This window comes from Ambystoma mexicanum, chromosome 2q, assembly GCF_040938575.1.
Source record: "Ambystoma mexicanum isolate Mex_15411 chromosome 2q, UKY_AmexF1_1, whole genome shotgun sequence".
Classification (NCBI taxonomy): Eukaryota; Metazoa; Chordata; class Amphibia; order Caudata; family Ambystomatidae; genus Ambystoma; species Ambystoma mexicanum.
In genome coordinates, this window is record NC_090924.1 from 1,159,367,849 (window position 1) to 1,159,512,027 (window position 144,179).

Genomic DNA, 144,179 nt, shown 5'->3' on the forward strand with positions numbered 1-144,179 from the left:
TCATGGACCAACAACGGATAAAGCAGGAAGCCACAACCATCAACACCGGTCGTCAACTCCACATAGAGGTACAACTCAGCCAACCCAGACCGTAATTTGAATATAGCAATATCGGGCAAAAGCACGAGGCACCACACACGACCATGCCAATGGTCGCCCCCCAAAAGAGATGTGTGAGCCAAATGCTTGCACACAGCCCGCACCGGAAGGCCTGTTCACAGTTAAATGGTTTAGTTAGTTCATTCATTGGAATGACAGTTGAAAAAGTTGGTAAGTCTCCATAGCACATTATGCCAGCTGCAGAGAGAGAACTGGGAGAGGGGAATACGCTCCAGGAACCAGGGTGCATAGACAAAGCTCCTTACCAAAAACACCCCAACCACGGGAGCCCACCTGGAAAACTGCGAACACCACAACACCCCCCATGACATGGTGATGAAAATAAAAATCATGACATGGAACGTAAGGGGCCTCAGCACTTACCTTCAAAGGAACAGAATTAAGTCCTCTCTACACAGAAAGGGGATAATGATAGCGCTCTTACAGGAAACAGACTGCAGTGCAGAATCCACCACCAAACTCCAGGAACACTGGGGTGGGCAGGGGTACGGAACTGCCTACTCCAAGTACGCTAGAGGGGTCTACACATGGATCCATCCCCAACTCCCATTTCAATTAAAGAAAGCAGTAAAAGACCCAGAGGGCAGGTTCGTGATACTGCTCGGACGCATAGAACAGCAAGAAGTTTGCATAGTGAACTCTTACCTCCCCAACAGTAATGTCCCAGCCCACCTCGATTCAATGTACGCTAGTGTCACACCACACAGAGATGGCCTTTTTATTTGGGGAGGGGACTTTAACTGCACCCACAACCCAGACCTAGATAGATCCCTACCCTTGCCTAGGGCCCCATCAATGGCTACGACCTCACTAAACGCAGTAACGGATAGACTAGATCTTGCAGACATATGGAGGGAGTTATACCCACAGACACGCACCTACTCTTACTATTCGTCCCCTCATGGCCTCCACACGAGACTAGATTATGTCTTTGTAGGAAGGGAACACCTACCCCAGTTGGAGGAGGCACAGTACCTGGGTAGGACGATCTCTGACCACTCTCCATTGGTGATAGAGTGGAACCATGCTGGCCCACGACCACCCATTCCCATGTGGCGAATGCCGGTGGAGGCCCTGAAGGACCACATTTCTAAAGATGAACTCCAGGACTCAATAGACAACTATATAGAGCTAAATACAGGGAGTGTACAACACGTGAGAAGTTACACCATGTGGGAAGCCCTAAAAGTAGTAACATGGGGTGAAATTATAGCAAAGGCTGGAGGTGTGAGAAAAATGTTGAAAGACAAACTAACACAAAGAGAAAGGGAGATAGAGAGGCTTGATAACAGTCCCTTAAGCCCACAGCAACGGGAAGACAAGCTTAAAGTCCTTAGAGTCGAATGCACGAAGGCCTGGGATAGACTGGCCAAGTTTGATTATACTACCAGAACGAACAGAGCACACATGGAAGCTGACAGGCCTGGTAGGCTGCTGGCTTGGCTCTGCAGGAAAGAACACCCCAGGCACACAATTACCTCTCTACAGGACAAGGACGGCAACGTGCATCAAGCCCAACATAACATAAATGACACCTTTAAAAATTATTATGCGCTGTACTCACACAAAGCTGAAATCCCCCTAGACCAGATAATGGACACCCTAGACAAAATAGGACTACCCAGGCTCTCCCTTACACAAGCCGAAACCTTAGATGCTGAAATCACTGCGGATGACATAGCTGATGACATAGCCAGGCTACATGCAAGGCCCCGGGCACTGACGGGTTACCCTCAGAATTTTATAAGTCATATGACTCCTCCCTGGTCCCACTGTTAACCAAAGTCTTCCTAGAAACATACGAGCGAGGTATGTTACCTGACAGCATGAGGGAAACCCTTGTGATCCCAGTCCTCAAGCCAAGACTTTCTAGACTCATAGGCGATATTATCCACACAGACCAATGCAGATTTATACCGGGACGCAACACAACCTTACGCAGACTACAACACATAGTTGAACAAACAGACACGCAACCCAAACCCTATGCCTAACTGTTGCTGGATGCCATCAAGGCATTCGATTGTATATTTTGGAAATGGTTGCTAGCTGTCCTAAAGGAATTCAGTTTTGGTCCGGGGTTTGTTCGATGGGTCAAAATATTATACACCAGACCAAGGGCTTGAGTGAAAACTGGGTGACATGTGTCAGAAATATGGGACATATGCAGGGGCACAAGACAGGGATGCCCGCTGTCTCCCATGCTATATATTCTCGGGTTAGAACCCATTGCAAGACTTGGCGGGACGGACCACATCATTTCGCTCTATGCGGACGATGTCCTGTTGTACGTCAGAGATCCGCACCTTAACATTCCAACCATGTTGGAGGTCCTCAACAACTTCTCCAAGGTCTCGGGCATACGATTCAGCAGAGCTAAGTCCTGCCTGTTCCCACTGGCAGGACTGAGAGGCAGAGACAGGGAGGAGCTCCCTGCACTAGGTATACAATGGCAGACCACGACATTCCGTTTCCTCGGAATCCAAACAATGCACACCCCGGACCTTATGCATGAGCATAACACGGTGGCGGCGATACCTGCACTACGCAAATCAATGAGCTTCTGGGCAAAACTTCCCCTATCAGTGATGGGCCGGGCCTCTGTAGTTAAAATGATTATCCTCCCCCGGTTCCTATACAAATTCCAGAACGTACAATACTACATCAAAATGACGTTCTTTCATCTGCTTGATTCAATTGTTCGTGGCTTTCTTTGGGGGCAGGCCAGACACAAAATAGCACACTCTACCCTGGTATTAACATATGCACAAGGCGGTATCCAACTCCCAAACCTTGAAAAATACTATGTAGCTGCTCAACTCAGCTTTGTGTCCAAATGGTTGGCCGACGACACCACGTCCGAGACACCCCTACTACAATCCATGATTTCCACTATATATCTGAGAGAACTCATATGGGCACCACAACATCTACTGAGTGACATACCATTCATTGCCACCCTGGGGAGGCAAATATGGCAAAGGGCGAAGGCGATAACCCAGCTGAAACACCCGTACTCTCCGGAAATCCCACTGATCCAAGACTTGTGTAAATCAGGTGTGAACCTACTCCACCTTAGACACTGGGAGAGGAAAGGTGTCTATACTTGGGGGGACCTGTACGATGAAGGCTCCTTCAGGGAGTTTGAGTCGTTACAAAAAGAGGAGGACATACATGCTGGCCAATTCCTCTGGTACCGCAGGATACGGGAAACGGCTAAGGATAAATGGGACGTTTGGCCAGAGGAACCAGAGCCAGCCCCTCTTATAACGCTGTTATATAATCTGGGAGAGGGACAGAGAGTAGTCTCTCAGATATATAGCCACCTCAGCGACACACCCAACCCAAAAAGTGAGACAATGAAAAAGGGATGGGAGACAGATCTGGGACGGGAACTGTCAGAAGGGGTATGGAACAGAGCGCTCGCATACCCCAAAGCTGTGTCTAGAAACCACAGATTCCGATTTATACAACTGAGCATACTACATCGAACATATCTGACCCCCTGCAGGCTAGCGAAAATTAACAAACAAAAGGAAGCTCACTGCCCATGGTGCAACGCAGACGGGGCAGACCTACTTCACATGTTCTGGGAATGCAACATATCGCAATCCTTATGGATAAATATAAAACAGACCTTTGAAAAAGCGGGCTCCCCCAATTACAAGTGTCCCCCTGAGGAGTGCCTCCTAGGAACACACCCTAGGCCAGCCAAACTCAAACACTGGGTGAACCTTAAGGACTTGATCTGTATACTGGCTAAAAGACAAATTGCCATGGCCTGGAAAAACCTGCAGGCCCGAATTATAAGGTATGGCGCAATGAACTAGAAAGGTGGATTAACGCGGAAACAAGAGCATGGGAGGACAGCGTCATCAGGTCAACCGACGAGTCAAGCTCTACCTTGGAGGCATGGAAGGAAATAACCATTAACATGCTTTCCTCCCCAGATGATAAACCCCCATGAATGAAAAAGGACCCAACCACACCGCGCTGCAGAGACAGACACAGGTCGCGCGGACCCCCTGAAACTTGGAACCCCCATCCCCTGCTCCCAATGCCCCACCATAATGTCTGCTAAGACTTTTGAGCAAAGAAGTTGAAACTAGGAGACAGTTAAATGTTGTTAAGTTACTTTAAAAAAAAAATGTTACTGTTTATTAAGCAAGTATTGCTATACCTGCTATTAAATGCAGGCCGATATGTCTTACTGTAAGACAACAAATGCCAATAAACAAATTTGAAAATAAATAAGCACCGCTTAGATACCTCACGGTTCTTAGCGCTATATGAATGGGAAAATATCATTATTTTATTATTAACATACTCCGCTGCACTATCTTTGATAGCAAATAGTTTCACGCCCTAATAAATAAAATGATGATTTTTAATGAAGATCGGCTGGTGAGACTAATTTATGATTTTTAAAACAGGTACGTCGCCCCATTTTGCCTATGTCACGATTTACAGACTCCAGCGGATGGGGTCTTCAACTGCCAGGTGCAGGTCCAAATATGCAACTTCATGACCCTCACCATTTTATGGGACAATCGCCAAGGACCAATATGCCCTTACGCAGTACTAGTGGCTTCAAACAACATACCAACCAATAGGGTGGTCTAATGGCTTGTTGTTGGAGCAACCTTCCGATTATCAGAGCGACCATTTACTGCTTTTATCATAAACCAACAGCCTATCTACCGCAAAGGAACAACGCGTGGCTCAAAATAAACTTTTGCTGATCGACAGCAGAGACAATAGCAAATCGCTGAATATTCACTAAACATTTCATGTGAAATAAATGTACTTTACGAAATGTACAATCCTGCTGTTTACTTTTAAACCACAGTTTCATATTCCGAATTGTGGCGCACTGAGTTGTAAGCTGATCTAACACCCTCTGTACCGCAAAGGAACATCGCGTGCCTCAACATTTGCGGATCGACAACAAAGACAAATGCAAATTGCTGAATATTCTCTAAACAGTTGATGTCAAATAAATGTACTTTACAAAATGTACAATCTTGCTGTTTGCTTTTAAATAGCTGTTTCATATTACGAATTGTGGCGCGCTGTGTTGTGACATAATATGTGTTGTCTTCTGGGTTCTGTGTAAAGTCACTTAGGACTGGAGAGGAATGGGCGCGTTTGATGACGCACCCTGTAACGTCACGGAGAGAGGTGGGGAATATGAATGCTTTCATAATATCAGGCTTAGAGGCGGGAGATATGATTTAGTGTCGCAAAAGCAAGTCAGCCAGGTCAATAGCGCCAGTCATAGGATTATCACATAATGTCGGCGCACACCAGCCAGATTTATTGTTTCTTTAGTGGACAAAAAGTCGTTTGACGCCCATAGGAAATTGTACTATTAGCGGACAAAAGGAGTGGTCTTAAAACACTTTCACCCTGACAACGAACAATACAAACAACGTTCTCAGAACACCCCCATTTTGTGTAATTGCAACCATTTCGGGACACCGCAAGTGTTCTTAGAACACATTCAACTAGACAGATTACAATAGGGACAGCGTCCTGAGGAAACCCCCAGTTTGTGTATTAACGAACAATTAAGTACAACGCGAGTGTTGATACCTCATTTCTACCTTCCTTGCGAACAAAAATGACACATACTCCGTCCTCTAAACACCCCACCATTTAGTTTATTTACAAAATGTCAGAACAGCCGTGTTCTCCGCGGACAAATCGAACACAACAAAAACGTATAGCACATAAAAAAAAAACATTGAACCTATCTCATACTCCCCCACCCTCCCCAAACACTCTTACACACAAACACATGGCACTAAATACAATTTTTTATCCACATTTCACCGCGCTGTACGTGGTCAACGGCGAATACAAGATGGCGGGCGCCACAGAAAATCTGACGTGCCCCACGCCCCTCGCCGTCCAATCAGCGAACACGTCTCATGTCCGCGGATATGACGCAAGGCCGTGCACAAAGTTTTTTCGTATTCAGTCTATGGGAAAAAGCAAACGTTTTGGGACCCCCCCCTATAACTTTTCCCACCATGGACGAATCCTCACCAAACTTTGCAAAACAATTCAGAGTGGGCCATATACTTTTTTTGCAAAGTTTGGTGAGGATTCGTCCAGGGGGAGCGAAGTTATTAGGCACCCAAATAGTGTTCTTCCTATGGAAACACCAACTTAACCATAACTACATGGACGCTACTGCGTCCATGTAATAAAGGGCTCCTGCTACATAACCTGGAAAAAGCTTCTCAATAAGCATATTTTCTTGTTTAACCACTGTAGGCGCCCTCCCCATCTTACTACGTGCAATAAGAATAAATGAGACACACCCCAGACAGGGAATAAGGCTAAGAGGACAGGATGCGACAGTTAAAAAAGTAGTTTATGTAATTTGCATCCAAAGAACTCTGCTGCCCGAGAGCGCTCTGCCAAATATCACAATTACATCACATTATAAAGGAAAAAATCGTCATAGATGACGCTATTAACATAGGGCATTGAATTGGTGCAGGATTGGACAGTCAGTATAGTACTATATTACGGCGGCGTCACAGTTCCATCCGGATTGGTCGCTCCTTTGCCGGGAGGGTGGACTTCATGTGATCCCGCTGTCAGTGTCCAGGAGGGGTGAAGGTCAGATTACTGTGAAGTGGGGTGGCCACTAACTAAGCTAACATAATACATCTTTGTGAAGCATGCACTAAATAATGATCATTTGCAATTCATTTGAACAAATCATTGTAAACCTATAAACTTCTTACATGTATTCACATCGTTAATAACAGTGGCTTATATAGAGCATCAGGTTAAAGGGTTTCGACCATCATGATAACATTGATTGAAGCGAGGGTCTGGACTTGTAAAGAATCTAATGCAAATTGGCATTTGTTAGTAGTGGGAGACAATATACTGTGACAGGGTTCTAATGTTAGCTGGGGCCTGCTTGCTGGGCATCATGGCGTGGTCGCATATCTGGTACATCAAAAGAATACCTTGCAGAGACACAGGGTTACACTGGCAGTAATTTTCCAATGGTGAGGTCAAGGGGGCATGGACAGATTTGTGGAGGTGGATGAGCTACAGCGCTTGGCTGAAGCCGGTTCACACGCAGGGAAGTGATCTCAGAGGAAGAGTGAGATGTTACATTTATTCTTTGTTGCAATTACCTCCGGCTTCAGCATGAGAATGAGGCTGCTGAGTTTTCCAGACATGGCAAGAGAAAAGATGGGGGCCATGTGTGCTGTGTGCGCAGAGCTGCAAAGGGGAGAGAAGCCTTTTCATATTATCGCAGTTAGGCCTAGTTACCAAGATGGAGTCAAGGGGGTACAAAAATGGATGGCCTGTGTCCTGCACAACAGCCCCATCTACGTGAGTGCCAACCATTGCTGACATTACATAAGGGCAACGGGGGCACTCCCCACCATTGGAGACACATGGTCCAAGTTTGTACTAAGGAAAGGAGGGACTAGGGGGCCTACTGGCCCCTTACTCCCACACATTCGCCCCTTTCGGTACATCTAAAGTAACAAACTATCAGTTCTTTTTGTTCTCCCTTCGATAATACTCAGCTTCAGCTTTTGCTTCATTGCAGGCTGGTGTGCCTTTTATGGGCATCCATGCCCTACATATGCTTTTCAGGCTGGGCCCTTTCCTTGCATATTCATCAGGGGTACATGTCATATAGATACTCCTCCATCCCCATCTAGGTCAACCCACACTTCATTGTACCATTGCAGCTCTCTTGGTTCTTTAATGGTGGTATGATATTGATTGTGAACCCTGTCCCCATTCTGGCGCTATACTGCTGTCATGCAATATTTTGGTGGGTTAGGTTCCTGAGTTTGCATCTGGGCATCTATTATGGTTGTTACCGTTGCCTGTCAGCCCATCGTTACCATCATCATTGCTGAATCAGGCATAGATTTTGCACAACATCGGATACCTAATTGGCATTCACAGAAAAATAGCATTATGAAGACGATGATAGAAATTAACATTTTCATCATTGTGTTGAACTAGGACGGTATCCAGCTGAACATGTTGTCAAACCAGGTGGTTGGTTCTACTCCCACTTCTTTTGACATCCTTTCTCCCAGGCTGTGCACTGCTTATATGACATGGGAAAGTGTTCCATTATCTGCATCTTCAGATGGCACGAATCCCGATTTTTCAGCAAACACCTCCATCCATCGCGTTGAGAAGATCTAAGACGTACCGGTTCTGCATTGTCATTAGGCTCAAGGCATGGAGCTCCACTTTTATGACGTTAAACCCTTCTTCAGTTTCATTGGCGAGTTAGATCAGCTCACAGCGCACTATCTGTAACCACTTGGCGTTAGTTCGGGCCTGGAGTCCTGGTGTAAGGAGCGAAGCAAAGAATGTCTCTGCGGAGTTGAAGAGTTTATACTTCGGCGGGATTGCACCAAGAAGAGCAGATGATTCAGAGGAAATGTAATTGGATGATCTCCTTTTGCGAGAGAGTTTGTCTTTTAAGTCATTTTCTGACAACAGTTCATATGCTGGGGGCTCTGTTACTTCTGGTCGGGGAGCTGCCGATGTGTCAGCGATTGCCCTGCTGCCGATATGCCAGCCGATTCTTCTTTCCCACCTTGGATGTGACTTTCTGGGATTACCAAGTGCCCTTCCATGACGCCGGGAGATGCAGGTGTGCTTGTTTCCCACAGATCCAATACATATCCATGAGGGCCGCTGTGCCTTTCTTCATGTCTGGAATAATGATTGTCTTATTGCATTGCCTGTTGACACCCATGGGCCCTTTTCCTTCTCCGTGAAAGCATAGTTCATGTGGTATCTCTTTTTGCGTCTTGATTGGCTTTTCTAGTGCTGTGACCCACGTGAGTTTGGCAATGTGCTGGGACCAGACGGGGGTACATGTTTCTTTTACCCATTGAAAGTTCTCTTCAGTCAGTCCTCTGAGTGCCTCAGCTTTGCACTTGATCGTTTCATCATGCCATTTATTTTCTGCAAATCTCGTTCCTTTCATGACGCAGAAGAGTTCTTTGATGCATATTACACCTTGGCATCTGCTTGTGCACTTTCTCTCGTTCTGCAGCATTTCTATTGTAACTGTGTGTGCCTGGAAGGTGCTCTGAATCCTACACAATATGAGATGAATTAAACATTGGGTGTCTGACAAGGGCACCTCTTGCATCACCAGTATTTTGGGCGTCCCTGATGCATGTGGTATGAGAGAGCAAACATAGCAGCTCTCATTCGTGGCTTGCTTTGCTGTGGCAGTCATGTCTGAGTCCCATTTATTTGACTGGTCGGGATGGCGGGGCTCTTCTATTTCATCTAATCACAGGCCATGATAGACGTCATATCTTTTCCCATCCGCCCCCTTTTTTCCTCTCCCCTTGCAGTAACTCCTAACCTTTCGATAATGTATTGGGAACAACCCAGACCATGCTGTGTCATTAACATTATTTACTGTGTGTTCAGTCAGCAGTCCTGATGGTTCATGAGTAGCAGCAACATCAAATGAGGTAGGGTCTCTGGTTGTCTGTACATTAATGTTCTTTTCGGTTAGTTCATTTGACCAAAAATAGTCACCATCATATTTGTTTCTTTCATTGTTATTATACAGGCTTGTAGCAGCAATTGGTAGGAGAGGGACAGTTGTCGTGTCATTAAGGTGCATCATTGTTTAGGTTACATTAGCATCCTTATCATTAGCAGAACAGTTTTCTTTCCACATTGTTTTTACCCCTTTCCTTATTAGTACTGACCTTTCTCATATTAGCTGTGCCCCGCTCCCCCCTCTGTTGATATCATGGACAAGACATAAGAGCGCATATTACCAAGCCATGAAGAATAGCATCACACATAGCAAGACTGCAGAATACTTTAAGGAACACTCAACATTACTAAACTTATTGGCTCTAGTGGCAATCCTATCGCTAACTAACATTAAGTCATTCTCTGTGAGCATGTTCCTTTTGGCCATTGTGTTACCTGGAGGGGCGATATAAAATTGTTAAGTGATGAGAATACATTCATTGTTTACATTGCATAGTTTATTACTGTTTGTGATATTCTTCTTATTTGTCATGTACGTATTACCATAAATCTTTTTCAATAATGCTTTTCTACTGATTGTGCACTTTTTACTTGTAGTGAGCAACTAACATAATTTCTGTATGTACACACTTTATGTTTTTTTCATGTTTTTTCTTCACTGTAATAGCGGGTACAGAACACACAAGCGAGAGATAAAAAGAAAGGATGAGAGAAGGGGAAAGAGAGAGAGAGTCAGAGAGAGAGAGAGACATGCAAGCACATTCATATGCATTGTTTCTTTTAGACTCTTTGTAATTACGTTTCATTTTTATTCACTATTTCAGTGGTGCTTGTTTGCTCACACCGAGGGAGTGCTGTATTGTGTACCTTCCTCACATCTGAGAGATGCACCCAATACTTCAATCCCTTCACTTTAACTGCTGTGGGTGTGCAATAGACGACCTCATAGGGTCCATGAAACCTTGGGGAGTTCCACCACCGAACAAAACTCCTTACGTATACATTATCTCCTGGAATTAATGGGCTGCTTGGGCTGTCTGGGGCTGGAGTTACAGTGTCTGTCACAGCATTCTCAGTAAAGGGTGGTGCAATTTGTCGTGCTATGCTACGCACTGCGCGTGTCAACTCGGTAAGGTATTCTTTAAATTCTTCCCCCAGCACTGTGGCAGCCCGGTGTGCATCCAATGCTTTTCTTATTGGGGAGAGTGGCGTATGGATAAGCCTGCCAGTTACAATTTCATGGGGGCTTGAATGGCGGTCTTTGCTTGGTTGCGTTCTGAGTTGGAACAGTGCTAGGGGCAGGCAATACACCCAGTTCTTCTTGAGTGTGTTGCACAATTTTGACAATTTACTTTTGAGCAGGCCGTTGATCTTCTCCACCTTCCCGTTAGCCATTGGATGGTAAATTGAAAACAGTTTGTGCTTAACCCCTAGAAGCGATGTCACTTCCTTGAAGAGGTCATTCACAAAATGTGTGCTGTTGTCTGATCTTATGACATCACAAATTCCCCACCTGGAGAACATCTCCCGCACCAAAAACTTGGCAGCACACTTCGTGTCCGGGTGGGGGCATGGTCCTGCTTCCACCCATCTCGAGAAGGGGCATACTACCACAATCAAGTATCTTGCCCCATTACATCTGTCCCCCATGTCTGCATAATCAATGTGGAGCTCTCTGAAGGGCCCTCCAGGACGTGGTAAGGTTCCTCAGAATGTTCTTAGAGTCATTCCTGAATTGTATGTATGGCATGTGGTGCATTCTATGATGAATTTTAACAAATGCTCCTGCAGATTGGGAACAAACCAGTGTTCCTGCTTGTCTGCTGTGACATGTTGTTTTTCTGCATGGGCCGGGAAATGAAGCTGTTGGAATGCTACCTCTAATAATTCTACTGGCATTACTAGCTTCCCAGTTACCTCCTGTCTCCAGATTAGATCTGTTGGTGACTGCTTACACCCTCGTTTGGCCCATAACTCTTGCTCTTCCACTGGATCTCTCCTCTGCAACTCTATTATTTGTAATATTGGTGTATTGCTATACCCTTCTTCTAATGGTTGTGCTGTGGGTCTTTTGACAATGCATTTAATTGTTGGGGATACATTGAAATATGAGGCGTCTTTCACTGCTGTATCTGCTGCCGCCTTTCCCAATGAGATTGCATCTTTGTTATTAGTATGGGCTTGGCATATCACCACCGCCACTATTGATGGTTCTGCTAATGCTTCTATTAATTAATTTAGTAATGTTGCATGTTGAACTGGTGACCCATCTGCCCGGCGGAACCCTCTTCATCGCCATTGTGATAATCCGGAATGTACCGTTGTTGTGGCATATGCTGAATCTGAATATATGGTCACTGTACATCCTTTTGCTTTATGCAGTGCTTCAATTAATGCCACCAGCTTAGCCGCTTGTGCGGAAAAATGAGAAGGGAGGCATTTTTTGACAATCGTTTCATAGTTGTCTTCTTCCATTCTTACCACAGCCATCCCTACATGTTTTTCCCCTGTTTCAGTATCTATGGATGCTGACCCATCTATGAAGTATATTTCTCCTTCCTGTAATGCGTTCTCACTTGCTTTGGGGATATCATCTTCCTCTCCCTCGTATGTTGCACAGTCGTGCTCCTGCATGTCTTCCACAGTACATGGCTCTTAAATGAATGTGGCTGGATTTACTGTTTACATCTCACTACAAGCACATTTGGGCTGGAGATTAATATCTCATAAGCTGTTGCTCACTGTGTTGTCAAAGTTGATTTGGATCGCTCTAAAATTGCAAAGAGTGAATGCTCCACTTACAACGTTACTGAGCAGCGCATTACAATCGTGGCACTCTTTTCAATCTGCAGCGAGAGCTTGTTCACACGCGAAGTGACCTTGCATTACTGCGTCCAGCATTCCGCTGTAGTAGGCCAATGGCTTGTGGTCTAGGGACATTTTCTGTGTTAATACTGCAGTCATCAGTGTTCCATTGCAATGTGAGAATAGGTAAAATTCCCTGTCATAATCTGGGTTCACGAGAACTGGTGCGTGTGCGATCAGGTCTTGTAGCTTGAAGTATTGTGTCATCATTTCATTTTTCAATTTTATTGGGACATATTCTTTTGGGACTCTTTCAGTGCCTGTAGCAATGGGTGCGGGTAGGCCCCGTAATCAAGTATCCAGGCTCGGCAGTAATTACAGATGCCGAGACATTTCTGCATATCTTTTACAGTTTTTGGTATTATCATGTGGCGTATGGCCGCTGCCTTGTTCAAAAGTATTCTTTTGCCATCTTTAGATGTTAGTTGTCCTAGGTATAGGACCTCAGCTAGGCAGTATTGCAATTTTCCTTTATCTACCTTGTATCCTTTCGTAGCTAGTAAATTCAACAATGTTACGGAGTCTTCTCTGCACTTTTCTTCAGTTTTGTTGGAGATGAGCAGATCATCTACGTATTGTATTATCGTGCTCTCTACATCAATATTTCCAAAATCTTTGTGTAAGATCCTATTGAAAATGCTTGGGCTTTCACAATATCCCTGTGGTAATCTGCAATGTTCGTACCTGTTGCCCCCTAGCGTGAACGCCGTGAGGTACTGGGAGCTTGGATCGAGTGGTATAGAAAAGAAAGCATTTTTTAAATCCACCACTGTAAAACATGTGGCTTCTTTGGGAATGCTGCACAGTAGTGATGCCGGGTTAGGGACTAATGGGAACTCTTTCTGAATGACGTCATTGAGTGGGTGGAGATCTTGTATGTTCTCCATGCCCCTCCTTTTGCTTTTTTGATTGGAAAAATTGCTGTATTACATGGAGAGTTGGATGGGACTATTATTCCTTGTTTTAACAGAGCACTTGTTGTTTCTCTTATTCCTTCTTCTCCTTCTTTTGATACGGGTACCTTTTGACTCTTGGGGGTATGGCACCTGGCTTTAATTTTTTCTTAATGGGTGTTACTTCATGTAATAATCCTACATCATAGGGACCTGTGGTCCATATCTCAGCCAGTACTCTTTCCATATCTTCCTCAAAAGTTGAAAGTGGCACGTTAACACTGGCCATGAGTGGGTTGTGTATTTCCATGTATTGAATCATGATGTTGCATGGTATACTTATTTCCATTATTATCTCCCCATCACTCTCATTATCAGTAAAAAGCTCTTCATAAGTTAAATCGTGCAACATTATGTTTGGGTCTATGCATAGTATCGTTCTCCATTCGCATCCATGTGGGTCCAGTCCTAACACTGCGATACGTTTGCTTGAGGCCTGAACCCCCTCTAGATCAATGGACAAGATGGTTCCTGGTACAACGATTGTATTCACAATTGGGCGGAAGATTAAATCTGCGGGCACCGTCCATTCCTTTCTTGTTATCTCTGGCACCACCCGGGCCAACACTCTGATGCCATAAATGAACATGTCCATGTCAATGAGCACCCCTCTTACTGCAACTTCATTTGTCATAGTACTGATCATTAGCATTGCTCATACGGGGCATACTCCTGGAGTTGAACACACTATTCCCCGCTCGGTAAAGGAGATGGTCATATTTAATTTACTCAACAAATCTCTTCCCAGCAAATTGATTGGAGCATCTTCGTGATACAGTAAGGGTGAGCGCACTGTTATTCCCCCTACTGTTATGTCAAGATCTTTTGTGTAAGGAACTTTTAAAATAGCCCCAGAGAACACCTGCATTTCCAAATTTGTTCCCGAGAGCGGAGACCGCCCTTCCATGAGACATGATTTTTCTGTTCCTGAGTCTACCATAAAGATAAACTGCTTGTTTCCTATCTCTGCTCCCACTAGTGGTTCCTCTTCTGCACGTAGTGTAGTGGATAGGACTGGACACGCAAGTGCTCTCTGTGGGCTGTCCTAATATGCATAAGTCTCAGGTCCTGGCACTGAGCCTGGCACTGAGAAAAAATTATCTCCTACTACTGCCATGCCGCGAAAAGGTGCAGGTGCACCGTTAGAAGATTTCGCAAAAATGTTATTGTTTGCGTTTCCTACTTTTCCTTCTTTTATCTGGCCATAGGCTGTTGTACTCTCCTCTGTTGTGGCTGTTGTTGCCGGGGTTGCTGTCTTTGCTGCCTTTGGGGCTCATTGTAATATTGATCACCTTGCCCGCCCCCTTCCATAGGTAACCCGTAGGCGCTTCCTGGGTGTGGATGTCCGTATTGCTGTTCATTTCCCATAGGGGGCTGTCCTTGAAAGTACCCCGCAGGTCACATCCTACAATCTCGTGAATAGTGCCCCCATCTTCCACAATTCCAACATGGCCCTTGTTGTCCTCCTCTCATCCCAGGCCCACCAAAAGCTCTGTTTCCCATTCCTCCGAATCCCCCTTGTGGCCCCCTGTACCCACCTCATCCTCTTGTTGGTCTTCCTTGCCACTGGGGCCCTCCGTATTGTTCTTCTCTGTCCCACTGTTCTTGTCCTCCTGCAGCCCATGCTGCAGCCATTCTCACTGGTGCATTTCCTACGTCGTCATCTCCTTCACTGCTTTTGTCAGTTGACGTGGTTGCGTTCAGTGCTGCAACCTTCACTAGCTTATTTTGTACTAATTTTGCTTCGTCTGCCAATCTTTTCTGTGCTATCTCCTTTTCTCTTTCTTTGATCCTCCTACAATGGTGTACAATTAGGCTTTGGATCTCAGGCCAGCCCTTGGCTTCTATCCCAGCTATTGTATCCAAGGCTTTCTGTACCTCCTTTGAAAGCCCCTTTTTGATTATGAAATAAAACAGGGCGGTGGATTGGTCCCACGGCGTACCCGTTTCACTTCTGCACAGATCTTGCACACGGAGGATAAATTGCGTAGGCTCCTCCTGCTCTCCCATCATGCACTGCATCATTAAGTGTAAATCTGAAATGTCTGGAAACGTGTGCCGCAATGCATCCCTTACTTGTGCACTATCGTTATTAAATGGTGATCCATCATGACGGTCACAGCTCATTGTCACTCCCAGGAACCCCGCCTTCACCCATACGGCGTCTGCTTGATCACCAACAGCTGACACCAACAAACTTTTCATGTCCCCTATTGTTAATGGGACTCCTGCTGTGTTCTTCTCGAATGCAAGTATCCATTTCCCCGCCCCTCCTGTGTGGGGGGAGAAGCTTCAGCAAATTGTTCTTACCCATTTGGGCCCACGGAATATAGTGTTGCCTTCCCGCCCCTTTGTGTATCAGTGGAATTTGTCATTTTTGCTGTCTTCCTATCTTACTTACCGATCCCCTTCTTCGTCTTGCTCACCAGCATGTTTCCTACTCACTGTCTTAACCGGCCCTGCATTCTTGGCAGTAACCTTTTATCTAAGTCATCGAAATGGAATGGGAGTGGGGATCCCACCACCGCTACCCCTTCTTCATATTCATTGAGATCACTCCACACCTCTCCTACTTCTTCTTGCTCCCTTTCTTCTTCTTGTCTTTCCCCCCCGCAGGCTATCTGGGGTTGTTGGGCGTATTATTCTTACTGGCTTACCATTTAAATGGAACAGGAACTCTCCCAATTTCCACTCTTGCTCTAGGCCTCTTGGTATGGGTGCCGATTGTGATGGCGCTGATTGTGATGGTGCTGGTGTTGCTGGCGCTGATTCTTCTGTGACACTTGGTGGGGGTGTGAGGTCTGCCACTACTAGTGGTGGCACTTCCCCTCCCCTGGTGGCATCTGGCCCCTATCACATAACGCTCTTAATCGTGTTATTTCCACCTGTGAGTGTGCAAGCTGTCTGTCTAAATCCCCAGTTAACCACGCTAGATTTACTGATGGGGCACTAGTTGGGCCGTACAGCCCCCCCTCTGTCATATGGGGGTGGTGCTGTGGCTGCTGAATCCTCTGGGGTGGCCGGGGTAGGGCACGCAAGCACATATCGGGGTTCGCTGTATCCTACCACGGGCCTTGTCATCAACGGGTATATTTCAGTAGTATCACTCTCAGTTGTGGTTGTCGTACATTCTCCTCTCGCTGACCCACCTATTTCTTCTGGGGTTTTCTCTTTCTCTGCCTCTTTGTCTATACTTACCTCACCTGCAGGCATTATTTCCTTAAAAATCCGCCACAAATCTAACACTTCCCTTCTGTTCTGTAGCTGATTTCCCTTATATCTCGCAAGCAAATGTGTGGATACTAAATCCAACACCCTTTAATCGAAAGAGCCTCCCTCTGGCCATATGGATGTTATGCTATCTCCCTTTATCTCTGTCACCCACTGGTCATGGTACTTCTGTATTTTCTCACTATACAGTGGAAGTTGTTGGCAGATGTGCGCTAATGGTGTTATTCTCCCATGGTTATAAAGTTTCTCGCAACACACGGGCACTTGGTTGACACCCTTCTCACCTCGATTTCTTATGCAACCTTCTTACCTTTTTGTATCGGCACCCTTTGGACAACCCTTTTTTATTTTTACTATTTACTTAAACCGTAAATCATTATTTATTTATTTATTTTTTTATTTGAACTTTACTCAGTAAAGACTGAGTTTTGTCAAAAAACCTTCTCTATCTTGCATATCATAAAAGAAAGCGAACCCACGAATGGTAGCTTCTCACAAAAACCTCCCCTAGAGGCTGGCAAACCGGGCCACAGTCCAAGTCCTAAACCTTGTCCGGGAAGCTAAAAGGCCTCATTCAGCAGGGTCAGAGACCGTCACCGAAGTACTTTCAGACCGAAGACTGTTAATTTGATCGAATACTAGGTCGATGAGTTTGGCCAGAGCCAGGGTCCATCTTGTCTTCTCACCTGATATCAGTCTATTCCATAGTTCATCTACTTGGAAAATCCACATATTTTCGGCCAGGCAGGGGAGGTATAGCCTTCTGTTTTCCATTGTGTTGGGACACTCGACCACGAGGTGTTTTAAAGTCTCAATAGCGGACTCGTTTTTACATAAACGGCAGCGGCTTTCGGTTCCATTTCTTCTTAAAATTATGATCTCTCTCGTAGGGAGGAGGTTGACATTCTCAGCTTCTTATTTGGAAACTTTACACAGTACTGGAGTGGTTTTTTCCCCTTGTTGAAAGTGGGTGGGAGATGTTTCAGGAGTTTGTTTTCCACCACCTTTTTCTGTTGTTGTAACGCTCACCTAGTTCCCACAGGGGCGCTGCTCTAGTCTGGATTGCTGTGGCCTCTTCTAGCGTGATGTGTAGGACCCGGAACACTGATTGGACAGGACCTCCAAATTGTGCTTGCCTTGCCCGTAGGAATATCCTTCTGCAGATGAGAAAGGGGATTAACAGTCTGCAGAATAGTGTGCTAGCTCCCCACTTTCCCCCTTCCCCCTTCGTTCCTCTCTAACTTCCTCCAAACCCCGGTTTAAGCTCACCTTATGGTTTGGAAGGATGAACTCTCCATCCTGCTTCTGGTGCAGGGGCGCGTGTTCATCCAGTTACTTCACTGGTTTTCAGAATGGCGCTGGCAAAATCCACTTGACTTTCCTGAGCGATGTGCCGTAAGTATGAAAGTTCAAAGTTCAAGTGAGGCCCCCTTTATGTTGTCTTTCTAACCTGTGATGTGTCCTTTATTTCAGGTGCAGAATGAAGGCGATGCGTCGAGGGGTTAAACTGCCGAGGTGTGTAGTGATGAGGGCGATCCCTCTAAATGTCCTTATCATTCCCCAGAAATGTCTCTTGTCCTTTCCCCATAGCGGCCGGGGTACGGTACCTGCCAACGGGGCGGCGCCGACCCGAAATGTGGAAGAAAAGCCGGTAAGTATTATGGCTGTTAATCAGGCTTTCCTTCTGTGTTCCTTCTGCTCACCTTTTGTTTCTTCCTCTCTCCCCTAGCTGCAGAGATGTGGCGTCCGATGCTGACAGCCGCGATGGAGCCGGGAGATGTCTCAAGGACAGGTGAGTGAAGCGTGGCGCTGCAGCGAGCAACGCAATGCTTTTAAATGGAAGTCTTTCTTCAGGGATGCTGACGAGAAGATTCCGGATGCAGGTAAGAAGTTTGAAATACTTCTCTTCCTTCCTTGCAGGTCTTCCAGGTTCGAGGTGGGCGTGGCTGGAGTCCAGGAGCAGGAGCAGACACAGTGAGCGTTAAGCTGCAGGAAGCAGAACAACGCGAAGCATGAGCTGCTGTCTGGGCGTGGCTTAAATAGCCGCCATAGAAGTCCCAGGTATGTATCTTTCCCCAACTAGGTATGTATCCTTCCCTGGCCACGCCCAAGTGAAAAAATAGTCCTGAAGCGTGCAGCATGGTCTGCATCAGGTAAGTGCACAAAACACCTCCCTTTATGAGCCTGGCGCCTATGGCGCCAGGACTGATGTCCAACATGAGCCTGGCGCCAAGGGCGCCAGGACTGAGTCCAAAGAGCCCCTATAAGGGGCCGCTGGGCTTTTACCCGACGGCATGATGCCTGCTTCCGGGGGTGCTGGGCCTGGCCTGGTGCTCCGGGGGTAGGCATCATGACAGCACTCCCCCCCAAGGCCCCTCCCAAGGTTGTTCCTTCTGGAGGTTTCGGTTTGTTTGGGAAATTCCGATGGAACCTTTTTACCAGCCGAGGTGCATGTACGTGATCACTGGGTTCCCAAGACCTTTCCTGATGCCCGTACCCTTTCCAATCAATTGGATAGAAAAGTTTTGATTTTAAGATCTTAGAATCCAAAATGTTCTTCACCTCGAATTCAGGCTCCCCATCTATCTGAATCGGTTCTTGTGGCTTTGTTAATCTGGTTCCTGGGTGCACTGGTTTCAAAAGTGACACATGAAAAACGGGGTCAATCTGCATGTTAGCTGGTAGATCGAGCTTGACTGCCACTGGGTTGATTATAGCTTTGATCGAGTAAGAGCCTAAATACCTTGGATTAAAAGTTTGAGGCCCCTTGAGTGATAGGTGTTTGGTAGCCAACCATACTTGATCCCCTATTTGGTATGGAGGCGCCTCTCTTCGATGCAGATCCGCATTCTTTTTGTATTTCCCTTTCGCATGTTGCAAATGTGCAGTTGCATACTTAAAGCTTGAGTAATCGTAGAATGCAAATGGTCCACTGCGGGCATTTCAAGGCTCAGAGGTGAGTCCAAGTCTGAAGTACGAGGGTGATGTCCATATAGGGTATAAAAGGGGCTCTGACCAGTTCCAGAGTGTATCGAGTTATTGTATGCATATTCTGCCACCCATAAAATGTCCTTCCAATTACCCTCTGATTGGTGCAACATACATCGTAGATATTGTTCAAGGGTCTGGTTCGTTCTCTCCGTCTGACCATCAGTCTGTGGGTGGTGGCTGGTCGAGAGTCTTACGTCGATTAGTGCCAGTTGACAACACTTTATCCAAAAATGAGAAATAAACTGGCTTCCCCGATCGGAGACTAGTATGGACGGGAATCCATGCAAACGGATGATATTTTCGAGGAATTCTTTGGCAAGAACAAAGGCTGAAGGTAATCCTTTCAACGGAATAAAGTGGGCCATTTTGGAAAATAAATCCACCACGACCAGAATAGTATTGTAACCATTACAAGAGGGCAGGTCCGTGATAAAATCTAGTGACAGGGTGTGCCAAAGTGCTGGTGGAATGTCTAAAGGCTGAAGAAGACCGGCGGGTCTTGTCTTTTGACCTTTGTTTTGGGCACAAACTCCACAGGACATCATGAAAGATTTAATATCCTTTTGCCAGGAAGGCCACCAGAATTGTCGTTTAACCTTTTCCTCTGTTTTGGCAATGCCAGGATGTCCTTCCATCAGGGTATCATGATGACGGGAAATAACCAGTTCTTGCAATTCCTTTTCTGGCAAAAATAAGCGTCCTTGGAAGTAAGGTAAGCCATCCTTGACTGAAAAGTTAGACCCCCTTTTGATCCAATCCTGCAAGGCTGAAGAGTCCAGGAATTGTTTCACTCGTGCTTGAATGTCTTCAAGGGTTTGTAAAGTGGTTATCCCCAAAATTCTTTGTTCGGGAATTATCGGCACAGGTTCTGAGTTTGTATCTATTTCTTCCATTCCAATCGGGATAGAGAGTCCGCCTTACCATTCTTATAGCCGGGGCGGTAGGTGATTACAAAATAGAACTCAGCAAAGAACAAAGCCCATCGGAGCTGTCGAGACGATTGAGCCTTGGCAGTTTTTAAATATTGTAAATTTCGGTGATCAGTGATCACGGTGATGGTATGCCGGGCGCCGAGGAGATAATGCCGCCAAGCCTTGAAGGCGGACTTAATGGCTAATAGTTCTTTATCGGTGATTGCATAATTTATCTCCGGCGGCGAGAACTTTCTGGGCCAAAATGCTACGGGGTGCAGTTGGTTGGTTTCAGGGTCTCTCTGAGACAGGACAGCTCCCATGGCTAAGCTGGACGCGTCGGTTTCGACTATATATGGGAGATCGGGACGCGGGTGCTTCAGAATAGGTGCGGACGTGAACTTAGCTTTCAACTCCTGAAAGGCCTGTTCGGCTTCCTCGGTCCATTCAAAACGTTTATTTTTTCACAAGAGTGCAGTGATGGGTTGCACCACACGTGAAAACTCCGGGATAAACCTGCGATAAAAGTTGGCAAAACCAAGCATGCTTTGGACACCTTTCACCGAACTAGGTGATGGCCATTTGAGGATGGCATCCACTTTCCGTGAATCCATTCGGACCCCTTTAGGTGTCAGGATGAATCCGAGAAACTCAACCTCGGTGGTATGGAAAACACATTTTTCCAGCTTGGCAAACAGTTTGTGCTGGCACAGTTTCTCTAGGACGGCCCTGACATGCTTTCTGTGATCAGATTCCGAAGAGGAGTACACAAGAATGTCATCGATATACACGACAACAAAGACATCGATGAGTTCCCGAAGGACATCGTTCATGAAGAATTTGAAGGCAGCAGGCGCGTTGCACAACCCGAAAGGCATCACCTGGTATTCGAATAGTCCATATTTTGTATGGAAGGCCGTTTTCCATTCGTCGCCTTCTTTTACTCGTACCAGATGATAAGCCCACCGGAGATCTAACTTGGTGTATACGCAAGCGTCCTTCACCTGGTCAAGGAGTTCAGGGATCAGAGGCAGAGGGTAACGATTTTTAACAGTTATCTGGTTCAATGCGTGGTAATCGATTCAAGTTGTAAGGTCGCCTTCTTTTTTAGGCATGAAGAACAAAGCTGAGGATGCCGGGGACTTTGACAGGCGAATGAAACCATTGGCGAGGTATTGATCTAAATATTGTCTCAAATGCAGATTCTCTGGTTCAGTAAGGGCGTAAATCCTGCTACAAGGGGGTTGTGCACCGGGCACCAGATCGATTTGGCAATCGTACGATCTGTGGGGAGGTAACGTGTTGGCCTGTTCCTTTTGGAAGACGTCCTGAAAGTCTTGGTACTCTGGAGGTATTTGCACGGGGACAGAGGTTACTGATGCTAGATTAATCTTTGGATTTTCTGGGTAGCAGGTTTGTGCACAATCTCGGAAGGTTATTCTCTTCGCTCGCCAATCAATTCGAGGATTATGTGTCTCTAACCAAGGGATTCTGAGAATAAGCTGAAACTGTGGAGCCTTGATTACATCAAACACAAATTCCTCCCGATGGCCATCCGGACCTACAAGTGTCACCTCAGCTGTGGAATGTGTTACCGGTCCAGAGGCAATTTCGGTTCCATCTACTGTGGTGATGACATCTTTGTTGGTTTTAGGATGCAGAGGGAGGTTTATCCTAGAGACCAATTCACGATCCACATAGTTTCCTATAGCCCCGCTATCGATGTATGCGAAGCATGCAACCGTTTAGGCTGTTCCGGATCTACGAGGACCATTGGCACAATGAAATGCGAGGCCTGAGAGTTAGTTTTCAAGCTTGGCAAGCGGACCCCTACGCTTCCCGGGCGTGGTCGTTTCCCGATACAGAGTTTCCATGGATTTTATCAGCGGCTTCTACCACCTTCTTGGGCGGCTTAACCGGGCAATCTCGTAGAAAGTGTCCAGAGGACCCACAATAAAGGCATAATTGCATCTGTCGTCTTCTTTCCCTTTCTTTTTGAGTTAGGGGTCCTTTAACACCTCCGATTTGCATAGGCTCCGAGGCATCAGCCCCCTTGGGGTTAGCGTGGGTCTTGGCCAACACCCGGGTTTCAAACTTGGACCGAACTGCTTTTCTGTTTTGCAGCCTGTGATCCAATTGGACCACTAAGTCTATATATTCAGTGCATTCTTGGGGCGGATTTACAACTTGTGCCAGGACATCTTTAAGTTCTCCGCGTAGACCTCGATAGAATAACGTGATTCTTTTATCCTCTGGCCAACCAGTTTCCACAATTAGTCTATTGAAGGTTGCAATGTAAGATAGAAGGTCTTGATTGCCTTGTCGCAGATATAGAAGTTCGTCATCCAGAGCCTGTCCCTGGGAGTGTTGAGCAAATAACCTTTCCATGCTTGTTTGAAATCCTTGAAAATCACGAAGAATCAGGTCATCTTGAGTTACCAGTGGGACTGACCAATCGGCAGCACAGCCGCTGAGATATGACAACACAAAGGCTACCTTGGTCTGATCATTAGGGAAGGCCCCAGGTCTGCATAGGAAGTGCAAACGACACTGATTCATGAATACGGCGAATCGTTTGGGGTCCCCAGCAAAGCGTTCAGGTGGGGCCAGCGGCATGTTTCCAGGTAGATTAATCTGCACCGGGTTACTGGAAACCACAGGAGCGGGGTTCCCCCCGGAACCGGGTAAAGGAGTTTGTCCAGCTTGACCTTGCAAAAGCTATCTAGCCAGGTCATAAGCTCTATCCTTTATTACAATCACTTCCCTCCTGAGGGCACTAGTCTCTTGATGAGCGGCGTGTACTTCGACCCGTAATTCCCCCAGTAATTGGGCCAACTGGTCAGTTTCGGAAGTTTCCATAGCGCATGGGTGGGAATTTGTAGGAAGGCTTCGCATTCTGTAACGCTCACCTGGTTCCCACGGGGGCGCTGGTCTAGTCTGGATTGCTGTGGCCTCTTCTAGCGTGATGCGCAGGACCCGGAACACTGATTGGACAGGACCTCCAAATTGTGCTTGCCTGGCCCATAGGAATATCCTTCTGCAGATGAGAAAGGGGATTAACAGTCTGCAGAATAGTGTGCTAGCTCCCCCCTTTCCCTCTTCCCCCTTCGTTCCTCTCTAACTTCCTCCAAACCCCGGTTTAAGATCACCTTATGGTTTGGAAGGATGAACTCTCCACCCTGCTTCTGGTGCAGGGGTGCGTGTTCGTCCAGTTACTTCAGTGGTTTTCAGAATGGCACTGGCAAAATCCACTTGACTTTCCTGAGCGATGCGCCGTAAGTATGAAAGTTCAAAGTTCAAGTGAGGCCCCCTTTATGTTGTCTTTCTAACCTGTGATCTGTCCTTTATTTCAGGTGCAGAATGAAGGCGATGCGTCGAGGGGTTAAACTGCCAAGGTGTGTAGTGTGTAGGGCGATCCCTCGAAATGTCCTTATCATTCCCCAGAAATGTCTCTTGTCCTTTCCCCATAGGGGCCGGGGTACGGTACCTGCCAACGGGGCGGCGCCGACCCGAAATGTGCAAGAAAAGCCGGTAAGTATTATGGCTGTTAATCAGGCTTTCCTTCTGTGTTCCTTCTGCTCACCTTTTGTTTCTTCCTCTCTCCCCTAGGTGCAGAGTTGTGGCGTCCGATGCTGGCAGCCGCGATGGAGCCGGGAGATGTCTCGAGGACAGGTGAGTGAAGCGTGGCACTGCAGCAAGCAACGCGATGCTTTTAAATGGAAGTCTTTCTTCAGGGATGCTGGCGAGAAGATTCCGGATGCAGGTAAGAAGTTTGAAATAGTCCTTGGTTTTCACCTTTCTCTTCTCTTCCTTCCTTGCAGGTCTTCCAGGTTCGAGGCGGGCGTGGCTGGAGTCCAGGAGCAGGAGCAGACACGGTGAGCGTTAAGCTGCAGGAAGCAGAACAACGCGAAGCATGAGCTGCTGTCTGGGCGTGGCTTAAATAGCCTCCAAAGAAGTCCCAGGTATGTATCCTTCCCCAACTAGGTATGTATCCTTCCCAAGCCACGCCCGAGTGAAAGAATAGTCCCTATGAAAAAATAGTCCCTTTCAGGTCTCAGGGAGGCCTCAAGCGTGCAGCATGGTCTGGATCAGGTAAGTGCACAAAACACCTCCCTTTATGAGCCTGGCGCCTATGGCGCCAGGACTGATGTCCAACATGAGCCTGGCGCCAAAGGCGCCAGGACTGAGTCCAAAGAGCCCCTATAAGGGGCCGCTGGGCTTTTACCCGAGGGCATGATGCCTGCTTCCGGGGGTGCTGGGCCTGGCCTGGTGCTCCGGGGGTAGGCATCATGACAGTTGTCACAATCCAGTCCATGTTTTCCGTCTTTTTTTTAATTCTTTCTGGGTTTTCTATTAGCTCTTTCTCAGTGCATTCAACTTTTCTCAGATCATTCTTTCTCGCTTCCACCCATTTATTCAAAGCCGTACATTTGCCTAAATCAATTTCTTCCCGTATGGTATTATAAATGGGTAGGGTGTCAGACATGATCATTCGTCTGTAGAGGCGCAAGGCGCTTTGATCCACTGTCGAGTCTAATGATATGAGCCCCAACTCTCTCCTTATGGCTGGCATGGCTGTAGATTTGGGTAGGCCTAAGACCGTTTTCCAGAGGTGGCCGTCGATTTTGCTCCAGATGTTGCGCTGGAGATATAGCACACACTCCGTACCATAAGTCAGGGCCGGAACAACCTTAGTATTATAGAAAGTTATAGCCGGGATCAGGGAGAATTTGCCATATTTGCGGTCTACTGCTCTGGTTTGCGTAGTCAGTCTTTTCACTTTTTCCCAGAGTTGGTCAACAAGGCTCTTTTCCACACCTGAACTGTCTAATTGAATCCCCAGATATTTAAAGGTGGTTACGATTTCGATTTTTGACTCGTCCAGGAAGATCTTTAGATTTTTCGTCTCTTTGCAGGGGACTTTCTCGAGCACCATGACCTTTGTCTTCGATTTGTTGAGTTCCAGCTTATTTTCCAGGATGTAGCCCTCCAAATTACAGAGTTTTCTTTGCATGCCCACCTTCGTCTGGTTGATCACAATGATGTCATCTGCGTAGAGTAACCGTGGGATCTCAGTTTTCCCGATTTTGGGGGGAAAAGATCAAATTTTTTCTTCGGAGAGTTGATAGTCGCCCAAGAAAGCTGTGAACAGTACCGGTGCCAAAGGACATCCCTGCTTTACTCCTCGTTTAACATTTATCTCCTCTGAGAGCATGCCCTGATTGTTGAGTTTAACTCTTATTTTGGTGTTCGAATGGAGCGCTTTTAATGGCTCCAATATTTTTGCCGGGCAGTTCCAATCTTGAAGCTTCGTCCACAGGCTTTTTCTGTCGATCTTATCAAAGGCCTTTGAGAGGTCCACGAATGCCAAATAGACTTTAGGCGCCCCCTCTTTGACTTTGGCTTTCATGATGTTAAGTATGAGAAGGTTGATTGATGTACACCCATTTTTCTGGAAGCCAGTTTGAAGCTGATCTTTGGCCTGGCTGACTTTTTCCCAAGCTCGAAAATGGACGAGTAGCAGGGTCGCATAGATTTTACCCAGAATATCCAAAAGGGCGATTGGTCTATAACTCACCGTTTCTTGTCTCGGTCCCTTTTTATAAATCGGGACAATTACTGCTTTCTGCCATGATTCCGGCACCATGTTGGTTCTACCAAATTCCGAATAGATACCACTGATCATTTCAGCCCATTTTTTCGGGAACATTTTCAGGTCCATGTTGGAGAGTCCATCAGGGTCCGGCGCTCTAGATGTTTTCAGGTTCCGTATGGCTGTTTCGATGTCCATAGTATTAGACAGATCGACCCACGTTATCACTTGGTTTTGCTTTGCCCCTTGGCTATCACTGGTGGGGCCGTCGAATTCAGCCATAAAATATTGGATCCAGTTTTCTTCCGCTATAGCATTTCCCATTGCGGCGGACAGGGGCCTGTTCATCTCTTTTATTAAACCCCAAAAGTCACTAGATTTTTTTGTGTGAAGTTTTTGCATCATCGCCTCGGCATCGTTTTGTGATGTTTATGCCAATTTCTGTAGCTTAAATTTTCCTTGTGCCAATTTTCCCAATCAAGCTCATCGTTGGATTTCTTAGCTTTTCTTCGCAAACGACGTACAATTTTTCTTTTTTCTACCACCGTCTTATCAGACGTGTGATTGTTCTGGGGCATATTCTTCGCTTTCCCTGCTCCTTTGACCTGGAAAGCTAGCAATAACGGTAGGTAGTTTGGTCTTTCTCTCTTGTCGGTCCAAGCCTGATCTTTTACTCTCACCTCCCAGGTATTTCTAATTTTCTCAATGTCTCGTTCGGTTAACCGCAGGCGAGTCTGTTGCAGGTTTGCCTCTGTCGTCCAATTGTAGGTTTTGGATATCCTGGTAGTGATACTCCATGAACAGCACAGAAGGTTGTGATCACTATGGATGGTTTTTTTGACCTCGAAACCTGACAGCTCCTGGATGAAGCCATTGGAGATAAAGATGTAGTCCAAAGTTGCTTTTGATTCATTACGTTCCCATGTTGGACAGTTAATTTGATAGGGGAATAACCTCGCCACATTTTGGACATTTCTTTTACTCATAACTTCATTCAAGGCTATGCCTCTTTCGGTAACAGAATCCATGTCTCCCCAATGTACCCTCGGAATGGACTCCAAGCCCTCGGTACATTTGGCGTTCATGTCGCCGCATATGATGAGCTCGATTTTATCAAATTCTGCATATAGCTGGTCAATTGTTTCGGCAATGTTGTTGCAGAATATTTTGGTAGACATTCGCTGGGGGTTCCAATATCAGTTTATAATAGCTATCATCTTTTGATGTCCATTTTTCCTTTTGATCTTTCCCTGGGATATGGATGTCAGGATGACAAGCATTTCGTAGGACTGTTTCCAGTTTTTAGGTTCACTCAGTCCTGTCCCTGTTTTTATAGCTGTAAGTAAACCCGATGACGGTCTACCTAAGAGGCCTTTAACTACAGGAGAGATCTTCACGGAGAACCCGTCCAGAAACGGTTGGTGGACGAGCCAGGTTTCTTGGAGGCAGAGAATATCATAGGCGCCCAGATCGACATCTCCCGGTGACGTGAGGTGGATATGGCCTCTCGTGTTCCATGAGCCCAATTTTAAGGCTGCCATTTCGGGTTGCTCGTTGCATTTATCGTTGCAGGTTTTGTTAAAGTCACTGCGACAAGCTAACCCAGTTGCTATTTGTCATTCTTTTTCGACCAATTTCACATGAGCCACTTCCATGGGCCTTTCGGTTTTCTTTCATCTTCCGTATTTTTCTGATGCTTGTCAGAACTATTTGTGAACACTTCGGGCGATAGACAGTCCGATCTGGAGGAGTATTTAATCGATCTCTGATCATTTGTATTGCTTTTTGCAGTGTTTTCTATCCAGTCAGAGTGTACTTTGGTGTATTGGCCGTGACTTTGGTTTATATATTCTCTACCCCTCCTATCTGAAGGCCGTCTTGTACCCCGGCCTTGGTAGAATGGTCGTCTGTGCAACTCCCTACTTTCTCGAGTGTTATACCCTCGGGTTTGCCGGTATAGATCCTCCGTTTTCGATCTGTAGTGAATTTGTCATTTATATTGCTCTGTCCTTTCCTCTTCGGGTTCTTGGTACTCCGTAATTCTCTTATGTTCCATCAAGGACAGGCCTAGTTGCTGGAATTCCTCATAGACTGCCTCGTCGATATGTTCGATGGCAGCTGATTTCAGGTGTATAAATGCTTTTGCCTTCTTTTCCCTATGATAGGGTTCGACAAGCACCAGATCCTCTGTCCTAAGTTTGTTTAGGGTTTTCCTTTTTTTTGTTATCTGGAGTATTGTTGGTCTGTTCAAAATATGGAAGTTTCTCTCCAGTTCCCTTTGCTCCAGCTTGAAAATTCGTATCGCTTCTTTGGATACCTTTCTGTTACCCACATCTCTTCTTTCCATTCGATGCTTACGTGGACTTTTTTGACAGTCTTCACCTTCATACCTTGATCGCTGTTTATGAGGGCTTTTTCTTGATTTCTCCCCCTCCGTTTGGATTTTTTCACTTTCCGGCATTGGTTGAAAAACAGCTCCCTGTCCATCAGACAGACTTGGTGCAGTCTTTTCCATCTGGCTAGGTCTCTCACTGTCATTTTTAGACTTTGCTGTGTATGTTTCTGCAAGATCTCTGTACTTTTTCGCCCCTACTTCTTTGTTGTCATCCTTTAGTTTAACTGACCCATTATCTGAATGAGTAGAGATATTCATTAAGTCAGTGCATTGTAGGAAATCCTCTGTTGATCGTGATGATCGCGTCAGGCCAATCGCCTCTGATTTAGTGCTTGACTCTTGTCGTTTTTTACTCGCCAGCGGTTCGCTAGGCCTCTGCCCCATGCTGACTTCTTTATCCGCTGATATGGCTTCCTTTTGTTCATTTATTATTTTCTTACTCAGATCTGTTTTTACAAGATGAGTCTTTTGTGCTTTAGCCTGTAGCCTACCATCTGGTTTGTCTTGAGCCAGGATCAGCACAGTTTTCTTTTTTCCATTCGCGTGGGTCAGTGACTCGTCTGCACCTTCGTCGGAGATCGTAGGGATGGTTGAGAAACCTTTATTCAAGGTTTCCAACCTTTCGATCTTTTTTTCCAATGCTTCAAAGTTGGTTTCCCACGTTGTTTTCTGATTTGGCCACATTTGCGATCTGTCTATCGTTCTCTCACCTTGGGTCCCCGTCGCATTTTTCAAGTTCTCAATCTTTTTTTCCAATGCTTCAAGTTTCCTTTCATACAAAAGTTTCTGATTGAGCATGTGGTCTGCATTTCCTGGTAAATTGGACTCCATCTTGGCTAATTTAGCCATTAGGTTGGAAAGAATCGCTGAATTGTCTTGTACGTTGTCTTTTATTGTTTCGTACAGCTTGCAGAAAGGAGCCAGTACGATTGTCATAGCCGACATGATGGCAATCATTTCTGTTTTTTTATTTGGCGATTCATTTTGTAGAGCCACAGCGATTTCGCTGAGAAGTCTCTTTTTTGGTGACTGTTGACTTTTGTCAGATCTTCTTGAAGGTGTTGAAGAGTTAAGATCCGGGCGTTGTTAGGGGGGTTTCTTTGAAATCCGGAATTCGTCAATAAAGGCGGAGACGCAGCCTCAGCCCTCCTGGAAAAATGGCGTTTTGTCGAAGCCAAACGCTCTTCTTTATCTTGCTGTATCTGATTCGTTCGGTTGGCTTCCCAGTCGAGACTCTCCCCCTCAGAGGGCTCTTCTTCCTGATCATTATCGGACACTAAGATCTCCTCTATAAATTGATGAATCCCTTCAGGCGTGGATATAGTCTGAGGCATCTCGGTCCTACCTCTTTTGGGATCCTTTTCGCCCACTTGGCTAATTTCAGTGGTTTCTGGTTCCTTAACTTTTTTGATACCACTATTTAGATTTGAGATAGCCATAATTTTATCCTGCACACATCCATTTGGCCGGACTTGTTTATCTGTTGCCGCTACAAGCGGTTCAGTTTTTCTCTGTTTTTGTACCGGCTGGGTTAGGTTTGCTATTTCCAACATCTCTGCGTCCGATACTTCGGTATCGGCGCTCTGTTTTCTTTTCTGTTGTAGTGTGAAAAAGGCTTTTAGCGGGCATGAAAGTAACGGATTTGGCAACCGTTTTTTGTTTAATTTTCTCACTTTTTGATCCCCCAGAGTGGTATTTTTTTGCGCTCGTATTTTCACTGTTTTTTTTGCTCCTTGAGGCCCAGATTTTACTATGGTGTTTATTTTGCCTCGTTTTTTTCTTTTAGGGCAAGAGCCCATTTTCAGCTGTTCCCCATCGGTTTCTTTATTGGAGTCATCCGGCTCGCCCTCAAAAGAGTTTTCACTCTCAGAGTCTTCATTATCCGAATCCGTGTCTTTATCATGATCGGGAGTTCTCACACAGTCACTGGCTTCCCTTGAGAGCTTTGCAATCTTAGCCTGGTTTTCCCCCAGGCCTTGCGCCGTTTTTTCGGTGTCCTGCTCCAATGCGTGGAGCTGGGCTCGAATGGCTATCCCATTTGGCATGGAGTTTTCTTTTAGTGAAACTAAGGGTAGTTTAGTCGCCCTTATTCCTTCCACTACAAGACTTATTTCCCCCTCCTCACTGGGTTTGCTGTGACTTGCTGTTTCTCTTTTTTCTGATTTGTCCGATATTTTTTCTTGGAGCGCTATCCCCCTTGTCCCTTCTGAGTCACCATTGGCAACAGTAGCGTTTCTCACTCCAGTCCGTCTCACCTCTTTAGATGATATTGGATTGGAGGGGAGAGGTGTTGCAGGGCACTCACTTTTTTCATCAGGTTGCGCGTCTTTCAGGTCTTTCTCTCCACCGTGACTCAACTGGCTGTATGGATCCTGCTGGTATGTCTCTTCCGCCGCACCGGGCTCATCTCCGAGCCCACACCTTGGACTCAGGTCAACGTCCCATGAGCTGAGGACGGGCGCCGACCGCGACGCCCGGATACTCGAGAGCTGATTTTCTGCTCTTGTCGGCGTCGGCGGCAACGGCAGCGGCACCAGCAGGGGAACCGCCACCCCGACAAGCTCCCCCACTTGTCCTCGTGGGTCAGGTATGGTCGTCATTCCTGCTTTAGTATTCTCTGGCGTCTAGGGCACCATGGCTGCGTCTTGAGTATTCCTCAGTGCCTTGCATAAGGCAGGCTTCGAGTTTTGCTGCTTCGTGTGTAACAATTCTAGAATCGATAGAGGCACCGTTTGGGAGGCCCCCAGCCCAGGAGTCGAATCGGACTTGCTCCTCCTCCACCTCATACCGGGGTTGGATTTCCCCTCCGGGTATGCCGATTTTTTCGGGTGCGACTCTTTCAGGAGTGTTTTTGGGCTTTTGAATACTTTAGAGGTTTTCAAAGGACATGCTTCTGGACGTACCTCTGGCTCCATTTGGCTTTGGCTTCGCGTCCGCAGCGGACTGCAGTAGACTGGCTCACACCTCAGGCTCACAGCTCCGCTCACCGCTCCACGGTGTATCTCAGTAGAAATAGGCACTTCCTGCTGGATTAGCACAACGATGTGGATAGCTGCAGTAGACTGGCTCACACCTCAGGCTCACAGCTCCGGCCTTTATTCAAGTCCACCAGCTTCCACAAATTAGGGCTTCAACCAGTTGCTGGTGTACATCTGATGCTGCCTTATGCCAAATTATTCATAGAATCTTGCACTTTGCCAGACAAGAGGACAGTTCCAAGGGAAAACAGCATCCTTGGTGTGGATAAAGAGACGTCGCCAAGAGAAGATAAATATGTGCAAGATCTGGAGCGCAGGGGGCTGCTGTTCACAGGGTCTATTCCGAAGCTCGGCGTCTTCCAAGCCCTTGAGGGAGCCAGGGATTGCCTGCCGACTCTGCTTGAAGAAGTTGAGCCCAGACAATCACAGCCCGCTCCTCGGGGAAGCAGAAACAACTGATGCTCAATGACGCGCAGGGGCCGGTCAATTATTTCAATTGTGGACATCTGTCTTTTACCATTACTTAAAACATTTTCGCATACATTGCTTTTTCAATTTTCTTGATCGATCTTAATTATCTTTTTTCAATTTGTATGCACATAAACAGTTACTAACAGATCAACATATAACACCTTGACACACGTGAAAACATAACATAAAAACATATAACATTTAACATATACTACCTGTACGCTTTTACTCCCCTTTTCCCCTTACTTTAGTTTATTTTAACACCGTTCTATTACTTCTCATGCACTCCCCACCTCTTACTCCCCTCTTGCTACCTCACTAAGAATTCTACTCATACGGAAAAAGAATATTCTAAATTACTGCTCCGAGTCTACTACATATACGAGACTCCTACTATTTTCTCTTTATCTTCACTTATTTAACTGTATTGGACGAGATAATGCTACGCAGCGCCGCCTTCTACCCCATTCAGGCTAGGTTTCCGCACTCTTCTCTTACTTCTTTATCTCCACAAAACCTAATGGCCATATAAAGGATAGATCAGAAAAGCCTCAATATCATTCACACAGACCCTAACTTTGTTTTAGTCCACTGTTACCTGTTCCCCTTCTTCCTTAACCCTTCCCTTACCTTTTGGGAACTTTTGCAACCGGTACTCATATGTTCAGTCGGGTGGTCCGAGAGTCACCGTTCACGGTCTATCCACAATCTGGTCCGCACTCCAACCAAGCCGTGGCCCGCCTCGGCGAGCAGCTTTTACAGCTGGGTATTTCTTAACCGGGAACCCTTGACCCTTCTCGTTGTGCGCACAGGCTGGTCGACCGCAGAGACGATGGTTTTGCAAGGGGGCGTCACGGATTTCGCCGCACTGCACGGGCCTCGGGTCACCTGCCCCAAATCATGTCACGGGGGTCACCAAAATGTAGGCACCCTCCCCGTTTTACTACGTGAATAAGAATAAATGAGACAGACCCCTGACAGGGAATAAGGCTATGAGGACAGGTTGCGAGAGTTCAAAAAATAGTTTATGTAATTGGCAACCAAAGAACTCTGCTCTCTGCCAAATATCACAATTACATCACATTATAAAGGAAAAAATCGTCATAGATGACGCAATTAACATAGGGCATTGAGTTGGCGCAGGATTGGACAGTCAGTATAGTACTATATTGCGGCGGCGGCACGGTTCCATCGGATTGGTCGCTCCTTTGCCGGGAGGGTGGACTTCACATGATCCCGTTGTCAGTGTCCAGGAGGGGTGAAGGTCAGGTTACTGTGAAGTGGGGTGGCCACTAACTAAGCTAACATAATACATCTTTGTGAAGCATGCACTAAATAATGATTATTTGCAATTCGTTTGAACAAATCATTGTAAACCTATAAACTTCTTACATGTATTTACATCGTTAATAACAGTGGCTTATACAGAGCATCAGGTTAAAGGGTTTTGACCATCATGATAACATTGCTTGAAGCGAGGGTCTGGACTCGTAAAGAATCTAAGGCACGTTGGCATTTGTTAGTAGTGGAAGACAATATACTGTGACAGGGGTCTAATATTAGCTGGGGCCTGCTTGGCGGGCATCAATGCAAGGTCGCATATCTGGTACATCAAAAGAATACATTGCATGGACACAGGGTTACACTGGCAGTAATTTTCCAATGGTGAGGGCAAGGGGGCATGGACAGATTTGTGGAGGTGTATGAGCTACAGCGCTTGGCTCAAGCCGGTTCACACGCAGGGCAGTGATCTCAGAGGAAGAGTGAGATGTTAGATTTATTCTTTGTTACAATTACCTCCGGCTTCAGCGTGAGAATGGGGCTGCAGAATTTTCCAGACACGGCGAGAGAAAAGGTGGGGGCCATGTGTGCTGTGTGTGCGATGCTGCAAAGGGGAGAGAAGCCTTTTCGTATTATTGCAGTGAGGCCTAGTTACCAAGATGGAGTCAAGGGGTACAAAAATGGATGCCCTGTGTCTTGCGCAACAGCCCCATCTACGCAAGTGCCAACCGATGCTGACATTGCAGAAGGGCAACGGGGGCACTCCTCGCCATTGGAGGGACATGGGCCAAGTTTGTACTAAGCAAAGGAGGGAGGGGGCGGGCTTACTGGCCCCTAACTTCCACACAAGGGCTCCTGCTACATACCCTGTAATAAGCTTCTAAATAAGCATATTCTCTTGCGTAACCACTCTAGCAAATGTCATGCATTCCAGCATTCATCACCTGCTCACATGAAGCAGCAAACAATTCCAATGCTCTGCACGTCAAACTGTTTCTATTTACAATACTTGTGATGAAAGTTAAAGAAAGCACATGTGCATATAGAGCAGCACTGTGTTACTACTTCATAAGATAAGGGAATAGCACATGAAATACATCTGTAGACCATTTTTAAATGGCACTTAGTGTCTGCCAGTTTAATATGTTGGCAGCACATGCATACATCCCAACATCACCCATTCCAATGTATTGGTGCTTCTTAAGTCTTTGTTTTTCCTTTGCATTCTGTCACTTGCATTTCCACTTCTCCCATAATAAAACACAAACTACAAGACCCAGAATGTAAAGAAGAAAATGACTTACTTGAAGATTCAAAATGCTGTGCTTTTCAAAATATTTTGTGGGAAGAGTTCTTAAGTGGGAAGAATTCTTAAGAAAGTAAAATAATACATATCTCCATTTACAGCAGCACTGTGTCATTTTTCCATAAACGAAAGTAAAAGCAGATAAAATAGATGTGTTCACCATTTGTAATCGGCACTCTGTCTATGCCAGTTTAATACATTAACAGTGCATGTATACTTCCTAACATAACCCATTCTAATCTTCAGCTTCTTATGCAGTCTTACTTTTTTCTCAACATTCTGTGACTTGTACCCTTTCACAATGGTTAAAATGGAACTACAAGTCCCAGAATGCAAACAAAAGATTTAGCACTACATAAACACCTGCAGGATAGAATGCATCATGTTGGCAAGTAAGCACATACTCCTAACATATTTAAATCCCATCAACTTTTCTTCTCTTTTACAAAATGTTACAGAGCTTCTACAAATGCACATATGCATTTCTTAACTTTCATGAAAATGTTCTTAAATGCAACCATTTTTAATCGTCCACCAAATGTATTAACTTTTTCACCACCACTCCTCCTTCCTTTATAAATTTGAACCTTGCTTACTAAAAGTACTTCCCCATTAAAGCATATCACCACTAACTTTCTTTTACAATTACAGGAAAGAAGAACATCACTGAACTCAACAACCGAAAAATGAATACCCTTCAGATCCAACAAAGTAAGTAAAGTAATGTACCAGGTATATGTATGTATTTACAGCACAGGTCTACCATATATTACCCCCAGACTACTCTTTTCAAACCAACATTCCTTCACTACAGCCCATTACATTCCACATTGCACACTTTTCCCATCTACACACCACCATTGCAACACCCAATCTGTTCCTCATAACAGCACAATAACCATACAGATTGCATCACACCACCACTGCCTTACTCACAAATCCAACACCATCACACCTCTGTACACTCTTATTCTCACAGCCTTCCCAACCACACCTAATATATCACCTTACAATCAAACAGCACTCTAGTCATCTCTACAATCACACCCACACACCCATGCACCATACATGCATATACATAGCATAACTTTCCAATGCAACCTTTCTCTTTTCCTAAAACAAAATGCCTACTAAACAGCAAGTCTGTAAAAAATAAAGAAAATGTAGAGCAGATAGGACTAAAAGTACACCATATAGTCATCCACCTGTAAAACAATATATGGAAAACATTAAAACAAAAGAGGTAGTAACCTCATTAAACAAAACTGAACTAGCCACAAGTAAATAAGGTAATGCCCCTCTATTACCAGTGTTAATATAAGCATGGCAAAGCAATCCCAAAAGAATGTTACAAAAAATTTTCCACCGTAGAGTTCTTCACAATCTTATAAAAACATCTTAAAAGGCATGATCTAACCTTACAAACTACAGCAGGAGTCTAATCCTGCAAGCTCTGATTGACAGTGCTTTTCTACTGAAGAGAACATTGTTTATATTGATTTTAAGCAGAATGAAACCACTAACTAAATTAATCAATAAATTACAACAAGTACTTCTAAACATGCACACTGTAAAAATAGAGACCTGTTCAAACTCCTGTGATGTCAAATGGATTCACACAAGCAGCACAGAACCATATGTCAATGAAGAAGCTTATACACAAGAACAACAAAAAACAATTGTCATAGACAATAATGGTTGAGGGTATGAAATGGTGGAACAAACCATTATGCCAAAAGAAACCCTTGTAGTAAAAAGTACCCAACAAACATTCAAACAAATGCTCTTTTCACTCAAACAAACCATCCAGTATATAAATGGACTTGCAGTTCAATTCAATATGACAATTCCACAATCACTATGTGAAACTAAAAGACAAAAGTAAAATGAAAACTGTACAAACCATAGATCCCTGTCCAGTGCACAGCCACACTGGTCTGGAAGGACATTCATTCGCCTGCATTTTAGGAACTGCTTTCAAAACGCACCATTCTACTATACGGAATCTTGTGCATTGTCTATACTATGCAAAAGAACTGCTCTAGAACTGAAAAATTTAAATAACATTCTCCTACATGGAACAGCCAAACAACTCCTTCAAGAAATAGAGCACATCCAACATAAATACTTTGGAACTGAAGGTGTCTTAGAAAATTCTGTATCTTTAGAAAACATTACTGAAAACTTCATAAACACCAACGTCCTAATAAAGGCATACAAAAAAGAAATAGCTAAGTTTCAGAACAAATCTGCTGAAATACCAGACCAAATATGTGTCTGTTGCCTCAGAAGGTTTTATAATAAGAGCACAAAAATGGTAGAGTTAGCCTACAAAATAGAAGACGATGAAGATTCCCAATGGTTCCAATTAGCTTTATATCTAACAGCAGAAGCTAAATACAAAATAACTAAGCCCTCAAGAGTGTGCATTTACTGCAACACATAGCTTGAAAGTAACCGAATGCCATCACGTGCTATCACGAATAACTGAGAAATATTCCCACTTCCGAAAGCTCGCCAACAGCTTAGCTTGTATGAGAGTATTATAATACAAACAGTGCACCCATTTCAAGCTATAATACACCTTCAACCAAAATCAGCCAAACTACCTCCATCTGAGTTTCTAAAGGGCATGCGTGGCAAAGTTGTATATTTAACATTGGATCTAAAAGAAAATTTACAAAGTATAGGAGTACAATAGCCAATAGATTAATCTTTGTACCAGTTAATGGTGTGCCAACAAAAGACAAAATAATTTAGCAAAACCACTAGTTGACTTAGACAAAGTTAGACAAGAAAACAATGAATACTACAAAGATATAAACATAGAGGAAAACGTAAGAGAAACCACCCAAATTATTCAAGATTCACTGGAAACGGGCAAATTTGAACATGTACATCCTGTTACTGCAGCTAACATTTTAGACCAATATACAATTCACCCACTACACTACAAAGACTCAATTGATGAGGCATTAGAAACTGTGGGATGTTTCAACCCACTAGTCTAGGCCCTGCAACATTACTGTGCATTGATTGCAGCAGAAACATTAGAATGGCTGCCGGAAAGCATGCTGCTCACTAAAAATCACCAGAAAGTGCGCAGTAAAAATCTGAAAAATAGGCCGCCATCCACTTTTGCCTATGTCAGTGGTAACATCGGAGACCACTGCCAAAACCCATCATTTGGCCGCCCACAGAGCAAAATCATTGCAAAAGAAACACAGAGCTGTTTTAAAAATTAGTTTTTACCCTGGCTGACAAAATTGAAAAAATCATGGCTCACAAACCACACAAAAAGATCCATTCTCCTTGTTGGGTGGTGAACATCATTCTATTTTGAGAATCCGCATAAATACAATGTCCACAGAAGTATATATTATCTGAACAAAGTCCACTTTTGAGGATGGTTGAGCTGGAAGAAATCTGTCAAAAATGGGTGTAATACCGTTACTCACCTCTGTCAGAAGCTGGCGATTTAAAACTTGTCATGTGTAAAGTTGTACATTGAACTCAAACTATGCCAAAGAAAGACTTGCTATCAGAAGCCTACGAGGTGGATACAATTCAAAACTATATCCTAAAAAGGCTTGAAGTAAGAAATTGATTGATGTATTTGTTAAAAATGTAAGTTATATTGTAAGACAAGACACTTTCAGACAATGTGTTTAAAAGTTAAAGTTTCCCACACTGGGCTTCAAACACATTCCACACCTCCTCCCTAAACAAAGGAACCTGTTCTCCTGTGCTCTGCTAAGAAACTGGCAGGCTGGTGTGAAAAGGAACTGGGAGGGGCACCCTGGCCTGTTGCTCTGAGTGCAGACAAAAGGCTCCCTTGAGTTGAATGGAGATGCTAATTTGGGGCGTCAATAGAAACTGCCCTGGCAGGAAGACAAGCCATGTGACTCTCTGACTCAGCCAAGCTTTGGAGGTGGGCCAGAATGAAAATGTGTATTTGACATTGGATTAAATATATGTTTAAGGAAAATACTTCTAAAATATTGTACGGTACTGACAAAAAAATGAAACTTAGAGATTATTAAAATGAAAAGTTCGCTCACAGTTTAAAACTAATCTGGAATCTGTGCGATGTTCTGAGACTGAACCACAAACGTTTTTAATATTGTGACTATTGTAGTTGTGCTAGGAACATGAAATATTACAGAGGTATGACCAGATGGTGTGTGCATGTATATGTAAAAGAATGTACTGATCCGAAAATGTGTTACCAATCAAAAGCGTGAAAAAACTGTAATTTGTGAACCGAAACTCGTAGGAACATGGGACTTGAATAGAGACGTGCCTTAATTAATCTGTGATGTGTATATGTCATATTAACAAGTTGTGCATATGGGAAATATGTTTTTGGGGAAGAATACATTTTCTAAGTAAAAGCAAAGGGGAGGTTTTTTCCTAGGTTGTAAATGGCAGCATCACTCTGACACATGATGACACACTGTTCCTTTCTCAAATCAGGGGACAGGGAATTCTCTGACCTATCAGATCCTTAGAGGGTTGGGCATAGACAATCAGCCTCCCCACCCACTTTGGAAAATGGATAAATAGGGACTGTTGAGGACCCACAGACAGGCTTTTTCAGATCAACTGATCCCCTGGTGAAGCACCCTGCAGGAAGAACCAGACTCCAGAACCAAACTCCAGATCCAGACTCTAGAACCAGACTCTAGAACCCTGAAGCAGAGGCCTAATCCAAAATGCTGAACCCTTTTCAGCAGGCATTTAAAAATCTTGCAACCCTGATTTTAACCCCTAAACTTCCAAGGGTCACCACAAAATCCAACAGCCTGGCTGAACTGTTTTGCTGTTCTAGCTAAGAACCTCATGCTAGAATCAAGATCCAGATCCATAGAGCTGAGTTGTACCCAGAACCAACCCGTCAGATCCAGTCCAAGAGGCTGCACAGACCAGAGGGCCTTGCTGAGAGCAGAACCCAGTGCCAGAGACCTGTCCGGTGGCGAGTGAAGTCCAAACCCTTGACCAGATCTTTGACGGGCCCATTCCATTCCAAAGCCATAGGAGTGAGTATTAAGGATAGAACTGTCCATAGACATCTCTTAGTTTAAAGTAATCCTATTCAATCCATTTCAACCTATCCAGAAATGAATTATAGAATCTTGTGTTCATCCTGATTTCCTCTCATGATATAGTTTGTGATAATTGTAGCAATAATCATCTGTGCGCTGATATTTTCTGAAGAAAGTCAAGTGTCCTGGCACACAGCAATGAGAGCGGAAAGGTGCCCTGTTCTGGCGGTTGTCCCGTTAGGTATCTTGTACTTTCACAGCTCGTCCATCTTGGTTCTTAATCTTTAAAGCACATCTTTCATTTTGAATCTTAACTCTGTTTCTGAAAAATCTACCTTCACTAAAACCTCTGTAACTTATGAACCATACGTCCTAGAAACGAAATTTGAATGCCATTTTGAAGTTAAGATATTCAGCTTTCAGCCTTATAGTTTTTCGTTAATCATGTCTCCCGCACGCGGAAAAGTTGCTGCAAATTTGCAATTTGGCTCAATTTCACCCCATGTAAAATAGCTATTTCTTGATTTCAACTTCGGAATTTCCTTTTCAATCTGCTAATCATTGTATAATCATTGCTAGTGTTGACCTGAACCAATCCAAAGCAATTCTCACTAGTTCTGAATCCCATTTAGTGAATTAAAGTCATTTTAGCATTTTTTCCATTCAATTCAAACCACATTTAAAACCATTTTGACCTGTTTAAAATCAGCACTGTTTCTCGCTGCTTGCTGGGGGGAATTGGGATTGAACTACATTGTTGATTGTTATTCCTGATACCTGTTTGCCCTCATTCCCTATCTTCATATTGCATGTTGGGGGAGTGAGTAGTAACAGGGGAAAGAGTGATCATAATGTCTTTTGATTGAAGTCATATCAAGTTTTATTTCCGTGTTGCATTTCTTCCTATCATTGCAATCCCTTGAACCCATACAAAGTATTCTTTTTAGATCATTCTTCCTATTCCTACTCCTAATTGATTAAAGAGATTGTTGATATTGTAATATTACCCACAGCTGATCATTGTTCATATTCATAAGTGTGATATTCAGATATTATTCATATTCATAAAAGTGTAATCTATATATATATATATTGTTCAATTCTTCAAATAAATCTTTTAATTTGCAAAACAAACCTATTTCTTGGTTCAGTGAGACCGGGGGAATTCAAAGAGAGGGGCGTTATATAACGGTACATCATCCAGAATTAAACAAAAGTTTGACATAAAAATATATAAATAAGGGTTTCCATTAGGCATCCCATACTAGGCATTGACATAGTTGGAGTGCTGGATAGAAATCACTTACAGATTGGGGGCTTGTGGCCGGGATTTCTGGATTAGAGCTACCCCTTGTGCATCTTAATACAGTGTGCTAACTGACAGGATACATAAATCCTGTTGGTCTACCACACTGTGTTACGCTGTAAAAGCACCCCTCAAAAGGGAACGCTCTAAGGAAATGGTCTGTTTTGCAAACATAAAATAAAAAAACTTCTGTAAATCAGGAAGGAAATCAATATTTCCAAAATGGCGACATTGGTAGACATCAAGATAACTAGAAAACACCTTTTACATACGCTATTTGTGAGAGGTGAGTGGACTGAGCAGGACCAGAATGTGTGGTTGCAGGCAATCACACAAAACATCACTGCAACAGGGTTAGATAACTGGAGAGATCAGGGTCCCTTACATGTGGCCCTGAGTGAACTATATATGGCCCCTAAGGCTAAGGATGAGCAAAATAAGATTGCCAAAATAGCTGCATATTTATATTTATCTATTGGAGACATACAGGACAAATATGCTGAAGGCCAAGATCTGGCAAGTAGGCAGGCAACTGATGGCATTTGAAAAGGCCCAATCTGATCTGGACTCTTCTGAGCAGAGGCTGCAGAGGAGCCATGAGTCAGAAAATGAAAGCAGGCAGTACATAATTACAATAAAAGAGGATATGGGTATCCTGCAGCAGGAAATGGCAGACCAGGATACCAGAATTCTGGCCTTGCAGAAGGAGTACCAAGAAGGTTTGGACTCTCTACTGCAGAGCCAGAAAAAGCTGGAGCAACAACTGAATTTCAACAGGGCATGCAGAGAGCAGGTAGCTACCCTGCAAAGCTACCTAGATAGAGAGAAGGCAGCGAGCAATACATTGATTTTGAAGGATCTGGATACCCAGGCAGAGTTTGATGAAGAGCACCAGAAAGCTGGTGCCCTTCAAAGACAGAGGGACGACCTGGCGGCACAGAGGTAGGCTCTTGCGCAGGAAAGGGACACCTTAAGCCAGGAAGTCTGTCACTTAAAAGGGAAACTGGAAGAAAATCACCTGGCCCTCCAGGGACTGGGTGACCTCCAAAAAGAGGATGATAAATTGTTAGAGCACACCAGGAGGGTGGAAGATGCTCTGGCAAGAAAGGAGCAGGCCAGTAGGGATGGGACTCAGGAGGTAACCCTCCTGCAGCAAAGACTAGCCCAGTACTCAAAATAAACCCAGGAAGCACAGAGAGAAAATGAGGCTCTCTGTGAGAATAATGACAAGCTCCACAGGCAGGTAGCCATGCAAGAGAGACTGATAGAGACTAGTAAGGCCTTGATTGAGGAACAGAAAGCTCAGGTTCTTGCATGGCAACAGGGATCAGGGGCTGATAGAGATGAGGTTTTCTGGGAAAGGGAAACACCTGAGCATAACTTAAGGAACCCTAGTACCAGAGGCCTTCATCTCTCCCAGTCCATGGACTCTGCCACCCCCATGTCCACTGGTGCACATGAGCCTAGGCCACGGGGATGGCAGATTACTATCCAGTCAGAAGTATGGGGCTCATAAGCCAGTACCTCCCAGGAATGGATGGGCGGGCATCCGGGTATGGGTACCCAAGTACTGTGAAAATTAGTGGGGAACTCCAGGAGAGTAGGTCCACTAAGGGCATCCTAAAAACCTCTGTCCAGCTAGGACAGTGGGGGGGTAACCATCAAAGCCTGGGAGCAAGGAGGAATCAGAAGACTCCTCTGAGCGCCCCAGGACACAGGAGACTAGGTCCCCACATTATGCCAGCCATTCCCAGGCTCGCAGAATCCTGGAGAACCTAGAATATCAGACGTTCACCTCTGGGAGCAGTGCCTCTGAGTCAGAGGATGAATGGACCAGGGTTACCCGAACTATGAAGGCCAATAAGGCAAAAAGGGCCTTCATTAAGGACACCTTAAAACAGATCAAGGCAATAAGGAGCGTCATCACGCCTTATCATGAGAACGCTAATTATTCTGTTTGGGAGCACTTAGAGCTCTTTCAGCAGATGATGGAAACTTTCCATTTGAAAGACAGTAGTAGCTGCATTCAGTATGTGAAATGGACATTCTCACCAGAATACTCCAGTTTCTTTGCGGGGCTGGAGGACCAAAATCATTGTAGATGGTCCAGCTATAGGGTGGCCATCTTGAAACATTTTTCTGTAGACAGGAATCCACAAGAGGCTTGCAAGGCAGCCTACAACTTGCAATGTGGGGAGGATCAAGCCCCACAATAATTTGTGCAGGAATTAAAGCGTGCCTTTGTGCAGACTACCAGAAGGGTGCACACAGACAGCAGAGAATTTGTTAATACTTTTTTCCACGCTCTATCAAAGTACATCATGGCCCAGCTAGTGAGAGATTTTCATGAGAAAAGATCACTAGACTGGGTCATTGAACAGGCCACCCGGATCTGTGAGGTGCAAAAGCCCATAGACAACAAGAATACTCAAAAAAGCCCCAAAACAACCAACCCACCTGCTGCTGAGAAGGTGGCAGAGGTAAAGGTTGCCCCCATTTTAGATTTGGAGATGGGGGGGCCTAAAGACGTCCCTGAACAACAGAATAATCCTAACCCCAGAAGGCCCTCGGGCCAGTCACAGACAGGGAGCCAAGGAGGTAGTCCCACCAATGGGATCCATCACTCCCCTGACTATGTAAGTCCCCGCTGCAAGGGGAACAGACCCATCCTGGGTTATGTGTGGACTCCTCCAGCCCAGGGGGGATCCAACCAGGCACCTAACCCAGGTAACTTCCCTCCTAACATCCTCCGGGAGGGCAGAGACTCCCCAAATCCTGGACAGAACCTCTTCCCCAGGTATCCACAAAGCTTTCAACCCCAAAATCATCCATCCTTCTTTCCCCAATTACTTGAGCCCAGACAACCTAATCCGGGAGAGAGGAGGCCAAGGGTGGAGGGGTACCCAAATCTTCCCAACCCGGGGTACTACCAGAGAAGTGATAGCTACCCTTCCCGGGATCAGCCCAGGGGAGAAAACAGAACCCTGTATCAGCCTGAGCGGGTGTCACAGCTAGAGCGCCAGGTCCAAAACATGGCACAGGATCTGGGTCGCACACTGAAGGTTCAGCAGAACCCGCGCAGAATGCCTTAAACTCCGGACCTGGTGCTCCAGAACAATGACGGGGGCAGCACCCCAACAACCCACCGGCTCCCAGGGAGGAGGCACAAGGGGAAGGGGGGTGTAAAGCCTTGGAGGACACTTCCTTCCCCACTTGTAAAGAGCCCATGGAAACCCAGGAACCGCAAACAAAATCTCCTGCCCCTGAAAGCCTGCCTCCCAAGGAGCAGAGGGGGTGTAGGAGAAACAAAAGATCCAAACAGACCCTTTTTGTGGAGGAGGTACAGATCTTCCAATTTGAAGGAGAGGGGTCCTCAGAGGATCCTGGGAAAATGATCTTCTCCTTCAGAGATGGGGGAACTCCTCCCAAAGAAAAATGGGTCCCAAAGGATTCAAATCCAGACTGGGTAGATGTGGGGACTGAGCTAGCGCCGCCCATCATCCAATCCCAGAACCAACAGCATCAAAATCCCCTGGTTCAAACCCATCCTGGTGACTGCCTCCAAGAAGGGGGATGGGGGATGGCCCGGCCCAGAACCAGAACCAGGGGAACTCAAAACTTCTCCCATCTCTAGTTGCCACCTTTTCTTTTCAGATTCCCTAGACTCCAAACAGAATTCTGCCCAAATCTCTTCTCTCTCAATGTCCAAAACTAAAAAATGAACCCACCAGTTGTCCAAAAATGTACATTATCTGTGTCCCCTTGCAGAGAAGGAGAGACAATATTATGCCCCGATACAAATACAGGGGCAGGGAACAATTTTGGCACTGGTGGACACTGGATCCCAAGCTACCCTTCTGTCTAAAAAGGCCTTTGATAAACTAAATTCAGGAAGGGGGGATAAATACCAAATTCCTCTCACCTCTCTTCCTGGACAACTTCAGAACTTTGACGGGAAGGAAATTCACGTTGAGGGGACTGCGGATTTGGACATTTAAATTGGGTGACACAAGGTGAAGCACCCAGTCATAGTTGTGACTCCAGAGGGAACCCCTTGTTTACTAGGGAATGACCTCCTGCGAATGTTGTCACCCCTAATAGATTGCATAAACAAGATCCTCTGGACCCAGACTAGCCGACCCATAAAATTGAAACAGAGTGTCAACCATGTTAGTTTGAACGGCATATGCCACATGGTTGAACAAAAATCTGACCAAGTAGAATTTCACTTCCAGAACAATCAAATTCCAGACGTGACAGTAATAGCAGTAGGACAACAGACTGGTGATGGGGGTCCTCTCTATTTCTGTTAACCAACCTTCCTTCCAGTCTAAGGTGGTATTCCACACTGGAAGGAAACACTCTGAAATTCTTTACCAATCCACAATCAGACATTCCCACTCCTATAGTCCTGAAAGATGAGAAATCAGCTCAGAGCCTGGCTGATATTCAGCAAATTGGAGAGCAGTTGTTCATCCCTGTTCAGTTAAATGATGGGAAGGACTCTGTTCTCGCCCGAGTGTGTGTGAACAATGGTAAGAGCTTCATCAGCGAAGCCATGTTCCGCCAACTCCCAAAAGATCCAGCCATTCCCACATTCAAACTGATAGACAAATGGGAAATTGATCTGGAAACACCCAATTCCAAACATCTCCTGCCAAGCAGGTGTATGCTCAAAATCGCCATAAGCAACAAGAGCATAGTTCATAATTGTTGGGTTGTGCAAGACGTCACTGCCGCCTTTTACTTAGGCAGCGATATTCTCAATCGCTTTGCCATTAGTTTGGACCTAATAAACTTCAAAGCTTGGTTCTGATTAGCGGATAATCCCATGGGCTTTGATGACCCAGAGAAAGCATTTAGGTCAGTTCAACTGCTGCCTTATGCAGTTGAAATTCAGATTGGAGTGGAAGTCACCATCCCAGAAAGGACCCGACAATTCTCCCTGGAAGTGGAAGTTAAAAGAGGACAGAAATTGAAAAACTCTGATGCTTATATTCATCTAAATGCTTCTCTCCAACAGCAAGGGTTGGGGGTAAACCCAACACTATTAGTCAACATAGAACATGACACCATTCCAATAGAGGTGGATAACAGCGACTTAAAGAGTATCACTCTAGCCGCAGGCACCATTATTGGAATGTCGGTTGATGACTCGACATTTTTACATTGATTTAGGCAATGAACTGTTAGGACCAATCCCCAAGGACTGTTTTAACAGTGACAGTGATGACAACACAACACCAGACAGGATCTTTACCCAGCATGGGGGGACTTCCTGGTGTACACTTCCTGCCCTTAAGGAAGATGTGACTTGTGACTTCAGGAGGGATGAGGTGATTTTCCAGGTCCATGAGGGCTGCCTTTCCCACCTGAAGCCACCAGTCCAAATCAGCACTTTGACCAGGGACTTCTCCACCCAGCTGGAGAAGGCAGCTGAGATAGTGAAACCAGAAGTCTTTCCAGGCTTCAGGCAGATGGTTGAAGAGAGAGTCAACCTAGCTGATGCATGTGAGACTCTGGAGCAGTCGGTGATATTGAAGCCAACCGGCCAGTGGTGACTCTGCGCCAACCTTAGGGAGCTCAACAAACGGGTTCATACTTCCAGATGGCCTCTTCCCTACATTGACCAAGGGCTGCCCAGATCCAGGGGTCACAGGTATTCACTGCAATAGACCTGACCAATGGATACTGGACTTTACCTGTCAGTAGGTAGGACCAATACAAGCTGGCTTTTACCTTTGGGGGCCAGCTGCACACATGGACCCGGACTCCCTTCGGATACATCAACTCCGGCAATAAATTCAATATTTTCCTACATAAGGCCATGCCCGCATTGGGTGAGAGGGGTAACCTGGCCTATGTAGATGATGTTCTCATCAAAAACTCAACTGTGGAGGAGCACATAGTGGAGATCCGTTATGTTCTGACACAGTTGAGGGCTGCCGGAGCAAAACTTTCCTTTCAAAAGGCACAGTGGTGTGCAACCTGTGTCAATTTCTTGGGGTATGAGATTACTCCTCAGGGTCTCTGTCCCCAGGAAAAGTGGAAGCACTCCAGAAATTGAAAGACCCCACAACTCTGCGGGAACTAAGGGGCCTCCTTGGACTTACTAATTACAGTAGAAAGTTAATTGAGGGCTACGCAGAGATCACCAGACCCCTGATTCATCCTTTGAAGGGGGGTCAAGTGGGAATGGGGTCCAGAACAAGCCAAGGCAGTAAGACAACTCAAAAGAAGCCTCTCACAAGCGCCTTGCCTAGCTTACCCTGTCAGAAACAAGGAGTTCTTCTTGGAGACAGAGTTCTCTAATACTTGCTTGACTGCAGTATTATACCAAAAGCATGACAAGGTCAATAAAGTAATCTCCTATGCAAGCAAAACTTTATCCTCTGTGGAGGAAAAATTCAACAATTGTGAGAAGGCACTCCTGGCAACGGTGTGAGCATTGAAGAATTACCGCCCATTTATCCAGGGGAACACATAATAGTGGAGACTCCACACCAGCCTCTGAAATATCTCCAAATTGACAGAATCCGGGCCGGAAATGTGAGTAATTCCCGAATTACTTCCTGGATTCTGTCAATACAAGGCTTTCCTGTGGAGGTCAGATATGGCCAAAACAAGACGAGTCCCCTCGCGCAAGGTCTGGTTGACTTGCATGATTGTGCCAGAGCTAACTGTCTCGAGGACGAAAGTCTAAAAATCAAGGACAAAATGGTGGCATACCTCAATTTCCCACATAAAGTCTTTGAAGAAGACAAGTGTGAGGGAATGGCCACTGTCTATGTGGATGGATGCTCTTACCATGTTGACAACAACGGGAAAAAAGAACTTTTGGCCGGCGTGGGGAATGCATGGGTGAATGAGACCCCAGAACCCTCCGCTGGGTACAAGATTGGTCCCCAAAGTCGTCAAGTGGCAGAGTTGATGGCTGTGCATCAAGCCATCCTCACTGCTGTCCAACATTAATTCCACGAACTGGTCATAATCACTGATTCAGATTATGTACGGAACGGGTACGTGGAGCACCTGGTTAATTGGAAAACCAGAGGCATGCTATGTGCTATTAACAAACCCTTGAAACATGGGAAATTAATTCAAAATATTGATGATCTGGTCACCTCAAATGGGATGACCATCTACTGGAAAAAGATCAAGGGTCATTCCAAAGTAGACCGACCAGACAAAACGGGAAATGACTTAGCTGATAACCTGGCCAAAACCGGGGCCATCCAAGGGGATCTAATTGAGATCGAGTACCTGTTGGGGGAAATCCAGCCACTGCTATCCTAGATTTGCAAGTCGACTTTATCGGGCCCGTGATTCGATCCTCTAGGCGAAACAAGTACATGTTGACTGTGACATGCTTGTTTACTAAATGGGTGGAATGTCTCCCGGCCCCAAACTGCAAGGCAGAAACAGCAGCTGCTCTGATGATCAACCACATCTTTTCGCTTTTTGGACTACCCCAAAGGATCGAGTCAGACAGAGGTAGCCATTTTACCAGCGAAGTAATGACAAATATGTGGGAGATACTTGGGGTTAAAAGGAAGCTACATATTGCTTACCGGCTAGCCTCTAGTGGTGCAGAGAGAGATATAATAGGACATTTGTGAGCATATTAAAAACGTTTGTGGTAGATTCTGGGCCAAGTTGGGATATTCGATTACCTCTTGTCCTAATGGCCATAAGATCTACCCCTTCATCTTCAACTAAAATGTCACCGTTTGAGCTGATGGCTGGACGCAGGATGGTGCTTCCCCAGCATCTGCTTTATAGAACCCAAGAGCAGACGTTGATCAATGCCTCCACAACTCCTGAGTATGTTGAAAATCTAAGAAAACACCTTCAACATGTTTTTGCCAATGCTCAGCGAAATCTAGAGAGATCTGCAGACAGCATGAAGAACCACTATGACTTAAAGACTACCAGAAAATAATACAATGTAGGAGACTGGGTCTACTCATACAATTTCCAAAGGAATCAGGCCAAACAGCGAACATTTCTGCCTACCTGGAGGGGTCCTTTTGAAATTGTAGACAAAATTTCACCAGTCGCCTACAAAATCTGCATCCCCAAAGGCAGTTTTGCAGAGGGGGAAGATAAGTGGGTCCATATTAATCAACTAAAGGGTTGCCATGCTAGGCACACTCTGCAGCAACTGGAGGATTCTTCTGGAACCCCAGAGGGGGACACCCCAGCTCCATAAAATTCCAACTCTAAAACATTCCATATATAGTTTTTAAAATAATATAATAAAAAGGTGTCCTGATTATCAAATTGTATGTGTCCGCCCCACTACATTAATATTGGTGGGGAAATGTCTACAAATATGTTTTTGCTTTGTCATCCTAGGAGGAGATAACCTATTGTTGTTTGGAAACCATGGAGACTAACCAAGGATGACTACCCGGGAGCAAAGATCCAAGCTCAATACTCTCATCAGGACCGGCGAGGAGAACCGATCGATCCACCCCTTATGGAGGAAACGATGATGAACTTTGACATTTGTGGAATCAGAAGAGATGAAACTGACATCCCAGTCTTGTGAATTCCATTGATGGTCAATCAACTCCAATCGCAAGAGGGGCGCTTGTGGGATGTTTCAACCCACTAGTCCAGGCCCTGCAACATTACTCTGCATTGCTTGCAGCAGAAACATCAGAATGGCTGCCGGAAAGCATGCTGTTTGCTAAAAATCACCAGAAAGTGTGCAGTAAAAATCTGAAAAATAGGCCGCCATCCACTTTTGCCTATGTCAGTGTTAACACCGGAGACCACTGCCAAAACCCATCATTTGGCTGCCCAAAGAGCAAAATCATTGCAAAAGAAACACAGAGCTGTTTTAAAAATTTGTTTTTTCCCTGGCTGTCAAAATTGCAAAAATCATGGCTCACAAACCACACAAAAAGATCCAACCTCCTTGTTGAGTGGTGAACATTATTCTACTTCGAGAATCCGCATAAATCCAATGTCCGCAGAAGTATATATTATCTGAACAAAGTCCACTTTTGAGGATGGTTAAGCTGGAATAAATCTGTCAAAAATGGGTGTAGTACCGTTACTCACCTCTGTCAGAAGCTGGCGATTTAAAACTTGTCATGTGTAAAGTTGTACATTGAACTCAAACTATGCCAAAGAAAGACTTGCTATCAGAAGCCTAAGAGGTGGATACAATTCAAAACTATATTCTACAAAGGCTTGAACTAAGAAATGGATTGATGTATTTGTTAAAAATGTAAGTTATATTGTAAGACAAGACACTTTCAGACATTGTGTTTAAAAGTTAAAGTTTCCCACACTGGGCTTTAAACACATTCCACACCTCCTCCCTAAACAATGAACCTGTACTCCTGTGCTCTGCTAAGAAACTGGCAGGCTGGTGTGAAAAGGAACTGGGAGGGGCACCCTGGCCTGTTGCTCTGAGAGCAGACAAAGGGGTCCTTTGAGCTGAATGGAGATGCTAATTTGGGGCGTCAATAGAAACTGCCCTGGCAGATAGACAAGCCATGTGACTCTCTGACTCAGCCAAACTTTGGAGGCCGGCCAGACTGAAAATGTGGATTTTACATTGGATTAAATGTATGTTTAAGGAAAATACTTCAAAAATATTGTACCGTACTGACAAAAAAATGAAACTTAGAGATTATGAAAATGAAAAATGTGCTCACAGTTTAAAACTAATCTGGTATCTGTGCGATGTTCTGAGACTGAACCATGAAGGTTTTTAATATTGTGGTTATTGTAGTTGTGCTAGGAACATGAAAAATTACAGAAGTATGACCAGATGGTATGTGCATGTATATGTAAAGAATTGTACAGATCCGAAAATGTGTAACCAACCAAAAGCACGAAAAAACTGTCATTTGTGAACTGAAACTCGTAGGAACATGGGACTTAAATAGAGATGTGCCTTAATTAATCTGTGATGTGTATATGTAATATTAACAAGTTGTGAATATGGGAAATATGTTTTTTGGAAAAATAGATTTTCTAAGTAAAAGCAAAGGGGAGGTTCTTCCCTAGGTTGTAAATGGCAGCATCACTCTGACACATGATGACACACTGTTCCTTTCTCAAATCAGGGGACAGGGAATTCTCTGACCTATCAGATCCTTAGAGGGTTGGGCATAGACAATCAGCCTCCCCACCCACTTTGGAAAATGGATAAATAGGGAATGTTGAGGACCCACAGACACACTTTCTCACTCATCAACTGATCCCCTGGCGAAGCACCCTGCAGGAAGAAACAGACTCCAGAACCAGTCTCCAGATCCAGACTCTAGAAGCAGACTCTAGAACCCTGAAGCAGAGGCCTAATCCAAAAAGCTGAACCCTTTTCAGCAGGCCTTTAAAAATCTTGCAACCCTGATTTTAACCCCTAAACTTCCAATGGGCACCACAAAATCCAACAGCCTGGCTGAGCTGTTTTGCGGTTCTAGCTAAGGACCTTGTGCTAGAACCAAGATCCAGACCCATAGAGCAGAGCTGTACCCGGAACAAACCCGTCAGATCCAGTCCAAGAGGCTGCGCAGACCAGAGGGCCTTGCTGAGAGCAGAATCCAGTGCCAGAGACCTGTCCGGTGGTGAGTGAAGTCCAAACCCTTGACCAGATCTTTGATGGGCCCATTCCATTCCAAAGCCATAGGAGAGACTATTTAGGATAGAACTGTCCGTAGTCATCTCTTAGTTTAAAGTAATCCTATTCAATCCATTTCAACCTATCCAGAATTGCATTATAGAATATTGTGTTCATTCTGAATTCCTCTCATGATATAGTGCATGATAATTGTAGCAATAATCATCTGTGTGCTGATATTTTCTGAAGAAAGTCAAGTGTCCTGGTGCACAGCAATCAGAGTGGAAGGTGCCCTGCTCTGGTGGTTGTCCCGTTGGGTATCTTGTACTTTCATAGCTCCTTAGTATAAGTCCATCTTGGTTCCTAATCTTTAAAGCACATGTTTCATTTTGAATCTTAACTCTGTTTCTGAAAAATCTACCTTCACGAAAACCTCTGTAACTTTTGAACCGTACGTCCTAGAAACAAAATTTAAATGTAATTTTGAAGATAACATCCTCAGCTTTCGGTCTTATAGATTTTCCATAATCTTATTTCCCGCACGCGGAAAAGTTGCCGCGAATTTGCAATTTGGCTCAATTTCACCCCATGTAAAATAGCTATTTCTTGATGATCAACTTCGGAATCTCGTTTTCAATCTGCTATTCATTCTATAATCATTACTAGTATTGACCTGAACCAACCCAAAGCAATTATCACTAGTTCTGAATCCCATTTAGCGAATTAAAGTCATTTTAGCATTTTTCCCATTCAATTCAAACCACATTTAAAAGCATTTTGACCTGTTTAAAATCAGCCCTGTTTCTCTTTGCTTGCTGGGGGGAATTAGGATTGAACTGCATTGTTGATTGTTATTTCTGATACCTGTGCACTCTCATTCCATATCTTCATATTGAATGTTGGGGGAAGTGAGTAGTAACAGGGGAAAGAGTGATCATATTGTCTTTGTATTGAAGTCATATCAAGTTTTATTTCCGTGTTGCATTTCTTCCTATCATTGCAATCCCTTGAACCCATACAAAGTATTCTCTGCTAGATTGTTCTTCCTATTCCTATTCCTAATTGATTAAAGAGATTGTTGATATTGTAATATTACCCATTGCTGATCATTGTTCATATTCATAAGTGTGATATTCAGATATTATTCATATTCATAAAAGTGTAGTCTATATATATTGTTCAATTCGTCAAATAAATATTTTCATTTGCAAAACAAACCTATTTTTTGGTTCAGTGAGACCGGGGGAATTCAAAGAGAGGGGCGTTATATAAGGGTACATCATCCAGAATTAAACAAACTTTTGACATAAACATATATAAATAAGGTTTTCTATCAGGCATCCCATACTAGGCATTGACTTAGTTGGAGTGCTGGTTTGAAATCACTTACAAAACATATCAAACGCATCAAGCCAAAGGATCCACAATGACTATATGTGAAAAAAAGTGTAGAAGCACGTCCTTTTTCTCTACTCTTTCCTACAGGAAACGGAGGTAAATATGATGAAAGGTGCATGCAAATTAGTGCATCAGAATATTGCTCTTTACAAATATATTCCGAAGACCCCAGATTCAGACAAAATGTTGAATACATTTTCTACTTCCTCTACGAAAGTGAACTAGCAACTCTATATTATGGAGTTGCACACACATTAAAAACAGGCTCTAACTTTTTAAACACATCTGCTAGCCAACAGCTTCAAAAAATAAAAGTGAATATGAAGTGTTGCAGTCAAGTATCACAAATCTCTTGGCAAACATGCATGGTACAATAGAATTCTTGTTCCAACATCACACTGATGTACGTTGTATGCTAAGGAAATTAGGCCGACCCACATGATTTGTTATTTTAAGTTATGCAGAGTATGCATGGGATGGCATGCATGACTTTTTATACACTGCAAACCAAAATAAAGACGGAATAGATACAAAAACACCAGGACAACTCTATTCTCTTGACCCTGTAAATGTATCAAGGTCATTTCACCATCGCTTAATTGCCATGCTGCATTTTATCTGCAATAAAACTACCCTTTCTCTCAGAGAAGTACAACTCTTCTTTTGGAGGAAAGAATATCAATCCAGAGGAGCACCACATATCCACATGCTTTTGTGGATAAAAGATGCTCCAAAATGTGGCCATGACAGTGGCGCCACTGTATTAGAGTTTATTTAAAAATGCATTACCTGCAACATTCCTTCAGAATCCACAGATAGTGGACAGACCTACATATACAAGTGTTACACTTCCAAAAACATAAATGTGGCGAATACTGCCGACGTAGATATAAAAACAAAAGGAATTACTATCCCAAATGTCGCTTTGGCTTCCCTAGACCAGTTTGCAAAAAAGGACAAGTAAATAGCTCGATGTCTTCTGTTAGACACAGTGTAAAAGGCAAATCCCCTAAAAATACATACAAAATTAAAAGGGACAAGGCCTCCAAGTACATCAATGTCTATATTCCATTGCCCTCTTGTGGAATGCAAACATAGACATACAAAACATTGCAGACAATTCCACAGCAGTTGCTAGATATGTCACAACCTATCTCACCAAAGCTAAGAAAACAGAGCTAAAGGATCTCTGGGAAGACAAAACACTATGACAGATAGTGTACAACTTCAGTATAAAAATGCTCTCCCGTAGACAATGTGGGTGCTACTAAACTGCAGAATGTTTAACAAGTATAGCCTTATATGACAAATCTGAGCTCATTATCTGGCTGAACCTTGGAACCAGCTTCATCCCAAAAAAGAGTAATAAAATCTTACCAAGAGATAGAAAACAAATGATCCCAACAGTCCAGACATTTTAAAAAACAATGTAATTGACACATACTACCCAAACAGAAGTACTGCTTTGGGAAACATGTGTCTGTATGACATTGCCCAAAACTACACCTACAAAAACAATGTCACATCAAATGAGACAACTGGAAAATATTCAGTCTCAATTTTTGATTGAGGCCTAGTGAAACTCATCAATCCCAGTCTAATCAATCATATAAAGTTATCATTTAAATCTCCACAACATAGACAACTGTATTACATGGCCCTACTCCAACTTTTTAAGCATTGGAGAAAAGAAAAATAAATATTAGGTGACTTTGACTCATTTGAAGCTGCATTCAAATTCAATTGAAAGCAGAGTTACAAATGAAAATTTCATACAATACAAACAAATGTTGCACAATGAATGCCCACAAGAGGAAGAAATTGAAGCTCAACTAGACAAATACACTCCTGAGGGCAGTCAGCCTTACCTTACATGAAGCCAAGACCCACTTGGAGAACCACTCATTCTAAATGAAGCAGAAATAGCCATGACTGAGGTAGAAAATACCATGTATCAATATAAACAATTTAAGGAAGTCTTGTCAGTTCTGGAATCACAGCTAAATTATGAACAACCATTTATCTAGAAGTCACTCAAGAAACTGAACGTGGTTTTAAACATGAAACTAAAACCTGTAAAAATTATAAACCGGAAGACTGCAATAGAGATATCACGTTTACAGGTGCAAGTGCTCAATAGCACAGATAGTGAGGACATCGTCAGCTTCCCTTTAGGACCCCAGCACTCTATTATATCCTAGTCTCATCCTCCTAAATCTATTACCAAACTGGCACTGTCAACCATGGTTCTCTCATCGTCAAATTCTCCAACCTCAGCAACCTTGTTTCTGCCCCCATCTGGATCACCTCCTATCTGTCGAACCACTCACTAGCCATCTCCTGGAACATGAGGAATTTCACCACTACCTTCCTACCACAAGACTCCATTCTAGGCCCACTACTCTACTCTATAACCATCTCTCCACTTAGCACAAGGTGGGATTTGCAGTCCAAAACCTCTGGAGAGCCAAAGGTTGCAGACCTGTGACTTAGAAAGACTATCTCCTCAATTGGCTTCTCCTACCGCGTTGTTGCAGATGAGAACAGAGTGGCAGCCTGCCAACTGGCTTCTGGACATTTGGCACTTGATTGCCCTCTGCAACCGTATGTTAAACTTCTACATAATGGAAGCATTTTAACTGCCAACACCGTGAACCCTAGAGGCCCGTTTAGTCAAGGTAACACATCATGCTATGGATGGGACAGAGAATAACATCTTCCACGAAGCAGTAAGACTGACTCATGAAGTTGGTAAATTTCTAAAACAGGGAGTACAACAGACATCAATGTACCTCGCAGAGCATAATCTCAAAGTATCTCATGAAATAAATCACATTTATATACTAAAAGTTCATCATGCGTGATGTCATACATACTACGTGGCAAATTAAGAAAACCTATGGGAGATTGTGGTTGGTGCATAGGGAATGTTTAAGTATACTTTCTATATGAGATAGGATCATAATTGGATCTCTATAGTCAGGTGGGCACTCATGCCCTCCCTTAGTGCAAGTCATAGTGCAAGTCCTCTTCGACAATAATTAGAAACACAACACTTCATTGGCTCTCGAACTATAAGGCTCTTTGTTACACAGCCTTCTACATTTGGTTGGCACGCTTGTACCCTTCTGGAACATTCAATGCTCTAGGAGCACGTAAGCTGGTACCTCAGGTGCTGCTGGGTGAGCTTGACTGTGTCTCCCCACCCAATTGGCCCAACATCTCTCATGTTGTCTGCCCTTCACATTGTCTTTGAACTCGGCCTTGTATAAGCTTCTCGCATCTGGGAATAGAAGGGAGTGGAGGCACTTGCTATCTTCAATCTGGTGCATCATGCTTTTTGTCTATTTTCATCTTCAGCTCATGTGATCACAGACCGTGAATTTGCTCACATTATAGCATTTAATAGTCTTTACTGAAGACACTTGGCACTCATGGTGTTTTCTCTTTGCAACTTAACAAGGGATACCTCAGCTTCTCACGTATACTGTTCTTCACATGCTGATAACCAGTTTTTGGCTGCGTCCATTCTTTGACATCAAGCCAGACAGCCTCCTGGGTCTTGCTTCGAATTCAAGCCTATTATTTGCTGCGACAAACATAGCTTCCAATCTGTCTTCCTTCATGGAGGCTCGCTTATTAAAATTGTATCATCGAATGTCCAGAACTGTATATACACAAGAGGAAGAAATTGAAGCTCAACTAGACAAATACACTCCTGAGGGCAGTCAACCTTACCTTACAGACCCACTTGGAGAACCACTCATTCTAAATGAAGCAGAAATAGCCATGACTGAGGTAGAAAATACCATGTATCAATATAAACAATTTAAGGAAGTCTTGTCAGTTCTGGAATCACAGCTAAATTATGAACAATCATTTATCTAGAAGTCACTCAAGAAACTGAACGTGGTTTTAAACATGAAACTAAAACCTGTAAAAATTATAAACCGGAAGACTGCAATAGAGATATCACGTTTACAGGTGCAAGTGCTCAATAGCACAGATAGTGAGGAAATCGTCAGCTTCCCTTTAGGAGCCCAGCACTCTATTATATGCTTGTCTCATCCTCCTAAATCTATTACCAAACTGGCACTGTCAACCATGGTTCTCTCATCGTCAAAATCTCCAACCTCAGCAACCTTGTTTCTGCCCCCATCTGGATCACCTCCTATCTGTCGAACAACTCACTAGCCATCTCCTGGAACATGAGGAATTTCACCACTACCTTCCTACCACAAGACTCCATTCTAGGCCCACTACTCTACTCTATAACCATCTCTCCACTTAGCACAAGGTGGGATTTGCAGTCCAAAACATCTGGAGAGCCAAAGGTTGCAGACCTGTGACTTAGAAAGACTATCTCCTCAATTGGCTTCTCCTACCGCGTTGTTGCAGATGAGAACAGAGTGGCAGCCTGCCAACTGGCTTCTGGACATTTGGCACTTGATTGCCCTCTGCAACCGTATGTTAAACTTCTACATAATGGAAGCATTTTAACTGCCAACACCTTGAACCCTAGAGGCCCGTTTAGTCAAGGTAACACATCATGCTATGGATGGGACAGAGAATAACATCTTCCACGAAGCAGTAAGACTTACTCATGAAGTTGGTAAATTTCTAAAACAGGGAGTACAACAGACATCAATGTACCTCGCAGAGCATAATCTCTAAGTATCTCATGAAATAAATGACATTTATATACTAAAAGTTCATCATGCGTGATGTCATACATACTACGTGGCAAATTAAGAAAACCTATGGGAGATTGCGGTTGGTGCATGGGGAATGTTTAAGTATACTTTCTATATGAGATAGGATCATAATTGGATCTCTATAGTGAGGTGGGCACTCATGCCCTCCCTTAGTGCAAGTCATAGTGCAAGTCCTCTTCGACAATAATTAGAAACACAACACTTCATTGGCTCTTGAACTATAAGGCTCTTTGTTATACAGCCTTCTACAATTGGTTGGCACGCTTGTACCCTTCTGGAACATTCAATGCTCTAGGAGCACGTAAGCTGGTACCCCAGGTGCTGCTGGGTGAGCTTGACTGTGTCTCCCCACCCAACTGGCCCAACATCTCTCATGTCATCTGCCCTTCACATTGTCTTTGAACTCGGCCTTGTATAAGCTTCTCGCATCTGGGAATAGAAGGGAGTGGGGGCACTTGCTATCTTCAATCTGGTGCATCATATTTTTGTCTAGTTTCATCTTCAGCTCATGTGATCACAGACCGTGAATTTGCTCACATTATAGCATTTAATAGTCTTTACTGAAGACACTTGGCACTCATGGTGTTTTCTCTTTGCAACTTAACAAGGGATACCTCAGCTTCTCACGTATACTGTTCTTCACATGCTGATAACCAGTTTTTGGCTGCTTCCATTCTTTGACATCAAGCCAGACAGCCTCCTGGGTCTTGCTTCGAATTCAAGCCTATTATTTGCTGCGACAACCATAGCTTCCAATCTGTCTTCCTTCATGGAGGCTCGCTTATTAAAATTGTATCATTGAATGTCCAGAACTGTATATGCATATATGTTGGTGGCACCGCCTGCAGTCTATATACTATGTATAGCCTGCCTTAGGAATACTTAGTCTACTTGCGTTACAGTATCTGTGAAATTATAAAAAGACTTGTGTTTTCTGCAGTGTTCTTCACACATGAAATCTCCATTCCACACATGATGTCTTCTCGATTCTTTACTTTGCCATTAGAGTCTACATCACCTATGCATTCTCTTCTCTGGTCATCCTTCCCAATATGTCATTCTCATCTTTCGTGACGTCACCATCTTCTCTTAGGAGACCACCATTCTTTCGGGGATACTTCACATATGGACTTCTCAAAGGGTACCTTGTCTCAAAATGTTCTTCATGATATAGGTATAATTACTGGCATTGCACATGTCGCAAATTCCGATTTCAAACATATAGGCAAAATAGGGGTGGGACTTCCTATAGAGGCACTCGGCTCAGTCGAGTATCTATGCTGAAAATGTTGGAGGGGACATGACATCTGAAGAAAAGGTGACCCAGCCAAATGAATGGGGACAAAATAGTGTGCCAAGAAAGTTGGGGGGACAAACACCCTTGTCCCCTCTTAAAATTCCGCCCATGACTCAGCTGCTCCTCTACAACCTTACCTATGATCCCCTCCACCTTGTGTTTTTCTAGCCGATGCCTCAACCCTCCACCCAAGCCATCAAGCTCGGGGATAGTCTTTGACAGCGAACTTAGGCGCCAGCAGCTCATTACTTCCACTGTCACGTCTTTTGCAAGAGTAACTTAGCCTAGTGAAAATTGCAAAAATCCACCCCTCCTCACATATCACGCCACAAAAACCCTGATGATATGCTTCTAACTTAATTCACCTTGATTAATACGCAAATCTGCTGCTTTACCTGACCCCTTAGTCCTTTGTCGATCTAGGCACGACCCCAACTTTTTTTAGCAGCACTGTCTACAACCTCTGACCCTTCATGCTTGATGGCTCTCCATGCACCATCACTCACGCTTTACATTCCTAACATTAGTGATCAAAATGATGCATGATCTTGCCCCGCCTTGCTTCCACTCTTACCAATTACCCTCGCCATCACCGCGTCTGCGTTTACCCGCTACTGCTTCTGGCCCATGCCCCTGTACCCTCCTCCCTCTCCTACGTTGTAACTCCTTACACACTCTCCCATCAAAAACATGTTAGCCTCCAATCATTTGAAATCACTGCCAAACACCACATTCTCTACCTTGGATGATTGCCTGGCCGGTTCCTCCTCAACACCCATCACCTTTATCCGCTCCATCTCATGCCCCTGTTTATTGACTGTGCATAATCTGAAACGTTCACAAATAATTATGTTGTATTTATAATATGCATGTTTGTCTAATCCCTCTTTTATGCTGCAACAATGGCCCTCTTCACAACCATGACTGCCTTTACATCTGCACTGTACTGTACCCATTTATCGGATTGCGCTGAATTGACCCGGTTTGAATATGGTTGCGTTTGAGAAGAGCACGTGGACTCAAGGTGGATTTGTTTCAGAAGTACAGTCCCGCTGCGTTGCTGCCTGTGTGTGTTTCTTTAAGACGTGCTTCCAGAAGGGGTGGTTGTGCCCCCGCCCTCCTCCCAGCCCCCTCCCTTGTGCCCCTTGGCACGTGCATGCTTTTGAACGCGTGCGAGCTGAATGAGCCCGAGGCAAGTTGCGACAATGAGCAGGCAGCCGCCAATCAGCTGGCCCCGAGCCTTTTGCGTTTGGCTTTCCATTGACATGAAACAAATAATAGGATGTGTATGTTGACAGGTAGCATTTATCTAGTCTTAGCATAGTTCGGCATGCTCCAACTTTAAATACTATTCCATCACTTGAACTTTTAAAGGCGGACTCATCGTCACACTCCATTTCTTCATTATGCTTTTGTGGCTCTGTGCTTTTATTTTTTTTATTTTTTTGTTTCTTAAATGAGTAACATAACTCTCAAGCTGACCCATGCAAGGAGATTCACACTCAGTACGGTTTTTCTTTGCATTCTGGGACCAGTAGTCCTGCATTCTGGATGGAAGGAAAAACTAGTAGTACCAGCATGTGATGAAAGAAACCACAGTTAGGTGGGTTACTGTTGGTGGGCATGAGAAAAATCATTAGTTGTGATGCAGCATCATCATAGCATACATTTTAAATGTGCACTCAAGCTGCAATTCCTCAGCTCTTGACTCTAGCCGTTCATGAGACACTTAGTGAAAGCATTGACATAAACATCAGACGAGGCATTATAATTGTAATTTTGATTGTCATTTATATAGCGCCTTTTACCATTACTATAGTCTCAAAGTGCTTGTTTTGGTAACGCTGTTGGGCATCGCAGAGTATGGGAAATTCTCATAGAGGTTTGGAATGCCTGTGTGCATATGGCCAAGATTAGGGATTGGATGGGCGTTCTAGGCACCACTAAGCGAACCAAGTGATAAGGGCATGTGGGTGGGTGCTGAGGAAGGGCAATGTGCAAGAGACTTGTTATGTGTCCAGATTAACCCAAATGTTGGCGTAGCTTGTCACTGTATTCAAATTGCAGAAGTACTGAGGCAAGAATGGAGGGAGTAGACTTAAAAAACATTTTCTGTCGTATGTCGTAGCTGTATTATAATGTGCATGGATGGATAACAGTGCCCACGGAAGATGTCTACCAAAGTGGTGCACTTATACCTGAGCTCCGATTAAGCTTATCTTTGATGTTGCTGTGCCATCAGATCTTCTCTGATGACAAGATGCCAGCTACCTTCATGACTCTTCTAGGCACTATGGAAAGGCTACCCTCAAGTCTTCTAAGTGCAAAAGACAAGCTGTCCCTGTCCTAGTAACTCTTCTAGGCGTGACCAGCAGGCTACCATGGGATCAAGGATATAGGATTCTGAAACCGTCATAGGCTACCTTGAAGATCTTACTGAACTATCTTCCCAGTTCTATAAATGCTACTAGCAGTCATCTACTAATTGCGGTGTCAGGGGACCAATGCTGATTTACAATCTTTAGACCCAATGAAGCTTATCAGCATAGATACTGAGCGTAAAGGTGGGCTAACATTACATTATGTTGTAATTTACACTGTTTGCCCCAGGTGCAACACACGTTTTGACCTACATGTGCAGTCTTCTGAGTGCAACGTCCTTACCTACACCAAAACCATTCAAATGAGACAAGGTTTCCCACTGCAAGATCCATCCAAGTGCACAATTCCCTTCCCCCAACAATCCATCTTGTTGCGGCGCATTTCCTATCCCTCACAAACCCTTCTAACTGTAGTACATTTCCTACCCCCAGCAATCAATGTAAGTGTAACACATTCTCTGCCCCAAAATGCAGCTGAGGATGAAACGCTTCCTACCCCCAACAATCCATCTAAGTGTAACACATTTCCTATCCCCAACAGTCTATCTAAGTTTAACATATTTCCTATCAATTCCAAAACCACCTAAGTGTAATATATTTCCCACCTCCAACAGTCCACCTGAGTGTGAGGCATTTCCTACTCAGGGCAATCCATCTAAGTGTAAGAAATTTCCTATCCCTCACACACCATCAAAGTGTAAGACATTTCTTACCGCCAACAGTCCATCTAAGCCTGAGTTCAATGTCTTTCCCTATCCCCCAAACCATCCAAGTGTGACAAGGTTTCCCACCGCAGGGTCCATCCAAGTGCAATTCCAATGATCCATCTAGGTGCGGCACAGCTGAGTGTAAGACGTTTCATCCTCCCCATCAATCCATCTAAGTTTAATACATTTCCTACTCACAGCAGTCTATGTTTAACATATTTCCTATCCATTGCAAAACCAGCAAAGTGAATTATATTTCCTACTCCCAGCAACCCATCATAGTGTGCGCCATATCCTTGCCCCAGCAATCCAACTAAGTGTTACACATTTCCTATCCATCCCAAAACATCTAAGTGTAAGACATTTCCTACCCCCAATAGTCCATCTAAGTCTAACACATTTCATATCCCTCACACCCGATCTAAGTACAATACATTTCCTGCCGCCAGCAATCTGACGCATTTTAAACCCATAGTAGTTAAGTATTATTGACAGCCTGGCGTGTCCGTAGTAGGTGGAAGATTGAGTTTTGTGGCTAGTGGTTGCCAATTTGGGGGGCAGGCTGCTGACAACAGCCGGCACTGCCTTGTCTTCCAAGTCATGTCCCCGAGGAGTTTTGCACTGTCATTGTTGAGGGATGGCTGGTCCGTGTTATGCTACAACTTGCAGAGCAAACTAGTTTGGATAGGAACGCAGCTGAGGCTGGAAGAGTGATGATGTCATGGTGACGATGGGGGGGACTCCCTTCCACTACATGCTTCAGAACACCACTGGCCACATTTGTAGGTCCTTTCCTAAGGAGAGGTAGTGTTTGTTGTGGCAGAAGTGTGGTGGATGGGAGGTCCAGATGGAGGGGGCTTGGATAGAGATGGTGGATCCTTCCAATCTGGAGGAGGTGTGGGTAGATTCAGAGAAGGAGTGCTGAGCCTGATCAGAGAGATCTGGTCAGGTGGTAGCAAGTGATCTTGTCCAGTGTGATGGAGGGCACTGTGAGTGATGCACATGGCTTTAAAAGTGGCCTGTTTGCTGATAGGGAGCCAGTGTAGTGTTCTGAGAGCGGGATAGAATGTGTTCTGGTTGAAAGTGCAAGGTAACAGAGATTTGGATTTGTTGGAGTTTCTTGAGCTGATGTGCTGGGATGCCTAGATAGAGGGAGTTGGCATATTTTAAGCAAGAGAGAATAATGGCAGGTATTGCAGAGAGTGTATGAGGGTAGGACAGGTAAGGGAAGATTCACCTTTGGATGCGTAAGTAGAAGTTGCATGTTCTTGGAGTTGATGTGTTTGGCACGGAATAGCTCTGAGTACCCTGTGCATCCCAGATTTCTTACAGAGGCAGAATCTACCAGTGGGGCTCCTAGTGCATGTGCCCAGGGTATTGGCTGTGGGATGAGGGTTTTATTGCCACATATTAGCATTTATTTTTTTCCGGGGTTGAGGAGAATGTGGTTAGCTGTCATCCAGTGATTGATTGCAGAGAGGCAGGAGGAGAGGTCTGGTCGGGAGGATGTTGGTGTTTTGAGGATCTTGAAAATGATCTGGGTGTCATCTGCATAGTTAATGCATGAAAGTTTGTGAAAGCGGATAAGTGCTGGCAGTGGGCGGAGGTAGAGATTGAAGAGAATGGGGGACAGGGTGGATACCTGAAGGTTCCCTATTGGGATAGGACCAGCGACTGAAGTGAAAGGCAGAAAGAGCATGATTTGCGATCGAATAGAGAGGAATGATGAGATGCATTTCTTGGCACAGTCTCTGATGCCTAGTGTGTGAACCCTGTCCATGAGAATTGTGGGGTCAATGGTGCCAAAAGCGTCAGCTAGATCGAGCAGGATAAGTGCAGCACATCCTTCCAAATCAGCTGTTCTTTTTATATCATCCCAGAAGACACAGGAGCAGATTCAGTTCCTTGAAGGGGTCTGAAGAAATAATGAGATGGGTCGAGGAGCATGTTGGCTTCTGAGAAAAGGCTGAGTTGCTTGTAAGCCAAGCAGTCAAGGAGTATAGCGTTGAAGTATGTTTTGGAGATAGGTCTGTAGTTTGAAGGATCAAGAGAGGGTTGCTAATAATGGCCCGAGCAGTATTGCCAGCACATTTTGTAGTTAGGAGTTTTTAAGAAGTGTATCAGGACAAGGATCTCTAGTGGAGCCCAAGGGCCAGCTTAGTTGATTGAACCAAAGGAAGGGGGGGTGACCAAAGCTAGTTTGGAGATGATGAGGTGGTGTCTTTCCATAGTGAAATTGTGAAAAGGTTGGATAGAAAGCTTGGGAGCGTGGTGAGTGAGAGGTTGAGCTGCTCAGGGTCTGGAATTCCCTGATGTTTTTGGAGGTAGAAATCTGGTTTCCATAGAAGTTTTTTTGTTTTTTCTTATATCAGTCAAGTAGGCCCTATTGAATCGTGCACAAGCGATTTTGTTTTGAGGGGTGGGGTTAGCCCTTCGGGTTCGCACTAGGGAATGCTTTATGGTTTTTGATTTGACGGAGGGTGTGAACCACTTTGGGGTGGGGCCTGATCTCTGAGATGTGCGCCTGGTCGGTGTGAGGGTATCAGGGTATTGGTGAGCCAACAATCGAAAAGGTTGATGGACAGGTATCCACCCTGCGATGGGATGACTGGAAGGGTGTTCGGGAGGGAATTGGCCAGATCAGAGGTTAATAATGACTTTATTCCATAGGGGTACTCTGGGGTGAGGCACAGAGGAGGGTTTGGCAGGGTGTGGGAACGAGATAAGGGTGCACGAAGGAGAACAATATAGTGTAGTGATCCTTCCAGATTAGTGGTGGTTGTGGCAGGAGGATGGACAGTAGGTCTGATGTTCTGAAAAGGGTGTCAAGGTTGTGCCCTGCAGTATGAGTTGGGAGGGAGATTAGCTGAGTCAAGCTCAGAGCTTCCAAGTTGTCTGTTACCGAATGGGGCATTGGGTTGATTGGGACATCAAAACTGATGTTGAAATCTCCTAATATAGCGAGGGATGGATGTAGAAATAGTGTGGCTGATAGGGAGTCACTGTGGGAGGCAAGGAAGTTCCTGTTATAGCCTGGAGGCCTATACATGAGTAGGATGCTGTGGGTGAGGGTGGGTAGGAGCAAGCTCTTTACGATTAATGATTCACAAAGAGAGTTACAGGGTAGATTCTCCGTGGATGTGACTGAGACTTGTTGTTTGTGGAGGATGGCTAGTCCTCCTGCTCTGCTGGGTTTATTTTGTACGATCATGTAGTAGCCCGGGAGAAAGCCTCATATGCAATGGGTCTATAGTGTCAGTGAACCATGTTTCTGTGATGAATAGGATATCAGGATTTCCATTGGTGATAAGGTTGAAAAAATGTATATTTTTTTTTAGACAGATCTAGCAATAATGCGTATGCAGGAAATCTGGTGTGGATTTTGATGGGGGGGTCTGACGAGTTGGCATGGGAGGTTTGTGTGGTGAGGTGATCAGTAGAAGTGCTGTAGGTGTGGAAGTGGTTGGAGGCATGTTGGTGTTTCCTCGGGGTGTGGTATGTGGTCTGTTAGAAAGCGAAGAAGGTTTTAGCAGGAAGGTGAAGAGAGTCATGACAGGGTTGGGCGTGGGAGGAGAGGGTTGGGAGGAGTAAATAGATGGCTTGGGGTGGGATCCATGGTGGAGCTGAGGAGAGGACTGAGGGTGTGAAGTCCTCTGGTGGATGGGGCTCGTGTTTTTAGGTAGTAGTTTGGAGGCATAGGGGTGTGAGTGAGAGTGGAGTAGAAGTTGAGCATGGTGCACTAGCCAGGGCACCCCATGCTGCACTAAGGGAGGTGAAGCATGAGATCGGGTACTAGGAGTTGGTGTAGGTGAAAGACAGTTGGAGGGTTGAAAGGGGAGGACAGGGGCTGGGGATATCAGGGAGTGTGAGGGAGGTAAGGGTTTGCGAAAGCAGAGTCTGTCTGGTGGTATCTGGTGCTGATGTTCTGGGAAGAAGAACACCAGTGTGCCACTCTGTTCCTGGAGGTGTGGGGGATGTAGTGGGAATGGGTTTTGGCAGATGTGAGGTGAGAATGGGTGGAGGACACAGGATGGGAGAGGAGGCCAATTTAGTTGGTAAGGGAGGTGAAAGTGGGTGAAGGAGATGCATTGGTGGGCAAGTGGACAGGGGCATATGTTCTTGGCCCTAGAGCACCAGCATGCCACTCTGTCCTGGGAGCTGATGGGGAGAGAGGGAAGGGTTTAGAGGATGTGAGGTGAGGGAGGGTGGGGGATGCAGGAAGCAGGAGGAGGCCAGGGGGTGGGAAAAGGAGAGGGTATTTTATGGGTATTGGATAGTAGAGAGGGATGATAGTTGGTCGAGGGATGATTCAGTGACAAGGTTTTTGGAGTGCCAATGAGCGGCTCTGATCTGGGCACAGTGGGGCATGGTGAGGCACCATGTTTCTATACACACAGTGCGGTAAAGGATCTGGGCAGAGTGAGGCATGGTGAGGCACCTAGATTCTACACACACAGTGCAGGAAAGTATCATCTAGATTAAGAAACATGCAGTGTGAAAATGTACCTCGAATCAAAACCATATACTAAGAGAGAAAAGAACCTAGTTTCAAATAGAAACTGCAGGCGAAGTGGGCCTAGCTTTAAACCACCTACTGTGAGCAAAATACAACTAGATTCAAACAATCACTGCAGGCCAAGTGCACTTAGATTTAAACCATATACTGTGAGCGAAATGCACCTAGACCCAAAACAGACAAAGCGGGTGAAATGCAAATAGATTCAAATAACAGTTGTGGATGAAGAGCACCTAGATTTAAACCACATACTGTAAGTGAAATGCTCCAAGATTCAAAACAGACACTGCGGGTGAAATGTGCCTAGATTCAAACAAACACTGTGGGCGAAACCACTTGGTTCAACCAGACACTGCAGGTGAAATCCACCTAGATTTAAACTATATATTGTGAGTGAAATGAGCCTAGATTCAAACAAACCATGCAGGCGAAAAGCAGCTTGATTCAACAAACACTGCGGGTGAAATGCACCTAGATGTAAAACATATACTGTGAGCGCAATGCACCTTCTCAATCAGGCTGAAAGCAATTCTTAGGCTACCTTACACAATCAGGCCAAAAGCAATACTATGCTAACTTTCACAATCAGGCTGAAAGCAATCTTAGGTTAACTTACACAACCAGGCTAAAAGCAATATAAGGCTAACTTAAACAATGAGGCTAAAAGCAATGTTAGGCTAATTTAGACAATCACTCTAAAAGTAATATTAGGCTAACTTTCACAACCAAGCTAAAAGCAATATTAGGCTAACTTTCAAAATCATGTTCAAAGCAATATTAGGCTAATTTTCAAAATTAGGCTAAAAGCAATATAGACTAATTTAGAAAAACTAAAAGAAATAGTAGGCTAACTTTCACAATCATGCTAAAAGCAATATTAGGTTAACCTACAAATTCAGGCTAAAAGCAATATCATGCTAACTTAGACAATCTAGTTAAAAGCAATATTAGACTAACTTTTGCAATCAGGGTAAAAGAAATATTAGGCTAACTTTCACAATCAGGCTAAAAGAAATATTAGGCTAACGTACACAACCAGGCTAAAAACAGTATTAGGCTAACTTACACAATCAGGCTAAAAGCTATATTAGGCTAACTTTGACAATCAGGCTAAAAGCAATGTTAGGGTAACTTTCACAGTCAGGCTAAATGCAATATTAGGCTAACTTTCACAGTCAGGCTGAAAGGCAATGTTAGGCTAATTTTCAAAATTAGACTAAAAGCAATATAGACTAACTTAAAAAAACTAAAAGAAATAGTAGTCTAACTTTCACAATCATGCTAAAAGCAATATTAGGTTAACCTACAAATTCAGGCTAAAAGCAATATCAGGCTAACTTAGACAATCGAGTTAAAAGCAATATTAGACTAACTTTTGCAATCAGGCTAAAAGCAATATTAGGCTAACACACACAATCAGGCTAAATGTGAGTATATGTTTAATATCGTGTAATGAGGATGGTTTTTCAATTCACCTTACCTATGGGTAATGTACTACTTCAGCGATTATACTAAATTAAATAAGTTGAGTAAATTGTTATAGGAATTGCATATGTTGCAACATTTCCCCATTCATTGGCCGGTCCTACTTTTTTTCTTTGCTTTCTGGGACTTGTAGTCTTGAATTTCCCATTTTAAATCCACGACTTCAAGGTCCAAAATTCACAGGAAACAAGCATTGGCAAAGCCAACAGTTTTTTTATTTTGTGTAGGCATGGGATTTGCATTTAACCTGCACTGTCATAATGCCACTGGTTGGTGATAAGATAGCAACAGCTGGAAAACATATGATTACATGGCCATATACTAGCTATACACAGGCCAAAATGGTTGACTTTAACAATGTTTGTTTTTAACAGGACTTAACTGCAAAAAGCATATATAAATCAAGTGGCTGGATGCACACTTGGTTAAGACAATGTTATTACACACGTAGCATATTCAGCTGCAATTAAACCTTTAACTCTCAGCAGTCTGCTTAGGAAGACAACTGACAAGCCAAAGTGTTAGGTTACTTCTAGGTAGTGCTAGCTCAAGCAGATTCCAGGAAGATGTGTTTTTACTAGGAAGGGGCATGTAGTTGGTGGGAATGGTCAGAGATTAGCATGTCCATGGGTAGTCAATTGGTGGGTAAATAACCAAACAAAAACAACACTCACAAGCTCTGTGTCATTCCTTACATGTCATCGCCCTCCTAGCTATACTCCAATGCAATAACTTTGGCTTATAGATGGTGCTTAAGTGCCAACTAATAACCAAAACTAACCATATGACTGAACAGAAAGACATATGAAGGAAATGGGAGATATTGGAATGTGTGGTATTAGTGTGAGGGATTGCCTTTTTGCAGGGGGATAGAAGCCCTGGCTTTTGTATTTTTAATTAAATATACACTTATACCGGTGATTCCATCTCAGAAAGGGTGGTCTACTAACCACACCCCCTTTTCCTTAAAGTTCCATGCCAAAAGTATAGTGACACATGTACCCTATTGCATCCATCTACTGAACTGAAGCATCTGCTTTCCAGTGGCACAGAACAGATTGCATAATTATGAGGAAATAATATCCTGGTAGCAGTTTAATCTTGCCATATCTGAGTTGCGGTATGACGGCCGGTAATTCACGTAACTATTAGGAGCCATACCTGATTTGAATCATACACATGTCAAAACTGTGAGCCCAGGTCATCTGTGTAAGGGATTTGTGTATTATAGACAAACAGACTGTCTCTGCTCAGCCTGCAGGAGAAGAGAAAAGGGATTAAATGGCTATACCTCTCTTTTGATCCTTTGTCAGGTCGGGTAACACCTCTCTTCAGTAGGACAGTCCCTCAGCAGGATTTGTCCTGGGAAACAGAAATCAAACCCTACTCAAATTTACGAGCCTTGTATCAGGATGTTGCATATCAAAAGCCTTTGATGCTGAGAAGTGGGTGGGTTTAGTGTTGCCATAGGAAGTTCCGCACACTTGGGGAAGTATTCCACTATCGTGTTTTTCTCTGTACCTTTCTTTCCTTCCTATCCCTTATTCTTCCTTTAGAACAAAGCACTTTGGGTATAATGCAAGAAGGCAAGGACAACTTGTCACAAGGGTAGTGATTGGACCCAGGCTTGCTTTTGTCCAATCCCCTCTGGACTTTTGCCTATAAAAGAGGTAGTCTCCCAGCCCTTCTTTGATTCATTGCTGGACTGAAATTAACATTATTTTGGATGTGTTTTGGGAGAGTTGATCTTTCCAGATCCATCCAACAGTGAGTTGAAGATTGAGTGCTCCAAGGCAGAGGCAAGCTCTGATCCCAACCAAAACATAGGGCACATGTTGGAGGTCAGATGCTGCTGGAGCACGATCTGCCTCTCTGCCATCTACACTGGTACCCAGGACTGAACTAGAGGTGAAGGACACTTGCAATTGTTTGCAGCTACACATGGGTTGCGAGAACAAGAACAAAGACTCAGGTTGTCCCTGATACCCTGGATTGAGACTCACACCAACTGAAGAATCCAAACAGCTGGTCTCCTGCATTTCTACCCCATCAAACCACTGTTGCTGCATCCTCAAAAAAGTGTGCTGCTGCACCATGCCAACTGAGTGCATCATTGCCCCTGCTCGTACGAGACTCTTGCCACTGTGAAAAGACTTTGAACCATTGCACTTCGACCAAGTGCCTCAAGTCACCAGCATCTTTGTCTTCGACCCATAATCAAACATGTAACTGACCCTTGTGACCCCATCGACTCACTTCATTAGAACACTGCATCGAACCGCAACAAGCCTCATTTTAAATCTGACTCAAAGCCTGCTCCAGTCTTTGATCAACGCAACTCGACACATCCAAACCTGGTTCGACCCACAATGCTGCCTTTGGCACTTGGTTAAGCTCTAAAACAAGTGTTGCTGCATCCTCAAAAAAGTGTGCTGCTGCAGTGTGCCAACTGAGTGCATCATTGCTTTTGCTCGTACTAGACTCTTGCTACTGTGAAAAGATTTTGAACACTACATCGAACCGCAACAAGCCTCATTTCAAATCCGACACAAAGCCTGCTCCAGTCCTTGATCAACACAACTCAACACATCTGAACCTAGTTCAACCCACTCGCACATCGGTAAGAGGACTAGTTTGAATCCTTTGAACTGCCAAGAACTGATTAAGGTAAGGCCGCAGAGACTGGCTGAGCTCCTTCTGCACCTTTTTCACGAAGAAGCATATACTTTTAGCACATTGTGGTCGTTTATTGACATTTTCTTCCCTGCTAAGTTATCCAGGGTGTTTGCATCTTAAATTCTGCATTTCTCTGTCTTCCTTTACATGGATGGGTTTATTTATTTTTTAATTATTTGATTTTGACATTTGTAGAGCGCGCTAAGCCTGCAGGCCTCAAGACGCTGGTCACAGGACAAGTAATTGTCAGTTGAAACATAAGTGGGTGGTGTTGATTCGAGGGGTGTGAGCCCCAAGGGAAAGAGACATGTTTTAAGGTGTTTTCAGAAGGCCCAGTATGACTGTTCAGATCTCAGGTTCAGTGCTAAGGTGTTCCAGAGGTTAACTAGGTTATTGCTAGTGTTTTTGGTGTGTTTAATTAAAGTGTATCTTTTTAAAGAAATTTGATTGCACCTTCCTTTATTTTGGGCTGTTGTACTATTGGGTTTTGAGTTGCTATTGTTATCAAATTCACAACACTCTTTAGAGTGTCACCTGCCCTCGGTGCATGTTACCACAACAGGCAAGGTGGTATATATCTTACCTGGGGAACTTTCACCCTTATAATTATGATCACTGTTATTTTGTAGAAGTGAGATGGGTGAGCAGGCAGTTTAGCCACTACTCACCCTTGTACCACTGAGGGGCAGAAGTCATGTTGTCACAATGAGAATTTCCTTTCCATGATTATCTGGTCGAGAAAGAGGGCATGTTGGGGCTCTAGACAACACAAACAAGATCTTCTGTGATTTGTATTCCAAGGGAAAGCAGCAAAGGGCATTGTTGGCCTTTTGATGGATAATGGAGAATTGGGATTTATGAAATGGAGACAGGGCAAAGATGAACGGCAAGGTATTTGAGGTGAGCTGGTCATCAGCGCAATGGAGGGGAGTGGATCAGGGAGTGATAGAGTAAAAGGAGATGTGGGTAAGGCAGGTATGAAGGTTATGTTGTAGGGACACCAGGCTATGCATAAACATGTCTTGTCTGTGAAGATGCACACTCAATGCCATCCTGTACACACATTAAAAATAAAACTATCAATATATCTTACATAAAAACTCATTTTCTGAAAGCCTTTAAAATTATTTCTATATGATCTGATAATTAAAAAAAGGCCTCTATGGAGCCATTTGAATTTGCAGCACAGAGACTGTGTCTGGTCAGTGTTCTAGCAGCCTTAGAAGATATGTTGCCCTGAAACACCCTTTCTGCGGCCATCTACCTCAGTTGCCTTTCAATTATTAGAATGCCAAATATTATAATAGCCGTTTATCTTGTGTCTGTTAGCACTCTAGTCTCACATTGTCCAGGCACATTCAGAAAGTGGCATATTGCTCCCCCACCTGGGGTATCCAGGCCATGGTTCTTGAGAGTCATGGAGTCTTTACTGCACAGGTATGTATGTCTGTGTAGTAAAACATAAAATAATATATACTTATTTTGACAGATCTGGATATTCGCTTAACCATGGATATTAATTGTCAAACATTTTTCAAAAATTGTTCTAAAATGCATGTGGCATGTCTTCATTTATGCACGTTTTCAAAGAGTTATGAATCTGAAATGTGTAAGAAAAAACATTTGTACGTATAATGTAGGAACTACATATTATATATTAAATCTCACACCTTAGTTTTAATTCAAAGTAATATAGATTCAAGATGAGTCAGAGTAGTATCTTAATGATCACTGCAAATTAAAGGAGATCTCAAATGTCTTGGGCCATTGGAAAAGCTAATGGGAAAGAGGTTTATTTGGAGAAAGAAATTTGAGCGCACTTACAGACCAAAACAGACATATAGTTTACTTTAAACTGAGTAGTGTGGTCTACTTAAATATCTCATTGAGGTCTCTAACATGTGTTTTTAATCTCAGTATCCACAATTGTTATTTTTTAGTAAGCAAGTGCTCCCCATTAGCACAATCCCACAACTAAATGCATCGTTCAGTGCTGTAGGAACCCTCGTCCCCCGGACCTTATCCACCTCAAATCAAAAGCTGATATATTTTAAAGAGACAGGCTGGTCACCTACAGTATTGTTCTGTCTACAGAACACAGTGTCAGATCACAGTTGCAGAAGAAAGGTATCAATGAGCTTGGCTTCTAGGAAAATGTGTGCTTGGTCTACTAATATCAGCAGAGCTGACATGTCTGCAACCAGCCTCACAAACAGAATAGATTGGTGCATGACATCAGCAGGTATTCCAGTCCCACTATATAAACAGAAGGGCAACGCATATCTATGGTACGAAGGGGCAAAACATGTACTACTGTTGCACCTACATGGATTGCTGGGGGTGGAGATGTGTTGCACTTAGCTCTATTTTGGGGTTACCAATGGTGTTGTACTCAGATGGATTTCTGGGCGTGGACATATGCCGCACATAGCTGTATTTTGGGGGTAGGAAATGTGTTGCACTTAGATGGATTTCTGGGGGTTGGAGATATGTCGCCCATAGCTGTATTTTGGAGGTATGAAATGTGTTGCACTTATATGGATTTTTGGGGGATGGGAAATGCGTTGAACTTGGTGGTATTTTGGGCGTAGGACATGTGTTTAACTTAGATGGATTTCTGGGGGTGGGGATGTGTCGCACTTAGCCCTAATTTGCGGGTAGGAATGATGTTGCACTTAGATGGATTTCAGGGTGTGGGGGAATATGTGGCACATAGTTGTATTTTGGGGGTAGGAAATGTGTTTCACTTAGATGGATTTGTTGGAGATGGGAAATGTGATGCACTTAGATGTATTTTGGGGGTAGGAAATGTGCTGAATTTAAATGAATTCCCACCATCATATTATAACATAGTGTAGATTACCTGATAGGTTTCAGGGGAGTTATCTGTGTGTTGCATTTGGATAGATTTCTGCGGGTGCAGATGTGTCACATTTAGCTGTATTTGGGGTTAAGAAATGTGTTAGACTTAGATGGATCACGGGGGTAGGATAAGTGTCACACTTGGATGGACTTTCTGGGGATAGGAAATGTGTCTCACACTTGGATGGATTCTTGGGGGCAAGAAATGTGTTGCATTCAGCTAACCATACTAAACATTCTGCATACTCACCCTCAAAACCATAAACCAAATACAACCCTACCTCTACCACACCACAAACCGCACACACTGCACAACACCCAATATGAAACCAAACACAAGTACACACAAATCACCCATGCAACACCCCATGACAGCTACCAACCAAAGACCCACCAACGCTCATTGACTGTTTTTTTCTGAACTGAAGTTGCCAACAGCACATCAAAGCTCTCTTGCTCTTCTCCCTCCCAATCCCACTAACAATCCCCACCAACCCTCCTTCTATTGCAGAATCACCAGAGCACTAAGAGACCATGCAAGTGGCAGCAGTGCACGGTACAAGACCACATAACATACTGCACCGCAAAGCACTGTAACAAAATGTCTTACACTAAATTGGTTGGGTGAGTGAAGTATGATGACCATCTTCAAAGAGCTGCACAAATAAAATAACAAAGGTGACCTTGCCACTGTATGAACCTTACAGTACACCAGATTAATAGGGGTTTCAAAGCACATACCGCAACTCAGACCTCATCACAGAAGCGGGGACCGCACATTGGAGCATCGCAGGTTGGACTCAAGTGATATTAGGGAGCACAAAAGGAAATATGTAGTTCTGCACTACTAAAGTATAAAGTTATGGTATCTGCACACTGAGATAGAGAGAGGCATAAAGTGGCTAAGGAAATGATGCACAAGCTTCACTTAGTCACTTGTATCACCCTTTCCCCATCACTTACTTGGCTCACATGGCCCTGCTGGCCCTGATGCCGGAGAACTACCCATCAATTTTACCAAGGTAATGGTTGAGGGTAACTGCAGTAAGGGGGGGGGCAGGATGCTGTGCACTGCTTCTTTAGTGATGATTATAGTAACTACACTCCAGATTTGTCAAGGATGGGGTTTGGGCAAAGCCTCTCTTCAGTATACCAGTCATGTTGCTGCCTTTAAGAAGGGCATATAGCACACAAATAAGTATGTATAAGCTGGCAGTGTGTGAATGCCCCATAATTAGTTCCAGTTTGCACTATGTCCTTAAATCCAGTAGATGTTGCCTTGCTGGATGTTTTGGCATCCGGGTCCTGAGATGTCCTTTTCACAAGCTGACTCTTGGCGGTGGTGGAGCTGCCTGGTTCCTTAGCAGCTCCCGCTAAGGGCGCCTGGTAAAACCCGGTGCGATTGCGGGACACGCTAAGGGACCTCGGAATATGGAGGTAAGGGATTACCGGCACCGGCACCCTTACCGGTGCTGGTAATCCCTTACCTCCAACCTCGTAATGAGGCCCTATGTATCATCTGATGAATGTCAAACTGAAGAGCGTAGAACTTGACCCTGGTATTGTGATGAATTCCAGGATGTCATCACTGCTTCCGAAGTGCGAAAGCCTTCCCATGAGGCTAGGGTGGTGAGGCTGCTACCCGATAGTCCCCCTGGGGTGGTACTAAGCATGTGTATCTCATGGGAGGGGAAACCACCTTTGGGACCAGTGACGTACATATCGGCAGAATGTAGTATCCCTGCCAATCACCTGAACCCAGAACCCCTCCCTACAATAACCCCACCTCTCCTTCACCTCCTTCCTCTCCAACCCTACCCTCATATACTAAGTACATGTGTAGCCCAGCAAACGTAGCGAGTACTGAGATGAGGAACATCTCTAGTGAGTTGCAAAATCATTACTCACTCAGTACTAAGATGAGGAGGAGGCGCAGAGCAGTACAGGATACTTACCAGAACCACTTGCCCATTCGAGTGGTTGTCAACATCCGTTTGGAAGAAGCTGTGTTAAAAGCAAAGAAGGACTTGATAAAGTGTCAAACCCGCCCTGGAAGATCCTCGATACAGAGAATGCTCAATCAAGGAAAAAGGCAGACTCGGGAGCCGAGCAACGAGAAGGTCGCTGTACAGCTGGTCCGGTGTGCACGGACAGTGTGGTGAGCAGCAAGGAAGATGCTCCTGGTATCCCCAAAGGTCAGAAGCCGTGGAGGAACGGTCTTACACCAATGAGAGTGAAGCAGGTACGGTGGATCTGCTGACTATCAGAAAGGAGAGAAGGAAGGGGGGTGGCCCCACCACTGAGGACAGTTGCACAGGACATCCTGAGAACATCACAGACCACAAAACATGGTATGTTGATGAGCAAGAAGGCACAGGGGGGCCTGTAACGTGACAGAGACAGTCTAAGGGGGCAAGTAAGCCCATAGAGCCACATAAATGGGTCTGGGACCCTAACAAAAGTCAGAATACCTTCGGAAAGCTGAATCAGGTGAAAAATACTTGGCAGAACAGTGAACTAAGTTCTGTGGAGTATTGGCAGAAGGCCGCAGTGCGAGTCTGGGACCTGCACCCATATAAAGAGAACTGTGAAAGTGATGGACAGTATATGTAATGCTTGGCATGCAAGTAAACCCAGTCTGTATGTGACACCACAGCTTGGGAGTGCATCCACGCTGTTCTTCTTCGTTGCAGTACCTGGTGGGAGCAAACTAGGTCTGCCAACCAAGGTCAGGGACCCACCACAGCCTGGAAGAATCCAGGATGTTCTTCCTCATTGCACCACCTGATGGGAGGAAACCAGGTCTGCCAACCAGGGTCAGGGGCTCACAAAAGCTTGGGAGTGCATCCAGGCTGTTCTTATTTGTCACAGTACCGGGTGGGAGGAATCCAGGACTGCCAACCAAGGTCAGGCACCCACCACAGCTTGGGAGTGCATCCAGGCTGTTCTTCTTCATCACAGTACATGGCGAGAAAAAAACAGGACTGGCAACCATGGTCAGGGAACCACCACAGGTTGGGAATGCATCCAGGCTGTTCTTAATTGCAGTACTGGTTGGCAGGAAACCAGGACTGCCAACCAGGGTCAAGAACCCACTCCAGTTTGGAAACACATCCAAACTCATTTGGTTTTCCAACTGTACCTGGTGAAAAGGAAGGTCTTCCAATCATGGTCCGGGACCCAGGGACAGAAAAGAAGTCTGAGAAGAGCCAACAATGGGACAGAGTTCCCCCAACAATTGTTGATCTTTTCAAGAAGCCTGAACAAGGCAGAGGAAGGGAGATATTTCTGTAATTCTTCAAGGCTAGAGGTTTTCAGAACTGTCTGTTATCCAGGGGAAGGGGTCCACTCCCTTTGCGTTAGAAGGTCCTGTTTTTCATTTAGTTTAAAACTTAGAGTGTGAATGACAGAGTTACGATTCTGACATTGGACATCAGGACTTTTGCTTTGGATATTCTGACACTAGTTATTTCAGTTGAGGCAGGGATGCCCCTCTTAAAGTTAGGGCCAGGTAGGGTTTTCCTTTCCTTTTTGCACTTGAATAAAAGCTTCTAATATTCACCATGACCCCTCTGTGTTAGAGTCTTACTTCTACACCCTTACAGTATTAAAGCAGCATTTGTTGTTGTGTGCCATCTTGTTCTCAGCAGCTGGGTACGCTGGTAAGCCTGCTCCAGCTGAGACTGGTGCTGCTCAGCACAGCTGGCATAGTTTTTTTGCTGCCATTTCTATCTGCTGATACTGCAAAACACAGGACTAGACCTCACAAAAGGGAAAACCACTCAAAAGGCATCCAGGTGACAAATGCGCAGAACAATAAACACAAAATGGGAAATCCGCTAAATGAACCACTTCAATTTTTGATTCTCAAAAGTCCAACCTGTATTTAGGCGTGACCATTATTTCTAATAATGAACAAATCTATAAAAAGGTACACAATAAATATGAAAATAAATAATTATTTATTACGTAGGCCAATAGGTCCTACAGTTTAACACTAAGAAAAAGTGCATATACGCTTGATCGGTTTCAAATTTGAACAAATTGATCAAATGCTATTTTACATATAATGCATAGCAACAGCATTGAGATGACACTCCAAACTTGAGATCCAGGGTAAGCATTACCTGTGCGTAAGTTGAAAATCCACTCAGTACATGTATATGTTAGCTAAATACTGAATATTAAAAAGAGAAGACCAATTCTTGTTCATAATACATAGGTTAGGAGTGGAATTTTACATAAACGGGTATGGTTACAGGGATGAATTAATCAACTTCATGAATATGCAATTCCAATCCTGTGCTGGACCTGGGATGTGTGTCTAGTTCTCACTGTAATAGCCACGGGCTATTGGTATATTTGGATTTTATTTAGCTTAGCTAAATAGGGCAAGTAGCACAGGATTGGAATTGCATATTCATGAAGTTGATTAATTCATACCTGTAACAATACCCGCCTGTGATCCTAAATAGTCCATACACCTGGCTCAGTCTGGTTCATGATAACTGGCAGCCTGGCAGATAACTTGAATGTCAACAGTAGAGATCCTTCAATCTGGTGGATCCAGTTGAGTCGTTTGGCACAGCATTAGGCCTTCGGCCGTGGGCATCAGCAGCGATGTGAGTGCATCAAGATCTGTACTGTAGGTTGAAGCTGAACGTGGACAGTGCAGTCATTCATTTTCACAACTTCAACACATAAATTGGGGGGTTATTTTAAAGGTGGCACTGTGTAGGTAATCCTGGTATTTCTCTGGAATCTCTCACTTCAATGACAGGAATTCCAACTTGTGGACAGGTTATGTTATGTTATGTTATTTTGCTTTAATATACCGCCTTATATACCATTGGTGTGGTCTGAAGGTGCTGGTAGGTTGAACGCCCTTGGGAACCGAAGTTCAGATCAGTAGAGAGAGTAGAGGGAGTCAAAAGGTGCGTGTGAGCACCGAGTATGTGTGCAGCTCGTGCGGTATTCATGCAATAGCTGCTTCTTAGCGGTAGGTGTGGTGGTTGAGAGATCAGGAGTATGTGTTCGCTCTGGCAGGATTTATCCAGACCGAATGTGGCTGCGTTAGGCCTGAGGAGAACGCCTGGCTGAGGGGTGTGTAACCAGCAGTGTTTACTTAGAATGATGTGGAGTGAGCGGCGGATGTTGGTATGAGAACAGTTATACCGAATGGTGTCATAGTATCTTTGTGTTCTAGCTGAGTGGTGATGTACAGGAGAGAGTAAGCGTGGTGGTGTTATATGATGGGTTATATGCCCTTTCAAACCTTCTCTGCATTCCAAACCATACTACATACGTCATGTAATTCTATGCGCTCCAGTCCGTTCCATGCACTCCTATCCACTCCATGCACCCCAGTCTGCTCCATACACTCAGGTCCACTCCATGCACTCATGCATTCCAGCCCACCCCGCGCGCTCCTGTCCGCCCTGCACACCCCAGTCCACCCTGCGTACTCCAGTCTGCCCCACACATGCATTCTTGTCTGCTCCACGCATGTACTCTTGTCTGCCCCACACATGCACTCTTGTCTGCCCCATGCATGCACTCTTGTCTGCCCCACGCATGGACTCCTGTCTACCCAACGCATGCACTCCTGTCTACCCCATGCTCTACGAATTCAGCAGTTCTATGTACTCATCTATTGTACGCACTCATCAGTACTGGATGCAATCTGTGCTCGTTCGTTCTACGTACTTCGCCGCTGTATGCAACACGTCAGTTCACTCTGGGCACTCGTTCCCTCCAGGCACTCATTCGCTCCAGGCACTCATCCGCTTTATGCCCTCACACGTACTATGCATTCACCTGTTTACGCAGTCACCCCCTCTACGCACTCATCCCCTCTACGCACTCATCCCTCTACGCACTCATCCCCTCTACGCACTCATACCCCTTACGCACTCACCCCCTCTACGCACTCATCTAGGCACTCATCTCCTCTACGCACTCATCCCCTCTACGCACTCATCCCCTCTACGCTCATCCGCTCTATAAGCTCATCCACTATATATACTCATACGCTCTATACACTCATACACTCTATACATTCATCCGCTCTATACACTCATCCGCTCTATACACTTGTCCGCTCTATCCACTCATCCACTCTATACACTCATCCGCTCTATACACTCATCTGCTCTATATACTCATCTGCTCTATATACTCATCCGTTCTATACACTCATCCGCTCTATACTTTCGCCTGGTCTGTACATTCATCTGCTCCAGCGATCTTCACACTCCCCGCACTTCCGTATTCATCCGCTATCCACACTCATGTGCTCTACTTGCTTCTCCTGCGGATATCTGCAGATACGACCTGGAGCCGTCACATGCTCTACATACTCATCCGCTCCACATACTCATCTGTTCTACACACTCATCCGGTTTACGCTCATCCGTTCTGCATATTCATCTGTTTTACACACTCCTGCGTTCTACTCACTTCTCTGTATTTACACACTCATCCGCGCTACACGCTCGTCCGCACTACACACCCAGCCGCTCTACACACTCATCCGCTCAACATGTTCATCCATTCTATACACTCATCCGATCTACATATTCATTCGATTTCCACACTCATTCGAACTATATAGTTACCTGTTCTTCCACTCATGCATTCTTCCACTCAGCGCATTCATCATTCACAGGTTAGTGCCACTCTGCCTCATGCAGGCCTTGGCTAGCTTAGGCAATGGGTTTCACCGCACCCTTGCCATCTTGGTACAGTAAATCTCCCATTACCACCAAACACACATCCACTTGCAAAATATATGGCTACTTGTAATTCACATAGGCCAGGACTGCTGCTGTGGTGAGAGTCTGCTTGAGCTCCTCAGATGCCTGTTGGCATCTGTCGATTCACCTTTCTCACTAAATAGCCATATATCCTGGCTGAAACTGAAACTGCACTGGTCACCTGGCTACCCTCTGTTCTCGGTCCCAGCCCTCCCTGCCAGTTGCCCACCTGCACTGCCCCCTTAGCAACCCTTGCACGCTGGGGCTGTTTCTGTATCCCTACAGCCCCCTTCCAGCACTTAACTCCTGATGTCTGCACCTGCCACTAGCTGGCCGCACTTCTTACTTATTGTTCTTATTTATTGTTTTTATTTATTACTGTTTATCCTATGTACTGCACTTCTGCTCCACCTTCCCTCTCGCACTTTTCCCTTCGCCCTCCCCTGCACTTGCACAATCTCAATGTCACCTGGCCTAGTAAGATCGTTGTCTGTCTTCCCTCTGTTTCCCCTCCTTTGGCTCGCCACGCCTTGACACACTTGTGTATAGGCGCATTATAAATGCCATATCATATCATATCATATCAAAAGGATTCCATTGATGATATAAGTCAAGGGAGAACACCGAACTAGACCGAATGTACCTTGTTTGCTGCCTACAGTGGGCCATACTCTTAATGTGCGGCACATGAGCGGGGCTATTTGCAACTCAATCCAGGCATTTTTAGTAAACACATGGAAAATAAACAAGTATTTTGAGGTGTACTTATTGGGCCTCATTACCCGGTAGGCGGTAACCATGGCACTATTAGCGCCATGGCTACCGCCTACCGCCTTCTGGGTACGGGTAGGCGGTATGTGGACTTACCGGGTCATTCCGACCCTGGAGGACCCGGTAAGTCCCCATGACAATTATCATTCCCCATTCCCATTCGAGCCCCCATAGGGCTCAATGGGAATGGGGAAGGAGCAAATAATGGTACCGCTATTAGCGGTACCGTTATTAGCTCTGAAGTCCCTCGTTATATTCAGCTGTACATTTTCGACATGTGTGTCCTATCATATTTTGCCTAAAATAAATGATAGATTATAGATGTTTCACTCATTTTTCTTCTTTCCCGCTCAGTTCTGGGGCAGAAGTGACTGATGGTGGTCGATGTGCAATCCTTGAAAATGTGATCTTGCCACCTTTCACCAAGGCAGCATGGAAATCCAGCTCAGTTAAAAAAAAATAATCTAAAAAATCCCCTCCACACACTATTATGATACACGTCTGCTTTTATAAGCACTGCTACAAAATGACTTCTATGCTCACTGCCTACATGGCAGTGTTACCAGTGAACGCGGTGCAGATATTGACTTGTAGCTTTCTGGCTCATCTAATGAGCTCTCCTTAATTACACATGGACCTCGGACCTCGTATGCTCTACACTCCCAGCATTCCAGCTTGACGCACTTCGCGGGCCACACTCATAAGATACCGCGTGCTCCAATTTCTTAAACGGATGAAAACGCTGTGTTATACTATTCCTGATGCGGGCAGAGAGATCTATGACTCCCTCCATTTCCTATTAATCTAGGCTCTTGGGCCTCCCAAGCTCTCTACTATCCGCAGAGAGCGCACGTCATTTGTGGACCCAGCTCCATCTAACGTGCACCATTTGGACCACAGCTACGCCCAGGGAATATTGCTTTCTTCCCTGCTGTATGCCACTTTCGAGCTACTCGCCCCCACCTGAACCGATGCAAGGTCTTGTGTGACTGGCCCACACTTCTAGTTTGTGATGATAGGAATCCTAACTGACTCCTCTCCTGAAGAAGGTTCTGTATTCATAACATAGAACTGAAACATGTCGAGACTTCATCACTCTGGATAATATCAGAGCCAGTAAATTAAACAAAGTTCACAAACATTGCACATCAATATACAGTGATTGTACCACTGACTTTGTACCTACCTGTTTCAATTGTTGTCTTCATTATATCATTACTGTTGTGGTATTGTTTTCCTATGTCATATGTTCTTTGAATTTGTATACACCACATTAACTGTGTCTGATTATGATTCCATTTTCACATCTCTCTGGATTTAATACTTGTTTTAAACTTGAACTATTTATTAAACTTGAGTGTTTTTACTGAGATTTCCTAGTAGGCTAGCTAATTGTTATGTATTATGTTTCGCAGTTGACCTATCCTTTTCTGTTCTATTTCCCTTAATGTTTGGTCTCAGTGGATCATGTCACCATTCAAGACTGGTGAAGTTAATGAGTTCCAGCGAGTCGAGTCAGCATTCAAGTCAGGTCTAGATGATGCTTCTGTTGGACTGAGACAGCAGTGAAGACGTGGATAAACAGGACTATCAGCTTCAATGGCGTATGCCCGTGTAGCGACAGATTGAAGAGCAAGTAAGTGGTTTGAAGTACTTTGAGTGCCAAAGGCAGCACCACAATTTCCTGTAGTAGCGTGAAGTAAATAAAAGTGTCTCAAGGTAATAGACATCCATTAGGGGCTCAGTCTGGGCGTCATAGTTGCTGGGAAACCCAGGCCACAGTCTCTATGGGAAAGGTAAGTCCTTGCTAGTGTGTTTCCTAAAAAGGATGTTTTGTAGAGTGCACTTGCAGCAACAGTGGCTTCAATTGCAGTAGGTCTTGTCCAGCCAGCAGTCACCCCAGATATGCCCGTGGGATGATAAGGGAGAAGTGTCTGCCTCTTCCTTTTGGTGCTCCTACTTTTCACCTATCTGGCAGAGAACTTGGAGAAGACTCTACTGCCAAACAGGTTCCGGATTAGTACTTCTTTAAGAGTCGAACAATGATGAATCAACGAATGGGTAGGTATTTCCCCTTACATAGGCAAAATGCTACAGAGGACTGGCTGCACCAACCCTGTTGTTATAGGTCCAATTATGGCTACTGTAACACGTGTCCTTTGCCTTCTGATGCCATACCCAAAGTAATCTGTCTGCAGCAATTGTGGAGGAGGACGGGACGTTTGAGATACCTAGAAAATAGCACAATCCAAGATGGTGGGACTACTCTGTGGACTAAAGCTCTCTTCTGGGTACCACAGCTGTCACTTCTATGCCTACATCAAAATGACTCCAGTAATCAGCACCAAAATGAGAGGAGATCTTTGTATTGGCAGGACTGTCTTTGAAGGACAGGTTCTCAGCAGAAGCTATATAGAGTCTTTCTGATTCCTAGGTAATGTGACATGTTTTCTCAGGGGGATCAAAAAGATGTTTTTTTTGTTGAAACCAACATTGCTTGGTGGGTAGAGCCAGCCCTGATACATTGAATACACACTAGCCCTGTCATAAATGAGTACCTGCCCCCAAAGCTGAGAATCAAATGACATCAATGTGTTATTTTGAACTTTACATTTAGAAAGGAATGTACATGTGACCTTTGAAGCTATGTCACCACTGCAAGACAGTTGCTGAGAAATGTCAGTAGACAATCCTATCACAGGTACATGTGTGCACCATTCTGTTCGAAGTGGAGGATTTTGAAAGTGAGCCTGATTAGAAGAGATTGCTTTTATAGGAATAATTATCGTCATTATTTTATGCCTAAAAAGCTGAAAGGCTCAGGCTACTACAGCCGTACGAGTGGCATTCCGATACATTGAAAATCTGCAGCTGTTAACCCCATCCCTCCTTTGCTTTATCTAGATCAGATTTTACAACGCAATATGAAGGTGGTGCTTCTGGTATGCAAATATTATTTAGGGTGGCATCACTGCACATAAAAAGGCACCAACATTTTAACATGTATTGATGGCTAAAGGCAGACTTCTCCAGAAGGTGTCCAATTATCACAGACGTGTGTTATCCTCCTTTCAACTCTCGTGTGTGGGACAGATGGAGATCATTATCAACAAATAACATTTCTCATGACATAAAGTCAAACACATCATACACTGAAATGTTATTGCATGAAGTATTTCATGTCATGGGAACATGTTCTAACATAATTGTATTATGATACATGGAGCTGAAGGTTCAGAGTGGGGCTTACCCATGCTGCTGGCCTATTTCCACCCAAGGGGGGGAGGAGGCAACTTGCTGCTGGAAAATGCACTGCCTTCCTCCCAACACCTGCTCGAAATGTAGGGCGGTACGGTAATAACCCTGCCCAGCGTCCCTCAGCTGATTGCCTGACTCTCTGCAACAGAGGGACCAGGAGGGAGGGTCTGCCAATAGCAGTGTGGCTGGTCGCTTGCAAGGCTGTGTGGTCCCAACAAGGCTGACAGTTAATGGTGAGGCTTGCTAGTCATGACGATGTTGGCTGCAGCTCTGGGCAAAAAGATGAGGTTTTTCCAGCAACAGTGCCAACTTGTATGTATTGCTGGTCTTCCACTGGCTCAGTATAAACACTGCATGCCTGTATGTCTTACAAGGCTTGTAGGGTGTGCAGTGATCCAATAGAGAGCCAGCAATGGTTCCGGACAACTGTTTGTATTTCTTTTATAATACAATGTGCCATGCTGCTTGAAGAGGGCCACATCTCATTAAGAGAGTAGAAACTCTTGGTTGGCCAGCATAATGAAGCATGGCGGGCCACATTTGGACCATGGATCATATTTTGGACCATGGATCATATTCTGGGTAGAGTAGCATATCCAGGAGATTAACATTGAACACCTTCTTCTAAATCAGGTGCTGGAATGTTGCTGGAGCACTGGGAATCCCACCGTGGCTTCTTCATGAACTGGAACAAGATCAAGGGGGAGACAAACTCATTGTGTACCAGATAAATCAGGATTTGGTATTACCCACACCTAAGGTCAAGAACTGAGAACCGTTTGTATTTCTTTTATAATACAATGTGCCATGCTGCTTGAAGAGGGCCACATCTCATTAAGAGAGTAGAAACTCTTGGTTGGCCAGCATAATGAAGCATGGCGGGCCACATTTGGACCATGGATCATATTTTGGACCATGGATCATATTCTGGGCACCCACAACACTGGAGACTAATGGTGCTACTAGTGCCATTCTGGCTGAAAGAATATTTCGTAGTGAGTTCATAAAATGGTGTAGTGGTGCTGGAAAATTCCATAACAAGCCTCTGGTAATAGTTGCAGAATCCCAGGAAAATCTGTAACTCCTTCGGTGTCTAGAGTTCAGAACAGGTGATCAGTCAGCATCATGAGTCTCCTGTTGTGCTTCTCCAATGTACTCCTGAACACAATTATGTCATTCAGGTAGAGTAGCATATCCAGGAGATTAACATTGAACACCTTCTTCTAAATCAGGTGCTGGAATGTTGCTGGAGCACTGGGAATCCCACCGTGGCTTCTTCATGAACTGGAACAAGATCAAGGGGGAGACAAACTCATTGTGTACCAGATAAATCAGGATTTGGTATTACCCACACCTAAGGTCAAGAACTGAGAACCATTTTCTCCCCACCAGACAATCCACAGTCTTTCCCACCCATGGCATAGTGTATTGATCTGTGATAGTGTGCGTGTTCTATTGCCAGTAGTCAATGCACATCTAAACATCCCCAACTTGCTTTCCAGTTCCTGATGATGGGAGAAGCATAGGGGATCCTGGGCTCCTTGATGAACCTTACCCACAGGATATCATCAATATCGCTCTGTATATCATCCATGCCTCCTGGGGCCAGATGAAATGATGTCTCCCTGAAGGGTATCTCATCACTCACACGTATCTGGTGTTCCACTCCATGGGCATCCCCAATATTAAAGGACCTGATGGATAAGCCAATGATGAACTGGGATGGCTGTGCCCTCAACCAGTCTTTAACCCTTTAGAGAGTGTGAGTCCCAAAAGTTGAGGGTCTTTACATGAAACATTTTCCAGGCTGGCTAGTGCCGATGCTCATTCTGCGGATACAGAAGCGGTCAGGTGGAACGGTGCAATGATTGGTTGCAATGATCATGGGTACCTTGAAGATCATCGAGCCATCACCTTCCAATATCATTAATTGACTCCTACATACCAGCAATCTCCCTGAAAGATTCAAATGCTCTGGTACCTCCATCAGCAGACATCTCAGGCACTGCTTCTGGCTGAGGTAGACATTACCAGGACCATCATGGTGGTTAGCGCCTCAATTGTGATTTGACAGAAACAGGTTTAGTGAGTATCTCCAACCGGTCCATCTGGTGATGATTTGGACTGGATATCCCTCTACCAGAATGCCTGCTGGCTCAAGGGGTGTATTGACAGCATGCTGACATACAACAGTCCTCCCATCTTCCAACTATGTTTAACCAGTGCATCGAGCATTCAGGAGTCGGTCCTCATCGCCACCAGTGTTGTGGGTTCTTCTCTTTGACTGCTGCAGGCTAGGGTGTTGATGGGAGCACTGGAACCAGTTGCATCTTGTGGAAATTACTGTCCGACTCAGATGTTCCTCATGTAGTTGCAAGGGTTGTCTCGTATGAAGAGATGGTTTAGCCTCATCAATGGTATCAGTGGTGTCTGCAACTTCTATACAATGGTTACCTTTGAGTCACTATCCAGTAGCTCTTCAGCCTGTCTTTCAGTGACTGTAAATTCACAGTGGCTAGTGGTCCTCCAAGTCCTCCTGGTATTCCCCATGATCTTTTGGTTCTGCGCTCAGTCGTGATAGGACTACAGGAAGTCCTCATCTGTCGATGACATGTTTTTCTCTGTTGATTGTGTTGCCCAGATGACATATCTGCCAGTGGCATCACTGCAGTCTTGGGCCCATCTTGTGGTGCAGACATGTCATCTGTCGTCACTGTATCTGAGCTCAATACTGATAGATTTCTAGGGAATCCACTTCCTGCACCTTGCTTTTGTTATCCACCAGTGCAAGTTTTCAGCACATAGAACCTTTCCACCACTTTGTTTTAATGTGGTGGATTGGTGCACATACATACGGGATTGCCATCCTATCCACAACTCTGGCAGAACTGGATTGATCCAAAATTATTAAAGAGCTGATGTTCAGTCTCAAATGATGGTGCAGAGCCCCTTACACTTTCTGATGGACTAGGTTTGCTGAAGGCATCCTCTGAAACGGCATGGCCTGGATGGCCTGCCACAAATGTTCTAACTGTTGTCTTAGGTCAAACTTTGGGGCTCTAGATGGTGTTACATATCTGACCGGGGAGAGTGTATTTTGTATTTTAATTTATCTTTGGGTTTTATATAGCCCAAATCTAGCTATGAAGCAACAGAATGCTGTGCATGTCTTTGATGGTAACATATGAAGTAGAGAGGCATGGTTAAAATACATGGCACAGGATGTTCTGGCCAGGGGGGTTGGCACCTAGGTACTGACTGAATAGTGATGCATTGTTTTCCTTCCTAAACTGCAAGAGCATTGGCACGTTCTAGATTGTCACCGGGATTGTGCTTCCTTGTGTGAATTTCACCATAAGCCTAGCGGTTGCCTGAGTCATAAAATAACATGTCCCACCTCAGCTACAGAGTTCTGTGGCTGGGTAGACAGGGTTGCAAGGTGTGGTTGCTCTATAGGTAATGCAAGAAGACGTGATGTATATTCTGGCTTGGATAAGAATCCAGTTCAACTCCCTTGGGATGGGTGAAAACTGATCAGATTTGGTTCCCTTTATATATCCTTTTATGAGTCATTCTTCTCTGTTGTGTTTCATACCATTGACCATGAAACCCTCCTCAACATTCTCGCCACATGCAAAGGTTTTGATGGAACAGTCTTTTAATGGTTTGGCTTATACCTTTCCAATAGAGACAACTTGTCCTTATGTGCCTCAACAGATCCTTGCACCACTCAGTAACCTGCAGAGTTCTACCACAAGACTCCATCCTGTCGCCTATCATCTTCAACCACTTAATGGAACCTCTGGTGGAACTCCTCACCAACACTGACATCATGACACACCAATATGCATATGACAAACAGATGTACCTAAAGATTAATTGCATCAACAAGAAACGACTCAACACTTTTTTCCCTTCTTTCAAGCCTCTATGTCAAGCACCCACCTGAAGCTCAACCCTCCAAAGAACACATTCATTCTTGTAGGAAACCACACCAAGCATGCCCAAGTCCAGAATTGGCTGATTGACATTGGGCTTGATGGATTCATATCTCACCTCTTGCCCAGTGAAGAATGTCTCTGCTTTACCATCAAATGTGACCTTTCATTCAAAACACCCATCAACAAGAAGCCTCAAGCAGAAGCTTGCACTCCTCTGCAAAGTGAAGCCTTTCATCCCTTGCTCCAATTTCAGAACAGTTGTTCAACCTCTGGTCATCTCCCACCTGAAAGGTGGCACGATGCTATTCAGAGCAGCCAAAGAATATTAGCCTCCCTGAAAGCCCTCCAACATTCTGCAGCATGCCTCAATGCAGGACTAAGAAGGTCTGAGCACATCAGCACCATCCTCAAAGAGCTGAACTTTCTACCCTTTCAAGCACCCACTAAGTTCAAGATTTCCTGCATCACCTACAAAACACTCAAAAACAAAACACCACTCTATTTGGCCAATAAACTCACCATCTCCCAAGGCCTGCACGCTACCAAATGCCACAGCATTGTCATGCTAAAAACAGAGAACTGCAAGAGGGTGTACACAGGAAACAGGCCTCTTCCTGTTATGCAACATGTCTCTGGGACAAGTTACCAGCACTAAGACTGATCCCCTCTATCCTATACTTTATCAAGGACATGACGGCTCTACACTTCAAAGAACATCTTGCCAATCCTGGATTATTCCACTAAACCCTACTTTCCACCTCTGGATTTCCCAGCCATTCCATGTTCCCTATACTCCTCCCCACTTATCTGCTACCCCTGCACCCTACTTGGAGCACTGGCCACATGCCCTTTTCATTCTTACTTCCAAGCTGGTTTGAGCTTTATAAATCAATTCAATACATACCTACCTAATCAATAAGTTTGATCAATAATGGATCGACACTGATTAGACTGAATTAGACAAGTAGTGCCCTCAAGGATCAGCTGAGGGAGTCCGGCCAAACCATTAGTTTATTATGGAGACATCCCATAAACCAGCCCTTAAATCCCTCACTGGCTAGGTCAAAAGCCTAGGCAAAACTCCTGGGCAAGAGGAAAATGCATCCAAGATTTCTCTGGCCACACAGAAGACATCTCTGAGACACTGCCCCTTACCATCTCTCCGGAAGACCCGACTGTGAGCTATCTTCTATACTTGGTCATGGTTTCAGGCTAGTCCACTGTAACCCCCTACTCGAAGCTCTGTATTTCCCAGTGCTACAGTCCCTTCTGCAAAATTTAGTGTAGTTATCATCACACTGGCACACACTGGTACTATCAAAACTGCTGTGATTTACTGGTATGCCACGTCTACCCGTCGAGGCAACAATCCGGTTGCTTCCACTATGACCAACACCTTCCAGGCCATGCTACAGTATAACATCTCATCACCAGCACAGCGTAGTCTCTATGTCTGGGTAAAACCCTTTTCTGGGGAGAAGCCTACTGAAGCAGTTGATTCTAGACTTGGGTGCGCAAGATACAAATGTTGCACAACTGGAGAGCCCATGAAAGAGAGAAAAGGCAGTGGGTGATGGAGAGTCTGTGAGGTCCTGCAGTACGTGTTAGTCAAAGTCGTGTCCAAAAATCCAAATTCTGACCTTAACACTAACAACATAAATCTAAAGTGCAAGGTTGTTCTCTTGTGAAAAGGTGATGATGAAACTCCTTCATTAAAGGAGAGATCCAAATGCCAATGGTTGTATTAATATAAAGGAAATGTTCTCTTCCAAAAATATACCGTTCCAATATCCAGGAAAGTAATCATTTCCCCTGGATTCTCGCTTGCTCCACTTCACAAGCTAAGAAATTGGCTCCTGACAAAACAATATTTATTCTGGCAGGGAAGCTGTCTCATTTCTTCTGGCTTTTCCACTTTTTCGCAAGTAGTCGGCCTCCTGTTGAAATCTAGTTCCTTGTTTATTCTCTCGGTAGCTCTGGTTCACCCAAATACCATCAAAGGGAATATGACAGTTTCTAAGAGTCTCTTTCTGTTTGATCCCAGACCCTGTGTTTTCAGGGTCTCTTACCCTCTTTGTTTCACATATGGGTGCGGATCCCGGAGTCAAAATCTCTGGTAGTTTGGTTCACTCTCCAGATACGACTGCATCACCCTGGCCCTCATCAACCTTCACTGGCTCGCACTGCATGCACAAATGACCTTCAAGTCTTGCTGCATCTCGTGAAGAAACTCTGCATCTCCGGCTGACAGTGCACCGCCAGAAGCCAGGACATGGGCAGACTTGTAATTCACTGCTGCAAAAAGGAAAGGACCAGAAAACAAGCCATCTCTGCCTACGGCCCAAGACTATGGAACCTTCTCCCTGTCAGCATCAGACTCACTCCCATGTTCCTTCAATTCAGAAAATAACTCAAGACCCACCTCTTGAAGGAGTCTTTCCTCCTCAATACCTAGGCCATCACGTTTCCCCTCTCGCTACCTGACTAACTAGATGCCATCCACCCCTCTCCTCACTGCCACCTGGTACAGCTTTACCCCCTCCTATGTGCCCCCATGTATCATACCCCCTGCTGCATATATGTTCTTTTGTTACCACTGAAAAGCGCTCCGGTATGCATCTGTAATGTTGCACACCTCTGTAAAGTGCTCTGTTACATATCTGTATTGCTTCTTGAAGCTTAGTCTGCGGTCAATAAATATCATAATAATAATTAAAAATAATAATAAGCAGAAAAATAATAATAATAATGATAATAATAATTCAGCTAACAACTGGCCATGGCCACCAAAGTGGATTCAACATGATCTTCCCTCCACTCCTTCAAGAGGTTTATATGATACATTTGAGTCTTCAGTCTGTCTGGATGTGAGAACCAATAATTAGATGCTCCAGTTTGTACAATAAATTCATAGGGACCATGGCAAGTTGTGTTTAACATGTCAAGAACATCATGGGGTTCCTGCCCAAAAAGAAGTTCAAAGGGGGAGTATCCAAGGCTGGCCAGTAGAGTCTTACGTACAGCAAATAGGGCCTATGGTAACATCAAGTCCCAATAATTTCCATCCTCGTCTACCAATTTTCTCACAACACTCTTTAAGGTTTTAATAAATGTTCTACTAACCCATCAGTTTGTGGAGGATAGACAGAAGTCCTGAGAGTCTTTATATGTAAAACCTTTTTTACTGCAGCCATAAGCCGGCTTATAAAAGTGGTCCCCTGTTCAGTGAGGATTTCCTTAGCGAATCCTACCCAGGATAGGTATAAGGTATTTAAGGATCTGTTGGGTGGTTTTATTACACATAGGGAATACATATGGATATCTGGTGGCTTATTCAACTATCACTAAGATATATTTGTTTCCCAATTTATATGGTTCCAGAGGTCCAATAATATCCATTCCTATCCGTGAAGAGAGCACCTCAATTAGTGGAATGGGTTGTAAGGAAGTGGGAGCTGGAATTTTCGTGGTAGTTTTCTGACATAATAGACAGGTAGAAATGAAATGTTTGATATTAGCATATATCCTGGGCCAATAAAACCTACTTACTATTTGCCCCTGGGTTTTAGCTGTTCCTAATGTCCTGCCTTTAGATGTACATGCGCAATATCTAGAACGATTCTACGGTAACTACGGGGAACTACAATTTGAGAACAGGGAGTCACTTCCGGACTAATATCACCTCTACATTAGTCCACATCTGATGTAAAGAAAAAAGAGAAATTGACCCTCCTTGGCTCTTTCTTCTTCCTCAGTAACAACCTTGATGAAGGCTTCTGCCAATATGGGATCATTCTACTGTGCAAAGGCCACATCTGGGATGGTTTTTGTCTCTTCCTCAATAAAAGGTTTTATTCCAATTTTAAAATGTTTTACTATCTTTATATCGGCCCCGTGTATCCCTTCGTACCTCTTTCCATGTCTGTAGTCGCCTTAACCTTTACTATTTTGTGAAACATGACCTTCTCCATAATAGCCTGTGCTATCTTTTCCCCAGCGATAAGTTTGCTTGCCATGGTTATGGACTAATATTTTCACATCCCCTCTGTTATCCGGGGCGATAACACCACCCATCATGGCTAGGCCAAATATCTGAGTGGTCGGATTCTGTCAGATAAGGACTGTGTGGCCCAAATGCGGTATGCCACATTCTCTGGTGATAGTCATCCCTAATCCCATAAAAGGCTCCCTCTCCCATGTGATCCACCTCAGGTGCACCATCCCCAGGGGGATTATTGTGCTGTGGAAGCACTGCCCCTGGTCCCTAGGGGAGAAGGGATGACATCCGAAGATTCATCACATGACCTTTACAATTTAGATGGGGAGAACATTGTTGTAGTTGATGGGTTTGAGGGCTGCAAGAGTGTTGATCAGGTCTTGTGGACAAATTGTCCAGAATTTGGTAAAACGAGATATGCTACAGGATAGTATGTGTGGGACATCTGTGGTGTGTTTAAAGCTGTCAATGTGTTGCCTGATCTTGTTTACCTGTCTGTGAAGAAGCTGTTGATGGTGTTGGATTTTTCAGTGGTTTCTGTATTGAACGTTCTGGCACTAGGTTGTGGTAATGTGAATCCTGCATCCTGGTTCTCAGGGTGATGAGGTCTTCTACTTGGTGGAATTTTCTTCCGAGCCTTTCATATTCTGTATATTGTGCACTTTCTGTCAAGAAGTTCCTGTGTATACCAAGGTGTGGAGTGCTTATGTTTGTTGAGTCAAAGTTTGAGTGGTGCATGGGTGTTAGTGGCCTCAGTGTGTGGTTAACTGCACTGAGTTGGGCGTTGTCCAAGTGGTTTGACATAGAGGCCATGGTGATGAAGTTTCCACCCAGTGCATTGATGAGAAAGTTCTTGAAAGAGAAGTAAAGTGTCTTGGCTGTTTTGAGTTGGCCATGATGAGGGTACGGTGCGTGGTGGAGCAGAATGTATTTACCTATCTATTCCTTCCAGTCCAAAGGTAGCTGGGGGAGACATACCATGGCTGGAGAAATGGTGAATACCAAGTTGAGTGTGTTGCCTTTGTTGAGGGTTGGTTTTGTGACAAGTTGCTTGACATCCATAGTGTTGAGTAGTTTGAGTAGAGTCTCTTTGGTTTTCTTGGACCCTGGTAAGGTGGAGATCCCTGAAGAAAATGTTAGATGTGTTGTTGAGGTATGCTATTGTGATGAAGTCTGTCATTTCATCATGAAAAACCTTAGTGGTTTGGTGTGGTCAGCAGCTCATGGGGAAGGGAAGGTACCTGTCTGAGCGTGGGTTGAAAGTGACAAGTAAGGAGTTCTATGGATGCATGTTTGGTGTATTTCTAGAGGGTGCATTCCCAAGCGGTCTTGAGGATGATAGTGGGCCAACTGGCATCCTCAATGGAAATCCTTTGTATTCCCCATTTTGGAAGCGGCAGCATGTGGGGATGAGGATATCCAGGATGTATGTGGAGATGGGGGTCGACTATTTGTGATGAAGTGCATTTTGAGGTTATGAGTGTTTATTAAGTCAGAAATTTCTGCTGCATGTAGTACTGTGGAAAGAGCATTGATGGAATAAGGTTGTGTTTGTGCATTGGAATTGAAGTTTGGTGAAGGGATACAAGGTATGCGTGGGAGTGGGGTGCCAAAGGGTGTTTGTATGTGAGGGTGGGAACTGGAAGGAGTGTGCGATGCACATGCTGCTGGTTACCCTTGGATATGGGGAGCAGATGGTGCAGGCCATTTCCAGGTTCTAACAGCATCAAACAGTAATTGCCCTTTGGTTTGTCTGCCCTTTGCTTCAGATGCCTGGGCAAGAGACACCATATCAACCAAGAGTTAAAAAAGGAAACAAAGGGGTGGGGCTAAGCACGTGGGTGGGGCAGGACACGTGACCTTGATCTACTTGCACCAGCTGACCAACTGCACATAAAAAAGGCTGAAAGGCAGCTTAAGTAAGGACAGAAATGGATGGGGAATCATAAAAGCACTATAAAAAGGCACTAAATTATTAGCAGTGATTAGCAAGTGGGTGGGGCAGAGGTCACATGACATAGATTAATTTGCATCAGAAGACCAAATGTACAAAACAATCCTCGAAACCCTAGCATATATTGCACAAAATTACTTGTAGATTGAAAAACAGTATTCACACTTGCTAATTAACTGGGTACAATCTCCAAGGTAAAAGGATAGGTGTGGGATGTAAGGGGTACACCAGGTAGGACTTCAGGTAGGTAGGCACAACAGGACTGGGAAACCCCTGTAGACCATGGGTTTCCAGGGGCAATCAAATGAAAAAATACCAAAAGGAATCAAAAAGAAGACTACAATGTGTAAGAAAAACCCCAGCTTTATTGAACAGTGGACTGGGAGAACAAACAGCTCCATGGACCTGAACTGAAATACATTCACAACTCCATCCAGAAGGGCCACAATATTTATACAAGCAAATATCATATTATCATACTTTGTCAATGGCTAGGGATGTGCTAATACATAATTGGCGGGCTGCCATAGGAACCCTATATGTTTGGATACATTAAATGTCCCGATAACATTTCTGGAATATTACCCTCAACACCCCTTCTTGACGTCATGACCTCAAGCGTCCCTCCCTTCAATTACATCATTATCTGCTGACCTTCAGAAACTAATGCCTACCATTGGTTGGCATCCGTTAAGGTTGATAAATCCCTCCATGCAGATTAGACCCGTTCGTTGGAGACAGCGCGAGCCACAGCATCCCACCGAATCTATCCAATAGAGTTATGCGGGAACACCAACAAGGCAAAGGGCATTTTTGCAGCCTCTGAAACACCATAGCACAGTCCCCTGATTGATTCCACTCTTCCCTCACCCCCTGCACCTATTTTCCCCCTGTCCCTTTGCTCTAGATAGAAAAAACTGTGCAGGACACTGTTGCTGAAACAGAATTTCTGCTATTTAATTCTCTTTTGCTACTGTACTCGCTGCCTGGGCTCTTGGTACCCAGCGCTGAGTCCTTCAAAATATTGTGTGGACTGCCCTGGCATTCGGCATTCTCTTCCCATGAGAAACTTTTCCTTTTGCAACAATGAATTGGATACTGTGGACTTCTTGGTATCCCACCCTTGGTTTACTAATCTAGCTTTTTCTGTGAGTGTCAGCAAAACATCAATTCGACTGTATTTTCAAACAACAACAGAAATGGCTTCTGTCTGGTCTGCCCTGGCCTTCTAAACTATGGTCAAACTCTTATTCATTAAAATACCTAACCCTTTAACTCAATACACATCTAAGTTATGTTAAAAAAATATAAACATATTATTATGGCTGCACGTGTACTTTTCATCATGGCAGCAGTACTTACCTATCCCTCATCACCTGCTAATTAAAATCCATATAAGTTCTGTGTTGTTGGGCATGTACTTCCCTGTGCAGCACCCTACTCCCTAACGTGTGGTGCGCTAGTGGTAATGTAGGTGTGATATACATGCATCATGCATCGTGATGTCACCCCTCACGTTACTTTTGTTGTTGTTGTGTTACTTCTTTAGCTTATCCATGTGCCCACCTATGAGCATTGGATTTGCATAGTCACATTCCCCTCTTCGATCAATTTATTGATCGACACTTCTTAGTTCTTCTCGTCCAACCTCTCTTGTGGTATCCAAATTTCAGAAATGCCCCTTAAAGCCCTCCTTCCAGCCTCCCGCAGCAACATATTGTTCTGGAGTGCATCACAAAAAGCTGCACTCTCCATCTCCATTACAATCGACCCAGTGGGCAGTATCATTTTCCAAATCAGAAGGTGCCATGTAAACTGTCCCATGAGGCCACAAAGCTCCTCCACCCTGAACCATATTACTTTTGGGAATGGTATGTGTTTGGATGTGTCTGGTCGGGTGTATCGATTCCCTAACTTCGGCCATCCCCATTGTCATCATATATTTCCCCTGTTTCCTCCACCCCAGCATTACCTCAATCTTGACTGATGTGCACAGAAAGCACAGAGAGCCTATATGAGAATCAGAACTGGTCTTTTTTTTTTAATGAGCACTGATAACCACGTGGGTACCCAAACAAACATTCTCCCAAAACATTCTTGTTTGGTCTCTCTGCTCGTATCATGGAAGGCATCTATTGCTTCTGAGAGTGTGCCATTTGCAGTGTTATTTGTGAGTAGGTATGTGCAGCAACTGTTCCCTATCTTGGAGCAAATGCCACCCTCCAGGGCCTTTAACAAATCTAGTACGTACTAGTTCTGTAGAGTGACCAACCTTAATGCGCTTAATTCCTCCCTTACTGCATTCGAAAAATATGGCTGTTTTACAAAATAGCCTACATTCTATTGGGACAGTGTCCAGTCGGTCCGCACTGTGTTGGGACCAGTAATTGTTGTTTCTTCTCCTCCTCTGCAAATTCAACATCCATTTGAGGCATGGATGCCTTTCCTCCTAAATATATGAAATGTCCATGGACCTCAAATTTGAAGCGTTCATAGATCTCTTAATACGGGAGACAGCCCATTTCTGTAGGGTTGAAGGATCATTCAATGGCACAATGTTGGAATGGGGCACTACAACAGCTGCAGACTGCAGATTGATCAGGGAGAACTGACCACTCCAGTTCAGTGGTAATTGGACATATGCTTGGGACCTACAGGCCCAGAAAGAGTCCATAGGGGCGGCAGTTCAGACCTATATATTGGGCAGCTCAAGTTTCTTCTGGAAGGCAAGATTGGTCCCCACTTTGATTGAACCTTTTGTTCATGTGGACCTGAAACATAAAGAATATTGTGTGAGTGCCTATGGTTAATGGCTGTTGTCCATGATCTATCCGGGTTATGTGAATCCTATCAATCCCTCTGCCCTACACCCTATTAGCCCTTCAATCCACTGCTCATTGTGGAACACTGAGCTCTCTATGTGCAGCTGGGGCCACATCCTGCACAATGGTAATGGGTGTCCTGTATCATTCACACATGAGAGACTTTGCTGGGTGGTAAATAGCTGCTTCCCCCTTCTCTGGCCTTGCATTTGGTATTCTAGGACAACATATTTTGTTTTTTCTACCTCTGCCATTTTATTAATCTTTATATCATTTTCTTCATAGATCAGGTCTACTTTCTCCACCCATTTCGCTTGTACCCTGTGTCCCTGAAACAATCCTCAAACTGCCATGGCCACAGGCCCCAGAACACAAAAACTGCACCGTCTAGTGATGGGGGCAATGGGTCGCTTGACTCACTTATGTCCCTTTCGGACTTATAAACACAGGGGCCCTGGCTGGCCTTTGGTGCCAGGCTCATATAGAGATGTGAGCAGGAACACTTTATTTCAGTGCATGCATGCTTTTATTTTACAAGAACTTTCCAGGAGCTGAAAGCCTTTATTCCAGAGAACACCCTCATGTGCTGTCTCATCGGGTGTGGCTCCCTAGGCCTGGTCTTCATGTGCTGACCCATCAAGTGTGGCGGGGTTTGGCAGGCAGGCTGAACCTGGTGGGCATGGCTTCAGAAGCTCAGCTATATAAAATGCTCCATCCTTAAGGCCGGTGCTTCAGATTACTGTGCACTCGCAAGCAGCACGACGCTCACCAGTGCTTCATCGCTTTATCTGCAGACTCATCTCCTGACATGCAGTGATCCTGATCCCGATGCCGCAGCACCGCACTCTGCTTCCACGAACTCAGACCCTTTGAAGAAGAAGAAAGACAAGGTTAGAGCATCCGCTAAGGAGGCGGCTGGCCAGTTGTGACGAGGCTGTAGCTGTCATGAAATATATTTCAAGGAGTTAGTAAGCTGTTTAAGATAACTTTGAAACTCATCCCCCAGAACCTGCACAGTGTAGTGCACATCAGAAATTGTACATTCAGGAGTAAACATTGCATGCATTCTACTTCCTGTAACTATTTCATGTGGGGTGAGATGGTGGTCAGAGCCAGTCATGTTACGCAATGCAAATAAACGAGAGGCAAACAGTGGAAGCCAGCTTTTGTGAAGTGTGTCACAATGTTTTGCAATAGGCAACTGGAGCAGGCTATTCAAGCACTCTACAACACTGTTCACCTAAGGGTGGCACGTGCAACACAACTTGTGTTTCATGCCCAGTAAAGATGTTATTTCCCTAAACAGATCATTGGTGAATTATGGTCTGTTATCGGATCATAGTTCTTCACATACTCCCCACCTTGGAAATACTTTGCACACAAAATATTTGCGGCACATTTGGCCTTGTTGTAAGTGCATGGACCCGCCTCAAGCCAGCGTGAAAATGGACATGAAACTTTAATAGCATAACGATAAGAATTACACCTGGTTGTCATTTCTGCATAGTCTATGTGCAAATGTTGAAACAGTCCTGATAGACAAGGTAACATAGATTTTATTGTCTTGAGAGTGTGAACCACTTTGTAAAGCTGACACATCAGACAATTGTTCACAAATTGAGTCACGTGCTCCTGTAAATTAGATGGAATCCATTGCTCTTGTATTTCTGCAGTGACATATTCCTTAGAGGTGTGCACTAGGTAATGCAATTGGTCCAATGCTATGTGGAGCAGTTTTTGGGGAATCACTTGTTTCCCTGTGCTATTCTGTCACCCTATTAGATGAGTGAATGTTTAAAAGCAACCTCTCCTGGTCTACAACTTCTGCTGCTCTGGAGGAGCACCCCCCCCCTGCACATCTATTAGTTGTACTGCTCTGTGGATGATGTGGGCAGTTGTTTTATGAATGCAAGCATGGGTACTTTGTGTTGTGAGGCATGCATTCTCTTCTGCCCAATGGCATATAAGCCGCTTATTTGGCTGTAGCATCTGCTCTGTCGTTCCCTTTGGAAATCATGTCTGTCCCACTGATAAGGGTGGTGTATTTCACCGCTTATAATGCCACAGGAAGAGGCAGCGCCCCTATCAGTCTTGACAATAATTCAGCATGTTATACTGGGAAGACATCGCTCCACTGGAATCCCCTCCTTTTCCACCTTGCTAGTCCTGAATGTACTGTAAATATGATGTACGCCGAGTCAGAGTAAATGGTCAGACAGGGACCTTCTGAAATTTCCACCGCTTTTATTAATGGCATGAGCTCTGCTGCTTGGGCTGAAAAGTGCATTGGCAACCTCATTTGTGCCTCAATCTTGATTTCTCACTTGTGGTAGAGCACTACCAGAGCACCAATATGTTGACAACCTGAGTTCTGACCTATCGTTGATGACACATAAACGAAGAGCTTATCTCCCTCTTCTAAGGGATCTTTCTGAACCATTGTGTCCCCCTCTGTTTTGTCCATGTATGCAGCACAATCATGTGCATAATCTCTTTCATTACGTGGTAGTGCTATGAATTTTGCTGGATTCAGGAGATGACACCTAAATGTTTTCATAGCGGGATTGATCAGTATTACCTCATACCTTGAAACCCATTGGGTGGTCAGGGTAGGTTTTGATTTGTCCAATTTGGCGAAAAATGTGTGTTCTACATAGAGCATCACTGCGCATCCCATTGTAATGGTGAATGTTTTCTACATTGTGAATGCCCCCCGTGAGCAACTGTTTGCATGAAAAGTGTCCATGCATTACTGAATGGGACTGCTATATTAAGCCTAAGGTTTGTGGCCTTTCTGTTTCATGTGAGTGAGGACAGCTGTCATCACTTGACTGTTAGAGTGTGTAAACAAATAAAACCATCTTTTTATAATCTCGTGTTGCCAGAACGGGGGCATTGCTAAGCACCTCTTTTAATTTGTTGAATTAATCAGTCATCTCCTGGGTCCAGACGAAGGAACATTTTGCTGTCTGTGCTTCCTTCAAACCCTGAAGAAGTGGTTTAGTATACATGGAATAGTCAAATATCCCTGTCTTACAATAGTTGCACAAACCCAGAAATTGCTGAATTTCCTTCATTGTGTTTGGCTATGGGGTGTGCTGCATTGCTGCTGTCCTTTCGGGGGTGACCCTCCTAGCATCTGCGAATATTATCTGTCCTAAGTACATACTTCCTTTTGACAATATTGCAGTTAGTTCTTATCCATCTTGTATCCCTTTTCTGGCAATGACGTGAGCAGTGCAACCAAATCCTCCCTACATTGGTCCTCGGTTGGACTGCACACCAAAAGATCATCAACATATTATATCACTGTGCTATGAAATTGTAAGTTACTCAAGTCCATATGTAGCACCATGTTAAAAATACTTGGGGATACACAATACCCTTGTGGTAAATGTGTGTTTTGGAACCTGGTGACGCGGTAGGAAAATGCAGTGACATTCTGTGTATCTGGATGTAATGGATTGGGAAGAGTGCGTGTTTTAAGTCAATCACTGTAAAATGGCCTGCTCCAGTGGGGATGATACACAAAATGGTGGCTGGATTCGGTAACACCGGAAACTCCTCCTCCACTATGTTATTCAATGGATCAGAGATCCTGCATCATAATCCACAACCCTTCCTTTGCTTTTTTGACAGGGTAAATGACTTGCTGCATGGTGATTCTGAAGTATTGATAATGCTTTGTCACCAGAGGGCCAAATGGTGTATCTATTACCTTGTCTTCCTCTCACGACAGGGGGTATTGTTTAACCGGGGTAATATTGCTCCTTTTTTAACGTTATGCAAACTGCCCCTGCCCCTTTCAGCAAACCTACATCGTGGGGGGCACTAGTTCATATATTCTCGCTAGTACCTTGATCAAATCTGCTTCTGTGTGTGTCGATATAATGCCCATCATTTGTTTGTTAGCAACGGTGCCGGTGCTTCCGTGACGCCATTCCTGCGGAGTCCTATTGTACTCCACAGAAATGGGACTTATACTTTCCACTGCCTGACATCCTGGGCCGCTGGGACTTGTAATGTCCCGGTGGCACCAGGATCTCAGGTGGCATGACGTTGTTACGAAGTCAGTGGCAATTTACCGGGCGGGTTACCACCGACCTTGTACTGAGGTCCAATGTATCTACCTAATATGGTGTTGGGCATGTCCTATGAATATAACAATGGTGATACAATTTGTTCTGCGCCTGTGGTGAGAGTCAACTCTTCCGTTATAGGAACTGTTACTTTAGCCCCAGAAAATCCCTGCATGTCCATTACTTTGTCCGAGAGAGGAAAAATACCCTCCTTGATACAGGACTTTGTAGCTTCGGAGACAAGGTTTGGTTAGCATCCAAAAGAATCTCCCTGAAAGAACCACGGGTGTTCCGTCCCACATATCTGGGACCCTACACTATCAAGGCTGTGATCAACCCTGCGGCCATGAAATTAGAATTACAAGCCCATATGCGGATCCACCCGGTGTTTCATGTCTCCCTCCTAAAAAAATTGAGACCAGGTACATGGATCGATACTCCACCAGATTCCGAAATAGTTGACGAAGAACCAGAATACGAAGTTAAAAGGATCCTAGACTCTAAGATGGTCTCGTCCAAGGTATACTACTGTATAGACTGGAAAGGTTATGAACCCCAAGATCGGACCTGGGAACCCAGTGAGCATGTCCATGCTCCACGATTAATCAGGCTGTTCCAATGCAATAACCACACTAAACCAGGGCCAGGGGGGAAACCACCCATGAGAGGGGCCTTAAGGGGGAGTGCTGTCATGGCCACAGGCCCCAGAACACAAAACTACACCATCTAGTGATTGGGGCAATGGGTCACTTGACTCACTTATGTCCCTTTGGGACCTATAAACACAGGGGCCCTGGCTGGACTCAGTCCTGGCGCCTTTGGCGCCAGGCTCATATAGAGATGTGAGCAGGAACACCTTATTTCAGTGTAGGAGTGCTTTTACTTTATTCAGTGCAGGAGTTTTTTTTTTTTTTACAAGAACTTTCCAGGATCTGAAATCCTTTATTCCAGAGAACATCCTCATGTGCTGACTCATCAGTGTGGCTCCGTTGGCGTGATCTTCATGTGCTGACTCATCGGGTGTGGCAGGCAGGCTGAACCTGGTGGGCGTGGCTTCAGAAGCTCAGCTATATAAGCTCCTCCATCCTTAAGGCTGGAGCTTCACGTTACTGTGCACTTATGTGCAACCTGGTGCTCACTGCCACTTGGACCAGTTTACTTACCTTTAAAACCAGACCTTCTCCTGGATACCCACCTTCAGGAAACTGGTGCTTCATTGCTTCATCTGCAGACTCATCTCCTGACATCCAGTGATCTTGATCCTGATGCCGCAGCACCGCACTCTGCATCCACGAACTCAGACCCTTTGAAGAAGAAGAAAGACAAGGTTAGAACATCCGTCCTAGGGCCGCGCCTCATTTGAACCCTGCGCGCCCCCTAGTTAACAACTTACCAGCTACTGTACCACTGCAGCTTTGTTCCTCATTCCCTCCGGCTGTTGCCTCGAGCTCCGCAGCTTCTGCCGGGCTGGCAACATCACCTACAAGGCAAGAAAGCAAAAGAGCAAACATCAACAGTGGAACGGACAGCAATACAAGACAACAAACTTTACAATACAACAAAAAGCACACATAACCTGCGTTATTTGCCCTCTCTCGGCCGACTGCCTTCACATGGTTATACCAAATCTTGTCCGAATTGGTTGACCACTGCTTTCCATGCTTTCTACAAACAGGCTTGAATTAAATGCTTCCCTCTTTGTTCGGAGAACTGATATATTTTCATTTTCTGTTACTCTGAATGGGGGTAAAGGACCTCCCTTCTACTTTAAACCAAAGGAAAGGAAGAGCACAACATAGATCCTAACCAACATACATTCCTATATCTATTCTGTACTTGTGTTAGTCCTCCAGTCTGTATTGCTGCAGAAGAAATGTTAGGTCTCTGAAACATGGGACAAGAGGATAAAAAACTCAATGAAATTTCAGCAAAACTCACTAAGCTCCCACTCCCTTCTTCTCTAGGGAGGGGGCTGTTGCTCTTGTTTTTGCAGACGTCAGATTAATGGATTCATGGTCTTCTGCCTCAACTTTTACAGCTGATGTGGTACAGTAGGTAACTGTTCAGGGACTCTCTAACCTGGGGTCAGACCATTTCCTCATAGAGTTCTTCTTAAAAACCTTGCCACCTGGATAGAGGGGAAGCTGCGATAATACGTCCTCTTCCTCCTGTGGGGATGGTACGTCTCCTAAGCAGGTGTCTGGCCGGTTTTGACGAGGCTGTAGCTGTCATGAAATATATTTCAAGGAGTTAGTAAGCTGTTTAAGATAACTTTGAAACTCATCCCCCAGAACCTGCACAGTGCTGTGCGCTTCAGAAATAGTACATTCAGGAGTAAACGTTGCATGCTTTCTACTTCCTGTAACTATTTCATGTGGGGTGAGATGGTGGTCAGAACCAGTCATGTTACACAATGCAAATAAACGAGAGGCAAACAATGTAAGCCAGCTTTTGTGAAGTGTGTCACAATGTTTTGCAATACGCTTCTTGAGCAGGCTATTCAAGCACTCTACAACATTGTTCGCCTAAGGGTGGCACGTGCAACACAACTTGTGTTTCATGCCCAATAAAGATGTTATTTCCCTAAACAGATCATTGGTGAGTTATGGTCTATTATCGGATCATAGTTCTTCACACACTCCCCACCTTGGAAATACTTTGCACACAAAATATTTGGCGGCACATTTGGCATTGTTCTAAGTACATGGACCCGCCTCAATCCAGCGTGAAAATGGACCTGAAACTTCAATAACATAATGATAAGAATTACACCTGGATGTCATTTCTGAACAGTCTATGTGCAAATGTCGAAACAGTCCTGATAGACGATGTAACATAGCTTTTATTGTCTTGAGAGTGTGAGCCACTTTGTAAAGCTGACATATTAGACAATTGTTCACAAATTGAGTCACGTGCTCCTGTAAGTTGGATGCAAGCCATTGCTCTTGTATTTCTGCAGTGACTTATTCATTAGAGGTGTGCACTAGGTAATGCAATTCATCCAATGCTATGTGGAGCAGTGTCTGGGACATCACTTGTTTCCCTGTGCTATTCTGTCACCCTATTAGATCAGTGGATGATTAAAAGCAACCTCTCCTGGTCTACAACTTCTGCTGCTCTGGAGGAGCACCCCCCCTGCACATCTATTAGTTGTATTGCTCTGTGTGTGATGTGGGTAGGTGTTTTATGAATGCAAGCATGGGTACTTTATGTTGTGAGGCATGCATTCTCTTGTGCCCAATGGCATATATGCCGCTTATTTGGCCGTAGCATCTGCTCTGTCGTTCCCTTTGGAAATCATGTCTGTCCCATTGATAAGGGTGGTGCATTTTACCGCTTCTAATGCCACAGGAAGAGGCAGTGCCCCTATCAGTCTTGTCAATAATTCAGCATGTTGTACTGGGAAGCCATCACTCCTCTGGAATCCCCTCCTTTTCCACCTTGCTAGTCCTGAATGTACTGTAAATGTGATGTACGCCGAGTCAGAGTAAATGGTCACACAGGGACCCTCTGAAATTTCCACTGCTTTTATTAATGCCATGAGCTCTGCTGCTTGGGCCGAAAAGTGCATTGGCAACCTCATTTGTGCTTCAATCTTGAATTCTCACTTGTGAAGGAGCACTACCACAGCACCAATATGTCGACAACCTGAGTTCTGACCTATCGTTGATGACCCGTCAACGAAGAGCTTATCTCCCACCTCTAAGGGATCTTTCTGAACCACTGTGTCCCCCTCCGTTTTGTCCATATATGCAGCACAATCATGTGCATAATCTCTTTCATTACGTGGTAGTGCTATGAATGTTGCTGAATTCAGGAGATGCCACCTACAAGTTTTGATAGCGGGATTTATCAGTATTACCTCATACCTTGAAGCCCATTGTCATCTCCTGGGTCCAGACAAAGGGACATTTTGCTGTCTGTGCTTCCTTCAATCCCTGAAGAAGGGGTTTAGTATACATGGAATAGTCAAATATCCCTGTTTTACAATAGTTGCTCAATCCCAGAAATTGCTGAATTTCCTTTACTGTGTTTGGCTATGGGGTGTGCTGCATTGCTGTTGTCCTTTCTGGGGTGACCCTCCTAGCCTCTGCAATATTATCTGTCCTAAGTACATACTTCCTTTTGACAATATTGCAGTTAGTTCTTATCCATCTCGTATCCCTTTTCTGGCAATGACGTGAGCAGTGCAACCAAATCATCCTTACATTGGTCCTCTGTTGGATTGCACACCAAAAGATCATCAACATATTGTTTCACTGTGCTATGAAATTGTAAATTACTCAAGTTCATTTGTAGCACCCTGTGAAAAATACTTGGGGATACACAATACCCTTGTGGTAAATGTGTGTTTTGTCCCTGGTGCCGTGGTAGATAAATGCAGTGACATTCTGTGTATCTGGATGTAATGGATTGAAAAGAGTGCATGTTTTAAGTCAATCACTGTAAAATGGCCTGCTCCAGTGGGTATGTTACACAAAATGGTGGCCAGATTCGGTAAAACCGGAAACTCCTCCTCCACTATGTTATTCAATGGGCGGAGATCCTGCATCATAATCCACAACCCCTCCTTTACTTTTTTGACAGGGTAAATGACTTGCTGCATTGTGATTCTGAAGTATTGCTAATGCTTTGTCACCAGAGGGCCAATATGGTGTATCTATTACCTTGTCTGCCTCTTGACAGGGGGTACTGTTTTAACCGGGGTAAGATTTCTCCTTTTTTAACGTTATGCAAACTGTCACTGCCCCTGTCACTGCCCCTTTCAGCAAACCTACATCATAGGGGGCACTAGTTCATATATTCTTGCTAGTACCTTGATCAAATCTGCTTCTGTGTGTGTCGATATAATGCCCATCATTTTTGTGTTAGCAACGGTGCCGGTGCTTCTGTGACCCCATTCCTGTGGAGTCCTGTGGTACTCCGCGGAAATGGGAATTATACTTTCCGCTGCCTGACATCCCAGGCCGCTGGGACTTGTAATGTCCCGGTGGCACCGGGATCTCAGGTGGCATGACGCTGTTAAGCAGTCAGTGGCAACTCGCCGGGCGGGTTACCACCGACCTTGTAATGAGGTCCAATGTATCTACCTAATATGGTGTCGGGAATGTCCTATGAATATAACAATGGCACTACAATTTGTTCTGTGCCTGTGGTGAGAGTCAACTCTTCCGTTATAGGAATTGTTACTTTAGCCCCAGAAAATACCTGCATCTCCATTACTTTGTCCGACAGAGTAAAAATACCCTCCTTAATACAGGACTTTGTAGCTTTCGTATCAACCACAAATTTGAAATCTTTCTGGCCTATATTCACTGCCACCTCGGGTTCCTCCTCAGGGTCTGCAGTTAACAAAAGGACTGGGCACATCAGGGCTCCCTGTGGGATGTTTGTGATTGACCCCAGGAATGGAAAGGGGTTCCCTCAGAACACTGCCACCCCCTGTGTAGTGGGGTACTACATTCTGTGCTAACAAGTTGCTGTCCCACTGCTGTGTTGGTGTGTGTGATTGTGCCTGGGCATTTACAGCATTTGGTTCTCCTGCTGTGGCACCTATTGTGGTTATGTAACTGTCCTGTGGTGCCTGGGAAACCACAGTTTGCTGTGGCATTCCCAAGAATTGTGCTTGTATCTGTATGGGCTGTATCTGTTGCAGTGTTATTTTCATCTGGCTACCCACACAGGCCATACGGTATCTGCAGCATGCTCCTATAGTCGCATGCATAGTGTCCCATTTGACCACAAATAAAACATCTCCCTTATTCATTGGTCTTCGCCATCTTCATCCATATCCCATCCCCCTTCCTCTCAGCGAATACCCGCTCCCTTGTTGATAATATCCACCCTGTGCATAGTACCCTCTCTGTTGTAGATAATATCCCTATTGGTGCCCCTCCTCCTTGCTGGGCGAACCCTGGCTGTCCTGGTGTGACGTTCTTTAATACTGCTCCTTCCATGCTAAGTTTGGCAATTTTGTCCTGCACTATTTTCACTTCAGCTTTTACAGCATTATCTGTGGAGTCCTTATCTTTATCGTGGTGTGCTTTACAAAAGTGTACTATGTGCGCTTGTATCTCGGGCCACCCGTTTGATTCTATCCCTACCACCTTCCCTAACGCTTTCTGTACGTCCACTAGAAATCCCTTCACAACGGGAATATTTGTGTCTTACGTGTGTCGTGTATCCAGTGTCCAGATATCTTGTATCTGTTTGACATATTTTGCAGGGTCTTCATTTTGCTTCATTCTGCGCATCATGATAGCCTGCGTATGTGAGGTGTCTGGGTACATTGTCTGCAATACCTTCCACACATGTGCTCGGCAATTATTCAACGGCGCGCCATCATGAGCGTTACTACTTAGGGTCACGCCATCATATCCTGCTTGCTCCCAAATTGTGTCTGCCTGTTCACCCATTAAGTCAGCAAATAAACTCTTCATATCACCTACCACCAGAGTAATCCCTGCTGTTTCATTTTCTAATGCATAGATCCATTTGCCCGTCCTCCTATGAGGAACAACATGTTGTACGTCAAGTTGTCCCTCTCCATGCTGGCCCAGGGCATATACTGTATCGTCCCCTACCCTTCTGCAACACAGGCAACTGTGCCTGTGGCTGTGATGCCTTTGTGTCCTTTGTGGTACTCATGACCCCCATCTTCCCAATCCCACTCCGGAGTGTCTGGGACCAATCCTCTCGGCTATCCCGTTCCCTCTGCTTCTCTTTATTTTTCTCTCCTTCTTTTCTATTCGTTCTCCATCTCTCTCTCCTGTTCCTTCCCATCCTTCACATACCAGAGTCCCTCCTCGTCCTCGTCATCGTCTGTGGAATCACTGTCTGCCACCCCTCCTGCTAGAAGGTCGGCCTCTGGAAAAATGTTGCTGTCCAGTTTGAGCAAACATTTTCCCGACGTCCATGCACCTGGGGTTATTGTAGCGCATCGCTCCTCCACCCTTGTCCACATTGCCTTTTCTACCTCCTTCACTGCTTCTTTTAACAAGTCCTCAATCTTTCGTTGCACACCTTCTTCTATTTTGATTAGTCACATGGTTTTCCCTAGGTCTGTCCGATCGTGTGTCTTAATAACTGGGGTCCCTATGTTACTACCTCCCCTTCGTTTCCTTACTTCCCCTTTAGTGTCCTCCACTGGAGGTACTCGCCACAGGTTAGTATATCCTGCCACTGGTTTAAAAGTGGGTTAGAGGCTATTTGGAGGTGAGGCCGATGGGACCACATCAATATCTACTCCGGTCCTCTACCTCTAACTCCCTCAGGGTCAGTCGTTTCTCAAAGAAACAAGCTGGGGGTAGATCTCTGTCTTTGGCTGGGGCCTCCCTCTGGAACAACCTCCATGCAACTCTAAAACTTGAGGAGGTTCCGGAAGCACCTCAAAAACTTCCTCTTTGCTACTGCCTTCTCTCCTCTCCCCTGTTGATTCTACTCTCCCTCGGCACCATGCTCCTGGCCACCCTCTGTCCTCCGGGCCCAGGTACCTGATCATCTTGCCACCATCACGCACTGCCTTCGGGCCACCCCTTGCACTGGGGTATGTATCTGTACCCATACAGCCCTCACCTTTTCTTCCTGCACTTGCAGACCTACCCGGCCTGCTGCCATAAACCCAGCGCTTGCCACTTGCTGTCTGCACTCCCATTGTTTGTTGCCTTTTTATTTATTATTTTCTTATTATTTTTGTTTTTTCCTTCTCACTCCGCACTCTCCTTTTATTCCCCCTTCTATGCACTTCTCCGCCTTCCCCGTCTGCCCTGCACTTGTGCGTTCTCAATGTCACTAGGCCTAGTAATATCATTGTTTTTGTTCTCCCCTGTTCCCCTTCCCTTGCCTTGTTACACTTGTGTATGAGCGTGATAGAAATAAAATATCAATATCAATATCAATACATGTGTTCTAGTTTCTATCGGAGGTGACTTATTCTCTTCCTCAGACATGTTCCACGGGGCCAAAATGCTCTTTCTAATCTGTAATTGCTTACCCTTTTCTTTGAATAAGTAAGCATACATGTGTTGAACTATGTCGTTCTCAAAAGGGTCTTTCCTAGGCCACGCTTTAAAGCATTGCCCTGCCATGTCCTGCACCCGTTCAAAATGATACTTAATTGTTTTATCTCTGTATTTTGGCAGTTTAGAACAAAGGTTCTCCAGGGGTGTCGCTATTATGCCAATCAACCCCATCCGCTCCCCTTTGCTTATCCTCCGACATTGCTCTAACAGAGTCATGTACTCCCTGTTGTGAATTTAATCAAGCAATTTTATTGGTTTTTCACAAACACTATTAAATGTACGAGAAACTACTCCCCCTTATCCTCCCTCTACTGAACTCGGCCTCCTCCAGGTGCTCAGACCCTAATGCCCTAGTTGACACCTACAAACGCGTCATGCTAAAAGCTCTCAACACTACTGCCCCACTCAAACTGCGCAAACAGAAACCGTGTAACCATCTCAATTTATGGTTTACCCCTCACTTGCATGAATTGCGCAAAGCAAAAAGAAAAGTTGAGTCACATTGGAAAAGCTCACCTACACCAGACAACAGAATTAACCTTACAACTGCTTCCACCACGTACAAAGAAGCTATCCTGGCGGCCAAAAAAGAAGCCTATAACGTTAGGATCACACAAGCTCAATCCAATACCAAGGAACTCTTTAAGATCCTTAAGGAACTAGAGTCTCCAGTTGCTCCATTGGATACCTGCACCCCGGATGCTGAAAGATGCTCTAATATACAAAAAGCACTACTAAACAAAATTGCCCTGCTCCAAGACAAAATTAATATAAAAAAAAGCCACCTCTCAGACTTTGCGGGCATCCCCCTGTCCTTCACTACCCCCGTTCCGAAGCACCCATTCAAACCCTTCAGCTTCTAACCCCTCACCATCAAGGAAGTGAAAAATATCATCTTGAAGCTGAAGCCTTCTAACTGCCAAGGCGACGCCTGCCCTGCACCGGTAGTAAAGGAAGCATCTCATGACCTCACCCCATTCATTACCTCCTTTATTAACTGATCATTCAAATCAAGTGGCAGACAATCTCAAGGATGCGTGGGTCATCCCCCTAATTAAAAAACCTAACTTGGACCCTAACAACCCCGCCAACTACAGGCCCATCACCACGGTGCCCTACCTACTCAAAATCCTGGATCGCGCAGCCTATCTCCAAATCCAAGATTACCTTGACACCAACAACCTATTAGGACTTAGACAATCTGGCTTCCGTCCAAGACATGGTATGGAGACAGCCCTGATCGACTTAAAAACCCAAATTGAGGACCTGAAATATAAGGGCAAACAAGCTCTCTTACTCCTCCTCAACCTCTCTGCGGCCTTCGATATGGTCGATCACCAAATCCTCTGCCATCACCTTAGGATAGCCGCTCACTTCTCTGACGCAGCTACCTCTTGGATCAGTTCCTTCTTGGCAAATAGATCTATGAGGGTCTTCTCTCCCTTAGCCGCGGCGGACCCAGCACATGTCCCTTGCAGAGTCCCACAAGGCTCGTGTGCATCGCCCACATTGTACAACGTGTTTACCAAACCGCTCTTCAATATTCTTGACTATCTGGGTGTCTCCTACACGAATTACGCAGACGACACCCAGATACTCATTCCCATTACGGGCGACTATGTAACTGATGTCAACGCACTCAACTCAGTCTACTCGGTCATCCAGGCCTGGATGGCACACTATGGGCTATGCCTTAATGATGAGAAAACTGAGCTAGTCATCCTCGGTTCTCAGTCCAAACTCTTGAAACTTGGCCCCAAATATAACTCCTTCATTATTGATGGAAATATTATTAAAGTCACCAACGTCATGAAAACACTTGGATTTTACCTAGATTCCACTCTCTCGCTTAATAGGCAAATCAATTCTGTAGTCTCAGCATCTTCATACACGTGTAAAACTCATCACAGCTTGTCGCCCCTTCCTGGCAACGGACAACTGCCTGATCTTAGCCAGAACCCTCATCATGTCCAAAATGTAATACTGCAACGCCCTTTACCTAGGGACCAGTCAAAGGAACCTCGATAAACTCCAGATTACCCAGAACAATGCCATTAGGGCAGCACTTAACATACCCAGGCGCTCCCATATCTCCTCCACCAGGCGTAACCTACATCGGCTACCCATTACACTTCGTATTTCACTCCAAAAACTTTCCCTCACCCACAAGGCACTAAATAATGCAGCTTCTGCTTACCTGTCTAAACAAATCATACAACACACAGCTTCTAGACCCTTAAAATCTGCACAGGCGCACACACTAACCATTCCCAGATTCAAGCTTCAGACAGCTAGAGGCGCGAGTTTCCCAGTCCTGACTGCTTATCTGTGGAACTCTCTACCCAATGATCTTAGGAATGTGCCAGTCCTCCAATCCTTTAAAAACAGAACTAAACATTGGCTGATTGAACAGGATGCTCTGGCTTCCGCCTTGTAACTTTGCAGTGGTCACTGCATACAGGCTACTCACTCTATATACTGTACTGCTGACCTTTCTGCCAGTCCGTTTTAATACTTCTGATGCATGTTCATTCTTATTGTAAATATGTTTATACAATGTAACTATGTAATCTTTAACCTATCTATGTAACTCTTTTCTGTAACTACCTTTCCAAACATGCGCCCTGATGCCCTTGGGCATGGTGCACAATACAAATAAACAAAATACAAATACAAATACATTTACTGAAAGTCACTACGTAAACCCCCCCCAACAGCCTTTGCCTCTGGGGTAGCATCAGCGCAGATTAGAGCACAGCGTCACTGTCAGAATTGGGCAATATTTGTTTGGCCTTTTCCTGTTTCGTGATGTACACGTGTCTGCATTTACCTGGCTGGGTCTCATCCCAGTCAGTGTGTGTCTTCCCATTTTTGCCATATTTTGTTTGCTTTGTCAGGGCAGCCTCTTGCGGTGTACACCATGTGTTCCATTGCGGCGCATATGTACATGTCTGTAACCCATTGTTCGAAGCTGGGGGTGACATCTGAGCCCCATAACTGTGCAATGTTTCTTCTAAGTATTGCCGTGACAGTCGACAGGAATAACTTTTTGTGTCTTGTCAAATCGCTCTCATCATCTACCCCCAACACTAGTTGCTTTGGTTCTTTTGAAATTGTTTTGCCCAAGACCCTAGATAGCTCATCGCAGCATGCCTGCCAGAATTGTTGTATGTGATCACATTCCCAGAGAATGTGGAAGAAGGTGCCTTCTTCCCGGTTGTAGCGTACGCACCTTGGGTCTGAGATTTTACCCCATCGGAAGAGGGCCATTCTCAGATAGTATGTTCGGTGTACGATCTTTAGCTGTACGAGCCGGAGTCTGGATTAAATTGCGGCTTCCCTAGGGTACATCAGTGCGGTTATCCAGTCTTCCGGTTGTAGTGTTCCTACATCTCATTCCCATTTGGCTTTAAGGCTGGATAATTCCTTTGTTGCGAAGGAGGTAATCGCATTGTACATGATTGAGGTGACTTTGTGCTTGATATGCTCTGGGAATATATTGTGTTCCATTGAGGTGTACTCTGGCATATTGGTCATGTCCAGGAGATGGGCTCGTATTGCATGCTTTATTTGTGTGTAGTGGTATTGTTCTTTTGGTGGGAGAGAGTAGCTGGATTGTAAAGCTTCGAATGTGGCCATCTTGCCTTCCTGTATGATGTCTTTGATCCTCATGATCCCTTGTGTAACCCAGGCGGGATATCTAGCAAGCTTGTTAATTTCTGGGCGGTATCTATTGTTCTACCGTGGTTGCTCAGGGGTTAGTTTCAATTCCCAGTCCATGTATTTGTGTGTTTCTGTCCAGATTTGTGTTAGGTGTGTTAACATGGACGGGGAGCCGCTCTGTTCAGGTTGCGGTATAGGAGTTCGAGTGAGGGCAGTTCCTTGTTAGAGTTTATAGCTTTAACATGTGGCAGTGTTGCGGCCAATAATACGTTTGTAGTCTAGGCAAGCCGATTTCTCCCTCCCATACGGACCTTTGGAGTGTGGTAAGTGCTATTCGTGGGTGACCACCGTACCACAGCAGTTTCTGGAGGGCTCGGTCGATTTTCTGGAACTCAAGCATTGGAATATGTAATGAGGCATTCTGTAGGATGTACAGGAACCGGGGTAGGGCAATCATTTTGAAGAGGGCTGCTCTGCCTAGTAGGGTTAGTGGTAATGATACCCAGTGCCGTGTGTCCTCTATGAATTTTGTTGTAATGGGATGTAAGTTTTCGGGTATATAATTTGTGAGATTATTTGTGATCTGTATGCCTAGGTATTTGAATTGTGTTGTTTCAACTCGGTATGGGCAGTTTTCAGGGGCTGTGTCTATTGTCAACCCTATCAGGAATAGTATAGATTTGGACCAGTTGACGCGTAGTCCACTGAATGCTCTATATTCCTCTAGCATTTGTGTGATAGCGGGACTTCAGTGTGCCGGGTCCTTCAGATAGATTATTAGGTCGTCCGCATACAATGAGACCCTGTCTTCCCATGTGTACGACCATCGGAAGCCCTCCCATAGCTCTGTCTCCCTCATCAGTGTTGCAAGGGGTTCTATTGCTAGTGCGAAAATCATAGCTGTTAAGGGGCATCTTTGCCTTGTGCCCCGCCCTAGGGTGAAGGGTTCTGACTGCCAGCTGTTTACTTTAGTTCTTGCCCTTGGGCAGTTGTAGAGGAGTTTTACCCATGTCATGAATTGGTGACCGAATCCCATGCAGAGCATTATTTCCCATATGGCCTCCCAGTGTACCGAGTCAAAGACTTTCTCAAAGTCGATAGCCAGTAGTGCCAACGGTCCCTGGAGTCTCTCTGCTCTTTCTAAAGCACAGTGTAATCCGTATAAATTCATTTGGGTTGACCTCTGTGGCATAAAGCCACATTAGTCTTTGTGGATCAGGGATGTAATGACTAATTGTAGTCGGTCGGCTAAGACCTTTGCTAAGATTTTTGTTTCGCCATTTATAAGGGAGATGGGTCTGTACGACCCACAGTTTTCGGGGGGTTTGTCTGCCTTGAGTAGCACTATTATGGTGGCTTCTCTGAGGTACAGTGACAGGAAGCCCTGGTCTTGCATGTTTTGGTACATGCGCAGTAAGTGTGGTGCGATCTCATTTGCCCCTATCCTCTGCCAGATTTCTGTTAGAAAACCATTCGGGACTGGGGATTTCCTGGGTTGGAGTCCTGACATGGCTGCACTTACTTCTTCTTCAGTGATCTCCTTGTCAAGGAGGGACTGCTGCTACGTGGCAAGAGTGGGAGGGTGATTCTGTCCAATATCGATGTGTCTATGGGGGAGGAGGGTTTCTTGTATAATTTAGCGTAGTATGTGGCAAAGCCATCTGCTATGTCTCTGTCTGCTGTTAGTGGGTCAGAGTCACCATTGCAGAGTTGTCTAACATGGTTGTGGCCTTCCTCCCTGCATTGTAACCATGCGAGCATTTTTCCGGCTTTATCCCCGGTGTCATATGCTCTAGCGCGTAGGGCTCTGTGCGCCTGCCTGGCATTGTCCAGGGCTATGTTTTAGAGGCGTTTCTGCGCTACAGTTAGTGCCCGGTGTGTCTCAGGCGTGTCCTGTTCCAGGTGGGCTTCTTCTGTGCTTTGGACCTGCTGTTCGGCTTCCTGTACTGGGGCGAGGCATTTTTTCTTGTGCGCGGTTGACCAAGAAATTATGTTGCCCCTTAGCACTGTTTTATAGGCTTCCCACAGGGTCCCCAAGTCAGCTACAGTCCCTGTGTTCATTCAAAGTATGTTTTGGTGGTCTCCTGAATCTTTTCTACCAGTTCTGGGAATCCCAGGTAGTAATTGTTTAGGCGCCTACATGGGGGGATTTGGTCTGGAGGTACTGATTTCTATTACCAGAGGGGAGTGGTCAGAGATTCCTCTGGGGAGTAGGTGCGATTCGCATATTTTATATGTGTCTACAGATGGGATGAATAAATAGTCCAGTCTGGAGAGTGAGGCGTGGGCTTCAGAGTGGTAGGAGTATTCTCTATGGTCTGGATGTGCAGTGCACCAAGCTTCTTGCAGGCCCAAGGCGCTTGTGAATGCGGCTAGTTTTGTGTTTGTGGCCGGGTTTCTTCCCCGTAGATGTGTGCGGTCCATTTCCACGTCCATAACTTTGTTTAAGTCACCTCCCATGACCAGGGTTTCTGATGTGTCCTGAGTAATCAAGTGGGAAATGTCAGAGAGTAGAGCGGGAAGTAGGGTTGGCGGCGCATATACTGCTAGCATTGAGATGGATTGTTCCCATAATGTCCCTGTGGTGTACGTGCATCTGCCTCTCACGTCCTGGGTGACAGTTGTTAGGTGGAAGGGGAGATTTTTGTTGATTAGTATTAGTACGCCACGGGAGCCCATGGTGTAGCCAGCATGGATGGCCGTTCGGTAGTTTGTTCGTTTGAAGAAAGAGCAGTTTGAGCCTGCTAGGTGTGTCTCGGTCAAGAATGCTAGGTCTTGCAGGTGCCAATTCCGAAGTTGCACGACCAGGTGGCGTTTGATTCAGTTCTCCAGCCCGTTCACATTCGAGGTCAGGAGCCGGAGGTTCATGGTGGTGGGCGTTATGTGTGGCCATGATCCGATGGGGTGGAGTTGTTGAAGGGTGCAGTATGTGCGGTGAGGTTCTTTTGTGTTCTGCGCACTGTATTGGGCCATCGGTTCTGACTATTTCTGGTGTTCTTGTTGAGTAGGCGGTTATCCAGTGTTGTTACTACGTCTATGAGTTTGCACTTGTGCCGTGTTTGAGTGCTTTCTGCGGTGCCTACTTGGGTCGTTTGCTGTGTCTGTTGCTTTGTGAGTGGCTCACCCTCCCTCTGTCCCTCCCTGTACTTCCCCCCAACTAGAAGCACTTGTAGCCCGAACTGGGCGCCAACTGGGTGCTTAACATGTAACCAAAACATTCTCGAAGGTAGCGGGAAGCTTACGCCAACCGCGAGTGAGTTACCATCTTCCTGTGGCGGCCACTACTGTGTGGTCCCCTCATTTATGCGATGTTCTCTGACCAGGTTGTCATGTGACATTGTAGGGTGCTCGGAGTCCCTTGGATCTTGCTGTTGCGGAGGAACAGCCTTGTTCGGCGTCTGTCTCAGGGGTCCTCTCGGTGATCTTTGGTGTTCCGGCATGTTTAGGATTTGGTTTTCCATCCAGTCCCAGGCTTCGTTTGGTGAGTGGAACAGATGGGTGGTTCCTTCGTGATGCACTTTGAGCAGCGCTGGGAAGAACAAAGCATATTTCAACGACAGGGATTGCAGTTTCATTTTGACTGAGTCGAAGGATTGTCGGGCCTTCTGGACCTCCCAGGTATAGTCCGGATAGAAGCTGACTCTGTAGCTGTTGTATGTGATGGGACCAGAGGCGCGGGCCATCTGAAGTATTGTGTCCCTATCTCGGAAGTTCATGAGATTGCGATTATTGTTTGTGGTGGGGCACCGGGAATGGGACGTCCAGTTGGTACTCTATGGGAACTTGGAGAATTCTTTGGGTGCAAATACGTCAGCTAGCCAATCTTCCAGGAAGAGCTCGACACTGGTGCCCTCTTCTCTTTCGGGAATTCCGAGAATCCGGATGTTATTCCTCCTCACTTGTCCCTCGCAGTCTTCGGCTCTACTGTCCAATTGCGGGTTAAGGTGGCTAGCTGTTTGCTTATATGTCCAATGGTGTTGTTCCGAGTTGGAAATTCTCTGTTCAGTTTCTCCCACTCTCGAGGGTAGGTTGTGGAGGTCTTGCCATAGAAAGCAAACCTCCGTAGCTAGGCCCCCTATCTTCGCCTCAAGGGACGTCCTTGACTCCTTGATGGCGTTCATGGCGTCTGTCAGAGAGATGTTGAGTTCCTCCTCTCCAGATCCTTCTTTTCCAGGATTTGTGATTGGGGAGCTCTGGAGGGGTCCAACCATGTAGAGGTCCACCTTGCTTTGGAGGGTTTGTCTTTTGGTTTTGTCTATTCCCATTTCGTTGTTCGGTGGGGCGAGCAGTGTGATGAAGATAGCTGGGAGCCCTTGGGCATGTATATCGCTTTGTGGCTGTGTTGTTCCTTAGGGTTGTCCTGTTGCACTGGGTCTGGGAGTTTCGTTTCGGCTACCAGGTGGGGCCCGGCATTGAGTTATGCGTGTGTCCTGTTTTGCTATTCCAGCCTACGCTGTGATGGAGGGATCCCCAGGTCCAGGGATCGCTCTGGTGCAGGTGAAGTTTCAGCCCGTTATTCAAGGGTAGGGTGCTTACTGCAATTCTGCCTGCTGAGGAGAGTCAGGGAGGGATTCGGTCTGCAGCCTCAAAGGATGGCTGCTGGTTCACCCTTATGTGGGTGGTGGTCGCCACCGTGTGATCAGAGTCTCTAGATAGGTTGCTGTTTAGCCAATGCTGGGACGGTTCTCCTTGTGGTAGTCCAGTGTATTTTGGGGTTTCCCCAGCTATCACGCTGTTGCTCTTCACCTGCTCTCATAGATTTGTGGTCTTGCCAGGGGTCTCTCCAGTATGGGGTGCTTGTCTTGTGCCTTGTGGGGAGGGTTGCACCATTCCCAGGTTCGGGCTTTGGGTACTTGCAGTGGCCTCAGAGTCTATTTCTTTGTGCGAGCTGCATGTGGGTCTTTCATCCGGGGCTGTTTATTTTGCGGGGATTGTGGTTTGTGCGTTGGGGGTCTACAATCCCTCGGAGGCAGTGCCCCGCAGGTGGGGCCCCGCTGCTGTTCTGATTTTAGTCTCTTGTCAGTACCGTGGCAGAGGAGGGACAGTCTGTGGCCTATGATGCTGTGGGCATGGGGAAATGCAGATGCAGATGCTTGTGCTGGCTGGGGGAAAGGGCGACCTTGGTTATGGTCGCCCTGCCCCACGTGCGGTGTGTGAGATCTCTGTGGGAGGGAGGGTCTCCGCCGCTGTTGTAGGGTAATACGCTTGTGTCAGAGGCGCCTCTCACCTTGCTTCACCGGCGTGTGCCTTCGACGGTCTCCGTGGCTGATGTCCAGGCGGAGGCTGGAGTTGGGTGGGTGGAAGGGGTCCTAGGCGGCGCCTGCAGCAGTATTGGTCATGTTGTTAGGATGCGGCCGTCTGTCACTGCTGATCGCACCTCAGCTGCTCGTCCTCTGCCTCCGTTCCACTTTCCCCCCAGGAGCCTAGGTGGATGTGGTGACTTGAGGGTATGCAGGCCGACAGCTCCTCCATGTCAGCCAAAATGGTGGTTGACAACACTCTGGTGGTCTCCAGCTCGTTTCTTGTGCTTCCGACATCGATTTGTCGCTGGGATGCAGCGTCTGTTGTCCTGGTGGGTCCACCTCGGTTCCGTTTTGCTTTCAGGCTGGTTTGAGGTCAGGGGGGCCAGGATATAACAGAATGTTTGCCACGGCCGCCAGAAGCCGATGCAATTAAGGCTCCATGCGCGGTTCGCGCATGCACAGTTCCCCCTGTTGTCAATTTAGACCCCACTTTTCGCAAAAATTTCAATCGTAATTCTTATCACTTGTACAAGGCTCAACAAATATTTCTAATAGAGCACAAATACAAAACACACCATCACCTCTAAACATCACAGCACTCACATCTTACTCTCCCAACTTCACACTTCTCAACCAATCCGTATCATCGAGCCTCATTCCGAGATAGGAGGTAGCCATGGCGCTATTTGCGCCATGGCTGCCTCCAATACCGGGTCCAGCACTGGTCTAGTTGAATGGGGACTTACCGGGTCATTCCGACCCTGAAGGACCCGGTAAGTCCCCATTCATCAAACCATTCCCCATTCCCATTTGAGCCCACAGAGGGCTCAATGGGAATGGGGAAGGCTCTAATAACGGGCCCGCGAATAGCAGGCCCGTTATTAGCGCCCTGGTCCCTTAGCAGGACCCATAAAGGACGTGTGGTCAGACCACACATCCTTTACGGTTCCCACTAAGGGACCTCGGAATTGGACGGTAAGAAATTACTGGCACTGGTCTCCTTACCAGTGCCCGGTATCCCTTACCGCCCACCTCAGAATGAGGCCCATCCTCTCATACACAACCCTATGACCACACTCCCAACCACAATATACTCCTTCCACAAATAATACTCACATACATTTCAATTCACATACATTTCAATACGATATACAGGTTTTGTCCCGCACTCAGCGGGCTGACACAATATCTCTAAATCTATGCCGCCCTGTCCTTCCTCTACCGAGGAGATTCCGTCCTATCCTCTACACAGCATGCATCCTTTTCTCTCTCTCGAAGATTCCACAACACTTCTACTACAAATGACGTCACCCTTCCTCAATCAAAAAAACTGAAAATGAGGAGCACCCTTACACACTACTATGGCGTACATAGCACTAATATGATGTGATATGACATGATAAGTCATTTATAACATTCCTGTACACAAGTGTTCCTAGGTGTGACAAGGCAAGAAAGGGGGGACAGAGGAGGACAAAACAACGATGTCACTCGGCCTTGTGTCATTCAGATCGTGCAAGTGCAAGGGGAGGGGGACAAGTGCAAGGGGGGAGAGTGCAAGTGGCTCTTAAGAGCTTCAGTTGGTGGCTCACAAGTGCAGAAAATCATCAGTGGACTGTAGAGTTGCAGATAGAGTCCATTAAGTGGTTGGGGCCCAGATGCAGTGCAAGGGTAACTGTTTGTGCAGGAGCCTGCACCCAAAAGTTCAGTGGTGGCCAGGTAACCAGAGTGCCCAGCAGACAGGGACATCAGCAAGAGAGCGGGGGAAAGAATGCTGAAGTGTAATGGAAGGTCTTGAGATACTTACACAAACTTAGATGGTCCTACTCAAGTTTGAGAGAGGAAGGCACCAGCCGAAGAGAGAGATCTAGCTCCCACTCTCTGCCTGGAGAAGCGTCTGACCCTCAGAGAGTTGGAGGTGGATGAGCAGAGGGCTCAATAGGGAAGAGTTTTAGGAAGAGAAAGTTGGATGTAGTGTGGTCCCCGGCCCGAGAAAGCCTTGTGGACAATGCACAGGGTCATGACCTTGATCCTTGCAGCCACAGGGAGCCAGTGGATAGATTACAGGGCTGGAGAGATACAATCCCTGGGCTTGAGGCCAAGTACAAATCTTGCAGTTCTTTTCTGGATAAGTTGTAAAGGGCGAAGGGTAGAGGCAGGTAGATTTAGAAAGAGGCTGTTGCAGTAGTCGAGCCTAGAGACGACCAGGGCTCTGGAGACAGTGAGCTTCTGGGGGAAAGTGAGAAAAGGAATAATACCTCTGAGGAGGTGCAGTTGATAGTTTGACTTCTTAGAGACATCGGAGATGTGAGGAGAGAAGGAGAGGGTGGAATCAAAGATGATCCCAAGGTTCTTAGCCACACAGGAAGGAGCAGGTAGAGGGCCCAGTGTGGGCAGCCAGAGTGAGAGAGGGAAGGCGGGAGCAGGTGTCCCAATGAGGAGGATCTCAATCTTACTGGCATTAAGGCAGAGACCGTTGGAGGCACACCATTCCTGAATTTCAGACATACAGTCTGCTATGAGAGAAGGAGCAGAAGAGGCTGTAGGGAGCCTGAAAGAGAGTAGGGTGTCATCCGCATAACACTGAATCTAAGAGCAGAAAGTAGAGAAAGTAATAAAAATCAAAAATAATTAATAAACAACACCATCTTTACTCTTACAAGAAGATTCCTTACAACACTCCTATGGCATTGGGTCTCCTAAAAAATCAAATATTCAATCAAACTCAACCTCAATACAAAACACATCATTTCAAAAAGCAAAACATAGCACTGATACACTCATTTGCTCTAGGATATCCAAATCCTCTCAGCATTGAGTCTCTTCTCACCGGCCTGCACTTTCTCCAGCAGCTGTCAGTCCCCTAAGATCAGGCAGACAAGTCAGGAACTCAGTCATCTGCGGGACCTCCTTGTGAGTGCACCTTAACTGATCCACCGAGTGTGGCAGAGAGCACTCTCAGGCCTCTGAGAAGACTGGATATCTTGCTTGCACCTCCACATGTAGACCAGGAGTATCCAGGAGAAATACAAGGAAATAATACCAAAAGTAATACAAAAGAATAGTACATAGTGCAAGAAGAAACACAGCTTTATTGAAAAGTCAACTGGGAGAACAAACAGCTTTGTGAACCTAAAATGCAATACATTCTCAACTCCGCCCAGAAGCCCTACAATCTCTATAAATGGAAATCTCATATTAGAATACTTCATCAATCGTTACAATTTTGGGGATGTGCTAATAAATAATTGGCGGGTCACCACAAGACCTCTATATGTTCATATACATTACATGTCCTGATTGGATAAAAACATTTCCTGGAACATTAACCTCAACACCCCTTCATTACATCATGACCCTCAAGCATCTCCCCCCTTAATTACATAATTATCTGCTGACCTGCAGAAACTCGGTCATGCCATTGGTTGGCATCCACTTATGTGTAAGTGGATAAATCCCTGAATGCGGATTGGACTCCTTCGTCGGGGTCTGAGCGAGCCACAGCATCCCACCAAGTCTATCCAATAGAGTTATGAGTGAACAGCAACAAGGTCAGGGTCATTTTTTACATCCCACAAAACACCATATCCCAGCCCCCTGATTGGTTTCCCCCTTTGCTTACGCCCTGCGCCTGTTCACTCCCTGTACCGTCTAATGCATTGTGCCAGTACTAGATAGAAAAAACTGTGCAGGACACTGTTGGTGAAACTGAATTTCTGCTATTTAATTCTCTTTTGCTACTGTAATTGCTGCCTTTGCCCTTGGTACCTAGCCTGATGGTCTTCAAGTTATCATGTGGGACTGCACCTGGCATTCGGCTGCAGCTCTCATCCCATGAGAAACCTCTTTGGCTGCAACAATGAATTGGATACCGTGGGCTTCTTGGTATCTCACCCTTGGTGAGCTGATCTAGCGTTTTCTGTGAGTGTCAGCAAAACCTCAATTCGACTGTACGCTGTGGCCTTTTAAACAACTAAAAAACGGCTTCTGTCTGGTCTGCCTGGGGCCTACTAAAATATGGCCAAACTATTATCCATTAGCATACCTATCCCTTAAATGCAATACACTTCAAGTTACATTTAAAAAATATTAAAATATTACTATTGCTACACATGTATTTTTCATTGCGGCAGCGGTGCTTATTTATCCCTAGTTACCTACTAGTTAAAGATCCATGTAATTTCTGTGCTGTCATGCGTGTGCTTCCCTGCACAGTGCCCTACTCCCTAGCGTGTGATGCACTAAGGATAATGTAGGTGTGATATACGTGCATCGTGTGATAATGCAGGTGTGATATACTATTGGAGATGTGTAAGGCCCCTCTAACTACAGACAGATATCAAACATTCCCTATGCAGCAAAATTGCTAGAGACCTATGTCTACGAACAAACATTGGAATACATAAAAAACCACCAACTATTGGACCAGGCACTAGTCGGCTTCAGACACATGAGAGGGACAGAGATGGCACTTCTCTCTATCTGGGATTGACCTAAAGACCATCGCAGATTCGAACACAAGCTCGGCACTGATACTACTGAACCTCTCTGACACAGTCAAAAACAACATCCTCATCAAGAGACTGGAAGAAATAGGGATCACCAACACGGCGTTGCTCTGGATTAAATATTTCCTATCTGAAAGAACAGAAACCGTATGGATAAAACCATTGAAATCCACACCGCAAGACACGACCTGTGGAGTACCATAAGAATACTCCCTATCCCCACTCCTCTTCAAAATCTATATGACTCCACTAATCAACCTCATCAAAAGTCACGGCTTTACCAGCCACAACTACGCAGATGATACCTAAATAATCTACAAAATCGAAGATTGTGGGGTAAAAAAACAGCCCCAGAGTGACAGAGATGGAGAGGCCATGCTAGGCCCCAATTGTGCGAATTAAGCTGGCTAATGCGGAGTTCCACGAGTTCCGTTGAAGTATAAAAGCCAGTACAAAACATTGTTTTTCAATATAAGTCCTAAAGAATTAACAAAAATGGGCCTATTGTAACTTCAGTAAAATACAAAGACACTAAGTTGAAGGAGAGTGTGTCTTAGAACTGTGATTGTAACATTTCCAATGGAGGCAAACACAAAGACACAGGTGCTGCAAAGGCTGACTTCATATAAACTGGGAAAAGGCACCTTTTTGCAGATTCAAAACTGCTGCAATACACATGTGAAAATGTACATTGAAAGGATAGGCATGTGAAAAATACCAAGGAAGAATGATGCCTGACATTTAAGAAATAAAGTCAAGTGACTGATTGTGTTAATCAGGAATAAAGAGAATTAATTTTCATCATATAAAATGACAGCCCGTAAAGAGAAAGGCCTATTTCATTTTTGTAGAAGTGATCACTGGGTTCTTATGTAACTATGGCCTATATGGGTAAATAATGCCAAGAGTGGACTTATTTCTGTTGAAGCATTCTGTACAGAAATAGTTTATGTCTTGACAGCAAGCCTGGTTGAAATACAAAATGTCATGTGTAAATATGTTTCTTAAATTTAAATGCTATTTCTCAGAATTGTGCATGTAACTGAACTGGCTGTATCTGGAACTGTGAGCCCAGACCTTTGGGCTAGGTTTATCATGGAAAATGATCAAGAGCTTCAATTAAAAATATAAAGAAATGTTGCAAGAGATATCTGAACTGCGGTGATGTAGATAACACAGCCAGCAGAATTAACTTTTAAGGTCAGATCTCCCCATTAACAGTGCATTAGCTTCGAACACAAACCTTTGAAGCCCATGAGGAGAGGGCATGGTCACATGGGCCAATCAGATGTCCTGATTAGGTCATAGAAGAGAAATGCAACATAAGAATTGGCAGGAGCTAGATATTGAGTTACCTCACATATAATGCATTGCCATATGTTTAACATTAAACACATTTTCTTAAATAAAAAGAGAATCGTGAGCGCACATCAGACTCATTTTAAAGGGGATGAAAAGACTGTCAGGAGCACGTAAAAACACATTGGGCCTCATTACGATTTTGGCGGTAGCCATGCCGCTATTGGCGGCATGGCTGCTGCCAAAATCGGGTCCGGGTTCCCAGATTCAGGAATTACCGGGCCATTCTGAGTTCGGAGGGCCCGGTAATTCCTCCCTCTGCAAACCCGGACCCGGGCCTTCCCCATTCTCATTTCAGCCCCCATTCCCATAGGGCTGAATGGGAATGGGAGAGAGAGAAAACAACGGGCCGATAACGGGCAGCCAGTTGTTTGCTCCGTCTTCCCCTCGCAGGACCCGCTCTACACGTCTGGTGAAACCGCAGTTCAGATCTCTCTTGCAACATTTCTTTATATTTTTAATTGAAGCTCTTGATCATTTTCCATGATAAACCCAGCTGAAAGGTGAAACCAGACGTGCAGACCGGGTCCCGCGAGGGGACCTCGTAATCAGGCGGTACAGGGTTGACGGCACCGGCACCTTTACAGGCGCCGTTAACCGCTTACCGCCTGACTTGTAATGAGGCCCTTTGTGTCCGATAGATAAAACTGATGGATTATGAGCTCCCTCTTCCCCTCGCCGGACCCGCTCTGCACGTTTGTGTCTGATGGATAAAAATGATGGATTACAAGCTCCCTCTTCCCATCGCGGGACCCGCTCTGCACGTCTGGTTTCATATGTGCAGACCAGGTCCCGCGAGGGTACCTTGTAATAAGGCGGTACGGGGTTGACGGTGCCAGCACCTTTACCGGCGCCGTTAACCCTTTACCGCCTGACTTGTAATGAGGCCCTTTGCGTCTGATGGATAAAACGTGAGTTATTACAAAAAATATGATTCTGGCCTTTCCATAATTCTGAAGGACTAGAAAGTTGTTGTGATGAAAGGTTATGGAAGTAAGGTTGGAATCAGGAAGAAGCAGATTTGTGACCATTTCAGCTTAGGAGCAAATCATGAAAAATGATTGCTCCGCTCAGAAAGGGTGTGCCGATATAAAATTAATATTGTCCGACTCGCCATAAAATGTAAAATCCAAATATATGTAAGTTCATTTAGTTATCTGAAAAATCAGAGTAGTGGTCACGTTGTGAGATTTTTCAACACAAAAAGGTAAAACCCACCTGTCATTTTGGGATGATGAATCTTTCTCTTCCCTCAGCCTCCATCATTCACACCCCCTAACTCCTTGTCCTATTAGCAGGCAGTGGGTGTATTGGGGGGAGGGAGAGGGAGAGAGCGGGCTTATCTGTTGCATGGTAAATATGATAATAATGGAATGTCACCAGCCCGATGATAACTCAGTTCTATATCTGAGAGGGACTGACTTGCTGATCTTTCTTTGACTTTTTGACTCCTGGGACCTTTCTTTGGCCTTTTGATTTTTCCCTTGACTTTCCCACTCTATTGCTGGAGGTAGTCTGTTTCTGGACTCTTGCAGAGAACTAGCAAAGAGACAGGAGAACTACCAAGGACTTAAATATTGCATGGGAGACAGAGATTCTGAAATCTAGAAGCTAGCTCAGCCTGTCATTTGCTGTGGACCACCCTTGACTAGATCTGTGCTGCCCTCAGAGGAGCCATGCTGTTTCTCTGGATGCACCATAACTAAGACCTCTCATGTAACAATATACATATTCCAAACCTATCAAAAGTGTGTGGGGGATCTGCGAGCCTTAATCTCCATCTCACATAGAGGGTAAGGGGGTGGTATGGGGGAGACCGTTGGCACATTTTATTAAATCCAATTCAAATGAATTCCACAATAGAAAATTACCCTATCCATTTAAATTGAATTGTGTTGGGAACTGTCTGCCTTAATCCTTTCCATTAAATTGTGGGGAGGAGGGAAGCTGTATAGATCCTTTAGTGCATTGAATTGAAGTTAAATCAATGAATTCCCATATAGAAAATCATGGGATGAGTGTTGTTAAGGTTCAAAACGAACAAAGTTCATGCCCAGTGTGTTAGAGCCGGTATTGACAATAAAGTACTTGTTTACTCTACCTTTCTGATACCCCTGTCTTCTGCACTGAAGGTGGGTGTAAATAATCCCAAAATAAGTAACCCTAAAATGCTGCTATTTAAGTAAATGTAGAGGGTGCAAAACAAAATTTCCCATTTATTTACCTGCATCCCAAAACGATTTTCCCAAAGCCCTGCATTTCAGGCAAATAAAAAGATGAAAACAATTTTTGTATTGAGTTCCCTTCCTGACTTTGATTTTTATGCAAATAAAAATCCCAAAAGGATGTTCCCATTGAGTTCCTTTCTTGACTCTGCCTTTTCAAATAAAAACCCAAAACAACGTTATTAGTGTATTCCCACTCCCTGTACCTTGCCTTCAGATCAGAGGAGTCATATCTAATTGATGCCTGGAGGGTGGGGTTTGCTGGGAGAAAGGAGTAGTGTGCCAAATTAATCAATCACTGCGTGTTTTGTATGTTTCCTATTGGTTAATTTGCAAGAAATCTGATGTAAATTGTTATTGCCAACTTCAAAATGATACATGTGATATATCACAACTGAAGGTCCTTTAAACCTGTGTTAGTCAATTGGTGCAAGACATTTGAATTTGTGATATGGTGTAGTGCTAGAGCATTGGTGATTGATGTTTGGTTGCTAGTGTTCTTTGCCAAACCTTAAATGAATATATATTCTTACTATACAATGGCCTGGTTCCCAGCTCATTGGTGGTACTGATGGTATTTGTTGGGGTGGTGCGAGACTGGTTGGACGCCTCACTAAAGTTGAATCTGTATAAGCGCTTTGGGTTCAAGTCACCTTGCTTGGGGAAAAGGTACCCCCTGAGTTGGGAGTGATTGCCTAATTAATTGTGACAAAGCTGGGGGCTTGTGGTCGGGGTTTGGTTTGGAGTCTTCACTTGTGACAGTGCAGTAGCAGCAGACTATACATTTTGGTGTAAATGCATTGCAGTGGATGAAATGTTGTGTTGCATTGTGAAGGTGCCATTCAGACCTGTACCCTGTGTTCCAGGGTTTTGTATAGGTAAAATAGTGTTGATCTTGAGTTGTCATTGTGAGTGGAAACTGTTCAAGGGCACCATTCTCGACCCTGTTCCTGATTAGAGAGTATATAAGGTGCAGAACACATTTCAGAATGAGCACCATATAAATCCATAGGGCCAGGCAGCACCTCCTATCCAAATTGTTTATTAAAGGCAAATGGGTAGTCCAAGAACATGAAATGTGGCAAGACTGAATGATGCAGGAGATTACCTCTGACAATGTTTTCATGTGGCATGATAATGGGCTGTTACTTCAGGCCCTGACAAACATTTAAATGACACAGACCAGCAAAGATGAGCAAATTAAAATGGCTCAGCATGCAACATACATGTATTTCCATATGCTGATCATGGAATAAAGACACCAGGAAAGTGTGGCCTTTGTGCAAAACCAGGCTGCGCTTTTAAATCAAGCCCACAAAGAGCTGGAACAATTAGAAGCAAAAGTGCAACAGAGCCAACACTTAGAAAATATTATTGAGCAACTGAAAGAGGAGTTGAAAACACATCAGCAAGAAAATGGAGAGCGAGAGGCTCAATTGTCTGCACTGCAAGGGGAGTATAATGAATGTGTTATACATCTGAGCGCAAGTCAACACAAATCAAATGAGCAGGTTGTTTATAATTGAGCCTGCTTAGAGGGCATTTTCACATTTCAATCACTTGTAAAGCAACTGAAACCTGAAAACAGCCAGTTCATTATTAAGAGAGTTGATTCTCAGGGTGAGTTTGATCAGATTCATCAACATCTGAACACCTTGAAACAACAGAGAGAGCAGTTGAGGGAAGAAAATAACACATTAAGTCAAGAGAATAATGCCCGGTTTCAGGAAGTGAGTCAGTTAAAGGTGGACGTGGAGAAAAGTAAGTTATATTCTCAGTAACTGACTGACATGAGGCTATAAAATGCAAAATTAATGGAACATGTGAGGCAAGCAGAGGTTGACATAGAACAGGCAACACAGGCAGAAATTGAGCAAGAGGGGGAGATTAGTCTCCTGATATATTAGGCTCTGAATATGTGCAGCCGAGGCAAGCCTCACAGAAGGAAAATGAGTCCCCCTGTGAAGAGAACAGGGGACTAAGAGACCGATTAATGGTACACAGTAAAACGCTAGATGCCACTCAAGCACTGGTGTCAGGATTAAAAACTCAGACCTTTGCATATCACTAAGAAATAGGGACTGAGAAAAACAAATGTCAGAGGTTGGAAAATTAAATAGCCAAATACAAACAGGCTTTGAGGCACCCCGACGAATCAGGGTATGGAAAAGCACTCTCCAATTCCTATTATGAACTCTTTACCAGGGATCTCAAGCCAATTCACCACCTCATGCGTACAGAGTGCAGCTGACTTCAAACCTGCCAGTTGACAAGAACAGGGAAACATGAGGCAGCTGGACTCAACCCGGCTTAGTCCAACTGATCCAGAAGCCCAGTCCTTATCCAACATCAAGAGGGTTCAGGGTTACCAAGTAGAAGGGAAGGTGGCCGGACCAGTGGTCTCTGGGAATTTAAAAATATCTTGGCATGTAATTCTGACCATGCTGACTCCGATGATCAAAAGATCAGGGAGTTGGACTGGCAGAAAATGAAGTTACAAAGGAACTACCTGGTCTGCTTTGCAGATAAAGAAGATCCAGAGTTTAGGCCTCAAAAGAGCATCTTAAAAGCCTCCACAAATTCAGCGAGCTAGGGTGAGAAGGACGAGTACTCTCGGGTGCGAAAACGTGAGTACAAGGGAAAAGATCATGAAAGCCCAATGCACCACAGGAGAGAAGAGTCCAGACCCCGTCATTCTAGGAGGTTTTCCAAGTCTCATAGAGGTATGGGGTGCCTAGGTGACAGGGAATGGACCCCCAACAGCAGCAGCTCTGAGTTACAGGGTGAATGAACTCAGGTGCATCGGAAAAGAAAGTCTGCCAAACAGAAGAGAGGTCTGGTGAAAGATCCAATTAAGCAGATAAAGGTCATAAAGAGCTTTATGACTCCCTACCATAAGAACGCTATATATTGACATCATTTGGCATTAAGAATGATAGACATTCCATGGAGTTTGTCAAATGGACATTCTCCCCTGAATACTCCAGCTTCTTTTCAGGGCTGGAGGACCAAGATCACCAAAAATGGTCCACGTACCAGGTGGCTATTCTGATACACTTCTCTATTCATAGAAATCCTCAGAAGGCCTGCAAGGCAGCATACAACCTGCAGTGTGGGGAAGACCAAGCGCCTAGAGAGTTCAAGTAGGAGCTGAAGCGAGCATTTGCACAGACTTCTAGGCGGGTGAGAACCAACAGCCGGGTGTTCATCAGCACATATTTCCATGCACTCCTCAAACACATTATGACCCAACTAGTAAGGGATTTCCATGAGCATAGGATCCATGATTGGCTGACAGAACAGGTCACATGGATTTATTAGGTCCAAAAGTCCTCAGAAAACTAAAACAACTCTAAAAACCCCAAACCATCAAACACACCTGCCGCTGCAAAGGTAGCAGAGTTGAAAAATATTCCCCCATTGGACTTGGAGACAGGAGGGCCTAAAAATACTCACCAATAGCCGGAATGAGAGGCAGAGGAGACCTTTGGATCCAACCCAATCGGGTGGTAGTCAGGCAGGATATCAGACAAGCACTCCATATGACCCTGCCACCTACATCAGTCTGAGATACAAAGTTAACAGACTCATCCTGGGTTATGTCTACGCTCCCCTGACTCAGAAAGGGGGGCACAAAAAGGTAGGTAACACCCCAGGAAACGTCCCTCAAAACTTCCCATCAAACCTTTCTCAGGAGGGAAGAAATACTCCACCCCCAACCTAAACTTCTTTCCCAGATACCCTTCAAACCCTAATTTCTAGAATCATCCTCCTCCCTCTCCCTGCTTTCAGGACAATAGACTCCCTAATCTGGGAGAAAGGAGACCTAGAATAGAAGGTTATCGGGGAAACTTCCAATATCCAAGCTACTCTGGGAGAAGGGACAGCTACCCCTTCCAAGAGAAACAAAAGGTATGAATCAAGACCTCCAGACCAAACAGAAAAAAATGTCACAACTGGAGCGACAAGTCCAACAACTAATTTATGACCTGGGTCGCGTGTTGAGGGCTCAGCAGAATCCTCAACTGGAAACCGCTGCCCTGAATAATTCAAAACCCGGGTCTGGTGCCCCAGAGCAATGACAGGACGGAAACTCTGGCAAGCAACAGGTTCTAGAGGAGGGGGTCTGGGTAGAAAGGAGATGCGAAGCCCTAGAAGAAGATTCATTTCCCACCAAAACAAAACCCCTGGAAACCTCTGGCACAGAGCATAAATCTTTTACCCTCGAAAAGCTAGAACCTAAAGAACAGAGGGTAAGTAGGAGAAATCAAAAGTCAAAGACAACCCACTTTGTGCAGGAAGTCTGCATCATCCTTTCGATGGAGGAGAATCCCTGGAGAGTTTGTTGGTATGGAGATCCATATCAAGATGTGACCAGTGGATAGAACCTAGCTCATTCTGAAACCTGATGTATGTCATGCCCCCCCCATTGATGGGGCTACAGCCAGTCATAGGGGGTTTCATACAACATTTGAAATCTTGCGTGAGGTTGCATGGCCAATAATGCACCAGAACCTCGATATCTACTTAAAGGGGTGTCTTGTGTGTGCTCAGTTTCAGCCGAGTTCTCTCATACAGAGAGCTGCCCTACAGAAAAGGGGAATGACACTGCCTTGGTCGGATTCGCAACTTGATTTTGTCACGCTAGTGATTCGCTCCTCTAGAGCGAACAAGTACACGTTGACATGATATGCTTGTTTACCAAGTGGATAGAATGTATTCTGGCCGGAATGATGAGGCAGAAACAGATACTGCTCTAATGATCAATCACATCTTCTCTCATTTTTGCCTTCCCAAAGGATTGAGTCGGACTGAGCAAGGATTTTTACCAGCGAGTTGATGACCAAGATGTGGCAGATACTAGGGGTGAAGAGTGAAATCCACATTGCCTACTACCCATCCTCGAGCAGGGGAATTGAGAGGTACAATAAAACAATTGTGGGCATCTTGAAGAAGTTTGTAGCGGATTCTGGACCAAGTTAGGACATCTGATTACTGCTTGTGCTAATGGCCATTAGGGCCACACCGTCTTCTGCAAACAAAATGTCTTAATTTGAGCTCATGACTGGACGAAACATTGTGATACCTCAGCATCTACTCTACAGAACTCAAGAGCCGACCAAGCTCAACGTGTCCACTACCCATGAGTACATAGAGATTGTGCAGACAGAAACACCTTCAGCATGCTTTTGTGTACGCTCAACGCAATTTAGAAAAGTCTGCAGAAGAAAGTAAAGCCTTCTACGACTTAAAAACAACCAAGAATGAGTACGAAGTAGGAGACAGGGTCTACCGGTAAAATTTCCAAAGGAACCAGACCAAGAAGCAGAAGGTCCTCCCCTCTTGGCATGGCACCTTTGAAATTGTAAATACAATATGACCTGTAACCTATTAGATCAGCATCCCTAAAGGAGAACATACTGAAGAGAAATGGGTATATATCAATCAGTTGAAGAGCTATCACCCCAGACATGCTCTATGACTGATTGAAGAACCCAGTGAGGGTAGAGCTCAGGAACTATCTGCAGAATGAAAGGAAAGGATGGAAACCTGGTTGGAGAATATCGCACATTAACAGGGAGTAAAATAATTTATACTCACAAAGAATGTATAAAAATTAGAACAAAATAAATAAATAATATGGGTAGAAATGTTCATGTAAGGGAAATCAATGTTAATGTGTTATGTGATGTTGTTTTGTTGTTCAAGTTGTATGCCAAGTTACCGGGGAAAGAAGCACTGAATAATATACGTAACCTCTCTTTTACTCTCTGCAGACTCAATAACTCCATACCTTCACAGCCTGGAGGTAGGTGGTTCGAAAAAAGGGAGGGGTCACAAGACCAAAACCCAAAATCTGAAAAGAGTGCAGTGCAGACTGGAGTAAAATTATATAAAATGACAGCCTGTAAAGAGAAAGGCCTATTTTGTTTTTGTAGAAGTGAACATGGGGTTCTTATGTAACTATGGCCTATTTGTGTAAATAATACCAAGAGTGGATTTACTTCTGTTCAAGCATTCTGTAAAGAAAGAGTTTATTTTTAGCCAGCAAGCCTGGAAGCAATACAACATGCCATGTATAAATTTGTCTCTAAAATGTAAATGCTATTTCTCAGAATTGTGCATGTAACTGAAATGGGTGTATCTGGAACTGTGACCCCCAGTGCTTTGGGCTGGGTTTATCAAGGAAACATGTCCGGAGCTTCAGTTAATCAGTTAATCAGTCAGTCAACTCAGCTGATTATTTTGTTCCGTGCTGCCTGGTTTGATCTCCCCTATTTCTGTTGCCTTGCTGTTCTGTCTCTTTGATGCGCTCTGAGGCCTATGGGTCTTATTAAGAATTAAAAAGGAATAACAAAATATATAAAGAAATGTTGCAAGAGAGACCTGAACTGCAGTGATGCAGATAACACAGCCAGCAGAAATTATCTTTAAGGTCAGGTCTCCCCATTAAGTGTGCATTAGCTTCGAACAAAAACTTTTTCTCATAACTCAAATTGTACCCATCACTCAAAATTAGTTTGAACCTTTAAAGCCCATGAGGAGAGGGGATGGTCACATGAGCCAGCCAGATGTTCTGATAAGGTTATAGAAGAGAAATGCAACCTAGGAGTTTGTTTTCTTAAATAAAAAGACCATTGTGTGTTTCCCCGAGCTCACCCTGGACACATTTTAAAGGGGATAAAAAGCCAGTTGGGACCATGTAAAAACTAATTTTGTGTGATAGGTACAACATGAGTTATAAGAAAAATTATGATTGTGGCCATCCCATAATTCCAAGGGTATAGAAAGTTGTTGTGATGATAGGTTATGGAAGTAAGGTTGGAATCATGACAGGTAGATTTGTGACTATTTTGGCTCAGGAGCAAAGCGCGAAAAATTATAGCTCCTCCCAGGAAGGGTGTCCCGACATAAAATTTATATTGGCTGACTCGCCATAAAATATAGAATCCAAAAATATATAGGTTCATGCAGTTATCTGAAAAATCAGGATTTTTCAACACAAAAAGGTAAAACCCACCTGTCATTTTGGGATTATGAATCTTACTCCTTCCTCAGCCTCCATCATTCACAACCCCTAACTCCTTGTCCTATCAGCAGGCAGTGGGCGTATTGGGGGGAGGGATAGGGAGCGAGCAGGCCAATCCATCATGTGGGAAATATGATAATAATGGCATATCACCAGCCTTATTTTATAAGAGCTCAGTTTTCTATCTGAGAAGGACTGACTTGGTGATCTTTCTTTGGCTTTTTGACTCTTGGGACCTTTCTTCAGATGTTTGATTTTTTCCTTGACTTTCCCACTCTTTTGCTGGAGGTAGTCTGCCTCTGGAGTCTTGCAGAGAAATAGCAGGGAGATAGGAGAGCTACCAAGGCCTTAAACATTGCATGGGAGACAGAGACAGAGACTGGGAAATGTAGAAGGTAGCTGGGCCTGCCATTTGAGGAGCCAGAGGAAGTGTAGGTGCTGAGGACTACCCTCGACCGAGGAACCCTGCTGTTTCCCTGGATTCCCCACAACTAAGGCCACCCATCTAATTAGATATATCCCAAAGCTATCAAAAGTGTGGAAGGGATCTGCCAGCCTTAATCTCCATTCCGCATAGCGTGTAGTGGGAGGTACTGGGGAGACGCTGGGCACATTTTATTAAATCTAATTCAAATTAATTCCGCTTTTAAATTGAATTGTGTTGGGGACTGTCTGCATTAATCCTTTCCATTAAATTGTGGGGAAGGGGAAAGCTGTGTAGATCCTTTAGCACATTGAATTGAAGTTAAATCAATTAATTCCCATATAGAAAATCACAGGATGAGTGTTGTTCGAAACTAACAAAGTTCATGCCCAGTGTGTTAGAGCCGGTATAGACAATAAAATACTTGGGTGACTCTACCTTTCTGAAACCCTTGTCTCCAGTAGCGAAAGGGGGTGTCCATAATCCCAAAATAAGTAACCCTTAAACGCTGCTATTCAAGTGAATGAAGAGGGTGCAAAACAAAATTTCCCAATTATTTACTTGCACACCAAAACGATTTTCCCAAAGCTGTGCCTTTCATGCAAATAAAATGCCCAAAATGATTTTCCCATTGAGTTCCTTTCTTGACTTTGCCTTTTCAAATAAAAAAAACAAAATGTATTTCCTCTCCCTGTACCTTGCCTTTAGATCAGAGGAGTCATATCTAATGATGCCTGGTGGGTGGGATTTGTTGGGAGAAAGTAGTATTGTGACAAACTAAGCAACCAATGTCGGCCCAATTCATGAATTCATGGACTCGGGCACAGAAATGGTGCAAGCTCCGTGCTCCAAGAAGCACCCTGGCAAGCTGTGGCACAGAAAAGATATAGCGCACCCTGCTTATTCATGGATTCAAAACTACCTTATTAGCTGTTGCACAATAAAAAACAATCTGCATGAGGAATACAAAGAACATCCACCCACCAAAAAGCAATCTAAAGGCCAAACCAGGTGCAAGCCTCCGCGTCCACCACTGACAAACCATCCGGTACCCCTGTGAGAGGCACGCCCTCCCCCGCAAGCCATGGCTGCAACCCAGATCAATCACGTGCCTCACCTCACAAGGCCAAGCTGCACCCCTGCGAAAATGCGTGCCCTCCCTCACAAGGCCAGGCTGCTACTCTGCAAAGATGCAGGCCCTTCTTCGCAAGCCCAGGCTGCATCCCATGCGAAAATGCTCACCTCAGCTCGCAAGGCCATGATGCACTCCTGAGAAAATGTGGGCCCTCCTTCACAAGGCCATGCTGCATCCCTATGAAAATATGGGCCCGAACTTGCAAGGCCAGACTGCACCCCAGCTAAATTGTATGCCTCATTTTGCAAGGCCAGGCTGCACCCCTGTAAAATGTGGGCCCTCCTTTCCAAGGCCAGAATGTACCCTTGCAAAAACACGGGCCCTCCCTCGCAAGGCCAGGTTGCACCCCTGCGAAAATGCTGGCCCTCCCTTGCAAGGCCAATCTGCACCCCTGCAAAATCAAGCGCCTCCCCTCGCAAGCCCAGGCTGTACCCCTGCGAAAACACATGCCTCACCTCGCAAGCCCGGGCTGCACCCCTGCAAAAATGTAGCCCTCCCTTGCAAGGCCAGGCTGCACCCCTGCAAATACACTCGCCTTACCTCACAAGCCGAGGCTACACCCTGGCAAAAATGCATGTGGGCCCTCCCTCGCAAGGCCAGACTACACCCCAACGAAATCGCACTCCTCAACTCACAAGCCCAGGCTGCACCCCTGCAAAAACATTGGCCCTCTTTCGCAAGGCCAGACGGCACCCCAGCAAAATCACGTGCCTCACTTCGCAAGCCCAGGCTATACCCCTGAGAAAATGCGGGCCCTCCCTCACAAGGTCGGACTGCAACCCAGTGAAATCGCGCACCTCACCTCGTAAGCCCAGGCTGCACCCCTGCGAAAAAACATCCATCCCCTACACCCTCTGCACCCATTCTTGCTGCATGCCCCCCCTACTGCACATCAATCACTTTAGCCCAGACACCACCAACCAACCCCCTCCAGTCGGGACACCACCCAGAAGCCCCCATCACCTGTGACATCCCCTAGGCAGCCCCTACCAGTCTGGACACCACCCACCTTCCCCCTCCAGTCTGGACACTACCCACCAGCCCCCTTCACGTGTGACCCCCCCAGGGAAGCCCCTCCAGTCTGGACACCACCCAAAAGCCCCCCTCAGCTGTGACAACCCCCCCCAGGCAGCCACCTCCAGTCTGGACACCACCCACCAGCCCCCTCTAGTCGGGACACCACCCACAAACCCCCTCAGCTGTGATACACCCCCCAGAGAACCCCCTCCAGTCTGGACATAACCAACAAGCCCCCTCACCTGTGACCCCACCCCCCAGGCAGCCCCCTCCAGTATGGACACCACCCACCAGCCCTCTCCATTCTGGACACCACCCACCAGCCCCCCCTCACCTGTGACCCCCCCAGGCAGCCCCCTCCAGTACAGACACCACCCACAAGCAACCCTCACCTGTGACACCCCCCAGGAAGCCCCCTCCAGGCTGGACACCACCCACCAGCCCCCCTCACCTGTGACACCGCCCAAGGCAGCCCCCTCTACTCTGGACACCACCCACCAGCTCCCTCCAGTCCGGGCACCACCCACCAGCCCCTTCCAGTCTAGACACCGCCCACTACCCCCCCTCACCTTTGACACCCCCAGGAAGCCCCCTCCAGTATGGACACCACCCGCCAGCCCTCTCCATTCTGGACACCACCCTCCAGCCCCCCTCACCTGTGATCCCCCCAGGAACCCCCTCCAGTCTGGACATCACTCATCAGAACCCCTCACTTGTGACACCGCCCAAGGCAGCCCCCTCTACTCTGGACACCACCCACCAGCTCCCTCCAGTCCGGGCACCATCCACCAGCCCCTTCCAGTCTGGACACTGCCCACTACCCCCCCCTCACCTTTGACACCCCCAGGAAGCCCCCTCCAGTATGGACACCACCCGCCAGCCCTCTCCATTCTGGACACCACCCTCCAGCCCCCCTCACCTGTGATCCCCCCAGGCAGCCCCCTCCAGTACGGACACCACCCACCAGCCCCCTCAAATGTGACACCCCCTAGGCAGCCCCCTCCAGTCTAGACACCACCCACCAGCCCCCCTCACCTGTGACACCGCCCAAGGTAGCCCCCTCTACTCTGGACACCACCCACAAGCTCCCTCCAGTCCAGGCACCACCCACCAGCCCCTTCCAGTCTGGACACTGCCCAGCAGCTCCCCTCACCTATGACATCCCCCAGCAGCCCCCTCCTGTCTGGACACCACCCACCAGAACCCCTCACTTGTGACACCCCCAGGCAGCCGCCTCCAACCTGGACACCGCCCACCAGCCCCCCTTACCTGTGACACCCCCCCTGGCAGCCCCCTCCTGTCTGCACACCACCCACCAGCCCCCCTAACCTGTGACACCCCCAGGCAGCCCTCTCCAGACTAGTCACCACCTACCAGCCCCTTCCAGTCCGGACACCATCCACCCACCAGCCCCCATCACCTGTGACATCCCCCCAGGAAGCCCACTCCAGTCTGGATACCACCCACCAGCCTGCCTCACCTGTGACACCCCCCCAGGCAGCCCTCTCCAGTCTGGACACCACCCAGCAGCTCCCTTCACCTATGACATCCCCCAGGCAGCCCCCTCCTGTCTGGACACCACCCACCAGCCCCCCTCACCTGTGACACCCCCCCAGGATACCCCCTTCAGTCTGGACACCATGCACAAGAACCCTCCAGTCTGGCACCAAACACCAGCACCCCTCACCTGTGACACCCCCCCAGGCAGCCACTCATCAGACCCCCTCACCTGTGACACCCCCACCCAGGCAGCCCCCTCAAGTCTGGACACCACCCAAAAGCTCCCCTCACCTGTGACACCACCCCAAGCAGCCCCTCCAGCCTGGACACCACCCACCAGCCCCAGTCACCTGTGACACCCCTCAGGCAGCCCCCTGACAGTCTCTCACATTACCTGTGCAATGCATGTCTACAGCTCACCTGAACTTCCATGGTCTGCCACCACCCAGAAGTGGAAACCCAACATGTCCAAAGCAAACACGATCAACAGTAAGAACCAGAGATTCATCCAGAACTGGAGCATCTGCTAACACACCCTTGCAGACCTCAATCAGCCCACCCCATACACATGTGACAAGTGAATGCAATGCCAAGTGGCATGTGCATGTTGGCCATGGCACATTGCCAAGGCAACAAAGCACACTAACTGAACGTGTGCACACGACAGAAGTAAACATACTACAAATCTGCAAAATCTACAAACAACGGCCAGGCTCGTCACAGCCTGAGCATCAGTGACCTAAGTGGAAGGGCTGGCAAAATATCTGTCAGGGAATATATGAAATAAGATAAAAACCCTACGCCTAAATAACTATATACATGAAAAACTGGGAAAGAAAGTCTGCAAAGTCCAGGGAAAATAATAAATTAAAAAAGGAAACCTACACCTAAATAACTATGTACAAAGCTAGCGGGCCTGTCCTCCTCTTTGATCACACTCAGCCTTTCCACCAGGGCAGGGTCCAACACCACAACCGTCCCTCAGGTGGGCCTCCGTTGTTGCCTGAGGGTGCGTGCAGGTCATGCAGTATCTTTGTCTCTATCACTCACGCTTCCCTACAAGTGGCCTCCAGGATGGCAGCCTGCCTCCCTGCCAAACATAGCACAATTCCAGCCCCGGCCATCAGTACCCTTGCTTCCCGTTCCCACTGCCTCTCTGCCACAATCTGACCTCCATTCTGCTGGAACACAGAAGACATTCTGTGCCTCATCTCCATGTTCACCTCCTGCCTCACACTTCCCACCTGCCTCCTTTGGGTGCTCTGCCCTGCAACCAATTGCCTCCTCCTCATTGCCACCTGCTGCCCCAGTGCCCAGTGTCAGCTACATTGCTAAGCTCTCTGAGCTGATGACGATCCACAGGGGTGTACGGCACCTGCACTGCTCCTAGGTGCTTGCTGTCCTTACATTGCCTATGTCCCTGCCGGTGCCTGGGTAGGCATAGTGACCACCTCAGACCCCCTCACCTGTGACACCCCTACCCAGGCAGCTCCATCAAGTCTGGACACCACCGCTTCCCAGACAGCTGCTCTGCCTGGGACTCCCCCCGCGGGCAGGGATAAGAGCTTCACCAGAAGGATGGGGTGTTGTGGGTGGGACTGGTGCACAGGGGGCCTAGCTGGTATGTTGGCCTGAAGGCACCCTGAAGGACGACTGGTGCACAGAGGATGAACACGAGGTCGCAGCAGTCAACAGCCCATGGAGTCCACAATGGGACAGGCATGCTGCGAGCCAGGATGAGAGGCGGTATAGCTCACTGTGATGATGGGCAAGCAGACTATGAGTAGCCTGCCCATCATCACAACACCTGTCCACCTTGTGAACCCAGCCAGCAAGGGCAGCACATAATCCTGGATGGACACACCAGCCGACAAGGGGTGGTGGGTCTGGATGGAGGCATCCTGGCAGGCTCGCACTGCTGCATTCAATGCCACAGGGACCGGATTTTGCACAGGCACCTCCATGGAGGCCTGCACAGCCTCATTCCCCTGGGACAGGACTGCACCAAGCATGCCCACCTCAATACCCCCACCTGAACTCATGGGATGGGCTGCAAGGGCCAACTCCTCAACCTCCTTCTCCATCAACCTGGATGACCCCAGGGCATATTCTGCCATGGATGGCCCCTGTGTGGCATCACCTAGCCCCACCGCTGCTAAGGAGTCCATTCCCACATTCATCTTCTTAGACTTACCCCAAGCAGTCATGCCCAATGTCACCGGCGCTGCCCCAGCCACATCACTCCCTGAAGATGAGCTGTCATGGGTGCGTGGTTGTGGCCTGTACCTCTGCCTGGTGGAGGCATCCCTGCATTCATGCTCCACAGCACTGCTTCGGTCCCCTTCATCAGACGCAACTGTGGAAAAGGAGACACAGAATAGCAACATCAGTGTACTGCACCAAAGCCAGCTTGGCATCACCAACATTCACAGGAACATGATGTATCAAGGGAACAACCATCAACCTCCACACCCACACACATTGACATACAATCCGCATCCCTGCAGACAGCTGCCTGCCCATCGCTCAACACAATCACATCAAACTACATGCCACTGTGACAACCAATCAGTTGTGTACACACATGCATCAATTGCACATGCACATGTGAGCATGCCATGACACCGAGCACATACACATGTCATGCACACACATCAACTCAGAGGGCCCAACCAGCGCCATGACCGATCACATCAGAGTCTCAGGAACTGCAATGGCTCAACTTGACTTAGCCAGACATCTGAATGCACGCGTTGCATCCAGGCGTGAGTGATATCCAGGCACACATTCTCATTCTGGGCTCAAACACATGAGCATCATGCATGCACATGACGTGGACCACACTACCTCAACTGGCACACTTGCCATTCTGTCACGTCTCAGACACCAGTAACATTGCATGTGCACGGTCTGCAAGGCAGTACTACAACACACAATGCAAGTAAGAGCACATTTAAAATTCAAACATGTCTGAATGCACACATGGAGATCAACATCTGAGGCATGCATGTAGACATCTGTCTCAGAAACATACTCGCTGCAAGCATAAGAGGGTGACTGCCAACGTGCTGGTAACATGCACAACACAGATGCGACATAGAGCTGTGCACCAGGAGGCTAGTCACCATTCGACTCCAGACATTGGCGTAACTCGAAGACCTGGGAATGCTGTGCCGGGTAGAACCTCTCCAGGACGAGCATGTAAGCCAACAGCCTGCTCCTGCGTGCAGAGTGCCCCTCCGTGGTATCACCGGCCTAGATGTATCACAGGGCTTTCCCGTGGGTCCTGGATTTCAGATCAGGTAAAATGGCATGGAGGCAGTAGCATGGGTCTTCCATGTCTCACAATGAAGGCAGCCGGAAAGTGTGAAAGGACTTTGTGCGTAAAAACAGAGACAAGCGTGGACACATGAAAACAGAGGAAAGGTCCTCAGCCACCATATTTGGAAAAACATAAGTATGTGTAAAAGCAACACCAAATGTGCATGTGGAGGCGAGGAGATGGACGAGTGGAATACATGCATATTTTGGGATGCAACGCATTCCGTTCACTTAAGGGACGGTACGTACTTCTTATTTTGGTAGGTGCTTTGCCTCCATGCATACACATTTGATTTTTGCAAGGCTAACCGTAAATTGTGTATGCAATTCTTTCTACTCTGGGTCCCCCTGTGTATCACGTACTACTATTCATACTTTTCTGGTCACTTTCCAGGGTTCATGTTTTTTTTGTGTTGATGGGAACCACTTCATATCACATACAGCTTTTACCTTATTCCAGAAGATATATACGCATTTTTTTTTCAGGGTGCTTGTGCGTTACGTGTATCGTACTATCCACACCTCTGGTACATTTGAGGCTTTCTGGGCCATCAAACTATGTCTCTCATCACGTAGACTGCCCCCTCACTCATATTGCCCAGGACAATAACATGGTGTGCCTTCCATATTTCTGTTACACCTGGAACATGAGTGAAAATACCCCAAGAAGGAAAGGGGACAGACAGGCCAGGGGCATGCTGTGTAAGCAGCTGCCTCAGCCCCAAGGTGTCAGGGGTGTGCTGTGGAAGCAGATGCACCAGCCCCAAGGAGTCATGCCATGCCCCTGGCCACATCTGGATCCCAAAGTGGTCCCAGCCTCACTGGGGTGACACATACACTTTGTGGCACCCATGGCAAGAGGGCAAAGCCTGCACAGCAGGAACAGGCTCAACCCCATGACACAGCACAGGACACTGGCACGTTGAGGAAGAAGAACTTCCATGATGAACTCCACATCTTCATGGACTACATGGTGAGTCACCACCGTTACATGTGCCAGCTTCCCGGGAGCACCCATACAACTGTTCTGCAAATGGCACATTGGCAGCATGTCACCGACAAGATCAACGCCTTTGGGTTTGAAAGGCGCACGTCTACACAGGTAGTTAAGCGCTGGAATGATCTCACCCGTCACACCAGTCCAAGCTGGGTGCCAACCTGACCTCTGCTCTGACAACTGGGGGGGGGAATCACCAGAGGAGGAGGAGCTGCCCAGCATGAAGAGGATGTGAGCCAATTCATACTACTGGAACAGGTGCAAGGTATGGGAGGCCTGGAAAATTACGAGGACACGTCCGGTGAGTGGCCAACATTGTGCATCCTCAGTATGTGAAGTAATGCATCACCAAGAAGTATAATTGGGTTGCACATCTGGCTTCATTGGAATGACTGCCCTGGGTGAACCATGTCATTTGGTGGACTGACTCTTGTCCAGTGGACACAATAGTGGATACAAACCATGTGGTGTTCATCAGTGGAACATGTCCGTGTGACACTATTCATCCCCCATAATCATCCCCCTCCCAACATCTGTAACATGATACCACTACATGCACAGTTATTTGCTGCATCCTTCATGTGGGTGGCCCTGCTCTGCTAGACACGTGCATGTGTCCCAAATTCTAGTTGCACTTCATGCCATGCAGAGTATTGAATCTCTTTTCACATATGTACGTATGTGCTGGCATGCCACATAGACCATCCAAGTTGAGACACAACACGCCTTATGGCTTGCCCGAGTGAGTGTGCATATGTTCAGACTGTACACATCCCTGCTGCCCCAATGGCAATGACCTCAAAGGTAAATCATTGTAATGCCTGCTCCCTGTCACCCTCAGCTAACACTTCATGTGCTTACGCCCGTCTCCCTCTTGTGGGTTACTGTACCTTGCTCCTATCTACAACTCCATTAACTTACACTGTCCACTTCACTGACCTTGGCTAGGTGGTCCTCTTAAAGCCATACATCACCTGGGACTATTTGCTGTTTCCATAACCTACGGCATCTTCTCCCTGTACCAAGGCAAAACTGGTGTGGCATGTGATGGAGGCAGCCTTGTATGTGCATGTGTGTGTCTGCCTGTTGCCATGTATTGTAATTGCAAGTCACAGAGACACATGTCCATGCCCATTTCACTGGTATTAGTCAAAAGTGTGCAGTAACCTCTAACGTGCTTCTCAACGACCCTGTTGGATGGCAATGTGTCCACTGGCACCACTGCCCTGGGCAGGGGATTTGTTGACCAGTCTGCATATGCTATGCTCACATTGCTTGTTGGCCATAGTGTGTGGATATGATATGATATGATAAGGCATTTATAACGTGCCTATACACAAGTGTACACAAGTGGATGCTGTATTTATTCTGACTACATGCCCTGCATTTGGTTGCATGACTGGTATGTGATACACATGTTTACTGTAGACACGTTACACATGACTGCACATGTCTTTTTCTGTCCATGTGCAGGTGAGGATGCAACAGATGCAGAGGAGGAGAAGTATGAAGAAGAATCTGTGGTGTTTCAGACCACCAGTGGAGGATGTGGCGTGGCAGGCCGTGAGAACCCACTGGTGCTCCAGACCATCCTCAGCCATGCTGCAGACTCTTGGGATCGTTGAACTCAGCTGGCTCTTATGCTGAACCGAATGTGCAGTCTTCAATGCTGGCGGAGGTGAGTGCACCAATGGGTGGAGCAGTTGTGGCCTGTGAGTCTGCAGGGGGTCTGGTGCATTCACAAGGCCAGTCAGTGGTGCACTCCCCCCAGAGGCATTGCTATAGGGGGGCTAAAGGGGCTATAGCCACTGGTCTTTTGGCTGCAGTCCCGGATAGAATCTCAGGAGCTACAACCAAAAGGCTAGCTAGATACCAGTCCTGACAGTTCCGACATCAGCGTAGCCGTGGGTCTTTTCCAGACCTAGCAACACCCCTGCCCCCTCCTCTGTGGTGGCTACAGCTTCAAGGCCACCCTCCCACGTAGTGGTTTCTAGTCCTGACACAGATGTCCTAGGGAGTGTTGCAGACCTGCAGCCAAGGATATAGGCATCACAGCAAGGACCATGCTCCCTTGCATCAGGCAGGCATGGGCCATGCACACATGGGGGACGGGTGCAGCCTGGGCAGACAGAGTAGGAGCAGCAGATGTTGCGTTCCGCACACTGACAGGGTGCTGTTTGGCTGAGGGCATGAATAGGATGGCCACTTCGATGATCCCCCCAGGAACACAGGTGGCGCAATGGCTGCAGGTCATGCGGTCCAAATGCCTCTCTCACAGGCTGTGCATGGACACCAACATCAGGGGCCGATGAGCAGATCTGAAGTACCTGCCAGCATCACTGATTGCAGAGGGTCGCGCACACAGGGAAGCACTGAGGCATGAGTTGTTGGCCCATATGGCTGCAATCTATGAGGAACATGCAGCCACCAGAAGATTGTTCCATCAGGAGGTGTTAGCATTGAGACAGACAATCTCAGAGGAACTCCATGCAACCTTTAAGGTTGTGCATAGTGACCTCACAGTCCTCAGTCTGCTCGTGCATTCATCAGTGTC